The sequence below is a fragment of the Oryx dammah genome, unplaced genomic scaffold (genome assembly GCF_014754425.2).
Source record: "Oryx dammah isolate SB20612 unplaced genomic scaffold, SCBI_Odam_1.1 HiC_scaffold_15, whole genome shotgun sequence".
Taxonomy (NCBI): Eukaryota; Metazoa; Chordata; class Mammalia; order Artiodactyla; family Bovidae; genus Oryx; species Oryx dammah.
This window is the reverse complement of record NW_024070199.1, coordinates 32,049,755-32,193,933: the sequence shown is the minus strand read 5'-3', so window position 1 is coordinate 32,193,933 and position 144,179 is coordinate 32,049,755.

Sequence of the window (144,179 nt, the reverse complement as noted above, 5' to 3'; positions counted from 1 at the left end):
TAATAAGAAAGAAGACTTTCCTCACCAGATGTGAACAATGCTTGACAAAATCTGAATGATTAAGTCAGATTCTACTGCTTCAATAAATGACAGAAAGATCAGCAAAAGGGATGAAAATTAGATGACAAGGGTGACATGATGGATGTAGAAGGGGGGAAATGAGGTGGAGGAAGGCTGGAATTTCAAACAGGATGATGAGGAAGGGTCACAGGGAAGGTAAACCGAGCAAAGATTTGAAGGAGAGGGAGTTAGGGGTGACCCTACTGCATATCTCAGAGGGGAGCCTTTTGGGGGAGAATAGCAGCTGCAGAGAGAGTCAGGGGAGTCGCCAAAATGGGGCCCAAGAGGTAGTGGAGACCATATAGGTCTTTTAAGCCATTATTTTAGAATTTACTCTAAGTCAGATGGCAAGCCATTGAGGCACAGAGCAGAGGCATGGTGTGATCTATCAGTTTCGAGTGACTGCTTTGTTAAAAAGAGACTATAGAGAAACATCATGAGACAGAGAAGAGTAGTTTTCAGGGTCTACAGTTTTTAATCTTTTATTTGTTTTTTTTTTTAATGCCTTGGTTATCAAAAGCTTCTTATTTAAGATTACAGACAGGCTTATTATCTTTTTCTGCTCTCCCTACAACCAATATTAAAACAATTACTAATGCATTTTACTGATTGTAGGCTCTATACTATGTTTCTTTTTGTGAGCAAAAATATTGGTATACTGGACAAAGGAAAAAAGACACAAAAATGAAAATGGAACATTCAGTTGAAGGCTAGTGCAATAACCCACCCAAGAAATGGAGAACAAGAAACAGTGAAGATGATGAGGATGGTGCTGGAGAAGGAAGAGTTAACAAGATGTTCTGGAGTGGAAGTCAGGTGTGGAAGCAGCAGACAGGGGTCAGCGGGGGCTCTGAAGTACCTGGCCTGAGACAGGGTGACCTCAGCAGCGCTGGGATAACCCCACAGAGAGCAGCTCTGGAGTTCACACCCAGGAAGACATGTGGAGAAACCTGGTGTACGTACAGGAGAGTCCAGGGGAGAGGATCCAGGCTGCAGGTGTGAATCTGGGAGTCAGAACACAGGGATTTTTTTCAGAGCCACATGTCTGGATAACACCATGATGGGAGTGGGCAGAGAGGAGTCCTTGCGCTGAGACTGAGTGAAATCAACTCTGAAACTCAGGATCGTGAGGAGGACCCAGCAAAGAGATGGTGAAGGGATTGCATGTGAGGTAGGAGGTTGCAGGGAGGACTACGCAGGATGATGGCCCAGGCTGTCTGAGACCAAACATGGACCAACAAACCTGATGATGTAGAGTTGCTGGTGGTGCTGACAAGAGGCATCTGAGTGGAAAGATGGGATAGAAAGGCAGCAAGCAGGTTTGCTCCTAAGGAGAGTTCTTTGTAAAGAGGAACAGAGAAACTGGGAAGAAACTGCAGCCCCTGGCAGGTTGAGACATTTGGAAAACAGAACTAAATAGATCTTCACATTAGTGCATACTGCAAAGAATATTCCAGATGGCTTAGAGAATTCAATGTAAAACAAAATGTGAAAGTATTTATAAAACAATATAGCTCAGTATCTAACATTGAAGTGATAACTGATAATGTAAGAACGAAAACAAAGAAGATACAATACACAATTCGATTGTAAAAAAAAAAAAAAAGCCAGAAAATCAAAAAATAAAAAGTCAAACCTTTTGAAGAATACATGATGCAAATACATCATACAAAATTACTGCTCATGCTATACACCAGGGAGATACATAGACCTATGCTTTTGGAGAAAGTACATGAAAACACCAAGAGAAAACTCAGCAAAGATCACAGGAAAGAACACAACAGACTTATAGTACACATGGAAAGTGTGCAAAATCATCTGTAAATCAAGAAATTGCAATCATAGTAAAACAGATATTTTTCAATGTTCTCAGGTTATAATCAGAAGTTATTAAACTCTAAGTTCTTACGTTCACTGTTGGCAAGGTTCTACTGAGGGTATGATCTCAGGGTTAGAGATAAAATCCTACCAGAAAGCAGACTGGCTCTATCAGTGCCTTTAGGTCATTCATCGGTTTTAAACATTAAACATTTTTAAACTTCTAAATTAAAAGACACTTGCTCCTTGGAAGAAAAGCTATGACAAACCAACACAGCATATTAAAAAGCAGAGACATCACTTTGCCAACAAAGCTCCATCTAGTCAAAGCTATGGTTTTTCCAGTAGTCACGTACAGATGTGAGAGTTGAATCATAAAGAAAGCTAAGCACTGAAGAACTGATGCTTTTGAACTGTGGTGTTGGAGAAGACTCTTGAGAGTCCCTTGGACTGCAAGGAGATCCAACCAGTCCATCTCAAAGAAGATTAGTCCTGGGTGTTCATTGGAAGGAATGATGTTGTAGCTGAAACTCCAATACTTTGGCCACCTGATGTGGAGAGCTGACTCATTTGAAAAGATCCTGATTCTGGGAAAGATTGAGGGCAGGAGGAGAAGGGGACAACAGAGGATGAGGTGGTTGGATGGCATCACTGACTCAATGGACATGAGTTTGAGCAGGCTCTGGGAGTTGGTGATGGGAAGGGAAGCTTCGTGTGCTGCAGTCCATTGGGTCGCAAAGAGTCTGACACAACTGAGCAACTGGACTGAACTGAAACTCCTAAAAAATCTATCTTGACAAATCACTTAGACATACATGGACAAAAGGATATTTATCAAGCATTATTCATGTCTAAAATTAACAAAAAACTAAATGTGTAAATTAAGGAACTGTTTAGTTATGCTACATGCAAATGATGACTTACACTGATATTAAAGTTCGTGTTTTCTAGAATTAAGATGGTCCAAAATTCAACATATTGTGGTTTACGGGTTAAGAAAACAGAATCTGGAGTCAGATTGCCTAGTTTCAAATCCTGACCCTGCTTAATGACTGAGGATTCTTGAGGAAATCATTTTGGGAAAACACAAAACTGGAATAATAACTATCTCATAGAATTGGTAATGAACATTAACTGATATTCATAAAGCACTTAGAACAGTGTCAAGCACATGTGAATCATTTATTTTAAAATCAAACTTTGTCAAATGGTGAATATTCATGTTGTATTAACTGAAAAAGTACAATACAAAACTAATATTATGTGACGCTCAATCTAAGAATATATACACAGAAGGAATTAAAGAAAACATTTTAAAATATTGTTGGTTCAGTTTGAGCAGGAGCATTTATTTCTGCTCTTGAGAACTCAGCAGTCAGTCAGTCTTACTTTAATGCCTTTGTTGGCTTATATCCTCCAATTGGGGCTTCCCTGGTGGCTCAGAGGTTAAAGCGTCTGCCTGCAATGCAGGATACCTGCGTTCGATCCCTGGATTGGGAAGATGCCCAGGAGAAGGAAATGGCAACCTGCTCCAGTATTCTTGCCTGGAGAATCTCATGGATGGAGGAGCCGGGTAGGCTACAGTCCACGGGGTTGGAAAGAGTCGGACACGACTAAGCGACTTCACTTCACTTCACTTCATCCTGCAATTGGGTACAATCTCTCTAGACATGCATGCATTTTATTTACCTGCTTGTGATTTGTTGTGCTTCCTGAATCTAAGGGTTTGGTTTTAATTCTGGAAAACACATTTGCAAGGTGTTTTTTCTTTACTGCTTCTGGATAAATGAAGTCTCTCACTCATCTTTACCATTTTCCAGTGCTTGTTTCTACATTTGACATCCACAGTTTCCAAACTATTGGTCTCAGAGTGCTAGGTAAAACTCACAGGGATGCTGGATTTTAAATGTTTGATGGAAATAGCAATGTCTGTCAGATACCATGCAAAAATACTACTAGAAAGCTATATAGGCCTAACTACTGAATAAAAACAAATGGTAGTTCTTATGATCCAGAGGCACTGTGGGGAAAAAAGAAAGTACTAAGCTACTAAGAGTGCCATAAATTAAGGTAGGGTGGAAAACTTCTGCCTTCTTGGCATTTTCTTACGATATATCATCCAGGTCACTGATTCTTTCTGTAGCTGAAACTAATGTACTTTTCATCCATTTATTGAAATTTCACTTTCCATTATTATGTTTTACATTTTTAGAAATTTGTGATTATTTGAAAGATACCACTGGTAAATTTTTACGTTCTCTATTCTGACAGTCACTTTCATTTCTTATGTAGCATAAGTACGTACTTTATATTCTAAATGTGAAAAGGCTGCGCCATCTGCAGCTTCTGCCCTACCTTTTATTATGCACACTGACTTTTGTTCCTAGGTTTCGTTTCCTCATGTGTATGGTGAGCTGCACGTGTTAGGATTTGTGGAGATGCTAGTGATGACTCAGTCTAAAGTACATTCTCCCATTCCAGATTTGCACTTGCTCATTTGGAATCTTACCAACTTGGGCTTAATTTATAAAACTATATCTTATAAGTTACAAGAACCCACACAGGACTTGTGCCTCCCACTCAGACTCCTGTGGAGGCAGTTGTGTGGTTAAGGGCAGTCAGAGAAGCCTCTCCTCCTCCCATCCAAAGGGGCCTTCAGTCAGGCAAGGACCCCCACCCTCTTCAACTGCAAGGTGGGTTTTGTTGCATTTTCTCCTTTGAGGGTCTTTCCTGCAGAGTCCACAGCTCCAGCAGGAAACGCATAACCCCACCTCCCACTGTGTCCAAGTCCCGGGCTTTATCCACCATCCACACACAGTCTTTCAAATCCAAGTTTGGGAAACAAGGAACAGAAAAATATCCTAGAACAAAACTGGCTTCAGTGGACCCTAACTTTCTGCAATAGTATGTTTTCACTGCTTTGTGCTCCTTGAACTTCGTCTGCTTTCCTGCCAAATCCCTATGAATTTTAAAATATTTATTTAAGCATATGTTCCCAGTGTTTTAAAACATCTCTATACTGGGAGTGTTTTATGTCGAGTCTGCAATATTGCTTTAGAAAGGGGGAGGGGGACATTTGTATTTTCTACAATATGGATGAATGATCTTTGTAATTAGGTGGAAATGCACTCATTTTTCCTATATAGGCCCCCTACTTCCTCAACTACATATCTTTGCTCATTCTTCCCCTCTGTTTAAAATGTCTTTGACACATTTCTAAGTCTCACCGGTACTCAAAATCCAGGAAAAAATGCTGCCTCCTCTATGAAGACTTCTCTGATCTTCCTTAAAGCTCTGAACTTGGAGTTGTATCTGTATCTTTTCTTTGGAGATTTGTTCTTTCCTGGTGTTAAATCATCTAGACATAGTAGACATGGCTCATCTGTGATTACAGAAATTACAGCTTTGACCATATACAAAGTGTCAATGTTTCATCATTGATATTATACTTTAATTTTGCTGAGGACAAAATTTGAATCCGATGTTCTAAGGTCGGTGTTAGAAGTGACACCAGCAGCTCCTGGAAGCAGTTGTGCAGCCCTGAGCATCCACCTCCAAGTTCATCCACATTTATCTCCACGTACAAGCTAAAAAGCTAGTAGAACTTTCGTTCTCTCAAGGGGAAAAAAAGAGATGCTAATAGGAAAACTGGTGTCTATCATTGGTAGTGAACACAATGAGAAAGCAATGAGATCCAATCAAGTGATGGCTATGGCCAGGGAACAGACTTTTAAAAATAAACTTAAGAGCAAAGATTCAGATTCTGCTTTTTCTCAGACGTGAATGATTCTACCCCATGCTTTGGATGGAAACTAGGTAAAGCAATTCATGCAACTATTTCAGCAAGTGCTCTGGGTAGCATAAAATTTGCCCAGGTGAGAACGAGCATGGTGGATAGTTTATGCTAATGGCAAAATTTATTTTAATGGCTTTATAAATTACTTGAGCCCTTTATTTATAGAATCATTAAGAGTCCAAAGGGGTCACTTAAATTTTTCAGTTATATTTTATTGAGTTTTATGTAGGAAATTATATACTACAGTAGGATTTATGGATATGGAGATTCTTGAAGGTCTCAGGGTGTATCCTGTGTGAATGTCAATGCTTTTATGAATGTTTATTATGTCCTAGAGGGCCCTGAACTCCTCTCCCTCATTTCCCCCAAGAGAGCTTTCCCCAAGTAACCATGCATCAGTATTTGTCAAAAGAAGGAGAGAAGGGGAAAAATGCAAGAAAATAAGAAAGTTGTTCTGATCTTTGGGTTCTTTGCGTTTCTCCTGGGGTGAGCTTATTTAAGTAATGTCAGAGGGATTGAACGATGAATATAAAGTCCTTTTTCAGTTTCCATTTGTGGAATTATAACAAATAAATAACATCCTCATTCATTATTAATAGCCTTTCCAGAGATCAAAAAAGTAGATTCCAATTTCCGATGAATAAATGTACCAGCAATTATTTGCAGTTTAAATAAAAGAAAAGGCATTTCACGTGGACGATACAGACAGTGGATAATTAAAGTAAAGTAACTGATTTCCATAAATAATGAAGACGGGAAATTATCTCTGACTTCGCTTGCAAAGCTCAATTTCCACTCCATCCCCCATGAAGAGGATTATCCACTTTCCACTCTCATCCCTCTCCATGGGGGAAGGAGGGCGAGAGGCACATGGCAGCTTTGTTCAGGCAAGGTATAAGAGGGAGCTAATTTCAGCTGCTCACATTTGAAAACAAAGTACTGAGCCTGTACGACTCTTCTTAAAAATTCTAATTAAGAGCTATAAATAACATTTCCAAAATACACACGCACAGTTTCACCACACACTCATTGTGCCGCCACATACAAACAGACAAAAAGACAAACCACAGAATATCTGAGAATTGAGCGGTAATGACTTTTAGAACAAGGAATACATCGTTCATTTCTTAAAATTAAGAACAAAAGCTAACGTACCTATTGTTATAAGAACAACAGCAAAATAGTCCATTTCTTATACTGTTGCTTTCAAGAGAAGATGCAGTGAAGAAGTAAGGAAAAGCCAAGAGCAGGTAGTGACAGTAAATGAATGGTCAAAGATGAAGCATTTTGGTCTCTTTTTTTTTTTGGCCATGCCTTGCAACATTCTGTATCTTAGTTCCCTGACCAGGGATTGAACCCAGGGCCCCTGCATTGGAAGGTCAGTCTTAACCACTGGACTGTCAGGGAAGTCCCAAAGGATAATGAGTTTTGAAACTTCCATTGAGTTCAGTTCTTACTTGGCACAAAGGAAGGCAGAATATAAGGAGGGATGAGTGAGGAAATATGTGGCCATCTCCTGTCTTTTGTTTCCCTATCTCCAAGGCTTTTCTTTCTCCCACCCTGAAAGAAGGCTGGACATGCAGTATAGTTAAAGTCGAAATTCCCATATTGAGTCAGTTAATGGCTTCAGCCCATTCACTTTTCTCCTGAAAGTTACTTTTCTCAGGAGCTGAGAGTTCTGGTCTACAAAGCTCGCACATGTCAGTCATCCCAAAGTCCTCATCTCACACTAAGAGTCCCCACAGTCACTTGAGACCACCAGGACATAGTACAGTGGGCAGCAAGGAACAGCTTTGAAAATGAGAGACCATAAATTCAGAAAAACATGGGCCATGGTACAATCCCAGCATTTACTAGCTATGTGACCTTGAACAAGTTACTAAAATCATCAGGGTTTCTTCATGTGTAAAGTGAGGATAATTAGAGCATCTTACCCACAAGCAAGTGTAACACTTTCTGAGAAAACCCTTATGTGACTCCATGGCCCTAAACCCTGCCCCTGGTGTCAGCCAGCACTGTGCTGGAAGGCTTTCCTGATTTGGTTCTTTTACTCATACTCTTGGCTTCATTCCTTTTTATCTAATGATTGTGCACCTTTTCAGCCCACCTATCTAATTTAGATGATGTTACATTTCTCTGACAGTAAATCAACATTTATTTATTGTTAGGTGACAATGCTATCTAATGACTAGGGCCCAGATCCTAGTATGTCAAGCATAAAAGAAAATTTAAGAGACTTGGAGGGACTTCCCTAGTGGTCCAGTGGTTAAGACTTAGCCTTCCAATGCAGGGGTGCAGGTTCGATCCCTGGTCAGGAAGCTAAGATCTCACATGCCTTACAGCCAAAACAAACAGAAGCATTAGTATAACAAACTCAATAAAGACTTTAAAAACAGAGAGAGAGACATGGAGAAGAGTTCTGGAAGAGAAGAATGAATCGAAATATCAAAGTAATTGAAGTTTACTCAAGGCTGAAAAAACACATAGTTCAGCAGATTAGAAGGACCTACCCTGTGCCAAAGTACAAGTTCTAAAACACTCACAACTTTAACCATCATCGTGGAACGTCAGATCATCAAAAAGAAGAATCCTAGGGAGTTCCAACGGTAAGATGATGAATTACTCATAAACATGTGGGGATTAAATTTACCACACATGGCTCAAAAGCTAGAAAAAAGGCCAATGTTATTTTGAACCCAGATTCCATATCTGTCAAACTCACCTTCACGTTTGGGGACAAATAAAGACTTTGGATCTTCAAAGACTTGGGAATTTTGCCACCCACAAATACTTCTGGAAAAAAACGTATGACAGGATAATTCAATAAAATAAATATCAAAACCAAGAAAAAGGATACGAGAAAGAATAGTGATCAAACAGAACACTAAAAGTTACAGTTAAGTTTAAATAACTGCTGGTGCTTGATATTTTTAAAAATGCATAAAATAACCATCTGAAAGTAAAATCCCAGATGTTCTCAGCAGTGGAATCTGCCAGAAGGGATAGATAGTAGGAAGTAGGAGATATAGTTTCTCTCTTATGTAAGAGGAAGATATAGATACTATAGCTGTTGACAGAATTGTTAAAAAATATAAGTATAGCCACTGGAAGAACAGAAATAGATATATAAGTCTCAAATGATTAAGGAAGAAATTTAATAAAATGAAATATATATATAATTAGTTCAAGGGGCAAGATAGAAAGAAGCAAAAATAGCAAACTCAAAGTATATCACAGCCACAGTGTCCATTTTAAACTCTGGAAAAAAAAAAAAACCAGCTGTAGGTAGACTATAAAAGAGGCCCACTGAAATTAACCAAATTAATTTTTTAAAAGATGTAAAAATATATACTATGCAAATGGTAATAATAAAAATGATTAGAAAATGGTATAGTACAGCAAAATTAACATCAAAAAAGAGAGTAACATAGAAAGCATTAAATGTGATAAAGCAGATGCCTACAATTGCAAAATCATACAATCCAATAAGAAGATGCAATAGTCAAATGTCTCTGCATCTAACTACAAAGCTAAATATACATGAATATGTGTATATACGTGTATGTGCTTTAAAATCTGATGAAAACACAAGGAGAAACTGAAAAATGCACACACACACACACACAGAGGAGCTTTATCCACAGCCCCCTTTCTGTGGCTGACAGGTCAGCTAGGGAGACAGATATGGAGAGGAGAGAGATAGAGGCAGACAGGTGATGTTCTAGGAAAAGACAACCTGTTCAAGTCACTCACAAAGAACTGGAAAAAACAAGTAAAAAAATAAACAGAAATTTATTCACGACTTTCTCAAAAGTTTTCAATTTTGTTCGAAAATAGAGTTACCCTTAACAGAAATAAAACAAAAAGCCACACCATCACATATCCTCATGAGTTTATAAGAAAAATTTCAACTGTTTCAGAGAATAGAAAATTATGATGCCAGTCTAACTCTGACACCAAAGCAAAGCAAAAGCTACAAAGAAGAAATCAAAGGAGCAGTTTCATATTTGTAAGACTCAAATAAAATATGAACAAGTCCAGCTGTGAGTTAACAGAACACTATATCTTGGGGAAACCAAGCTTAACTCCAGAATATCAAAATGGCCAAACACCAAGAAGGTATTAAAAACAACCAAGTAGGGTAACAGGTTAAAAGAGAAACCCAGTATGATCATTTCAATAAAGGCTGAAAAGCATTTGATAAAATCTGACAGGCATGTCTGAGTAAACAAACTTTTTGGCAAGCTGGAAATAGATGGAAATGTCCTCAATGTGATACAGGCCTTCTACAGATGCCTACAGGAATTATACATAAGATGACTCACTAGAAGCACTCCTATTAGAGTTGGGAAGATGAAAAAAAAAACACAAAAACAGTCCTCAACATTACACTGCAGCCCTAGCCAATAAAAATGTCAAAGTAAATACAGAAGTGGTACAAAGAATGTAAAGGTATCTACGGAACCACCATTATTTTTTTCAGTATGATCCTCCTCTAGAAGAATCAGACTCTAAGATTAACTCTTAAAATGAGACAAATGATTAGAATAAGAGTGTTCCATAAGATGAGAGACATAAGGTGACAGACACATCATCATGTACAAAAATCAATGTCTTCTATGTTAGCATATCGTAAAAACTATACGCTGGGAAAGACTCAAGGCAAGAGGGGAAGCGGATGACAGAGGATGAGATGGTTGGCTGGCATCATTGACTCAGTGGACCTGAGTTTAAGCAAACTTTGGAAGATAGTGAAGGATGGGGAAGCCTGGCATGCTGCAGTCCATGGGAGTCTCAGAATCAGACATGACTCAGCGACCAAACAACAACAATGAACAACAAATATAGTAAACTGGAAAACACAATGAAAAAGTAAATACTGATTATACGCACATTGGGATTCCCTGGGGGCTCAAATGGTAAAGAGTCTGCCTGTAATGCGGGAGACCTGAGTTCGATCCCTGGTCGGGAAGATCCCCTGGAGAATAAAATGGCAACCCACACCAGTATTCTTGCCTGGAGAATTCCATGGATGGAGGAGCTTGGTGGGCTACAGTCCATAGGTTTGCAAAGAGTCAGACATGACTGAGAGACTTTACTTTCAGTTTCATACACACATGTTCACACCCACATCCACACACTATACAAAGCAGCTGGAAAAAAACATCCAGGAATAGCATGAAAACTTTTGCGGAAAAAAACAAACAAACAAAAAAACCTAGAAGTCAGTTGCTCCATCAGTTTACTATCTACCATACTGAAAAAAGAAAACAAAAACTTGTAAAAACAACTGGAGTATTCATATTAAAAATTACAATTTGAGAAACAGGAAACAGATCCACAAATATATAGACATTCACTTTATGAGAAGGTATAAAAGTATCATTTCAAGTAAGTACAGAAAAGATGTACCACTCATGTAAATGTTTCTAAGAAGAGAAAACGATATCTCACGCAAAATGCAAACCATCAATTTCAGAATTTCAAAACAGTTGAAGAGACAGTCAATCAACCAATAAGCCTTTATGATTTTCTCCCAAAATCTTGGTTAATAAATAGTCATTCAATGGCACCCCACTCCAGTACTCTTGCCTGGAAAATCCCATGGGCGGAGGAGCCTGGTAGGCTGCAGTCCATGGGGTCTCGAAGAGTCGGACACGACTGAGTGATTTCACTTTCACTTTTCACTTTCATGCATTGGAGAAGGAAATGGCAACCCACTCCAGTGTTCTTGCCTGGAGAATCCCAGGGACGGGGGAGCCTGGTGGGCTGCCATCTAAGGGGTCACACAGAGTTGGACACGACTGAAGTGACTTAGCCGCAACAGCACAAATCAAAGTAGAAAAGGCAGACATTGACAAAAGAAAAAGCTTAAACTTCTGTAACTTTATAAAACAGTATATGCAACATTACAGGCCACATGAACATTTCTGAAAAATATTTAATATATAATCAAAAAATATATTTAAAAAATATTTAGTATCATGTATATATGGATGTGTGTATATATAAAGTGCTCCAAGTTTAAGAAAAAGTTAAGAGAGCCTACCAGAACACAAATGACATTAAAAAGTATCCCCAAGTAGATTTTCAAGACCAATAAATATATAAATATGTATAAAGCCCTATCAAAATCTATAAAATGCTAATACTAAATATACCTAACATCTGTTGAGTGCTTGCTACTGACCACAGACTCTAAGGGCTTGACAAGTCCACATTGTGCAAGGCTTATACCAGGCTTGTGGTGGGTATTTTCACCACTGTGGAGAAAGGAACTGGGGGTAAGGAGACTTGAAGGAACTTTCCCACAGCACACAGTTAGCTGTGGGGAAATCTGAATTTAAACTATGTCAGTCTGGCTCCCAAACCAATTCACTACTCTGCCATGAGTTTTTTTTTCCATTGATGAATGAAAATGATGAATTGGTATAATTATTTTTAAAAGGTTAATATTCAGCATTGGTAAGAATGAGGGAAAACTTTCATTCTCAAATACTCCTGATGGTCATGTAGGTTGATAAAGTCTTTTTGAAGGGAAATATGGCAGACTCTTTCAAAGCATTTTAAAGCAGACCCAAGAATTCCACTTCTAGAAAGCCCCCTTTAAGGAACAGCTGATGTAGGCAAAAGATGTCTGAAAGTTAACTGTTGTGGCAGCATTATTTGTAAGAGTGGGAACTCAGGATCAATATACAGTGATGAAATTGAAACTCAATCCACAGAGACCACAGACAATAAGATGAGAACTTTGGGCACCACATTATTCACCCCTGTTGCATATATCCAATGCCCCATGAGCAGTTCGGGGACACGACAGGAACGTACAACATCCAGAATATAAATGCAACAGCCTCTAGAGGTCCATGTGAGTTAACTCACTAAAAGAACCCAGATCAATCTTTTATACAAACTTCACATCCTCCCCTGTTGGGAGAGTTGAGTTCCACCCGGGATGTTTTTCTTTGACATGTCATTCTTTGCTAAGATCTGTTGGCGATTCGGCCTGGACTTTTCAGACTCCCTCCCATTTTACCAACACAAAGCTGTATCCTTAACACGAGTCTCATCCTGCATTAATTCATAGACAGTGCAGAGGTGGCCAGGGCAGACTTTCAGTTCCTGTTCTGCCTTCCTTGTTAAAACATCCCCAGTATCACTCAGATGCGGGACATTCCATCCTAACAGGCCCCTTGTATACTAGTGACCAGCTCATAGTGCCCCTCACTGCAGAAGTTAACACCTGTTATTTCCTCAAGGCATCGATATTCCCAGCCAGGGCCACTCGGCCCTGAAGTGGGTCATGCTCTGTGCGCTGCACTTCTTTTGTCAGAAGTGGGGTTCAAGGCCACTGAGGTTCCGTCCCAGTGGACAAGCTGCCTGTGTGGGTAACCTCTGCAGGCACCTGGACTGAGAAAGGCAGCCAGGGGCATTGCTAATGTGCTGTCTCCATGCAACACACCTGAGACCAAGAATAGAAGGACTGCTGCACCTAGAAGCCAGCCTTCCTCCGTCCGCAGTGGGGACCTCTGGGAACAGCCAGAACACTAGCTTCTTCCAGATGCTTCCATGCCCTTAGAGGAGCCGCAGAGAAGAGCAGCACATGCAGGCTACAGCCCCCCACCCAACCCGGCCTCCTCCAAGCCATACAAGCAAGGGGAGCAGGGAAGAAAGAGGGTGGCGTTCAACATATTTCAAGATGTACTACTCACTTAGTGACAGAAAAAAGTCAGCTTTCCTGCTCTCTAGCTTAAAGCTCTCAGAGAATAATTTTCAAAATGTTAAACGTGCCATTATACAAGTGTTAAGTGAGGCCATGTAAAGATTTCTTTAACTCATTAATGAGAGAACTGAAAGAACCATAAATTTATTCAAAGAGAATTTCAGAGACTGAGTTATGCATACGAACAAATATGGAATAGGATTGTGCAGTTCAGTTCAGTCACTCAGTCAGGTCCAACTCTTTGCGACCCCATGAATCGCAGCACGCCAGGCCTCCCTGTCCATCACCATCTCCCGGAGTTCACTCAGACTCACATCCATCGAGTCGGTGATGCCATCCAGCCATCTCATCCTCTGTTGTCCCCTTCTCCTCCTGCCCCCAATCTCTCCCAGCATCAGAGTCTTTTCCAATGAGTCAACTCTTCGCATGAGGTGGCCAAAGTACTGGAGTTTCAGCTTTAGCATCAGTCCTTCCAAAGAACACCCAGGACTGATTTCCTTTAGAATGGACTGGTTGGATCTCCTTGCAGTCCAAGGGACTCTCAAGAGTCTTCTCCAATACCACAGTTCAAAAGCATCAATTCTTCAGTGCTCAGGTTTCTTCATAGTCCAACTTTCACATCCATACATGGCCACTGGAAAAACTATAGCCTTGACTAGATGGACCTTTGTTGGCAAAGTAATGTCTCTGCTTTTCAATATGCTATCTAGGTTGGTCACAACTTTCCTTTCAAGGAGTAAGTGTCTTTTAATTTCATGGCTGCAATCACCATCTGCAGTGATTTTGGAGCCCCAAAAAATAAAGTCTGACACTGTTTCCCCATCTATTTGCCATGAAGTGATGGGACCAGGTGCCATGATCTTCGTTTTCTGAATGTTGAGCTTTAAGCCAACTTTTTCACTCCACTTTCACTTTCATCAAGAGACTTTTTAGTTCCTCTTCACTTTCTGCCATAAGCATGGTGTCATCTGCATATCTGAGGTTATTGACATTTCTCCCAGCAATCTTGATTCCAGCTTGTGCTTCTTCGAGCCCAGCGTTTCTCATGAAATACTCTTCATATAAGTTAAATAGGCAGGGTGACAATATACAGCCTTGACATACTCCTTTTCCTATTTGGAACCAGTCTGTTGTTCCATATCCAGTTCTAACTGTTGCTTCCTGACCTGCATATAGGTTTTTCAAGAGGCAGGTCAGGTGGTCTGGTATGCCCATCTCTTTCAGAATTTTCCACAGTTTATTGTGATCTACACAGTCAAAGGCTTTGGCATAGTCAATAAAGCAGAAATAGATGTTTTTCTAGAACTCTCTTGCTTTTTCCATGATCCAGCGGATGTTGGCAATTTGATCTCTGGTTCCTCTGCCTTTTCTAAAACCAGCTTGAACATCTGGAAGTTCACAGTTCACGTATTGTTGAAACCTGGCTTGGAGAATTTTGAGCATTACTTTACTAGCTTGTGAGATGAGTGCAATTGTGCGGTAAAAGTTTGAGCATTCTTTGGCATTGCTTTTCTTTGGGATTGGAATGAACACTGACCTTTTCCAGTCTTGTGGCCACTGCTGAATTTTCCAAATTTGCTGACATATTGAGTGCAGCACTTTCACAGCATCATCTTTCAGGATTTGAAATAACTCAACTGGAACTCCATCACCTCCACTAGCTTTGTTCGTAGTGATGCTTTCTAAGGCCCACTTGACTTCACATTCCAGGATATCTGGCTCTAGATGAGTGATCACACCATCATGATTATCTTGGTCGTGAAGCTCTTTTTTGTACAGTTCTTCTGTGTATTCTTGCCATCTCTTCTTAATATCTTCTGCGTCTGTTACGTCCATATCATTTCTGTCCTTTATTGAGCCCATCTTTGCATGAAATGTTCCCTTGGTATCTCTAACTTTCTTGAAGAGATCTCTAGTCTTTCCCATTCTGTTGTTTTCCTCTATTTCTTTGCATTGATCACTGGAGGAAGGCTTTCTAATCTCTCCTTGCTATTCTTTGGAATTCTGCATTCAGATGCTTATATCTTTCCTTTTCTCCTTGGCTTTTCACTTGTCTTTTCACAGCTATTTGTAAGGCTGTTTTGCATTTTGTTTTTTTGCATTTCTTTTCCATGGGGACGGTCTTGATCCCTGTCTCCTGTACAATGTCACAAACCTCCATTCATAGTTCATCAGGCACTCTATCTATCAGATCTAGTCCCTTAAATCTATTTCTCACTTCCACTGTATAATCATAAGGGATTTGATTCAGGTCATACCTGAATGGTCTAGTGGTTTTCCCTACTTTCTTCAATTTAAGTCTGAATTTGGCAATAAGGAGTTCATTATCCGAGCCACAGTCAGTTCCCGGTCTTGTTTTTGTTGACTGTATAGAGCTTCTCCATCTTTGGCTGCAAAGTATATAATCAGTCTGATTTCAGTCTTGACCATCTGGTGATGTCCATGTGTAGAGTCTTCTCTTGTGTTATTGGAAGAGGGTTTACTATGACTAGTGCGTTCTCTTGGCAAAAACTTTATTAGCCTTTGCCCTGCTTCATTCCGCATTCCAAGGCCAAATTTGCCTGTTACCCCAGGTGTTTCTTGACTTCCTACTTTTGCATTCCAGTCCCCTATAATGAAAAGGACATCTTTTTTTGGTGTTAGTTCTAAAAGGTGTAGGTCTTCATAGAACCATTCAACTTCAGCTTCTTCAGTGTAGATACAAAACTGGTTAAAGTCCTACAGGGCAATAAAGCTGTAGCCTCAAGGGTTATCCCTTCTGGGGTGTGTGCGTGTGTGTGCGCATGTGTGTGCACATGTGTGCACACTCAGTTACAAAGTCGCGCCTGACTCTGTGTGATTCCATGGACTGCAACGCACCAGGCTCCACTGTCCATGGAATTCTCCAGGCAAGAATACTGGAGTGGGTAGTCATTCTCTTCTCCGGGGGATCTTCCCGATCCAGGGATCAAAACAGTATCTCTTGCATCTCCACTGGCAGGTGGATTTTTACCACTATGCCACCTGGGAAACCTCTTCCTGCTCTGGACAAGAATAATTTTCATTTATATCAGTTTCACAAAGGTTAATATTTACGCTTACGGAGTGATAAAGTAGCCTAATCAATAAGAAGTAGTGAGTCAAACAAAGAACCATGCCCCTAGAGAACTAGGGTAACTTGGGTCGGAATAGACAATGTTCATCATGACACAGCGAGAGGCAGAAGGGCAGCTGCTTGCTTTTTCATTCTCGGGGATTTTTTTCTTACCCAGCTGTGTGCCTGTTAGTATTTGGACAGTGAACAGAAATGACCATACCCATCCATACTATTACAAACTGCTGGGGCCTAAATCAGGGGTCCCCAGTCTATGGACTGTGGACTGGTACCTGCTGTCAGGTCAACGGCGCCATTCCATTACAAGTAAAATGCACAATAAATCGGCTTCCCAGGTGGCGCTAGCAGTAAAGAATCTGCCTGCCAATGCAGGACATACAAGAGATGCAGTTCCATCCCTGGGTCAGGAAGATCCCCTGGAGAAGGAAATGGCAACCCACTCCAGCATTCTTGCCTGGAAAATCCCAAGGACAAAGGAGCTTGGCGAGCTATAGTTCATGGGGTGGCAAAGAGTCAGACACGACTGAGTACACACATTAATAGTTAAATATTGCCATGGTGGTTATAGCTAATGACTAAGTTCCATCATCATTCATAGCCTGGAGAATGTAGTCAAACTCAGTTTAAGTTAGATTCAACATGGGAGAAGGAAAGAAACTTGCAGAATAATCATCTTCCAAAGTGTGATCTCCCTCCTGGTTAAACAGGCTGCCCTAGAGCTTGCCTTCTGCACATCCAGAGCAGACTTCAAACAAAGATTCATCCCAGAATGACAGCCTTGCTGTTCTATCTCTGAGGAGGAGAAGAGGGGAAAAGTGATGGGGTAACAGGTGTAACGCTGGAGCATAAAACTGCTCAGGGGAACAGAGAGACAGGGTTGGACAAGCAAAGGAGATGGGCCTCCCAAGGCTGCTAAAAAGTCAGCTATGACTTCATCTTAGTAATAGGTCTGTGATTTTATGACCTAAACGGGGCCCAAAATGTCTATTCAACCCACCTCACAGGATGGCATAAAGATAAAAGAAATAAAGAGAAAAGCCATAAAAGCATGTTCTGCTCGTTCAGCTAATAGGGTTCTTACCACTTAACTCTGCTTACTGGGTCAGTGGGAGGCCAGGAAACTCAGGAATCACTCTGAGCAACACAGAGGTGATGAGATTTAAACAGTTCTTCAACAGGAACAAGAATTCCCAGTCTCCTTTCAGCCCTTCTAAAAATCAGTTTTCTAGTTGAGACAGCAATGAACAGAGTTCACATACTTCTCAGTTTACATCTGTATTTTCTGTTGGATATTTGCAGATTTAATTCTTCTGCTTCCCTGGTGTCTTCCCTGTGGCTCAGATGGTAAAGAATCTGCCTGCAATGTGGGAGAGCTGGGTCGGGAAGATCCCCTGGAGGAGGACATGGCAATCCACTTCAGTATTCTTGCCTGGAGAATCCCCATGGACAGAGGAGCCTGGTGGGCTATAGAGTTGGACACAACTAATCAACTAAGCAAACAGCACACAATTCCTCTGTTATGTATTCTTTGGAGTATTTTATTGTTGTATAACTTGTTCAGTCACTTGGTTGTGTCTGACACTTTGTGACCCCATGGAGACAGCACACCAGGCTTCCGTGTCCTTTACTTTCTCCCAGAGTTCACTCAAATTCATGTCCATTGAGTCGATGGTGCTATCTAACCATCTCATCCTCTGTTGTCCCCTCCCTTTGCCTTCAGTCCTTCCCCAGCATCAGAGTCTTTTCCCAGTGAGTCGGCTCTTTGCATCAGGTGGCCAAAGTATTGGAGCTTCAGCATCAGTCCTTCCAATGAATATTGAGTGTCGATGTCCTTTAGGAATGACTGGTTTGATCTCCTTGCAGTTCAAAGGATTCTCAAGAGTCTTCTCCAGCACCACAATTTGAAAGCATCAGTTCTTTGGTGCTCAACCTTGCTATGTATTCTTAGAGTATTTAATTGTGGTATAGCTTATATACCATAAATTGATCCACTTTAAGTACAAAGTAATGATTTTTGGTAAATTTATACAGTTCTGCAATGATCACCACAATCCAGCTTTAGAAACTTACTAACACCCTAAAAGATCTCCTGTTCCCAAATGCTGCTCCTCCCAATTGGATTCCCCCAGCCACTTGCTGCTCCTTCATTCAGTAGGGCTCCCCCAGCCACAAGGAACCCTAATCTACTTTTTCTTTATAACCCACCTTTTCAGGACAATCTGTAAAAATGAATCATGCAACATTTTGTGATTTGCGACTGCTGTCTTTTACAGAATAATTTTTTCAGATGGATGGAATATCATTTTCTCTGTCCACTCACCAGCTGATGGACGTTTGCATGCTTCTATTTCTTTTTTCCTAGTGTGAATAACACTGCTACACACTTTTGCATACATGTCTTTTTATGGACGTATATTTTAATTTCTTTTGTGTAGATACCTAAAAGAAGAATTACTGGGTCATCAAAACTTAAGGCTGAAGTTTCAATTAAACTGTCAAACTCTTTTCAAAGTGGCTGTACCATTTTACATTCCCACCAGCAATTTCCCAGTCTCCACACCCTTGCCAACTTCTGTTATTGTCTTTTTCAACTGAGACAATATTTCATTGTAATTTTGATTTGCATTTTTCCAGTGAGTAATAATGTTAGTCATCTTTGCATGTGTTTCTTTGCCAATCAAATATTTTCTTCAGGGAAGTGTCTATCTAGATCATTTGTCTATTTTAAAACTGGTTGCTCATTTTATTGAGTTTTAAGAATTTTCTGTGTACTCTGTGTACCAGTGTTTTATCAGAACTGTGAGTTGTAACTATTGTCTCCCTGTGACTTGTCTTCACATTTTCATAACAGTACATTGCAGCAGCTTAGAAGTTTTAAATTTTGAAAAAGTCAAAATTATTTTTTTCTTTTATGAATGTTTTGTACCATATCTAATAACTCTTATTCAACCAAGATCAAGTATATTCTTCTATTGTTTATACTTTATAGTTTTACCTCTTGTCACTGTCTATAATCCATTTTTAATATCTGTGTATAGTGCAAAGATGGGCACAATAAAGGACAGAAATGGTATGGACCTAAAAGAAGTAGAAGATATTAAGAAGAGGTGGCAAGAATATACAGAAGAACTATACAAAAAAGATCTTCATGACCCAGATAATCATGATGGTGTGATCACTCACCTAGAGCCAGACATCTTGGAATGCAAAGTCAAGTGGGCCTTAGAAAGCATCATTAAAAACAAAGCTAATGGAGGTGATGGAATTCCAGCTGAGCTATTTCAAATCCTAGCAGATGATGCTGTGAAAGTGCTGCACTCAATATGCCAGCAAATTTGGAAAATTCAGCAGTGGCCACAGGACCAGAAAAGGTCAGTTTTCATTCCAATGCCAAAGAAAGGCAATGCCAAAGAATGCTTAAACTACCACACAATTGCACTCATCTCACACGCTAGCAAAGTAATGCTCAAAATTCTCCAAGCCAGCCTTTAGTAGTGCATGAACTGTGAACTTCCAGATGTTCAAACTGGATTTAGAAAAGACAGAGGAACCAGAGATCAAATTGCCAACATCCGATGGATCATCAAAAAAGCAAGGGTGTTCAAGAAAAACATCTAAGATCATGGCATCTGGTCCCATCACTTCATGGCAAGTAGATGGGGAAATAGTGGAAACAGTGACAGACTTTATTTGGGGGGGCTCCAAAATCACTGCAGATGGTGACTGCAGCCATGAAATTAAAAGACGCTTACTCCTTGGAAGGAAAGCTATGACAAACCTAGTCCAGTTCAGTTACTCAGTCATGTCCGACTCTTTGCGACCCCATGAACCACAGCATGCCAGGCCTCCCTATCCATCACCAAGTACCAGAGTCCACCCAAACCCATGTCCATTGAGTTGGTGATGTCATCCAACCATCTCATCCTCTGTCGTCCCCTTCTCCTGCCCCCAATCCCTCCCAGCATCAGAGTCTTTTCAAATGAGTCAGCTCTTCGCATGAGGTGGCCAAAGTACTGGAGTTTCAGCTTTAGCATCATTCCTTCCAAAGAAATCCCAGGGTTGATCTCCTTCAGAATGGACTGGTTGGATCTCCTTGCAGTCCAAGGGACTCTCAAGAGTCTTCTCCAACACCACAGTTCAAAAGCATTGATTCTTTGGCCTTCACAGTCCAACTCTCACATCCATACATGACTACTAGAAAAACCATAGACTCAATTAGACAGAACTTTTTTGGCAAAGTAATGTCTCTGCTTTTTAATAAGCTGTCTAGGTTTGTCATAACCTAGACTATAAAGAAGATATAAAGACATAACATAGACTATAGAGAAAGCTGAATGCTGAAGAAATGATGCTTTTGAACTGTGGTGTTGAAGAAGACTCTTCAGAGTCTCTTGGAGTGCAAGGAGATCCAAGCAGTCCATCCTAAAGGAAATCAGTCCTGAATATTCATTGGAAGGACTGATGCTGAAAGTGAAACTCCAATACTTTGGCCACCTGATGCAAAGAACTGACTTACTTGAAAAGACCCTAATGCTGGGAAAGATTGAAGGTGGGAGGAGAAGAGGATGACAGAGGATGAGATGGTTGGATGGTGTCACTGACTCAAGGGACATGAGTCTGAGTAAATTCCAGGAGTTGGTGATGGACTGGGAGGTCTGAAGTGCTGCAGTCCATGGGGTCGCAAAGAGTTGGACACGACTGAGCGACTGAACTGAACTGAATCATGTGAGGCAAATGTCAAAATTAACCATTTTGCACATGGATGTCCAATGGTCCCAACACCATTTGTTGAAAAGTTTATCCTTCACCAATTCAATTACCTCTACACCTTTACCAGAAATCATGGACTATCTACTACAAGGATGCTCTTCTGGACTCTATTCTGGTCTGTGAGCTGCATAACTAAGGCTGAATGAGTACTACCCTTTCTTGATTATTTTAGACATCTCAGTGCCTTTACTTCTATATCTTGGATATCATCATCAGAAGACACAGAAATATAAAAGAAATGTTTATAATCTGTACTTTGCATGCACAAGTCATAAAATTAAGATGATTACTATGAATATTACAGCTTATTTACACTACCAAAAATGTAACCTATTAACACATCAGATACAGTACTACGGATGATCACTTCTATAAAAAAACTGCCTAGGAACCAATGACTTTGTTGAATTTACTCACCCTGAATCCAGGATAATTTCCTATCTATATTCTTCACTCAGTATATCTGCAAAGACATTTTCTCTAACCAAAGTAACACTGTGAGATTCCAAGTTGATGTAAATTTGGGGTAAAGGGCTCTTCAACCTGCTATGCCTAGTCTAGGCAGTAACAATAATTTCACTCCCCTTTCCCATCAATTGTTGACAGACAGCAAATGACTCACTGCTGGCCAGTGATACTGAAGAAATATTGGGTTACCTGGGGAAAACATGTCCCTGTCTCATTTTTTAAAAAATAAAGAGACAACTTTTATACTTTCCTGTCTCTGGATGTTGCCATGTAAAGAAGAGATGCTAGGAGTTGAGGCAATCCTCTGTGACACAGCAGAAAGCCAGGTGAAGGGCAGGGAATGTCTTCCCATCATGGAGATGCTGCATTAACCAACTTGGCTATTGCCTTGCTCTGGGCCCCTTGTTATAAGATGCAATAGAACTTCTGTTGATTAAGGCATTGATTTAAGATTTACTATTACCTGCAGTCAAATCATCCTATTTCACAAAGTATCCTCAGAAGGTAACAACTGGAAGCTATAGTGACTCAGGAATTGTTGACCCTCCCTCCAACAAAAGAAAACACACCTGTACAAATCCATTTTCTTTCAAATTTTCTCACTCTGACACTGACTCAACTCAGCAAAAAGGTTATCACCAACCTTTCAAATTTAATTCTGGGGATATAATATGGAGACAGGGCAGAAGAGCTTTGGATCACCCTGTGGGAATGGCAACAATTTGCAGAGAAAAATGGGACTCTCCAGAAAGAAAAGAAGGGAAAGAAAATGGAAATTATAAAAAAGAGATTGATTCCTTCTCTGCAAACACAAGATTAGCCTGGGGAGGCAGCAATTCCTGTGTATCCTGTAGCTTCTGAGGATAAAAATAAAAAAGATCACTTCTATAGGCAGAGGTTGAGAGAGCATGGCAGAGAAGACAGGAGGTGCTTAGCCTGAAGTTAGAATGGTTGTCCCGACCACTCTGGGGATCCAGTGAAGTGCCAGTGATGCTGACAAAGATGTATGTAGATCAAAGGTCTGGTGTACCAACCTGGGTAACAAGAAAACACTGGATGCATAGTGTGTATTCTTAAAAGTATGATAAATATGTTCTCCATACTTAATGTATACGTACAATGTAAACTTTAAATATACCATATACGTGCATGCCTGAGTGCCCGCTAAGTTGCTTCAGTCACATCCGACTCTTTGCAACCTCATAGATAGTAGCCCGCCAGGCTCCTCTCTCCATGGAATTCTCCAGGGAAGAATACATGAGTGGGTTACCATTTCCTCCTCCAGGGGATCTTCCTGACCCAGGGATCGAACCTACATCTCTGTGTCTCCTGCACTGGCAGGTGGGTTCTTTACCATTAGTGCCACCTGGGAGGCCTTAAACCGTATACATGAGAATCCGATCTATGCAGTAAAAGTGTATGTCATATAATATTTTCTACCATTTTTGTACTAGGAGTGTTTATCTTGCATGTAAAGGGGAAAGAGAACCATAGAACTTGAAAATAATTCATAAAATTTACTCCTAAAAGAAATTCATTATACAAAATCTACTCTTCTTGGTAATGCTAGAATAGCTTCTAACAGGTTAACCTTTACACAGATAATAGCTATCAATTCTGGACACACATACACAAAATTAAATTAAGGGCTGAGTGGGGGAACAGCAATACACTACCTAGAGGCAATTGTAGGCACTAAATTGGTGGGGGGGGGGGGCGGGGGGGGAAGTTGAGGAGAATTCATTTAAAAGAAGAAAATGGAATGGTACCTGGTAAATTTCCAATACTTTATGAACTTTTGCCTGAAGGCAGCTCCAGTCAGCACCGAATGATGTTAGTAAAACTGAAAAGAGTACCTATGATCATTCTGCCTTGCAGAACCAGAAGAGCTTGAACTGACCACTGTAGCTACAAATTGAGGGGATAAATATTCATGGAAGAGACATGCACAGAAGTCAAGTGCTAAATTCTGCATAAAAAAAGATCTGTTTAAATCTCCAGGCAATACCAGAACTCACTGCAGAGAGGAGTGCAAGCTGAAGGGACTGAACAAAAATGCTGATTGCTGCCCACCACAGAGGGGACAGTTTGGAGTCTAAATCTTGCCAAGTTGACTACCTGCTAAAACAAACAGAAATATCAGTATATTTGGAGAGCACAACAGAATCTAGAGTTCCGCAATGGTCACAATATCTAGAATATGATAAGAATTACTAGACTAAAATAAAAAGAATGTGACCCATCACACAGAGAAAAAGTAATCAGTGAAAACCAACTCTGACAATCCAGAAGACAGATCTAGTGGACAAGAGTTTGGAAAGGACTTATTAGAACTGTGCCCAAAAAAAGAAAGGAAAACCTATCAACAAATATGAAGCTCAACAGAGAAATAACACACCATAAGATGCACAAATATAATCATTTACTATGTATCTTTGAAAACAATTCCACATCTATTTTCTTCTTAATAAAATAAATCATGTGAAGCTAGTCACTGTGCATCCTTGAGGAGCTTAACCAACTTCAACAGTGTGGTAGCAGACAGTCTGGTAAGTACTGCACACTGGGTCAAGAAAACCAAATCCTAACTACACACATCTCCTTGTGACATTAGATGAGACCATTAACCTCCATGGCCATATGAGGTTGGCCCTAAGTCATCTCCAAGCCTTTTGTGAAAGACCTGGGTGTGTTTGCTAACCATCTTAAAACTAGTTAACGCGAAAGTGAGGATCAACACACAGGTAGGTCTTCCACTTATCACCAACGCCTGAACCAAACAAAACCAGGAAATCTTAACCAAGCACACATCACCTTCAGTAACTGCTTTAAGGATGAACGCAGTACAGAACCAACCCCAGACCCCAGTGCACTGCGCAAAGGTCTGCCATGTGCTTCTTAAGAAGGGCTGAGAGGAGTCTTGAATGGGGTGTCAAGCTGAGAGGAAGCCTAGCTGTTTCCTCTCTGCCAATTTAGATGCTGCAGAATTGCACCTGGAAACCAAAACCACTCATAGTAAGCAAGTTGAGCAAGTCCTGGATCATCTTATGATGTTTTTAAAGTTTCTCCTATGAAGCCCATAAAAAATGAAGTGGGTAGTGACTGAACTGAAAATTTAATCAAAATGAGGTTCTGTTGTAAGTGCATTTTAAGAACCCATTTATCTAATGTAATGTAAGCCTTAAAAAAAAGAGATTTTAAAACTTTTGATCAGATAGGAAATGCTGAATTTTGACAGAGGGAAAAAGTATATGTAATTTATTACTGTGCTTTTCTCTTTTATAGAGATTATTCAATTTCCCCGCAAGCTTGTGTTTTTTTTTCCTTCTGTGATAAACAAGTGCCAAAAATGAAGACAAGCCAAATATATAGATTGCATATTTTGAAAAGTCACCGTTTCTCACTGCACTGGGCTGAGCTGACAGCCCACTATCCTGCAGGCATCTGTGGCTGGTGTGGGTGCCTCAGCTCCATACATAGCTAAGCCCCAGCTTCTCACTTTGGCCCAGGGTACTCCGCCCCAGCCCTGAGTCCTCACAATACGTTATGATGACGGTATCCTCACATGGCATAAGCTGTGCCACAGATAAGAGACCTATCCATCCACGAGTGAAACAGAAATAGATCGTACAGATGGAGATAAAAGAAAGCCAAAATACATATGAATGTTTGGGAACAGAGCTCACATGAGAATTCAAATGCACGGTTGTCTAAAGTGATGGTATTAATGAGATATTTGGATGTAGATGAAAGCAAATCCATTCACAGGAATCTGTGGGGAAGAAAAACAGAATTTATATCCACCAGGGTCTCAGAGAATCACATTATCTTAGGTTGGGAAGCAATGTTGGAGGCCACTGAATCCAGCTACCTATGTTCGCCAAGCCAGAATCCTGAGGGTTGACAATTCTCCTTAGGATTTCAAGAATCCACACCAGGAGAGTCACATTCAGGCTCTTTGATTTGAGTACCAGGGTAATCAAAGTTGCAATGCTTTGGAGATCAAGTTTCATTTTGTTTTTATCCTAATTGCTGCAGCGTTCTGAATCCTGGGCTCTAAAAATTCATCTTGAACATATTCGATGATGCCACATTAGAGAGATGAAATATTAAAAGTGTTGTGCTCATCAATTGAACCTATCAGCGGCAAGATTATCACAGGCCAGTGTTTCTATCCCTGGGCTGTTGTTTTGTGAGAGTTTAAAAGCAGGCATGGTTTCTGCTCTAAAGGGCGTCATAATCACAGGTCAGCAAAAAAAATAAGTATAGTCAGACCCAGGCATGCTGATAAGATTTCCTCCAGTCACAAGTGTTTAGAATATTGAAATATGGGGTCGATATTTACCAAGCATTGACTGTGCTGGAGAAGGTTAAACAGCTTTGGAACTATTTAGCCAGGTGAAGAGAAGCCTGGGGTAGAAGTCAAGTATTTTCTAATATACTAAAATCATCTTAAGTAGGATGCTGATTAATCATTTTTAATATAATTTCAGAGGACAGAAGAAAAATTGTAAAAGGATACAGTAAAACATTATATCCTGACTATTAAAGCAATGGGAAGAAATTATTTGAGGAAAATGATACTAACACTTCTTTGGGGAAGTTTCAGAATAAGTCAAACATTCATTTATCTTGATTGGACTGAGAAAAACACATCTTGATGGCAAAGATATCACCTGTCACTCACCAACATGTCCTTCTTCGATGTTATAAAAAGAGACAGCATGGCCCAGATTTGGATAAAAGGAATGAATGGCCCTAATGGTTTCAGTTTTTCTCTATCATTTATTAGAAAGAGAGAAAATATGAGATCTACCTTTTTTTTCCCCCAAAAGCATTATTTATTTTTTCCTCTGGACGTTTACATTACTAACAGGATGTTCTCCTTTGACTTAACAGAGAAAAGGTTTGGCACTAAAGTCAAAACTCATTAATCAAAACCCGAGCCCATCTTGCCCTCTTCACAGAGCTGGAAAGCATTCTTTTCTCACAAAAAATATTTTAAAAGTTAACTGCTGAATTTTGAAAGTTTGCAATAAAACATTCTCGTCAGTGCAGATCTTAAAATGAATATCTCACATTACCATCAGACCACCCTGAATATGGAGTCAATCTTCTCAGAACAGGGAAAAACACAGAAGGGTAGTGTGGCTTCTTTTATTCTTTATTTAAGCCCATTTTCCTTTTGCAAGTCTGTCGGGATCCTAGTTTCAACCTCAGTCTTATGATTCCCCTGCAGTCCATGTTGGTGTGTGTGTGTGTGTGCTCATTCATTCAGTTGTGTCCGGTTCTTTGCAACCCCATGGACTGTGGCCCACCAGGCTCCTCTGTCCGTGGAATTCTCCAGCAAGAATACTGGAGTGAGTTGCCATTTCCTTCTCCAGGGGATCTTCCTGACCCAGGGATTGAACCTGCGTCTCTGGCATCTCCTGCATTGGCAGGCAGAATCTTTACCACTGAGCCACTAGAGAACCTGGGCTGTATACCAGATACAACACGAGGGTTTCCTCCACACTCGTGAATGCTCTCAGTATCCACATACATACTGTCTGCAAAAGAGTCACTTAAAATGTAAGAACATGAATAGGCTGAAAGTGAAAGGATGGAAAAAGATACTTCATGCAAGCCAACCAAAAGAGGGTAGGGAGGCTATTCTAAAATTAGAAAAATTAGACTTTAAGTCAAAAATTATTACAAGAGACAAATCAGGATGCTATATAATCATAAAAAGTTTAATTCACCAGGAAGATAAAACAAATAAACTGTTAAGAAGGTAGATTCTGTGTGTGTGCTTATCAAAAAAACATATATAATATAAAACATATTAATTATAAACATATGAATGAGATAGAACTCTTCATGCAGCAATAACAGAAAACAAACTTCTCTCAAGTGCCCAAGGAACGTTCTCAGCAATAAACTATATGTTACTAAACTATACGTTAGGCTACAAAATGTCTTAATTTTTAAAAGACTGAAATCACACAAAGTGTCTTCCAATCATAATACATAATAAAACTAGAAATCAATGAAGGAAAACTAGAAAACTTGCAAGTATGTGGAAATCAAACAATATACTCTTAAACAACCAAAAAGGAAATTATAAGGAAATTTATAAAATATCTTGGAACAAATTAAACTGAAAACACAATATGCAAAACTTATTGGATGTAGCTAGCAAATGTGGTGTTAGGAGTGACATTTGTAGCTGTAAAAGCTAATGAGATAAAAAGGTCTCATACCAACAACCAAGCTTTAGTTCTTAAGTGGAAAAATAAACTAATCCAAAGGCTAGCAGAAGGAAGGAAATAATAAAAATTAAAGAGAAATGAAATTAAAATACAGTAACAAATATTAGCAAAATTGAGAGTTCATTTTTCTAAAAAAATAAAAGGACAAATCTTTATCTAGATTGACTAAAAGAAAAAGAATACTCAAATAACAAATAAACAATGGAAGAGGGAACATTCTTACCAATTTTACAATTATTTCTGGAAAACTAGTAACCAAAGACATAATAAAGTATTTATAATAAGGAAATGAAGAATTTAAAAGAGCTGACTGTAAAAGAGCCCTGCTCAGTCAGTCATGTTTGACTCTTTGCGACCCCAAGGATTGTAGCCTGCCAGGTTCCTCTGTCCATGTGATTTTTCAGGCAAGAATACTGAAATGAGTTGCCCTGCCCTCCTCCTGGGGATCTTCCTGACCCAGGAATCAAACCTGTGTCTGCTGTGTCTCCTGCACTAGCAGGGGGGATTCTTTACTACTATAAACCATTAAATGCCAACATATTGGATAACCTACATGAAATGGACAAATTCCTAGAAATACACAATCTATCAAGACTAAATTATGAAGAAATAAAAAAATCGAAATGGACCTACAGCTAGTAAGGAGATTAAATCAGTAATCAAAACTCCCAACAAATACCAGGACTAGATGACTTCATTGGTAATTTTTACAAACATTAAAAAAAAAAAAAAGAATTAATACCAACCCTCCTCAAACTCTTCAAATAAACTGAAAGGGAGTGCTTCCTAACTTAGTCTGTGAGGTCAGTGTTACCTGATAACAAAGTCAGATAAAGACACTACAAGAAGAGAAAACTACAGAGCAATATCTCATAAATACCTAAGTAAAAATCATCAAGAAAGTCCCAACACACAGAATTCAATAGCACATTAAGCATCCTGTTACACCATATAATAGCAAGATTTATCCCTGAACACAAAAATGGATCAATATGCATTTTTAAAAAACAAATGTAACACCCAACAATTAATAGAATGAGGGGGATGAATACATGATTGTTTATTAATACATAAAAAGTCTATAACCAATGTTAACACTTTTTCATGATAAAAGTACTCAACAAAAGGAAATTATTTCAACCTAAGAAAGGCCATTTCTGAGAAACCCAGAGCAAAAGCCATCTTCCAGCATGAGAAAGACTACAATTTTTTCCCCAAAAAATTCATTCCAGGAAGCTGTTGCCTTCTGTGTCTGTGATGCATTGAAACATCTGTGAACCATGAATTAAGCCCCCATTATTCCACCAGGTTTAGGGGCTCTGGGAAGAGGAAGAGGCTACTCCCCATGTCCCCCTAAGACCCAGCCTCCTGCCACTGCATTGCTAGGCCCACCACGGGCAAAGGCACACGGGACTCCTGCCCTCCAAGAACTCACAGTGGGCACCTGCACCCTCCCTGCTCAAGTGCAAAACGTGATCCAATCCATGATATGGACGGAAGTTGTCATCAGCTGCAGGCACCTTCGGGATGTTCACATCTGGTTTTGCAAACCACTCCAGGACACTGCCTACGTCCCCGGATCTGAGCAGTCACAGGAACCTCAAGGAAATTCTCCAGCAAGTTGTGAGACAACATGTATTTGTACATTTCCACTATTCACCGTTTGAGGTTATATACCGCACACCGACAATGGCCCAAACACTGAATTAATAGTGCCTTTCAAGAGGGGAAAAATATCATCAAAAAAACCCAAAAAATTTTAAAAAGACAAGAGATGGAGCAAAAACTTATTCAGTACTCCCTCTCTCAAGGCAGGTGTTCTAGGCAGCTTCTCTGATCAGAATTTGCACACACCTGTGGGTCAGGTGGCCGTTCCCATCTCAGCAACCGAGGAAGACCTAAGTGCTCTGTCCAGGGCCCCTCACCCAAGCTGCGGGGCTGGGGGACTGCTGGGGAGGCCACGTCTCTGCCCCTCCAGTCCTTTCCCAAGACACTCCCAATCCAGGGTGCCCCCGTCCATTCTGAAAACAGACGACAGCATTTGGATGGAATCAATCTGGTGTCTGAACCTTGGGAAGCAGTAGGGGAGGGGAGTCGGAAAGAGTGGAGGCGTGTTTGTATAATGTTATTTATATAATGATAGACATCCAGTCTCTTCCCTCTCAGCCACCTACTCCCTCTGCCATGTGGCCCGTGGCCTGCCAGCCCTCGACAGGGGTAGAAGACAACTTCACATGCAGATGCCTGCTGCCTGGCAAGTAAATGCCCTCAGTACACGCCCCTGAACTCTGCTCTCCAGCCTCCCCCGACCCCCGGCTCAGCCCATGCCAATCTGTTCTATGACAACCTCTCAGCTTTTCCTTAACAATCGCTCCAATGTTTTACCTCCAGAACCAACCCTTCAGGAGTTCTTCATCACTTTGGGGAATAATCCACACTTCTAAGTTTGACCTTCACTCCCCTCAGTCTGAACCCAAGGCCTTTTGAAACCTGTCTCCCTCCTAATCTGCACAAAGCCCCCCTGCACCCCAACCCTGGGCTCCATCGTCCGTCCTTGCTATGAGAGGATGAGAACTCAGACTCCAGGATCCCACCTCGCATATCTGTTCCTTCTGGCTTCCTAACTCTCTTCTTTCATAAGATCCTGCTCATTCTAAGGGTTCTTTTCTTTAATTTTATTGAAGTATAGTGGATGTACAATGTTGTGTTTGCTTCTGCCATACAGCAAATTGACTAAATGACACATATGTATCTAAAGGGTCTTTCAAGTCCAAGACTCCAGTGGAGCTTTTCCTGAATCATCTGTGTCCACAATAATCTCTCCCACCTCTGAACAATTCAAAGAGCTTCCTGTCTGGGATGCCTGGAGCGTAAGCTCTATCTATGTTTTCTTTTTGATGGCTTGCTTTTCATCTTCCTAGATGAGGCGACAGTAAGTCATCTGAAGCCACACTCAATCCCTCCATCCTGAGATTCCAAAGCCACCTGAGACAGCCTTCCCAGAGCTGCTGTTTCAGCACTCATGCTCAGTCAGACTGGTAAAATTCCCAGAAGCTGGAGACTTCTGCTTAAGTCCCAGGAGCCAAGTTCAGAGTCCCAACTTGAAAGATACAACATGATTTCTCACAAAAGAAACGCTCTGCACTGGTCTGACCATCGCTCCTGTGGGAGCGTGTCCTAAGTCTGAACTAATCAGTCTATGAGCAATAACTAGATGGAGGTGAAGTGACATATTTCACCCAGGGATAGTCTCTCAGAGAGACTGTCCCTCAGGGTGTGGGAGATCCCCCGAGCCTCCCCAAGAGCAGGTCTTTCTGTTCTGCACTTGGAGCTCTGGCAGACCCTTCTCACTGGTTGACTGTGGGAGGAGGAATGGAGAGAGCAGTTGGGCAGTCGTGGAATGAAAACAGGCATGGGAAGGCTGCCCTGCTTGCTGTGTGCAGGACGAACACAGAGCTCATCCTCAGAGATGCCTGAGAACACTTGTAGGAGGCTGTAGAAAACCCAGGCGATCTTTGTGTCCAACCCAATACACGTGTGCATGTGCTAAGTCGCTTCAGTTGTGTCCAACTCTTTGCAACCCTATGGGCTTCAGCCCACCAGGCTCCTCTGTCCATGGGATTTCCCAGGCACGAATACTGGAGTGAGTTGTCGTGCCCTCCTCCAGGGGATCTGGCCAACCTAGGGATTGAACTCACATCTCTCATGCCTCCTGCAATGGCAGGTGGCTTCTTTACCACTAGTAACACCTGGGAAGTCCAACCCAATATATACGCTACCGATTAATTTAGTGCCACTTCAAATCTAATTGGAAGAAGGTATTTTTGAGGCCATCACATCTTAGGGAGCTAGATCTCACCCTAGTGGCTCCCTTCAACTTGCCTGACTGGCATTTTTGTTGAGTGGAGCATAGCTGAGGGGAAGGAGAGCAGGGGCCCAGGCTGATTTCTGAGCCAGTCACAGCAGAGGAGGGATCAAGGCTTCAGCTGGCCAGGCTGGGTCACTGACCTATCTCTGGAGCCAGGTCCATAGCCGGTGCTTCCAACCATCCAGACTGAACTGGGTGAGGACTGGCTTGCGAAGCCCTCTGTGCACATGGTTACCAGCAGAAGAGGGGAGAGATGTTGTGAGAATTTATAGATGCCCACTGGCCTTAGCATAATGTTCTAGAAAGCAGTAATTTAATAATATGATCTTTGTAATTGAAATGGATTTAAATGATTGAAAATGGGCTGAGCTAGAAATGGTTAAGTGAATGCTGTCATTGACAAGCTAAGAAAAGAAAGAGGATTCCACTTTGGTACATAGAAGTCTCCCCCTTTCTTACACTCTGCTTTCCTTGTTCTACTTGATCTTATTTATTTTATCTATTTTTGTTTGATAAGTAAATCGGTTTGTGCTGTCACTATAAATAAATGGTTACATTTTTAATGTAACCATTAATTTAATATTCCTCAGGAGCTCTTAGTTCGCCAGTCCCTGCCTGAACGAGGGTACACAGATGTGTTTCAAGCCAAAGATATCAGTCTCCTAGAGAAGAGCAGTGTTCAGATAAGAAAACACAGACTCAGCTCAGGCTGGACATCTCAGGCTGTCATTCATTTGTCTAATTTTACCAGATCTCCACCTACTTCCTAAAGTGAGTGACTCAGATGCCATTCACAGGAATTCAGAAAGCTCTTATTAATCAGCAACTGTTCCAGGTAAGAAATAAGAAAGATAAGTAAACCACACTGTGGTAAGTTTAAGGACAGGTAACATCAATGATGCCATGGATGCCCAGAGTGGGCATCTCATGGCCAGAACGGGGCTGGGGCTAAGGTAGTCATTACTCCTAGAGTCAGAGCCCTAGGAAGAGGAGGGGATGGAGGGGCCACCAGAAATGGGTGAGAATGTGTGGCACATGGGGAGCCCCAGGAGCCCCACCTGCTTATTCACAGTGATGTGAGTGGGTGGGGAGACCAGTGATGTATGAGGTTGGCAGGGGGATGGTGGGGGGGCGGTACAGATGGCAATGGCCAAGCTCTGGAGTTGATTCTTCCCTGATGGCAGCCAGGAGACTTTGAAGGAGGACAGCAGGCGAGAGACAGTCAGCTCCATGTCACAGGCAAGTCCCTCTCAACTGGAGATGGCCCAGGGGTTTCGACTAGGCTGACCTGAACCAGGCAGGAAAGATGAGAGTGAGACTGGATAGGGGCAGTGGGTGAGGGGCAATCGAGAGATTCCAGAAATGCTTGAGAGACTCAATTAATAGTAACTGATGACAGAAGTGGGGGTGAAGGAGAGAGGATCTTTCTGTTAACTTTTTTTCTTAATTTCGCATCACCACTCTTGAGAATTCCAGAGCTGAGAGGCTTTTCTATCTGTGCAATGTAGCTACTCCACGAGTGGTCACAGACCCACACAATCACAGATTCTTTTCAGGACTTTCAAGGCCAAAAGCCAATGGGCTGTAAACACCCGGGACCCAGGTCACTGGCTGCCCTCTGAGACTCAGCCTGAACTTTCCTATTTCAGACTGACTCTGTGCATGAAAGGACAGATGGCTGGAGTGGTGAGAGGACCTGAGAAAGGAAGGTGGGGGACCTCGGGGGAGCTGGGCGCTGGCCTTTGAGCATGCACGGCAGGCATCTGCTTCAGAGACGATGTGGGAGAGAAAGGCTGCTTGGGAGTCGTGGGAGATCTGCAGCCCAGGCAAGGGAACACTTCTGTCCCCCAGGAACCACCGCCTACCCAGTTGCCCAGGCATCTACCGAGGCTGCCGAAGTTTCTGATGATGCCCACAACACGCCGCCATCACTCCTGACCCTGAAAGGAGTCCTGCTTTGGCCACCCTTCCCTACAGGAAAGTGTCTGCAGACCCAGTAGTTACTTAACACCATGGCTACAAAACTGGGTGTTTCAAGAGTGTTACCATTTTTTTTGGTGCGTGTGCTTTTCTATTTTTGCACTGAGTACCACATCCCGGAGAAGACAAGTGTGTCAAGCCAGTTAAGATGCAAACGCAGCACGTGCCTGCTCTGTGGATGCACAGACCACAGGAGAATCGATGGCCTGTTTCTCTGCCTCTTTTCACCATCCTCCTCTACCATTCTCCAACTTCTCTTTCCACCTATGTCCCCCCTCTGGCACTAAATGGTACCGGCAGGGAGACAAAGTCCCAGCTGCCAGTCCTTGCCCACTGGCTTTCAGAACAAGCAGTGCCGGGCAGAAAGGGCCGCCATCTGTCCTGCTGCAGCAGCCCAGGGAAGACACCATGTGAGGCATTGCAAGATAACTGAGGGCCCCTTCCCAAGGCAGCACTGCAAAAGAGAGCTCTTCACTTGCTAAGATCCCCAGCTCTCCCTCTTTCTCTTAAGTTCAGAAAATAACTAAGACATCAGCGGGGAACTGACTGCTGAAATCCAGTCTTAACCTTTGAAAACATAATTTATTCCAGCCCAGGGTATCACAGAAAGCCCAGCATGGATGGGGGATTAGGTGGCCAAGGCAGCCCCAGTGAGAGGAGCAGGATAACAGAGTGCCTCCCCCGAGAGCCTTCCTGCTGCAGGAAAAGGCATTCAGCCAAGACAGAGAAGCTTTAAAAAGCCCTTGCCAGGTGAGGGGCAGGATGAGAGAGGCGGAATGCAGCAGAGCCCTCCCCACAATGGGTGGCGGGTACAAGCTGAGCTCTCTCGGAGGCTCCCAGTAAGGGGAGAGAGGATGAAAGACAAGAAGGCTTCAAAGGCTTCTCAGGGCCACCAGCAAAACCACGGCCCAGACAGGGGGTCTCTCTGTGTCCACGCAGCTGCCACCACCCAGCCGACCTGGCAAAGTCAACAAGAGCCCAGGATACAAGGAGAAGGTGGCGTTTGGGCCAAAATCCCCTTGAGGTAATTTTCAACAGAGAATCTTGCTCCAAGGCATTATAGCTACTTCCTAGTGGGCCATGAATCACTGGATAGCTCAGCATCCAGCCCCCTGCCCAGAGCCAGCTTGAACTGCTCACCATGGACCCACTGGCCTGAATGTCGTGAGTGGCTTCAGAGAAAGGAACAGGTGCAGGAACACTGAGGTACATCACAGGTAGACTTGCCGCGTCCTGCTGGGTGATGAGACTTTCCTGATCCAGATGTACTTCGTGGGAGAAACTTAGCAGCTATGAAAACGAGAGCATGGATTTTAACAACTGGCAGTGGATCTGCCTTTTTTTCAGTAGGAAAGAAGTCGCAGGACATTGATCCATCCAGCCATTAACGGGATGTACTGGGCACTCACCACCTGCTGGATCCCCCAGGGGAGGGGGGGATTGTGGGGAGTAAACTGAGCCCAGGTGTTACCCTCAAGAAGTGTGACTGCACAGGATGGGCAGGTGTGCACAGCACTGGCAGGTGTGCACAGCGTGATTCATGGCAGCACAAGCATCCTGAAGGAGTCACCATACCTCGGCTGACTCTCTTAGGCCACCTTAAACATGAGTATTAAATCACCCAAAGAAGGGCTCACTTCAGAAACCATTTATTCATCTCCTTCTATTTGTTGGCATCAGATGGGGCACTAAGGGAAGTGAGATGGACAGGAAACAATGGACAGAAAGCTCTCGATTCTACCGAGCAGGCCCTCAGGAGGTGTTGGCTGCATCAGCCTCACTCTCCTTCTGCTCGGCTAACACAGTTGCTCATCAGCTGCCTCTGCCTCAACCCAGGTGCGCAGGTGTGCCAAACCCTGTCCTCTCTCCCAGCCCCCTCCCCGGCTCCCTCCCCTCTCCTGCCTCCACCACAGGGAGGGTGGCCGTGACTCTGCCCTGAGCTCCAGCTCATTGCTATGGTTTTTCCAGTAGTCATGAACAGATGTGAGAGTTGGACCATAAAGAAGGCTGTGCACCAAAGAATTGATGCTTTTGAACTGTGGTGTTGGAGAAGACTCTTGAGAGTCCCCTGGACTGCAAGGAGATCAAACCAGTCAATCCTAAAGGAAATCAGTCCTGAATATTCATTGGAAGGACTGATGTTGAAGCTGAAACTCCAGTACTTTGGCCATCTGATGTGAAGAGTTGACTTGTTGGAAAAGACCCTGATGCTGGGAAAGATTGAAGGCAGGAGGAGAAGGGGATGACAGGGGATGAGATGGTTGGATGGCATCACTGACTCGATGGACATGAGTTTGAGCAAGCTCCAGGAGATGGTGATAGACAGGGAAGCCTGGTATGCTGCAGTCCACGGGGTCACAGAGAGTCAGACATGACTTAGTGACTAAACAACAACAACAGAAAGGACACAAGAGACAGCCTCTTCTTCTACTCACCCCGCTCTCTGAGCTGCTGAGGATGTGCAGGAAGTAATGTCCCTGAGAACAGTGTCTTCACTTTCAAGATGTAAGGCTCTGCTTCCTGGCTGGCCCCCACAGGACTAGACACCCGACCCAGAGGTGTCAGGCCAGCCAGAGAAACACACATCACACCACTCTGAACTTCAGAATGGCTTTGACTTCCATTCATTTCCAAACATTTCACTAGAAGTTTGATGGGATGTTTTCCCCTGGTTTAGAGGTGGACAGGAACTTTTGACACTGTTGACAGCAGAACAGGCCTAAAGAAGTCTAAGTTGCAAGCTGGGATCTCCCTGGCATGCAGCAGGGCTCGGATATGTGGTCACCACGTGCCAAGTGTCTCTGAGTTTGGTGAGACACTTCCAGAGAGGAAAGATCCTCGACTTCCGTCAGTGTCCCCGGGGAGAACAATCTATCACCTGCTGAAAGAATAAATCAGCGGAAGTATCTGTAACGCCCTTCCACTCTCCCCAGGGACTGAAAGAAAAGAAAGCTTTACGAGGGGCAACCAAAGAAGAGGTTTATCTTCTGCTGTTATGAAGCCAATTAGATGTATTTTGAGGAAAGGGTGTATGTATATTAGATTTTAATTAAGTAGTGTTAATTATAATCTATGAGATGTGCTTACTGCTTATCAGATAATTATGAGAAAGCCAATTTGGCTGCTGGCTTGTGACTAATTAAGTGGAATTAGTAGTGATAATTATAGATTTAATGTTGGTTTGCCTTTATTGGAGAAGGGGCAAATCCGCTCAGGATGGGGTGGATCAGGGTAGAAGGGCAGAATCCACAATCCACCCCAAGAGCAGCCAGAGCAGTGAGAGTGAGCAGGAGGTGGAGGACACAGCCTCTGACCTGGCCTCCCTGCCTCTCCCCGAATTCACCATCGGGTCTGACTCTGCTTCTCCCCTGCTCGTGCCTCCAGCTCATCCCACCCCTTTTTCCTTCATACGTAAGTTGGGGTCTATGCTAGTGTGGAAGAAGTAGACTGCAGGAGAGGCCACAGTGGTCTGGCCCAGGGTCCTCCAGCCTGAATCTAGGAGAACAATGTGTCCATGTTCTCGGAGCGCACACCCTGGCGTGGGCCTGCGATGCCACGTGGAGGACTGCAGAGCACACAGCCACCCCAGCACCCAGCCCAGGCGCCCCACCTGCAATGCTTAAGGGGATCGCTGCAGGCTGTAAGTGGACTGATTTCTTCCAGGCCACCTTCCTCCCAGAAGTGATAGGAGACAAACGGCAGACCTATAATTGGGCACAGGATCAACCGCCTTCAAAGGCCATCGAGACTAACCCAAGCCGGAGACAAACTAAACAAACAATTTCTGCCCGGCGTTTCCATTTGATACACTGTTCTGACATTTCAATTACATGTTTCCTCATTTAACATTCGCTTCTGCCTCGGCCCTGATATTACACTCTGGGTTCCTCGAGAGCGGAAGCCGCATCCATTTTTCATTTCGCTCTGCTCCCTGCTATCTAGTAATCCCCACCCCACCCTGGGGCTGTAGCACCTGCAGGTTGAGCCAAGTGAAAAAAGCCCCTCCTGCTACCCTGATCCCAGGCCCTCACAGACTGCCACTGTTATCTTGGGCAAACCACTTCATCTGCCTAAGCCTCAGGGCTGTATTGTTGCTTTTTTTTTTTCAATCTGTAAAATAAAGATAAAAATGGTGCTCAGTTTAAAGTATGATTAAATAAGTAAGGATTAAATACTATAACTTATTTAGCACTCAGGGCAGCTCTTGGCCCACTCAGTCTCCCTGAGGTGGGGGGGTGGCTAGGACTACCTGGCTCTGAACTGGGTGGGGGTGGGTGAAACAGGTGCCCATGTCTGCCCCCACCCCAGACCCACTGGGCCCAGAAACTGGATCCCTGGCCCAGGTGTCACACTGTCCACAAGTACAGCCCAGGTGACTCCCAAGCACAGTGACCCTGCAGGACCACCAACGCAAACACAGTCCTCTCTGGGCACCGGTGCTGGTCTGCTCACTGCCCTAAACATGAGAACGTTCTGCGTGGGCACCCCCATATCAGCCCGAGCCTGGACCAGGGCAGGTTAAAGAAGCAGGTAAGCCACATGCGTTAACAACCTGGGAATGCCCACTGCCTCATGTTATCTTTTTCTGAGGATAGACTCTTTACCATCCTCTGGATTAAACTCCGCATCACCCGCACAGCTCCTGATGATCACGCCTCCTCTATACACTGTCCACACTGCCCGCTCCTCTGAAATCGCTGCTGTGCTGACCCTCCCCCCGCCCCTGCCCCAGCGTTGTCCATCCCGACTTTCCCAACGTGATTGCAAACGCTCACAGAAGAGACACATACTTGCCTTTGAGTTTGAGGGCGCCTCCCGTAGGGCACTACCAACAGCAGGTATGATACAGATGAGATGACTGAATGACTCTCATCTAAGTGAACACAGCCCGAGGGTACGAACAGGAAGTCTTTCCATCCTGTCTTACTGGGACTATCAAGAATGCCAGGGCTGGTGCGCATCCTCGGGGTGGGCAGGGGGCAAGCCCTACCAGGCCTGTGCAGACATGGCAACAGGAGGACTGAGGTTATTACTGAGCTAGCATAGCCCACTGGTGCTGAACAACTTCACAGAGATCAGGGGTGTTTGGCTGTGAAAGGACAGCACAAGTTTGGGGCCAGGATTTCAACAAGAAGCAAATTTAAGAACCACTCACCAGACAGCTTCTATATGCAGAAACGCACAAGACCTCCTCTGTCCCCGAAGGGGTCACACTAATCAAACATAACATTAGAGCATAAGGAGTCCTTAGAGGAATCGAATCATTTCATTTTGTAACAGAGACCAGCGAGGCCCAGAGAGGGGAAGTTACTGGCCCATGGTCACACAGCATTCTGGGCAGATCCAGCACTAGAGCCCCAGGCTGTTCTATGGATCCACACACTGCCCTCCCCCACCCCAGAATTACAGAAACCAACAGGCGCAGGGGCCACAAGATCAGTAGCAAGAAGGAAAGCGGTCAGGCCATCAAGGGCCATCTTTGTGGCAGACTGCCCTGAGTCCCTGAGGGTCTCAGGGTTTTAAATAAATCCATCGTTTATTTAAAAGTTCCGTCCAAGTGTGAACCATGAGCTAGGATGACAAGGGCTGTGGGAGAGGGACATTGGAACTAAGACTTGAGAGGAAGGTGAAATCTCAACAGCCTGAGATTAGGGAAAGGGATAAGGTGGGAGATGGTCAATGAAATCATATGCGGGACGGCGTTCATAGCCTTTCAGCAAATACAGCAAACGTAAGGTACTAGGTATCCTGGAGTGGGAGGTGGGAGGGGCAGCCAGCACAAAGAAGACACGAGGGCCTTGACTCCAAGGCTGGCAGGTAGACTGGCCGAGCTGGGACTCCTGGTAAAGGATGAGGGGGGAGGCTGAGGTTAGGACGTGAAGGGCCTGATGCACAAGCGAAGGAGTCTGTCGAAGAAGAACTCTGTAGGTACCCTGTGTGCAGATGTCTCTAAACTAGAGACTCTGCAGCTCAGAGGGACGTGAGCAGAGGAGAGCAGGTGACCTGGTCTCTGAGTTCCCCAGGGAGTGGGGCAGTGATGGCTGAGTAAGCGCAGTAACTGGGAACCGCAGGGCAGCACAAGGCTGACTGTCGGGTTCTAGAAACTGAAGGAATCTAAAGAAAGGGTAGGGAGAGGGCTAGGGTTAGGAGGGCGGGGAGAGGAGAGGGTCAGGGTTAGAAGGGGAGGGAGAGAGGAGAGGAGTAGCAGGCACTGGGGATGGTGTCAGGAGCAGGGATGGCACTTTGAACCCAAGGCCTGGGCTGAAAGGGCAGATAGCGACAAGCAAGGTGTTCCCGGTCAAAGCACCCAGCTCCCTTGTTAGGATCTCCAGGAATCCTAACTCTCCTGAGACCAGCCACAGGGAAACGAAACCCAGAGGACAGCATGGCACTGACCAAGTTACACAACAGAAACATCAGTGACGTCCACAGGAAGCCCCTAGGGTCCAGAGGCTGCTGTGATCTTGAGTGGCTCAGATCTGGGGGTAGGGGGAGGCAGCAGCCCCCTGGAATGGAGCACGGAGGGGAGAGATGGAGTGAGAGGGGAGGTGGATGGAGGTGTACCCGGTCCCCTATGACCTCTGTCCCAGGCTGCCCACAAGTAAAAGGTGCCTGTCTCATTACCACGGAAGACAGCTGCTAGTGCTTTAAGATACAGTAAAGATGGCAACAGAAATAACTAGGGAAAAGAAAACAGTATTATGAAAACCAGATTATGTGAAAAAAAAATAAAACCTGTTATCTGTTTAACTCTATATTTAACGATGGATGTGAGACAGTTTAAGACTGAAATGGGAATAAACTAAAAATGTAATGGAAGAAAATTTGGGGGAATATCTTTGTGACCTAGAGATGGAAAACTATTGCTTAAAAGAAAGCCTAAAATGGTCCACAAAGGTTTATGAATTTAACACCAAAATTAGGAATTTACTTCAGAGGACATGATGGGTAGAATTAACAGACAACAGAGCAGGAAAAAAATATTGAAGCATCTGAAACTGAAAGACACTCAATCATGTCCAACTCTTTGCAATCCTATCGATTATATAGTCCATGGAATTCTACAGGCCAAAATACTGGAGTGGGTAGTCTTTCCCTTTTCCAGGGGATCTTTCCAACTCAGGGATCGAACCCAGGTCTCCCTCATTGTAGGCAGATTCTTTATCAGCTGAGCCACAAGGGAAGCCCAAGAATACTGGAATGGGTAGCCTATCCCATCTCTAGCAGATCTTCCTGACCCAGGAATTGAACCAGGGTCTTCTGCATTGCAGGCAGATTCTTTACCAGCTGAGCTATCATGATGAGACTAATATTTAGGCTATAAAAGGAATGCATACAAGGAAGAGGCAATAACCCTAACAAAAATGTGGGCAAAGTGGGGAATTTAAAGGATATAGGTGATGAGTTTACAAGCATATGAAGAAATATTTACACTCATTGGCAATCAGAAAATTTTCTGAGTAAAACAAAAATGGGGCATTTATATTGGGTTGGTGAAATAGTTCATTCGTGTTTATCCATAAGACATTACAGAAAAGCCCAAACTAATATTAGGCCAACTCAGTACTTGTTCTGCTGTCAAAATGTAGAAAGTTGGATAAACCAAGTATTGAAGGCAGTGGTGGGAAGGATGCCCCATTTCACTGCCCATCATGGAGGGCAGTCAGATGTGGTGATGGACAGCCTGCAACCAGCCATTCTACTAAGAATACAAACCAACAGAATTCTTACATGCAGTCTCTAAGAAAACATGTTTAAAGACACTCATCTCAGCACTTACACTGGAGGTAATCTAGTGTCCATACAGGAGGAGTGGAAAAGAATAATTTGACAGATTTGCCCCACTAAGTGATGAGTAGAAATTAGATCATCACATAGAAATATTGAAGCAGTGAAGAAAAAAAAAGAGACAAACTGTATAGACTATTAACACATCATTTATGTTAAGCAAACTATATATACAATAAGAGCATAAAAGGATGCACATGAAATCCATTGAATGTTTCTTTATAGGTGGCGGAGGCAGAGGAGCAGTAGAAAATGGAGATAACAGTAAATAATTACTTAAGTAAAACATGAAAGGGGACTTGACACATGGTCCAGTGGTGGTAATGTCCCATGAATGAGAGACCAAATCATCTACACCCAAGATTCTAAATTAAAAGAGCGAGAGAGAGAAAACAACCAGCAATTTAAAAGTGAGCCGACAACTCAGAGAACCGAGATGAAGAGGAAGACTGGCAAACATACACCCAGAAGTGATGGCCAAATGCATGATTGATGAATGTGTTGCCAACGAATGAAGCTAAGGATAGACAGCAAGAGGGGCTGAGGACACAGAAGAGGTGGCAAGAACCACAGACAGAGAAAGTTAGGAATTTTCCCAAGCCATCTGAGAAGGCTACCACCTCCTTCATACAAAACCAGTTAGAGAAAACAGTAATTTTAGATTAACTGTACTAAATAATATGACGTAAAACAATAATAAAATAAAATCCAGCAGCATGTTTGAAACTGCACCAAATCTCAGTAGGGTACACGCCAGGTACTTCAGCTACAAAATATCTATCAACAATACGTCATTACGTTAAATATAGTGGAGAAACCAGGTAATAATACTGTTAGATGCCAATGAGCTTTTTATAAAATTAATAATAAACATAAAGAAAAAAAATGAAAACTTTAGACAAAATAGGAAAAGGGAAATATTTTAAAGCTCACAAAGTTTTATAGCAAAACCAGTAGCAAAGTTCATACCAAATTTTGAAACACAGAAGGCAATTCTATAAAATTATGAACAAGAAAACACTATCCATTTAGAGATTTTACATAAACACTGAGGGAAGATACGTTATCTAAAAACAATATAATTGTTTTCCTAGAAATGCAAACAGCACTTTTGGACTCACAGGGAGAGGGAGAGGGTGAGATGATTTGGGAGAATGGCATTGAAACATGTATAATATCACGTAAGAATCTAATCGCCAGTCTATGTCCGATGCAGGATACGGCATGCTTGGGGCTGGTACACGGGGATGACCCAGAGAGATGTTGTGGGGAGGGGGGTGGGAGGGGGTTTCATGTTTGGGAACACACGTACACCTGTGGTGGATTCATGTCAATGTATGGCAAAACCAATACAGAATTGTAAAGTAAAATAAAAAATAAATTTAAAAAAATTCAAAGAGTTGAGAAAGTGACTAGAAATAAAAGAAATATACTTAAAAAATCAATACCTTTCAGCAGTAAATAGTTATAAAGTACATTTATAAGGCAAACTCACTTGAAACACCAAAAATTATAGCATGGTTAGGGATTAATTTAATAATAAATATACATGAACTATATGAATAAGACTAAAAATTAAAACATAGGCCTTCTCAGGTGGAGCTAGTGGTAAAGAACCTGCTTCCCAATGCAGAAGAGACACTGGTTCCATCCCTGGGTCAGGAAGATCCCCTGGAGGAGGGCATGGCAACCCGCTCCAGTATTCTTGCCTGAAGAATTCCTGTGGACAGAGGAGCCTGGCAAGCTACACTCCATGGGGTCAGAAAGAGTTGCACACAACTGAAGTGACTGAGCATAAAAATTACAAGAGGCTGTTAAAAACAGCCCTGAGTGACAGGGCCATTGCCGTAGTGCTTATTGCTCTGATCAAAGTTCGCCCTCTCCAGCACTGATGATCTGGATCCCCCTTCTTCTCGTTACTGAACTCTGCTGGTCAGTGGTCAGCATCAACTTTCCTCTGTACTGGGTCAGTCCTCCCACTCTAAAAACACACTGTAAGATCCCTCATATTTTTAAAAGCTAACAAAGATTTAGAAAACAACGATATGGTTACCAGAGTAGAAAGGTGGGGATGGGGGATAAATTAGGAGTTTGGGATTAACAAACACGCACTGCTACATATAAAACAAATAAACAACAAGGACTTACTGTACAGCACAGGGAACTCTGCTCAATATTCTGTAATAGCCTAAATGGGAAAAGAATCTGGAAAAGAGGAGGTATGTGTACATACAACTTCAAGGTATACCTGAAACCAATACAGCATTAGCATTATAAATCTACTATAGTCCGATATAAGACAAAATAAAAATTTTCTAAAAACCGTAAAAAGCAAAACAAGACCTCTATAACTATACCAAACCTTGCCACAAAACATCTCCAAAGAGTTGTCTATAGTTAATATAGTCAATTCTCATCATTCATGGATTCCACATGTGCAAATTCGACTATTTGCTAAAACTTATCAGCAACCCCAAAATCAATGCTCACGTAACATTTGCTGAGCAGCACGAATTTGATTCGCCCTGACACACATGCCCTCATTTCAGCAAATCATACTCTAAACTACTGTCCTTTTCTTAAGTTTATTTAGTGCCACATTTTCCCATGTTGTGCTTCTTGTTGGTGATTTTACTGTTTAAAACAACCCCAAGTGTAGTACCAAAGTGCCCAGCAGTGTCCCTCACCAGGAAGAAAGCTGAGATGTGCTTATAGAGAATAGGTGTGTGAGGCAAGCTCTGTTCAGGTGTGAATTACAGTGTGTTGGGCCAGGAGCTTAATGGTAATGAAGCAACAGTGTGTATTAAACGCTGCTGCTGCTAAATCGCTTCAGTCGTGTCTGACTCTGTGCAACCCCACAGACAGCAACCTACCAGGCTCCCCGTCCCTGGGATTCTCCAGGCAAGAACACTGGAGTGGGTTGCCATTTCCTTCTCCAATGCATGACAGTGAAAAGTGAAAGTGAAGTCGCTCAGTCATGTCCGACTCTTCAAGACTCCATGGACTGCAGCCTACCAGGCTCCTCCATCCATGGGATTTTCCAGGCAAGAATACTGGAGTGGGTTGAAGTGTCTTTAAACAGAAGTGCACACGTGTCTATCATGAAAGGCTATACCAAGCAGCTCGCAGACATAAAACCCTTCCTCCCCTGGGAGCAATTGTTCATAATCACTAATATGGTGTTTGAAGTAATTCTGCAGAATGAAACCACTGCAATAACAAACACTGACTATAATTTCTTCAAACCCTATTCTTTCAACAACAGTCAAGCTTCCAAACTCACCATTCCATTTTAATTACTCTGGTTAAGGTCACCAATTACTAGTTCCTAAGGTCCAAAGCCTCTGTCCCCTGGCTTTAAATGTGGCCAGTGACAACATTCCTACAATAACCACCCCTTCTTGAAACACTTCTCTATCTGCCTAAGAACTTTCTGTTCCTGTCTCAACCCCTGATCCCTCACACTGACAGCGCTTGCATGTGTATCACAGGCAGAATTCTCCCCAGAACTGAGAAGGGACAACTCCAACCTCCTTCCTGACATCCAAAGTAAACACAGTCCACGAGGACTCGGGTGGACCCATGTGCTCCGCCCCTCTCCATCCATCTCATTCAGTCAGTTTCTCAAACCTGAGCTCTTTGCAGCCACTCCATTCTCAGTTCTCCATCCACACAACTAGTGTATCAGAAAGCTCCCCAGCCATACTTCCAGGACATATGCAAACCTGTCAGCATCCCTCAGTGCTGCTGTTACTATGGGATCCAGGCCCCTTCATCTTAAATCCTGATCACAGCGGCAGTTTCCTAAATAGTCTCCTTTCTTTTCCCTCCCAACACATACACAATCTATTCTGGTCACAGAAATGAGAATGGGCTGCTAAGTTGTGAATCAAATTAACCCCCTTTACACAAATCCCTCTAAAGGCTTTCCACTCTAGAATAATATCCCAACCTTTCACATTGGCCTGGAAGACCCTACACCAATAAATCTTCATCTCCGTCTCTGATCACTGGGAAAACACCTCCTGCTGCACTACATTCCCCACTGGCCTTTTCTAACCTCTGGAAGCTGACAAGGTGGTGGCCAGCTTAGGGCCTCTGGCTGGTTGGCCTGTCTGGAACATTCTTTCAGACTTTCCTTCCACTGTTCCCCTGTGATCAGGCCTCAGAGAGGATCCCCTGAGTCTACAGTCCAGGGCAGGCCCTTCCCCCGAGTCCTGTTCTGCTTTGTAAACCTCTGCAGTATCCACGCCATTGGCAGTGGGCTCTGCCTCCTTCTTCCATTCACCGCTCACCACCAGTTTTCACTACCTCATCCTCCAGAGTGTAAGTTTCTGCAAGAGCAGGAGCCCCGGCCACTGTGTCTATTACAGAGCTGATGACAGTTCTGGACACACAGATGACTCCAAATATTTACTGAATGGATGTGTGGTCTTATCGGGAAGTCTCAGTATTGTAGAGATGCTGAATGTGTGTGTATGCATTTAAAGTAATCGTGTTCAAACTCCCAGTGAGGTTGGTGCTTGACTAATCAATAAGAAATTAGTTTGGAGGAACATTTATTAAACTAACCAAGCCCTGGTAATTGTAAGTTGTGTGGTTCACTCACAGGGACAGACAAATAGATCAATGGTGTCAAAGTGACAGACGAGAAACAAACTCATACGTGAGGGAACTCAGAAGAGGGCAGAGCGGCACATCATATTAGTGTGGATTAAGTACCTCACATCCCATACATCAGTAGCTTGAAATCAGCCATGGATAAAGTTTTTATACCCTGGAATCAGCAAATACTACAAATCAGGAATTATTTTAAGACTTTCTCAGACCAGTTTTACATTTACAGCAAAATTGAAAGGATACAGAAATGCTCTCCTTACACCCACACGTGTATAGTCTCCCCCCTTATCAACACCCCCCCCATAGAGGTGCATTTGTTACAACTGAACCTACATGAACACATCATAATCACCCAAAGTCCATGGTTTACATCACGGTCCATCCCTGTTGTAGATTCTGCAGATTGGACTAATGTACAATGCCATGCATCCATTCTGTCATAAGGGGTATTTATACTGCCCTGAAGACCACCGTCTGCTCCCCGATTCATCCCCCTGCCCACCCTCTGGCAACCACTGATGCTTTCATTTTCTTTCCATAGCTTTGCCTTTTCCAGAATGTCATAGAGTTGGAACCACAAAGTATTTGGCTTCTTTCACTCAGTAATAGGCATCTATGTTTTTTCCATGTCTTTTCACAGCTCAACAGCTCATTTATTCTCAGTGTTGAATAACATTCCATTGTCTGAATGGACCAGTCTGTTTATTCATTCACCTACTGAGGGACATCTTGGTTCCCTCCAAGTTTTGGAGACTTTAAATAAGGGTTTGTTTTTTCTCCTGCAGAAAGCTGGTTGTTACCGGCACACCAGCGTGCCAGGGGCCCATGCCAGCAAAAGTTCCCAGCATGAGTGGAACTAAAATGAGCTGAGGCTACGATTCCCAGCAAGCAGGCACTGCTCCGTCTCCATTCAGCCCACCGTGTGAACGATGAGAAGACTCCAAAAGGACCTTTGCTGTGAGTCTGTTTATATCCCAATAAACCTGAATATTTTATACTCCTAAAATTTCATCTCTGCATCTCACATTCTATAATAGATTTAGAAAGCAACTGGGGAAATGCGGCTGGAGGAGAGGACAGTAGCAGATCATGAAGTGAAACAAGGCTCCAGAGGCAGACGTGGATGCCAGGAGATGAGACAAGGAAGGATGGGGGTGTGTTCCCCACACTAAAACCCAGGTCAGCCCTCATCACTTCCCTGCAGAAGAGACTCCAGTGGCCTCCCGTCTAGTTGTTTCCCATTTCAGCTGGAATAAAAGCAGCATCTGCACAGTCTTGCTTCTTTCTCATCACAGAGGCCACCTTCCTCTACTCCAGACATGAGCCCACGTGCAGCAGCCAGGCTGCTGCAAGATCTCTTCACGGCTTCTCACCTCGTCCCCTATAGATCTTTACTAAAATACTCTCTTGATTCCTCCTACATGCCCATCAGCTTCTCCCAGCTCTCACCCCCACGCAACACCACCGTTTGATGTGTCATCATATGGCACGCTCTATTTATTCTGCATTGTCTCTTCTCACTAGAATGTAAGCGCTACAAAGGCAAGAATGTGTCCAGGGTGTTGCTGACTCCTAATGCGTGGAACAGCATCTGACACGGAGGGAGTAGGTGTTCAGTAAATGTTCATGGAATAAATGCACGAGTGGAGGTCAATAGAGTGCTGAGCAGAGGATGCTGAGCGTACCGGGTGGGTGGTGATGGATGCTGTTCAGGACGGTGACACAGGGTGGAGGACAAAAGGAGAAGGTGTAGAGGGCGGCCTGGATGCTAGGCTGGGCCACTGGCCACCTGTGTGGAGTTCGCTGGATGCCGCATCCTAGTCTGGTGACCTCCTCAACCTCAGCATCTCTCAGCCTCCTCCCCCTCAACTTTGGAAGGCATCACTACACAGGAGGAGAGGAGAGAAAAGGACCTTGTCTGATGGAAATCACCGCCATGGGCTGGGAAAGGACCTGCTATCTGGTTACAGCTCAGTTCCTGCTCATGCTATCACGTGTGTGATTCCCTGCCCAGGAACTCCTGTTTTCTGTTCCCTTAAGGGCACATGGACAGGTACCCACACGCTAGCCGAGGAGTCCAGGAAACCACCCAGAGACAGAACTCGACCCAGCACCGTGTGTTTTGAAATGTTCCTTCCAGAGACGGGGCCACTGTCTGGTTACAGACAAATGGGTGATATCGTTAAAAAAGGGGGGGAGCCCTGGTGGCTTGTGATTCAATTAGCAGAACAGAGATGCCAGAAAGAAAACGGGGCTAAAAGAGTAACAGGGTTGGGGACTGAGATGAGGACAACACAGAGCAGCAGCAGGCCAGCTTCTCGCTCACTGTACCACCCACCCCGGGATCCCACGGGGAGCTTTACGCATTGATTAAAACCTGTAACAACAGCCTAGGGCAGGACAGGAGCTCGCGTAACCATACGGGAAACAACATGCTAGAATCACACGCAGCATGGAATTGTATATTTAATTCCGTTTCTCGGGGAGCCACGTCATGCCTGATACACTGGTTTCTACATCAGGTGGATCTCACGAGGCATGTCCTGCCCTCAGAGGAAACCCAGCCCTGCAGACTCAGGCAGTGGGTTCGACGGAGGAAGTGGGGGCCCCTAGCAGCTGCGGGGCTGGGGTCAGCCTGGGCCCCATCCCCAGCTACTGGGACTCTCCCTCCGGGAGAGGCTCCACAACACAAGTGTGTCCAAGCTGAAGGCTGCTTTGCACGGTGCCTGCTGCCTTTTTTCTTCCTTTTAGAACTTGGTCCCCAAGGAGACAAACTCTTTCCAAATCAGCTTTTTGCCCTTTTTCATTGTGGATAACAGGGTATAAAAGCAACAAGGGACCTCCCTTATATGTGGAATCAAAAAAGAAATGATACAAATGAACTTATTTGCAAAACAGAAAGAGACTCACAGACTTAGAGAACAAACTTCTGGTTGTCTTATGGTACACACTGCTATATTTAAAATGAATAACAAACAAGGTCCTTCTGTACGGCACACAGAACTCTGCTCAATACTCTATAATAACCTTACGGTTACCAGGGGAGAGGGATGGGGGAAGGAATAGTTAAGAAGTTTGGAATGGGCATGTATACACTGATATATTTAAAATGGATAACCAACAAGGACCTACTGTATAGCACAGGGAACTCTGCTCAATGTTATATGGCAGCCTGGATGGGAGAAGAGCTTTGGGGAGAGTGGATAAACGTGTATATACGGCTGAGTCCCTTCAACATTCACCTGAAACTATCACAACATTGTTTATTAATCAGCTAAACCTTAATAGAAAATAAAAAGGTAAAAAAAAAAAAAACGAGGAGGAACAACTAGAACACCTTGAAGATAAGGCTAAAATATTGGTATAGAGCTTCTCTGAAGACTTTTTTTATATGTCAAATTAAGGCATGGTCACTTGACTAGAGATAAAAACACAAATCCTGGGGTTGGAGAATTAAATCGGAGACCATGATGCCAAACCATCATTGGGGAAAATAAGAAGTAGCCCTGATGTCAACATCAGAGAGAGCTAAGACATAAGCAGGCAGTTAATATGGGAAGAACCTACAGTCAGTGCCCACTAAAAATTTAATATTAAGGGGAAATGTGTAAGGGCCTCGTGGTTGATGGCAACATGAGGGGACATGTCCTAAGGGTGAGACTCCAGGACTCAAGATCCTCTGCTCAACACAGACTCCTGGGAGTGGGGGCATCACCCCCTAAGGAGCCAGTGTAGCCGGGAGAGGACAGTGTGCTTGGACGCGGCCCAGGAAGCCATCAGACTCGCCCTGGGGTGGGCGGAGGGCTCGACTGAGACCTGCTGCCCTGGGCAGGACCACCCTGTCCCCAGGATGCCCAGGTGGGGGGTCCAGGGCAGAGGGAACCTGCTATCCTAGGACTCCCGGAAGCACCACCTGGGACCTGTCATCACAAGTGTGACCCTGAGCAGCTCACAGCTTTGTCACCAGAAGCCACATCCCACCTGGCAGGAGCTGCACCTGTATTTTCCTGGGAGGAAGGGGACCTGAGCCTCCCTGGGCCTCGGTGGGGTGGGAGGAGCACACCTGGAGGAACTTCCAGGACCCCGCAGCCCAAACACCCCCCCACCTCACTCCCATAGATCCCACTTGGATCTCCTGCTGCCTTTATAAGTGACACACAACTGTGGGAATGATTAGCAAGTGAGGATAAGGAAAACCAAGTGCAGGGCAGTGCTTCCTTGCTCAGCTGTGTCAGACTCTTAGCAAGCCTATGGACTGTAGCCCACCAGGCTCCTCTGACCGTGGGGATTCTCCAGGCAAGAATATTGGGGTGAGTAGCCATGCCCTCTTCCAAGGGATCTCCCCAACCCAGGGATCAAATCCAGGTTTTGCAGGCAGATTCTTTACCATCCGAGCCACCAGGGAAACCCTTACTAGAGTGGGTAGTCTATCCTTTCGCCAGGGGATCTTCATGACGCAGGAATCAAACCAGGGTCTCCTGCATTGCAGGAGGATTCTTTACCAGCTGAGCCATCAGGGAAACCCAAGTAAAACGAAACACTACAACAAAACCGTTCTGAGCACCCCATCCAGTCATCCAGGTGCACATCCCTCACCTGCACGCACATGTAGCAGGGTTTTCTACAAAAACGAGTTTAACTGCACATGGTATTTTAGAACCTACGAATGTATTTCAATATCAAAATGCCTCTAAAACATCTTAATGACTGTGATTTCATTGCACAAATGTAGTATCACATGTTTAAATAAGTTCCCACCGCTACACATCTTTGTCCCCATTCGGAGAGATAAGAAAGCTTTCCTCAGCAATCAATGCAAAGAAATAGAGGAAAAGAACAGAATGGGAAAGACTACAGATCTCTTCAAGAAAATTAGAGATACCAAGGGAACATTTCATGCAAAGATGGGCTCAATAAAGGACAGAAATGGTATGGACCTAACAGAAGCAGAAGATATTAGGAAGAGGTGGCAAGAATACACAGAAGAACTGTACAAAAAAAGAACTTCACGACCAAGATAATCATGAAGGTGTGATCACTCCCACTCACCAAGAGCAGGACATCCTGGAACGTGAAGTCAGGTGGGCCTTAGGAAGCATCACTACGAACAAAGCTAGTGGAGGTGACGGAATTCCAGTTGAGCTATTTCAAATTCTAAAACATGATGCTGTGAAAGTGCTGCACTCAATATGCCAGCAAATTTGGAAAACTCAGCAGTGGCCATAGGACTCGAAAAGGTCAGTTTTCATTCCAATCTCAAAGAAAAGCAATGCCAAAAAAATGCTCAAACTACCCCACAATTGTACTCATCTCACACGTTAGTAAAGTAATGCTCAAAATTCTCCAAGCCAGGCTTCAGCAATATGTGAACCATGAACTTCCAGATGTTCAAGCTGGATTTAGAAAAGGCAGAGGAACCAGAGATCAAATTGCCAACATCTGCTGGATCATGGAAAAAACAACAGAGTTCCAGGAAAACATCTATTTCTGCTTTATTGACTACAAAGGCCAAAGCCTTTGACTGTATGGATCACAATAAACTGTGGAAAATTATGAAAGAGATGGGAATACCAGACCACCTGACCTGCTTCTTGAGAAACCTGTATGCAGGTTAGGAAGCAACAGTTAGAACTGGTCATAGAACAACAGACTGGTTCCAAATAGGAAAAGGAGTATGTCAAGGCTGTATATTGTCACCCTGCTTATTTAACTTCTATGCAGAGTACAACACGAAAAATGCTGGGCTGGAGGAAGCACAAGCTGGAATCAAGATTGCCGAGAGAAATATCAATAACCTCAGATATGCAGATAACACCACCCTTATGGCAGAAAGTGAAGAGGAACTAAAAAGCCTCTTGATGAAAGTGAAAGAGCAGAGTGAAAAAGATGGCTTAAAGCTCAACATTCAAAAAACTAAGATCATGGCATCTGGTCCCATCACTTCATGGGAAATAGATGGGGAAACAGTGGAAACAGTGTCAGACTTTATTTTTCTAGGCTCCAAAATCACTGCAGATGGTGATTGCAGCCATGAAATTAAAAGATGCTTGCTCCTTGGAAAGAAAGTTATGACCAACCTAGACAGCATATTGAAAAGCAGAGATATTACTTTGCCAACAAAGGTCCGTCTAGTCAAGGCTATGGTTTTTCCAATGGTCATGTATGGATGTGAGAGCTGGACTATAAAGAAAGCTGAGTGCAGAACAACAGATGCTTTTGAACTGTGGTGTTGGAGAAGACTCTTGAGAGTCCCTTGGACTGCAAGGAGATCCAACCAGTCCACCTCAAAGAAGATTAGTCCTGGGTGTTCATTGGAAGGAATGATGTTGTAGCTGAAACTCCAATACTTTGGCCACCTGATGTGGAGAGCTGACTCATTTGAAAAGATCCTGATTCTGGGAAAGATTGAGGGCAGGAGGAGAAGGGGACAACAGAGGATGAGATGGTTGGAGGGCATCACTGACTCAATGGACATGGGTTTGGGTGGACTCTGGGAGTTGGTGATGGACAGGGAGGCCTGGTGTACTGTGGTTCATGGGGTTGCAAAGAATCAGATACGACTGCACGACTGAACTGAACTGAACTATCCTATAAGATCCTTATAATTATCCTACAAGTCAAGATGATTGGATGGCATCACTGACTCAATGGACATGAATCTGAGCAAGTCCCAGGAGATGGTGAAGGACAGGGAGGCTGGTGTGCTGCAGTCCATGGGATCGCAAAGAGTCGGACACGACTGAGTGACTCAGCAACAAATCCTATAAGAAAGTCATCGCTGTTGACTCTCTGTGGGAAAGGGTATACACCATATTTTTAAAGGTTTTGATTCCTTTACAATTTTGATTCCTTGTGGCCAAAACGCTTTTCCGAAAGATGCTATCTACCACCAGCAGGATAAAAGTATCATTTTGCCACTGTTCTTGTCACCAGGAGGTCCTTGGTCATGAGGGGTTGCAAGGCACGCGGCCATCTCAGTGGGTTAGCAGGAAGGGAAGGAGAGGAGGCCCCTTTAAAGCAGCCTGGGAGCCTTTCCCAAAGGAGAAGACACAGACGAGGGCCTCTCGCTGCCTCACAAGGAAGCGGCTATCTGCCTGGAACAGCCAGGACCTGGAGCTCAAATCCATTAATCCTCTTTATTAAACCCGGGTCACCTCCGAGTCCTGAGAAATTAACCAGCACCTCCCCATCGCAAGTGCATCCAGGGATGGCCGCGCGTGGCCTGTCATCTCCACAGATCAGGCTGTGAGGTCAGGGGGTCTCCAGGCTCCAGCCCCCGCCTTTGTCCATTTAAAAGAGAACTCTGGCTACACTTGCGCAGAGTGCAAGCCTGGGGCCAGGGCCGCACCTCTGCATGGGGGTGGAGAGGGGTGGGGGATAACTCGGCCTCTTCCTTCCAAAGGTCTGAGTGGCCCCGGAGCTCAGGAGGGCCCAATCCAGAGTTGGGGGGACTGAGGTCTCTTCCAAGCAACCCGATCATCCCCCAGGGTCAGCCACAGAAAGACAGAAAAGGACACAGACTGCCAGACCAACCAGCAAAACGCACACAGATCAAAAGCATGAGCCAGGACCAGAGCCACACCAAGAACACACAACTGGGCACAGGCCTCTTTGCAGCAGCCTGCCCTGTGGATCTGGGTCCTGGGACCTGAGACAATGTCACTCAGGCCTCCCCGCCCACCTACACACCTGACGAAGCCCTAACAGTCACTCTGGGACAAGGGGGAGCAGATCTCAGCTGCCAGGCACGCAGAGGACAAGACTCGAGCACCCTTAATATGAAGGGTCACGAAAGTGACCAGAGAGGGTCCCATGAAGAAATGGAGAGGTGAGGTGTTAGAAATTAACCCTCTAAGAAAAAGGCAGTAGTTTTAAAAGCAAGGAGCTGGCATCCCTGCGGTGGGGAGTGGGGAGTGGGTCTGGAGCCTGACTCCGGGGTGGGCGTGTGTCCAATTTCATGAGAGCCCCACATGCGGAGGGTACGAAATTCTCTTCTATGACATCTCCATCAGCATCCCAGACAACGGAGCAACACGATTTCTATATTTTTCCATATTTTCCGCCCATCAACATGTAACACAGCCCTGATCCAAACACGTGTGTGTCCACTGTAATGACCGTCCCCTCCCTCCCTTCTGAGTGCAGGGATGGAAGCAAGAACTCTCTGGCTCCAGAGGAAGTTCATTGTTTTGACCTTTCCTGGGCCCCACAGGAAGTGTGTTCTTAGATTCTTTAAGACTCACTCCCAAAGTTCATCCCTGACCTGGAGGCAGTCCCACTGATGGATTGGGGTGAGAAGAGATACCTCAGAGCCTTGAATACAGCTGCTCACCTGCTTCCTGGAGTAGAAGAGACATTTCCAATAACTGAAAAATCGTCCAGATCAGAAATAGATGACCAACAACACCAGCAGAAATGTTTAAATCTAAGGATCAATTCAACGAATAACATCAAAGGAGAAATAGCAGAAATCACTGCTCCTTTTCAAGTGAGCAGCAGAAACAGGCTCTGTGAGCATCAACCAGGGGCCACACCTGCCTCACCACCGAGTCCCAGGTGGCCAGACTGTGCCCTACTCTGGCATGAATTGGGTGGGTGACACTGAGCCCAGGAAAGTCCTGCCAGCTTCCCTCCCAGCCACGATGCTGCTAAAACACAGGTGTTTGCAGATTTAATCTCTCCAGGGTCATTTCACTGACAGGATGCTTCCTTTGGGTGCGTGCTGCCTGGGTCCTGGGTGCCCCACCCTGGGCTGGCGGAGCCTCTCTCCTCCCACCACCTCCTCCCACCCTGGGCTTCCATCAGTGGAGGGGACAAAACCAGGTGCCCGCCCGCTGGCCAGCTCAGAAGGCCCAGAGGCTGCTGGCCACCCGAAGGACAGAAATCACGCCGCTCAAGTCCTCCTCCTGCTTCCAGCCAATTTCTACTCCCTTTAATTCAATTCCGCTCCTCCTGACCCCAGCAGGCTGGAGTTCCAGAGTTACTTTCAACAGATAGCACCAATTACCGAGGTGTGAAACTAGAAACCTTCCCGTTTGGAGAACAAACCCAGAGACAGAGACGGGACTTAACTGAACTGAGAAGGAAGGTGGAGAGAAGAAAGGGGTGGGGTAGCATGAGGGCAGGTGACTGGCAGGCAAGGAGGAGGCTGCAGACACTGGCCACCCAGAGGGACCCCTGGAACCACGATGGGCCAGGGAGGTGTGTGGGCAGAGGCACCCGCACCTGGGACAGTCCTCTCGGGCCTGGGAGAGTGCCAGCCCGACCCCACTGGACGCTGCCCCACTGAGCAGACAGCCCTGACCCCCACCCTCCCCACTCGTCACAGGGGCCACGAGGTCTGTGGAAAGACCCTGGCGTGAGGTAGGGGAGCGGGGCCATAGGCAGAAGAAGGGCCCAGACACCCCCACCTAGCTGCACAGGCAGCCAGAGGTCATGGTAGTGTACACGCCTGGGGCCAGGGCTTCACACTCCCTACCTTCCTGGGGGGCTCCCCTCTCACCCTGTGCATGGGGCCTGGAAATCCAAACACACACCCCATCCTAGTAACACTGTCAAAATTAAGTCTGGGGCTGGTTTATGCTTCTGTGGTCGAAATTAATTGGTTCCATGACCTTTTTATACTGGCGTCCTGTCCCCTATAAAACTTAAATGGAGTAGGTACCCAGCAAAGACTTAAACTAATGTTTTAAAGAAGATTTCTGCCCTTCATAAAGCCGGTCTTGTTATCTAAGAAAAAGATGACATGCCTCTAGGAACAGTAATCAACAAGACTGCCCTTCCCCACCTGCCCCTGCAACCAGGGACAGGAGGACAGACTTGCTCTCTGTTCCAATCCCAGAAACCCCCAAGGAATGAAGAGGGTGCTTACTTCAGGTGGAGCAGAAGCAGAATCTCTGGTCCAGAGAGAGCAGGTGGGAAGCCCCGGAACACAGCCCAGCAGGCACTCGAACAGCTTGGACAAGCACTGGGGCCTTGAGAAGCCCCCGCCCTCCCTCACTGCATTGGCCCAGGGTCTCTACCTCCTCACGCCGCCCCCACCCCTCTCCATGGGCTGGACTAAGGGTCTTGTGCACAACTCAGGGAGGAGCCTCCACAGGCGTCTGTGAGTCCACAAACACTGCCTCAACACAGAGGAAACATAAAAAAAGAAACAAAGACACCTCTCCCCGCTGCCAGGAGCAATCATAGTATCACCCTGTTCAGGGAAGAAGTTACCCTAAGAATCTCAACCAGGCCTTCCGACTTTCTGTCCAGACCCTCAGACACTCCACTGGAACCAGCTCCCTCGGCCATTCTCCGTCGGGGCACTTGCTCCTGGATTTTGTGTCCACTGAAATGTGTGGCCAGGATTCCTAACTCCAGAGCTGTCCTGACACTTGGGCCCACCCCCAGTGAGAGGAGACTCACTTCTAGACTAGACTCAGGGTGACCGGCCATCCCCGGGTGCCAGGATGGACAGGCCTCAGGCAGCAGGGCTCCCAGTTCTAAAATCAGGTCAGTTCTGGGCAAACCAGGCTGAGTTGGAGGATCCAGCCTAGGCTTGGTTTCTGAAAATGCCCCACCCTTAGAAGCATGGATAGGGCAGGAGTGACAGTGTGTAAGGCCCCAGCTGGTCTGGGAGGAACTGCAGAGTGGCTCCATGTCCTAAACTCTCTTGAGTTCCTCATCCCATTTCTCATGGTGCAGAAAATGAGCTTCACAGAAATACATCTGCTGAGGAGTCAACTTTACATGGCAAAGTTAACTCTGAAAGTCAGATCTAAGGGCCCAAAACCTGTGTTCTTTCTTGGGTCAGGCACCCGGCAGGTCCTCCCAGCCCCAGGCAGGGACCTCAGGGCACCCACCACCCAAGGCCCACCTTCGAGGCATTTCAGAGACATTAGACGGGGCCTAATCCCAGCTGGCCAGCATCTCCTCCCTCCCCGCCCTCTGTGACTGAACACTCAGCTGTAAATCCTTCCCATCTGTAAACATGCGTGTCGTTCCCACCATTGCTTAGCGCTTCTGACACTAATTGCTCTACAGAGTGTGTGCAACTGGCAACACCTTATTAAAACTGAAATATATTATACTGTCCACTTATTGCTGCTTTATAGAGATAAAGTACCCTTACCACATGGAAAGCTGGCAAAGAATCTGACAAAGTGGCTTCTGAACAGAAGCCAGCAAGAGGCAACTCCTGGGACAGGGCCGGTCTGGGTTAGGCCAGAGTTTGCCTGACCTGCCCGAGAGGTTTTGCCAAGTGGAGACTCTCCCCTGTGCTGTTCTGGTTCCATCTCAGATGTTGGTGTCCACGGAGCCAGCCCTGGGGCTCTCGGAGCTGAGAAGGCAGCCCCGGCCCGTCTTCAGGAGCCGTGCCAAGGGCAGAGGCACACGACAGCCAGGACGGGCAGGTGCGGCTAGGCGGCAGGCATGCAGGGCAGGACCCGCAGGCCCAGCTCCAGAAAAACCTGGGACACGGCAGGCTGCCTGAGGGACACCCACCCACCAAGCCAGAGTCCCACAGTCAAAACAAAGCCACTGTCAGCAACCTCTGCAGACACCTGCTGACCCTTAACCATCAGATAATCCACCCACCGCAGCTTCAGCCCAGCCAGCCTCTGGGGTTGTTACATGGGACAAGACTCCAGTGACCCCCATGCTGAAAGAACAGGACTCAGCTCTCCAACCAAATACCCCTGAGTGAGTGTCGCACGCTTAATCATGTCCGACTCTTTGCAACCCCAAACCTGCCAGGCTCCTCTATCCATGGGATTCTCCAGACAAGAATACTGGAGCGGGTTGCCATTTCCTCCTCCAGGAGGATCTTCCTGACCCAGGGATCAAACCCATGTCGCCTGTGACTCCTGCACTGACGGGCAGAGTCTTTACCACTGAGCCACCTGGGAAGTCCAAATAACCCTGAACGCATCCCTAAGCAAACCTCCCATCTAAGATGGCCTGACCACCCCTCTGGTTCACGAGCTAAGAATGTTTTTTACATTTTCAAAAATTGTAAAAAGGAGGAGGAATATGAGATAGAGATCTCACGAGGCTCGCAAAGCCTAGAACAGTCATGTCATAGGAAACAGTAGCCAGCCCTGTCTTAAAGGAAAGGATGGGAAAGTGGAGAGAAAGGTGACCGCGGGTGGCTCAGAGAGAAACTGTGGGTGGAGGGAGGGCCGAGGGCTGACACAAAAATGCCACCAGGAAAAGACTGCCCACTTGTGTTAAGCCAGCTTTGCAGAGTGCTGAGATCTGTTAGACTGTGTTCACTGTGCTTTCCAGAAGGCCCCTATGAGGAGTCTCTCTTCTGTCTCACTGATGTTTTTCCACTGTCTCCATCCATGCCAGCACTGAGGCCTGGCCAAATGGGACCGGGCGGCCCAGGGGCTGGCAGATAACAAGGAGATGCGGTGATGGAGGGGAGCCTATTGTCACCGTCACATATTGTGTTTCCGAGACACCAAACTGCCTGATCACTCTGACATTTCCGAGACCAAATTAAAATGCGCCACCATGGAGACAAAATGTCATTAGCCTCATTATAAGTGATTGTGTTAAAATAAATACAAAAATAAAGTGAAAATTAGTCCAAACCATTAAAATACAGAAGCGAAAATGGCCAACAGGGACCTTATAGGAGACACACTAAGAAAGGTTGAGATGCCCCCAGGGAGGCAGGAGCAGGGGATGGAGCAGCAGCAGGCGGGCAGCAGGCTGTGTGTGGCTCAGCTTGGGCACCAAGGCTGCTGTCACTCGGCCACTGGCCATGTCGCCTGCCCTTAGAAAGGGTGAGTGGCCCCACTGACCCTGGAATTCCTTCTCCAGGAAGAAAGGAAAATGACCTCTTCTTTCACACATGTCTGTGAAGAGCTTTACCTCTAAGCAGAAGGAATAAAGAAATGGCCTATTGAGCTGGAGAGGCTGGACGATGTACCCGCCCTGCCCCCAAGAGAGAGGGCACAGGAAGCCCCTTTGGGCAGAGAGAGAACTGCCCTGACCAGGCACAGGGGTGTCCTCACAGGGCAGCCCTTGCTTTTCCCAAGAAGGAAGGCCACAGACAGAGCTTCTAGGAGCATCTAGGAACCAAACTCGGGTCTGCTCACCACATGCAGTAAAGCCAACCTACTTACCCAGGTTGTGGTGCAACAAAGTGTAGCATTTGTTACTGGCGCCGAGCAAGGTGTCCAGAGGAGCTGGTGCTCAAATGCCTGAGCTCCCTTTGGGTTTCAGGAAAGCATTTCAGAGGCCAGGTGAGGGCAGGGCTCTCAGGGCCTGTGATCAGCTCATGCACAGTTCTCTGGTTGGCTGATGGTGAGGTCACAGGGTTAACATTATCTGTTCTCAGGCACCAAGAGGCCTGGGGGCTAGAGGCTCATAGTCATCGAGCAGTTAATTGCTTCCATTTGGAGGTGGTTTTAGCACCTTGTAAAATGCCTCAGGTATTGTTATCTGGGTGATTCAAGAGGATACAGGGGAGGGGAGAGGTGGGGGTGTCCCAGGAAGGTCCAAGGGGTCTTGTTCATTACACCAGATGGCCCTGTGTGGGACATGGAGACAGGGTTCTGGTTACAACCCCATCTGACATCAGCTCAGCCCCTGCCCTGACCTCAGTCCGCCGTCTGCGTGGACACAGCCTCCCCACTGCTCCAGTCCTGCACTCTCTGCTGCTTCACCCCACCTGCCCTTTGACCCTCCCTCTTGCCTCTTTTACCCATACCCACTTCCTTTGGCACCTCAGACTTGACCCCAGAAACCCAGCCCAGGCATATATTATCTATCTCTGCATTTCTCATTCCCACCAGTGGACACTTGCTCTTAATGCCTCCTCTATGGACACTGACCACAAACAAGCAGTGGTGTGACTTGTGCCCCCAAAAGGAGAAAACCAGTCCTTCTCTCAGATCCTTTGAAAGAGAAGGTGGATTCTAACAACTGCCCAGCCCCCAGCCCACCCAAGAGAGCCACATGAGGCCCATCCCAGCCTGTCCTATTCCACAGGAGCCAGACTGAACATGCTCAATTCCTGCCTCAGTCTCTGAGTCCATAGGGACATGGATAACCAGTTCTGGCCTCTCCACTGCTAGGGCCACATCATCTGAGGGATAGCTACTGATTGGCACCGATTTCTCCCCATTTTCACCAAACAAATGAAGCCTCTAATAAATATGAACTACCCAAACTGGAAGCACAATGATAGAGTAAGTATACCTGGTTAGCATGAGGGTCGTTCCTGTTTTCTAAACTCATTCTACCAACAGCACCCTGGACCCACACAAAAATCCCGAGTTGGGACAAAGGCAGATATCATAGTTCCTTGCTCATGTCTGAAAAAACTGAGGCCCCAGCATAGAAAATGTCTCATCTGATTTCCCATCATCCAGAGAAAAGGGACTCTGAGCCATACACCTAAGTTCTCGGTTCAGTCCAAACTCAGTAGAATTACTTTGTCTGAGTCTTAAGGAGCAGAACAAAGAATTTCAAAAGTGCTGAGATGCCCACGGGGAGCTTGGCCCCTAAGCAGAGCCCCTAAATGCCCAGTGGGATGAACAGGGGCCCCAGGGCTTCACTGCTGCCGCTCGCTGAGCCCAAACCTTCCTGCAACACCTGTGGCATCCTTGCCTTTCTGCTCCTCTCTCTCGCTGTCACCAAGACCCCTCAGGAAGTGCGGGGGTGGATTAGCAGTATATTTTGTTTGTCTAAGAACACTGCACAGCGAGGCCCCCAGGAGATGGAGGAGGTAGGGCCAGGCGTCCTGGTCAAGTCAGAGGTAGTGCTGCTGCAAGAGGCACTGAGGGCGCTGCCCTAAGAACAGGAGCAGAAAAGCTTTTCCCTGGAGACCCAGGCAGGATGGTTACTGCTCAATCATCCTGTGTGAGTGCTCCATGCTGGCCGGGCTGAGATGGAACTCTGTGCAGAGCTGGGGAGAATGCCTCCCTTGGACTGCTGCAGCTCCCACCAAGCCCACTCCTCCACTCTCTTCCTTCCAAAGCCAGCAGGCATCTGACTTCTCTAAATGTTTTTCATTTTGGTCCCTGCACCACGATCTTTCTCCCATATCCATTATACTTAACCTCAGTGTTGTCTTAAAACTGCGTCCACTTTCCCTGTTGATCCACAGGGTGGGATTCAGGACAGAGCACACCTTCTAGGGGCAAGCCAGCCCTTCCTTGGCCCTGAGGGACACCTTGCTATAATTCGGACAGAGCAGCACGTGGACCAGCAGAACGTTTGGTGAAGAAAACCTCACAAAAGGCCTGACATTCAGCATAGAAGACACATCTCCAGAGGTGAAAATGCCAGCATTCTACTGCCATGAAGCAGGAGGAGGACAAAAACATGCCAAAATGGGTCAAAGGTCAGGCTTCAGCACCAGGGCCAGCTGTAATCAACCCTGATTTCTGAGCACACACGGGAATCACAAAACATCCAGCCAGCTGGGTCCTTAAGGGATGCCCTGTGCAGTCTTCTGTAGAGAAGAACTCTGAGGCTGAGGAAAGGCCAGTGACCCACCCAAGAGCACACAGCCCAGCACGGCCAGGAAGGTGAGTTCAGGACCTGGACTCCCTTTGCCGCTTCCAACACCAATGTACTCATTTGGGGAGCAGGGAAATTCCTGAGCACAAGTCTTTCACCCTCTGATTACAGAGAAGAATCTTCACAACGGTGAAGACATTTTTCAGCATAGTCATTGAGAGGGGAGCCAGGGGAGATTTTAAAACATCCTAGCATCAGACATTGCACCGTGATCAATTACATAAGAATCTCAGGGAGGAGGACCCAGGCAGGGGTCTGGGAGTTCTGAGCTCCCCCCACCACCACACCCCACCGTGGTCCTACTATGCAGACAGGATCAAGAACCACGTCCTGGAGTCCAGAGGGAAAGAGTGCTTGCTGGGTGCAGTGGTCAACAAGGCTGCGTGGACGAGACTGTTCCTGGGCTGGGGTTTGGGCTGAGATCAAGGCCGAAAGCCAGACCTGGGGTAATCAAGAGTCTTCATTTCCACGCTCCTGGCCCAGGAAGCACACCCTGAGTAGGAAAGACCATGAAAGCCGTTGGACACTGCTATCCTCTCTCTCTCTGAGCCTCTGAGTCCACTCACCAGAGCGATCTGGGGTGAGTGACTTCTGTCCCCAGTTTTTCACACAGAGAGGGTGAAGCAGGCTGAGGAAGGGCCCCGAGTCTGGGAGTCTGCAGCCCTGACCCTGGCGGAACACACTCCAGCCTGCAGATTCAACCTGCAGTCACCGGCTGGCAGCCTAGTCTGCTGTAAGTGCTGCTTTTCCTGACCCTGATTGCATGGAGGAGGGGAGGAAAGGAGGTGGTGGAGAGACCTGTCAGGCATCACCTCGCCCAGGCTTCACACCCAGATCTCATCTGCCTGTGTCAGCAGCCTTACCCTTGGGACCAGGCCCACATCCAACAGCAAGGAAAAACCTGGGGCTACAAACGTGGGGCCATGAACATGGGCGGGGGCCATGAGCCTGGAGGGGTGCCCACGAACATAGGGGCCATGAATATGGGGTGGAGGCTACCTGGGCATCCCCCTCTTGCTTGGCATCACCCCCAGCACCCAGTCAGAAGGATGGGAACAGATAGATGGGGCCATGCTTTTCAAGCCCCCTCCTGACTCGCCTATGGTCCCTGCTGCAACGGGGTAGCCTGCCTTTCAGTGTTTACCCTGAGGTCCCCTTGAAGTCCTCTAACGCATGCATGCTCAGACCTACTCAGCCAGCCTGCTCCCACGGATCCACATTGGCAGATTCACTCCAAGTGCCAGAGCAGCTGAGCAGGTACCACAGGGGGGTGACGGGGTGGTCAGCACTGGGGGAGCTCCTCCTCTAAAGCTGACCGACTTGCACAGGATGTTATGCTCAGTGGAGCTGCCCACTGGATCATTTACCCAAGAACAGCTCTGAACCTCTCTTCTGTGTGGGACCCCACTTCCCAGCCATCTCCTGAAGACTGCTGGGGTCCCCCTTGTGCCCACGTTTACCCCTTGAATCAGACACAGGAGCCAAAGCTCTGGCTTCAGAGAATCACTGAGGCCACAGAGGGAAGTTCTTGGGCAGAGAATTCTGATGAAGGTTTTGCTTGTAGCTCCACGGGGCTGGAAATGCAGGTGGACCTCCGTGAGGCCTCAGATGCTCCCAGCTGGTCATGGTGCAGGTCACGCATGGCCACGAGATGTGGGTCTGAGCAGCTGAGGACCACCGCCTGGACAACCCCTGTCAGCCTGTTGTTCCAGGTTGAGAAGAAAGTCTTTCAGATCTTCACCAGATTTTCTCTGGTGTGATCTATAGGGAACTTTCTCCAAGAGGGAGGAGCATGAGAAGTGTCTGAGCCAGGACTCATCAGACCACATTTCTACCCCTGAGCCCCCCACTCACCCACAGCCCCACTGCATGTGGCTGTGTGAACCCACAAGAGTCTCTGCGCTGGGCTCCAGTGTCTCAGGTCCCTTATGACGCTGACCATTTGTGGACACGGACATGGCCTCCCCAGGCTTGGGCTTTTCATCTCACCCTGTCATTAGACACTCCAGAGAATGTTATGAACCCAGCCTGCACTTTCCCAGCAATAACACCACCCGTGTTCCTTGAGTCAGATCCTGCAGTAACAGGTGACATGTGGCCAGGAGCTCCACCAAACAAGGCCTGCAGCTCACTCACCTGGTGGCTGTCACCCTGACCCTTTACCAGCCCATCGACACGTTGCCATGGACGATCACCCACATAATCATGTCCATCGCCTCATTCAGAGCTGAAGTCCCTGGAGCTCACTGTCTGGGTCTCTTCCTTTTTCCTTCTGTGTTCCTTCCCCTGGGATCTCCTGGGCTGAGGTTTCTGTCCAGCTCTTTACAAACTCAGCTCCAGGGTCCCCCTCCCCTCCCAGATCTGGGAAGCCTCTCTGGTTGGAGCTTCAAGAAAAGGTTTTTCACTCTTCTTCGTGCTTTCAGGGAGCAGTTAATGAGAAGGCTGGAGGAGAACACACGGTCCCTGCAGGCTTTCCGGCCACCCCTCCCCAAGAGACACTGAATCCTGAGCTTCCAGAGCCTGGTAGAGACCGAATGCTCACCAGACGCCCACAGCACCTGTGACCTTGTCGAACTAATCGTCCAATGTGGAGTTTCACCATGAAGCAGCTTTCACCTAAACCAAATCTGGCATTTATAATGGAGTTCATGAAAAGATCCTAATCAGTGAGCTAGATCGCAGAAATTAACAGTTTAGCTTCTAAAATTACTGTTGTCAACAACCCCGCAGCAGAGAAATCAGGCCACAGGATCAGCTGAGTATAGAAAAGAAATTCGACTCAGAACCCCAAAAGGTTAGTCCTTACATGGCAAAGCAATGCCTCCCAGGGCTGCGAAGGCCTCTGCAGTAGCCAGGGAGCCCAAGAGCACTTCTGCAAGGACTGGAGTAGCCTCAGGACCAGTCATGGCCATGAGAAAGGCATCCAGACAGCGGGCACTGGTCCCGTCCCCAGGCATCCATAAGGCCATAGAGCTGCAAAACTGTCAGCGTCCACAGGGTGAGGTCAAAGATGCTCACATGGGAACGAGAAGCCAGTGCAGGGTGGGGCTGGACAGGGTCTGGCCTGCTTTCTGCCCCAGCGATCTGACTACCCCTTAGGCTTGAAGTCCTGATACACTGGCCTCGCTAATACGGGCTCATGCTTCAGCTCACAGGTCACTCCAAAGTGACTGAAGTTGGAGGAGGGGGGTGGATTCCTCCAGCACTCTTGCTAGGTTTTTGCCTCCTCTGCTCCGGCTCACCTGTGTCCCTGTGTCTGCTCCCACCCCCAGCATCTGGAGCTCCTGAGATCCCTGTTACCAATGGACTGTGAGTAAACACAGAATGCTCTCAGTATCTGACCGGAGATCCCTCATTTTCATCAAAAACCAGTCCAAACACTCCAGCCGAAAGTGCTTTTTAACAGACACAAAGACACAGAGAACAAAAAGTATAGACAACGCGGTGGGAAGCGGGAAATGGATTGAGAGACCGGGATTCACATATATACACTACTGATAATGTGTATAAAATATATAACTAGTGAGAACCTACTGTATAGCCCAGGGAACTCTACCCAGGACTCTTTAGTGACCTAAATGGGAAGGAAATCCAAAACAAGAAAAGACGTATGTATACATATAACCGATTCACTTTGCAATAACCGATTCACTTTGCTGCACAGCAGAAACTAACACAACATTTTAAAGCAACTATATCCCCCCAAAATTTTCAAGAGTGCATTTTAATATTTAGGGCCATCCTCACTTCTTTATTGGACAAAATTCCTTCTATTTCAAACTGGCTCAGGATTTTTAATTGATCTCAAAACTCTACCACCACCACCGTGAGTAGGTTACACTACTGTTTGCAATCCATGATCTCAGACATTGCATTTTAGTTTAGGTTTAAATGTTCATGCATAAGAATCCCATCTGGGCTGTCACTCTAACTCCTGACTACCCTCAAGCTAATACAGTAAACTCCAAGACTGCCCTAAAGAAGAGAGTTGTTAGAACAGTTTGACTAGTGAAAATGGCACATCCAGGGATAGAGTCAGTCCAGCTAAACTAATCATGTGGTTGTGGCCTAAAACTTTTCGTATCTGCTTTACTCCAGACATATTCCCACCATCACGCCTAACAGTGTTATCATCAGTGCACTCCCCTTGTTAGCCATCCCTACAAAGCATTCATCAGAGAGTACCCAGCATAGATGAAGAAGTTGACGACCTGATTTACAGGTTTGGGATAAACCTAATTTTCAGTGGAACAAACTGAAAACTAGAAGCTTCTCACAGACTTGAAACCAGGAAGGATCAGAGGTGCAGGCCTCTGGAATAAAAAGAGAAGGCTGTCCTTCATTAGAGTGGTGAGAAAGACAACTGACCTAAGTTAGGGGGTTGCTAGGAGACCGTGCTGACCATTTAAAAGCACACAACAGTAATTCTCAACCAGGAATAATTGTGTGCCCCAGGGGACATGTGTCGGTGTCTGGAGACAATCACGGTTGTCACAACCGGAGAGGGGCTGCTGGCATCCGATGGGTAGAGACCAGGGATGCTGGTAAACATCCTGAAATGCACCGGGCAGACTCCACGACCAAGAAGTGTCCTGCTGAGTATCAAGACTCTGGTGACATCAGGGAAATCATGCTCCAGAAGCAAGCGCAGGACCACAACCATTCACCACGGAAGCATCACTGGAGGGCAGAGCCCACTTCATGAGCCCCCCAGTGAATGTGCTCCAGGTAACAAACCAGGAAGATGAGAAAGAAGGCCAGGTTTGCGCTGCATCTCCACACAGACTCGGGTCACATGCGGGGAGAAATAGGCAGCTTTTTCACTAATCCAAAAAGCCAGAAACCCAGGCAGAAATCTGCAGAACTTGCTCAGAGTCGGGGGACGGCTTCCAAGGCCCAGGGCTCCAGGGTTCTGCGTAGGAAAATCTGGAAGAGCAAGTCCCTCCTGGAGTTGATGACCATACACACAGCTTTCCCAGGACTGCCTGAGAATGTTGCAGGGCTGCAGAGCAGGGCGGGTGCTATGACAGGGAGCTGGGGAAGGGAAGGCAGGAATCTGGAGCAAAGAGCCAAAGGTGGGCCTGCTCTCAACCCTGCACCACACCAGCTTGGACCCTGCCAAAACCAGATGCCAGACAGGACAGAGTGTCAAGATGTGGACCAGGGAGCATCTGAAGAGAAGATGGGATGGAGCTGGAGAACAGGGTCCTCTGACTCAGGAGTGTGAGAGCGAGGCCACAGGAAGCCTGGGCAGACACAGGGGCACCGGGCCCTCCTGAGGAGAGGGTGGCCAGGCCCTGGGGAGCCTCAAGCCGATGCCGCCCATCACAGAGGCGGTGTCTCTAAAAAAGGCCGTGAGCCGGCACCTCCGGCAGGTTCAGTCTGAGCAACGTGGCCACACAGCCAACACGGCCATGGGCTTCGGAGAGCCGAGGTGGGAAGGGGACTTGTGACCTGAGAGCCCACCCTCGGGGCTGCACTGTCAGTGGGACAACATGCAGGGAACCATCCAGTGTCACCAAGCTTCCTACTGGACTCCTTCCTGTGTGTCTCCTTCTTCCTTCCTGTGTGTCTCCATCAGCGTGGCCTCTAAACCTTCCCCCAACCTGGGCGCGACCTTCCCGCAGGGGAAGCCAGGACCCGTTTCTGCAGCAGGTGGTCCCTGCTGGGGAAGAGCTGGGCAGAGAGGAACAGGGTGAGAACTAGGATGAGGAACCACGTGCAGCTGGAATGGAGGGTCCCCGTGCTTAGCGGTTTTTCCTCCCCCACGACTATTCTGCATTTACTTCCCCTCAATGGTCCTTTTTGATAAACAAGAGAACATCCGTAATCCTGGTCTGTATCCAGTGACATGTTACTCATTTTTACCACAAAGACGGAATTGTCGAAGGACATGACAGCTGCTCTGAGACAGGGCCTGCAGAGCAACTGTGCTTCACCAGGACACGGAGTGGGGTGAGGCCAAGGACACCTCCCATGCTGAGTCTTGAGAGGAGCAGCCAGAGAGGAGCCGTGGACGCCTTCTGCCAATGACAATGTGATGTTTCTGTCCTGACTCCAGGCCCAGGGAAGTGGCACGAGCGGAGTTCTGGACCTGAGTGGTACTGGCCCCAGGGATGCTCTGAGTGCTAAACCGAGTAAAGGAAAGGAATACCAGAATTCCTATTTTCATTTCTTTATCTTATCCTTTTTGTTATTGTATATATGTAGTGACACAGATCATCTCTGCATAAATAAGTACAGTGCGTGCACAGGCTCTAAAACAAAGTTGAGAGACCACTGGTCAGGTACTGGGCTTCCCTGGTAGCTCAGAGGGTAAAGAATCTGCCTGCAATGCAGGAGCCCTGAGTTCAGTCCCTGGGTCGGGAAGATCCCTGGGGAAGGGAATGGATACCCACTGCAGTAGGTGACATATTAATTGTACAACAGGTCTCAGTTTTTTAATAGCAAAAAGGGATGGTATGAAATAGGTCAGAGTGGGACTACTCTGGTTGCTCGGGGAAGATGGTGTCATGGAATGAGGCAGAGACTTCCCCCACTTACCTGCAACCAAGCCTGCAGGGCTCTGAGGCCCCCAGGAATTGGCGGGGGGTGGGGGGCAGGCGAGGAGGTGAGGGGCTCAGGTGTGGCAAAGGCAGGCAGGAGGCAGGCAGTCACTGTGTCTACCAGGATGCCCTGTGCTCAATCTGGGGTCTCTGGTGTTTTTCCATTGCTTGGCCCACCCTCAGGGGCCCGGGGCAGGGCTCTGCCCACAGAGGAGTCTGCTCCAGAGGGCCACAGGCGTCGGAAACCACCCACACACCACTCAGCCTTGGGCAGGGCCTCTGCTCTGAGGCTGGAGTGCCCCAGGGCTCAGACCTGGCCTCCCCGCCCACTTGGGTCTCTGCTGCATCCTCCGCCCCATATCCTGCCTGCAGCCCCGCCTCGCGCCCTCATGCTGTCTTCATCCTTCCCAGTCTCTGGCCTCCAGCCAACCCCAGCTCCACCTCCATCCTGACTCCCTCCTGCTCTCACCTCTGCTCTTGGCCGCCACGCTGCTCTGTCTCCTCCCACATTCAGTGCAAAAGAGGCAGCTTTGGAAATTCTAAGAGCATAACAAAGATATTTCTCATATATCCAGTTCTTTGGGCAGGTGTTAGTCGCTCAGTCGTGTCCAACTCTTTGTGACCCCACGAACTGTAGCCCGCCAGGCTCCTCTGTGCATGGGATTCTCCAGGCAAGAATACTGGACTGGATTGTCATTTCTTTCTCCAGGGGATCTTCCCAACCAAGGATCAAACCTGGGTCTCCAGCATTGCGGGCGGATTCTTTACCGTCTGAGACACCATATATTCCGAACACAAGCCTCCGTGAGAGGTCTGCTGATGGACACCGAGAGCCGGTGTCCCAGATGAGTTAAACTGAAGGACAGGTTTGTTTTGCTGACAAACCTACCATAGGCATTATCCCAGATGTCACCATCGAAAAGCAGCAGAACAAAAAAGAGTCAAGAATTGAAAATAAAGCGGGATAGAGGATATGGGATGGGTTCACAGGAGAAAAGGCCCCTCACGCAGCTCCTGAGGTCTCTGCTTCCACATTCTCCCACAAGCCATGGCAGAAGGGTCAGTGGCCACCATAAAAATAAACAATTTTTATAGAAGTAAGTTAATGTAAAATATTACAAAAGTACAGGTTTATAATATACTGACTCACAATTTGCAAAGGTTACACTTTGTTCATAGTTATTATAGAATATTGGCTATATTCCCCATGTTGTACAGTATGTCCTTGTACCTTATTTTATACCAAAAATAAATAAACGAAAGAAGCAAGCAAGCAGTTGTCCGGGTCATAATATAGGTGTGGGCCGATCTTCGTGGGCACCATGGGGGCAGGTGTAGGGCGGTGCCCTTTCACTCCCAAGTGGAAGTGTTAGTCACTCAGTCATGTCTGACTCTTTGTGACCTCTGGATCTGAAGTGATGTCTCCTCTTGGATTTCCCACATGTAATCACAACTCAGCTTGCCCCAAATAATCATCCTAGTGACCAAGTGTTGAGCTCTTACAAGCGCCCGGCTCTGTGCTCATGGCTTTATTTGAGTGTATGTGTGTTAGTCACTCAGTCATGTCCAACTCTTTGTGATCCCATGGACAGAAGCCCACCAGGCTCCTCCGTCCATGGAATTCTCCACGCAAGAACACTGGAGTGGATAGCCATTCCCTTCTCCAGAGGATCTTCCTGATTCAGGAATCAAACCTGGGCCTCCCATATTGCAGGCAGATTCTTTACCATCTGAGCCACCAGGGAAGCCCCTTCCCCCTGAAACAGGAGGAGGGGGGCACTCATCAGGAAAGGATGCAGAATCCCAAGTGATTTTCACCATCCCTTCCCATCTGGGCCTCACCCAAAGAGGCGTCCACCCCGGTGCCAAGTAAGACTGGGCACGGCCGTCTCTGTGGGAGGAAGCCTCCCTTGGACTGTAGGCTGATGGGCTATTTCCACCTCCACGCTCTCTATTCCAACATTCTTCTGCCTTCGAGGAGCTGGGGATCCCCTGGCACTGGGCTCTTCAGAAAAACCAGGTTGGCTTATTCAGAGAAGCAAAGGCTGCTAGAGGCCTGTCTTCCTAGAAGGGAAATGCCTATTGGAACCTGGCCCTAGCACAGCCACCTAGATCTCTGTCTGCTGTGAATATGCATCCTGGCTTCCCATTCCACGTTGTCCACAGCTCTCCTGACCCAATCTCTCCACCGACTATGCCCAGGCCTGCGTGGTCCATGGTGAGGGCAGAGCAGGGAGCGGAGAAAGGGGTGCAAGCCTTCACTTCGATCATACATCATACAGAGTGGTTATGATGTACACGGAGGTTCTATATACACTGCCAGTCCCCATTTCACCAGGAATTGGTAATATAACATTCACAGCATTTTCGGTGGATTTTCATCTCTTGGGTTTGATGGTCCAGTGCTGATAAAGGCAGGTGCCTTTCCCAGTGTGCAGACCAAACAGGACAGGTAGACATGTGTGGGGTATTTGATATGTACCACCCCGAGCATCTCTCTCCACACATCAGAATCAACTGGTTTCTAGAAGTCTCCCAGTTCGTGTACAGACATCATTCAGAGTATGAGGATGCCCCTGAGAAGGACAGGCTTCTCTCTTGCTCCTGACCTGTCAACTTAATCTTTGGGTACCGGGCACTTGGAAGTCCCTTGCTCCACACGCTCCTTGCACACTAAGATAAGAGAGCTTCGGGGAACAGAGTAGGAGCCGAGGCTGCAGGTCCACTTTCCAACAGGGGACCTCACGGGGAGGCTCAGCATGGCTCAGTGCTGTGTTAAAATGCCACCAGCTGCGCTGTGAGCACAGGATGTTGAAATTCCGCGTGGACATGCTTGGCTGGTCCCTGCTGACTGTGTGACGTTAGATGAGACACTGCACTTTCTGTGCCTCAACACTCTCGGCTGTGGGAAAGGAAAGGCCATGGCACTCTCCAGCAGCCCTCTCAGTTCCCAGGGCTCTGCTTTCCTATGTAAAATTAACAGGACTCACCCAGGTGGTGGGCGTGACAGGGAGGTCATGCTTGCTTTTATGACGTCACAGTAACACTGGTGAGAAGACTGCATCCTAATTCCCAATAATCAATCTTGAGTCCAATCCAAGCATCTCTAAAATGCCTGGTTTCTTAGGAGCAAAGAGACCCGGGCAGGATCCAGCAGATGATACTGCTGGAGCCCTTTGTGATATCCTTAATGTACTGGGAGGTGAATGATGCAATTTTAAGCTCCTACATTAGCTGCTAAGAGGACACCAGAGAAGGGACTGAGATGATGAGACCTCCAGGAGTGCTGGTTCCAGGGGAAAACTACACATGAGCTGAAGGAGATGGTCTGTAAGCAGAACGTGCAGGACAGACCCTCTTCCCTGCCGGGTGCTGCCAGGGCTCACCATGGGTTTACCTTAGACGTGGGTTCTTCAGATGAGTCTGGGGCAGCTCTGACTCTCCCAGAAAGGCTCCATGTCACCCGTGTCTCTCTAGTCCGACACCCCCGGCCATTTCCCACCTGATCTACTGCAGAGGCCTCCCAGCTGGACCCCTCTTCTGAGTCTGCTCTCTTCTAACCCCCTCGACATCTTTACAGTAGCGAGATGGAAATGTAGGTCACGATGCTCACCTCCAGCAGATGCGCTGCATCAGTGGTGTCCCATCACTTCTAGAATGAAGACCAGGACAACTAACACGAGCTTCCAGGGCTGCTGGCCTCCTCCGGTACCACACGCCCTTCCTCCATGCCCCAGACAAACGGGATGATGCCCTCTGGTCCCCTCTGCTCCTGGTCCCTGCATGTCCTGCTCTGTCTGCCTCTTCCCATACCTTCCCCTGGGTTGGGATAATTTCTGTGTTTCATCCTTCAGATCTCAGCTCAACTGTCACTTTCGCGGACAAGTGATCTTGCCTCCCTGGCAAGTCAAGCCCTTCCTGCAGCCCCCACCTCTCCTCCAACAGGACTCACATCAGCCCGACTCCCCTCTACGGGGGCACGGACTTGAGACACACAGTCTCTCCCATGAGGCCATGAACATCTTGAGAGCAGGGACCATGAGGACGTTGTTCAGGCTTCATGTGTCCAGCACAGTGCCTGTCACACAGTAATCACTCAATAAGCAACATGTCAGACAAGCAAATGTGACTGGGACTTGTGGTGTCATCATCAGACAGGAGTAAGGCAAGACCCCTACTGCTCAGAAGCCCACAGCCATGAAAGAGTAAGACTGAAGTAGGCCCGGCTGTAAGAAGTGACTTGGGACAAACACAAGAAGCCCTGTCTCCATTTCCTCAGACTGGCTGAGCCCTCTGACCTGATCCCGTGAACACGAATCTGTTGAGGTGTCACCTGCTCAGGCATGACTCACCCTGTGGTATCATTGTTTGCCCTAAACCCAGCATCCTACTCACTGAGGACACAGCTCCTCCTTGTAGCATGCGTCTGCTAGCACTGCGAGCATGAGTCTGGATTTCTAATAATCGGGGCCACCTCATGAGTTTCCATGCTAAGTCGATCTGACTCTTTGTGACCCTATGGACTATAGCCTGTCAGGCTCCTCTGTCCATGGGATTCTCCAGGCAAGAATACTGGAGTGGGTTGCCATGCCCTCCTCCGGGGGATCTTCCCAACCCAGGGATTGAACTGGAGTCTCTTAAGTCTCCTGCATTGGCAGGAGGGTTCTTTACCACTAGCGACACCTTCCTGGATTTGCTTAAACCTGAGTGATTTTGGTTCCCATGAGGCTGGCAGCCGACATCAGGGCCCAAGTCTATGTTTACTGAGAGATCCTCACTCTCGAGTGTCTCTGTGGCAACAGGTGACATGACATGCAGAAGCACTGTCCGCAGCTCTGAGCCGCGGCGTGTGTGTCTGGCTGGAAGCTCGGGCTGGCGTTTATTGACAAGCGTGAAGACCAGAATGAGTAATCACTACAGCACTTCCACCTCCCATTAGCAAAGCCTCTCTCTCAACACAGAGAAGCTGATGGACAAACCTGTTTGTCCTGTTTGGCCTCCTGGACTGGGCAGTAAGGAGGAAAACATAACCTACTCTAGAGCACCTAGAAAACTCTCCTAGGAGAGAGCAGCTAGAACCGAGCCCCAAAGGATGGAAAGGACATTTATCCAGAAACATCATGAAGGGAGGGGCAGGTGACCTCACAGGGGAATCTCCTGTGGAAGGAGAGAGCACGATGTCTGGGGACTGACCCCGGAGCGATATGGAGCACGGGGCAGGCGGTGGCCTGGGGACCAGGTTGAAATTGCTTTGGACTCCAGTCCTAAAGCAACCAGAAGTCTGCAAAGGGTTTTAAGCAAAGAAAAGACAAGCTCAGGATTGGACAGTATCTTCCCTGCCTATCTCATGATCGCTCTGAGAAATGAGCAAAACTCAAGATGAATCTCCCAGGTAGACCACAAGGCAGGAATCTGGTATTATCCTCGGTACAGCCACTAAGCACAGGTCCAAGAGCCTCTGTAAACTCCCTACAAAGAAATGCGCAAGAATGACCACTCAGGCTGCTTCAGAGGATCTGCACCCTGAGATGTGGAAGGTGCTGACCCTCCCGAGGTGGGTGTCACTCACCATTTCCTGGGAGTGTGTGAGCAGCCGCTCCAACCAATGGCCTGTGTCCCACCGCATCGATCCATCTGGGCCTTTCAGGGGTGTCTCAGCTCAGCGTCTCTGCTCATTAAAGGAAAGTGCCTGCACCATAATGATAATGCCTCGCACTTACCCAGCGCATCGCCCAGGGGTGTCTCAAAGCATTCGGCAAACATTTAATTAAGTTAGCCCAGTGACTGCAGGGGAGCCCCCAGCCTCTGGACACCGAGGGATCTGGGGGGAGGGAGGCGCTAGGGAACCAGGGTCAGGCTCCAGGCCCAGGGCAGGTGGGGGGATGCACGAGGTCCCTACATGGCTGGGGAAGTGCTCCCATGCATGGCCATGGTGGAGTGCGGTACAGGCCAGGTGGAAGCCAGCCCCCACAGGCACCCACAGGGGAGCACCCGGGCTTGTGGCTACAGCAGGGAGCCTTGGAGGAGCAGAGATGCAAGTCCTGAGGGACAGGCTGCTTTCCTTGTGGGGCTGTGGATGTGATGGGGAGGGAAACTGAGTTCTGACTTGGAGGCATGTGTGTGGTGGGGAGGGTGGCCAGGAATGGGTTTAGTGAAAAAGGATGTGTATTCTCACACCTACAGGAAGGAAATAGCAAGCACGTTTGTCTTCAAGTTTATCCCTGATACAGGGTCTCTTCCTGCCCATTCCCAGGATTACCCTCAGTGCTATGCGGGTCCCTACAAGCACCACCACCTTAGGGAACTGACTTGAGTTGTGTAGAAATCTAGCAATCAGAGCCATATCCTTCCTCCCACTCCTGTTACTGCCTCCCCGCTTCAGGGAAAGGCAGAGGCAGCCAAGGCCTCGCAGGTTGAGAAGCAAAGACTCAGTTTCCCACCAAGAACATGAAGGCAGACGAGGGTGGCCTGAAGCCTGGCACCTTCAGCGGGGTCAGGCAAGTGGGCAGAGAGCGGGGCCACCGCTGGTAAGGCTAGCCTGGCTCCCTCCTCTGAGCGCCTGTCCGGCCCCCGTGTCTAGAAGGTGCCACCCAGCATCGCGAGTGGTACGAACGCCCACCCCTGCTGATGGGGCTCGCAGGCAGCCCCCAGCCATCTGTGGGCCGACGCCCGAGATCTCCCGAAAGAACAGCCTGGCTGGGCATCCAGGCCTTGTCTCTGCCCAGGCAGCTGCGGGCGATGGCAACAACCCAGGGCTCGGGTCCAGGGAGCCCAGCACTGGAGGTCATGGCCTAGAGGCTGCAGGAGATGGCCCAAAGCACCGACTGGCCGAGCCTGACACAAGGCCCAAGAGCAGAGCACCTGAGAAGACTGCAGAGAAGCATCAGGAACCAAGGGGCCACATCAGCCGCCCTCGTCCTCCAAGCAGAGAAGCCAAGGCCCAGGAAGCTCAAGGTCCGTGGGCCACGGCAACAAGGCCCAAGGGCAAGAACACTGGAATAATTCCCTGTTTCATGAACCCTGTTCTTAATTAAGGCAAGAGGGCATCTTACTCTGCAGACTGTGTAATCAGAACCCGGAGAGGGTCTTGTTGGATCAACGAAGCTGGGACTAGACGGCTGGTTATCATCCCATGACAATGACTTGTACATCATCATATGCTCCACCCCGCCTTCCAACTCCTCCACCACAAGGAAGGCCTGCTCCTCTCCTTGGCAGCAGCCCCCTCTTTCTGCCCTATTACTAGGAGACCAGGCTGAGTTTTCTATGTTCACCTTGTGATCGGCTAGCCTACATTTTTGGCTACTCCATGCAGCTGCAAACAAGAAGCGAACACTGCTCAAACCCGTGCTACAGATGACTGGTAGACTGAGGCCCAGGAGAAGGTGACAAGCAGGAGGTCGTGATCTCAGCAAGGGGACAGAAGCCCTCCTGATCACAGAGCCGGTCATGGCACCAGGGAGCTGGGCCTCTGACTGCGGTGACCCTGTGCTTCCAAAACTGAGCCTTGGCTGTAACGACAGCACCCCCACGCCCGCCCCCTCTGCCCTGCCGAGTCTCACACAGAGGGAAGAAGGCAGACCCAGAGAGGTTTGGATTCGAATGCTGCAGGCCGTGGTCAGATTCTCAAGTACAGATAAAGTGAGCGTAGAGGGACCAGGGATGGGGTGCTTGTTAGAAATGCCCATCTGCGGTGGGGGTAGGGGTTCTCATGTTAATCTGCACCACCCCTACTCTTCACCCAGGCTTGCTTCCCAGTCAGTCCTCTCCCACCAAGGCCCCGGAACCCGAGATCAGGAAGGCTCCCTGCCCAGGCCCGTCTCTCCTCCTGCCTGGGGCCACAGGAGCCCCCACTCTTGGCACACAGGGTCTCAGGAACATCTCAAACCCAGAGTGACAACTAAATTGTCCACCAAGTCCCCTCCCTATCTTGTGTGTGGGCTCACTATAGTTTCCATGTGTTACTGCCTTTCCCGTCCCAGAGAGTCTGCCTAGAAAAGCAGTGTTTGGCCATGGTTCCTTCCCCGCTCCTGCCTCCCCCCTCCACCCCCCCACCCCCCCCCACCCCCGCTGCCAAGGCATCAGGTGACAACAACATTAGCCTTAAAATTATTCTGGGATGGAGACACACGTTTCACCAGGAAACAGAACGCTGCAGAATGAAATGGCATCTCGGCCCAACCAGGTCAGGGCTGCATTATTGCATTAGCCTCTGCCTTTAGACGCTGGGAAAGTACACGGCTAACGAGCTGGTGTTAACCCCGAGGGGAGGAAAAGCATCATTAGAAACAAAGGGGTAGAGTCTAAAAACACAGTAAAGGAACTACAAGAAGTGAGGCGGCAGTCACCCCTGAACTTCTGGGCACAGCCAGGCCCAGCTTCCCTGCAGGAACCCTCCTGAAGCTGCTTTCCTTTCTCTGGGAGACTCCAGGGCCAACTTTCCTCCTCTTCCTCCTCTTCCTCCTCTTCCTCCTCCTGGGTGAGGAGGCCAGCTTCCAGCACAATCACCAGGAAGAGCAGCCCTCCCAGCAGAAATGTCTCCCTCTACGTGGCTCACTGAGCTTATCTTGGAGAGGACAAGGGGCTGGGGGAGGCCGTCCCCTAGAGCAAAGCCTGCCTCAGGTGGGGGTGCGTCTGTCCCCAGTGGAGAGCTGCCCGTTGGGTACCGGGTGCCCTGCACCTCTAGGGGGAGGCATCACAGGCTCTTCTCCCTTCAGAATGCACTGCAATGCAGCTCCAGCACCCTCCAGGGGCTCGCTCCCTCCCCACTTTGGAAGTGCAGTGTTCAGAGAGGAGCCCAAAGCCACCGAGGGTGGTCCCAGCGCTGCTGTCCTGCCAGCTGTGCTCTGGCCCAGCGAGTGGAGGGGGGAGCTGGGTGCTGGGGCCCCTGAGCTATCACCCAGGCAGGGACTGGCACCCCATGGGAAAGTTTGTCTCCTCACCTGGACCCACAGTGCCCTCCTGGCTCCCTCCACCCAGCTGCAGAAGGTACTAAGAGCCCCTTGGCCTTCCCTCCTGAGCCTGTGGAAACCCCCTCCCAGGCCAGAACCGGGAAGAAGAGGAGCAGCAGCCCCCATTCTGAACTTCTCAGCCTGGAACGTGGTTGTGCAGAGCCCGTCTTGGCTGGGAAACGTGCAATTTTAAAACAGCATCACATAGCATTGTACAATGGAATTCCTCTTTTTTTCCCCACACCATCCTCTTCTTCCCACTTCCCAATAAACTTTTCATTTTTCTGATTTCACTTTGGTAGCTTAGAAATACTTAGGCCTTTATGTTCTTTAAAAAAAAAAAAAAAAGCCAAGAAATTCTGAATATAAAAATGTGAAATCGTGTGTTTTACCCATACTAGGGATACCTAAGTCTTGAGTCTTAGTATTTACGTCTATGTGTATATGTACATGATTTAAGGTTTAAGTGAATGTGTAACCAAATGCATGAATCTCAATTTGGAAAAAAAAAAAAAAGAAAGAAAATTCTTCTTGGGCTGGGGCTGAGGGTGGAAACCCCACAGACTCTCAGATGCTGTCTAAACCCTTGGAAGCATAGCCCAGTCCCTTCAGCAGTGTTTGAAGGCTGCCTGCAGGCATTCAGCTGTCTGCTTGCGAACGACACGCGTGCAATTATCAAATCTATTACAACGTGTTGGGTTTTGCAACACTTCCACTAAGCTTGTTCTGGCAGGATTGCAGCATCTCACCTGTGTCGCTGCAGAATTTGTTCCCCCCAAACAAGTTACTGCTGTGCTAGGTGGCACCACGTTTAAATCACCGGGGAGGGAAGGAAGGTGCTGAGGAGAACCAGGTAAACCCAGATTCCCACCCTTCCCCTGGTGAGAACATTCCAAATTCTGTCAGGAGAAAGTCACCTTTCAGATGAGAGAAGGAGGAGGTGGGAAATGGGATTCTGAATTTCAAAGGCACAATCTGCCCATTTGGTGGAAGGATAAAGAAAGGATGGCGTTGTGAGAGCCTTGTAAGAGGAGAAATACTGGAGCAAAGGAGGAGGGATGGGAGAGGAAGGGGCTAGAGTTGAGTGGGGAGAGGGTTGGGGGGAGGGAGGGAGGAAGGGGAGAGGGAGAGAGAAAGGAGGAGAGATGGAAAAATAGAGATGCCTGGAGATAGGAGGGGTGCCGAAACGATGGGCAGAGGAACCAGGACACCCCCCTATCTCCTGCTGGTCCCAACAGGAGTGGCAAGGACTGGTTGCTGGGAGTTGAAGCCCCTCTCCTCCGACCCCTGGGACACAACTGGTTAAAGCTAGCCGGCACTGGGCACCAAGAGACAGCAGTGCCTCACAGCGGGTGCAGCTCTCGAACCCAGCTCACCAGTCCGCCACCGGTGGCGCCGCCGGGGGGAGGGCGAACCCCAAAGCTATGCTGCAAGCACCCGTGTGTGCGCGTGAGGGAGAGCTGAGCGGTGCGTGCTCAGGCGCGAGCCCACCTCGACCCGCACACGCAGCTCATACTCCCTGGTCGCCCCCTCCCCAGATCACCCCTGCCCCTTCCCCTTCGGCTCCTCTCGGAGCCGCCCCGTGGAGCCCGAGCCCCTGTCGGGTACCTGGGATGAAGAGCAGGGCGGTCGTCACGGAGAAGACGATCCAGCAGGCGGGCTGGTGCATCTTGAGGCTGCGGGGTTCCCGCGGCTGGGCCGGCTGCTGCCGCTGCCGCTGCCGCCTTCCTCTGCACTGAATTCTGAGCAGGTTTAAATCCAATGTTTGCGAAGGGAGGGAGAGAGCAGGAGAGAGGGGGAGCAGGCAAGCAGCGTCTCGGGTTTTTTCTTGCACAGACACACAACTGGTAAGCACCATCAGCACCAATCTGTGCGGGGCGCGGAGCAGACCTCCTCCAAGGCTCGCATTGGCTCCACTCTCCTGAGCGACACGCGGGCACTTTGCAGCGGGGAGGCTGGGCTCCGGGGAGCCTCGGTCTGCCCCCGACTCACCCTCGCCCCGAGCACGAGGCGGACGCTGCTCTGTGGGTGAGGTGCCAGCGCGCAGGGCTTCCTTCCTTCCGTGGGCAAAGGCGCGCCTTCGTGGGCAGAGGGAGGGGCTGGCTCAGGGCGCAAGAAAGGCACTGAGACCAAAGCTCAGGCCAGTTCTTCACTGTCTTCCCTCCTCCTGGTCTCCAGGTGGGGAGGGGACAGGAGCCGAGGCTGCCCACGGGGGTCACTGGGACATTTAGATCTGTGCCCGCCCCGCCGCCCCCACTCTGTTATTAGGAGCTCTTAGAAGATTTCAGTTTTCCCAGCAGGAAGATGGGTGCATCAGGGTTTTCTCCACCAACGATGCAAGGAGAATTGGCCCGGTTCCCCACAGTTAGAGCATCCTCAGACCCCAGAGGTGAAGCTGTAGACATGGAGCAGTTCGTGTGATGAGGCCGCCAGGGGCAGGGGTGTGCTCAAGATGACGGACAGGAGGCAGGCTGCTGCTAAGTCACAGGAATCTCCAGGTGAGAGAACTCAGAAGGAGCCTGAAGTTTTCTACCTTCTATCCTGGCTACTGTCCACAGCCCGTGCGGCCCTTCCCTTGAAACAGCCGTTCGCTCACGTGGACCATTCCTCTGGGTGTGCAGTTCCTTCCTGCTCCACAGCTGCTCTCAGGAAGGCCTACAGACCCCCTCCCGGCCTCCAGGCCTGCCATGGGCGGTGCTCTCTGCTCCCTGAGGAGGTGCCCGTCTGATGGACCTGCTCAATGTCCAGGATCTGTGAAATGAACAACATGGGGTATTACAGAAGGTGCTGGGCACACACAGTAAACTATAAATATTTCTGCCCCCAAGTGTTCTCTCGAGAACCCACCAGGGCCTGGATTCCTTCCCAGCTCAGTGTGTGTGCTCAGGCTCATGGTCTGTGTGTGACCGACCCTGTGAGTCTGCCCTCCACCTTCACTGAGATTGCAAACATTTTCCCAAGTGCCTGCCATGAATACATATTCACATGTATCATCTTAGTTCATCCTCATCATAGTCCCACGACTTGTCCATTACTACCACTGAATTTTAGTAGGCTGAAACTGAAGCTCAGAGAGGTTCAGCAACTTGCTAAAGGCCACACAGCTAAGAGAGTTAGGATTCAAACACAGAGGTGTCCTAAAGGGAAATCCTCACAGTTGCCATTGAGCAGCTATGCCTACTGCCAATTGCCAATGAGTTTTTCTGGTCTAACAGAACAGGGGCTGTTTCTAAAAAAAAAAAAAAAAAAAAAAGAACTTGTGCTTTTAAAGTAGTAAAACAATCAATGCTTTACTTGGTCATCACCTCCAGGGCTGTAGCTGGGGGTGCATCTGAGGCTCCTGCAGCCAAGAATGCATGTGACACACATCTGAGTCCCAGGTGTGCGTGTGTCCTGCAGGCTCCAAGGGCGCAGCCTCTGGTCCCTCTCGAGAGCTGATGGGCAGCAGGAGTCAACCTGCCTCAGCCTCTACTGGCCCAACACAGTGGTGGGCACTCCGTGTACATATTCTCTGATTCCCACCTGCACAGATGCAGACACAGACCAGCTCAGAGAAAACCCAGTCTCTTCAATGCCATGAAGTGGCAGAGAACCTAGGACCTTCTTACTCCAAATTCATCTTCTTTCTCTATTTCCCTTCAGTTATATTTGTGTTTTAAAACCTCCCATTTATTCAGCCAAGCTATTTCCTATAATACACACATACACATGCCCTGCACCTTTAATTAAATTCATGTTTAAGAAACATCAATGTATAACAAGAAATATTTTAGTTTTTCAAATGTGTATGCCTAATAAAACCTTTTCTTGAGCAAACACATAAATATGTATTTTTACTGATCAATTCTTCTAGTCTATTAAATGATTAAAATATATGTCTCTTTTATTTAAAGAAAAAGTAGGAGAAGAAACATATAAATACATATTTAATCAATAGATGGCACCAACTCTGAAAAGAGATATTACGGTCTACTGGGTCTGTTTAAACACCTTAAAAAATACAAATACAAATAAAAAATGCTTCAATGCATATTTACTAGGGGGACTGTTCTTTCCTCTGGAGTAAATAATATGCAATTTTATATCTTCTATGAATCCTTTTTTTCTCCATCTAGAGCAAACAAAATCATCAAAACTGTATTTAAATAGCCATAAGGTAGGAGAACAACCCAACCAAAACCAGGCAATGGTGCTGTGATACGGACTGTCACCTTCCACTCCTGTGTCTGCACTCATCTTTCCTCTGAGCAGGGACAGCAACATGCCGGACCGCTTCAGAGGGAGCTGGGTCAGGGTGAGTCCTTCCCCAGAGGTAGCCCTGGGCACCCCCAGCCTCACCCCTGCCTGCCAGCATTGTGACCTTGGGTAAGGAATTCAAGAACTTCATCTGAGCTACAGTTTAAAAATGTTTATATGAAAGACCACATCAATGATTAGACTGCCTTTTGGCACTTCATTCATGGCATAAGCATTCATCTCATCATGTACTTACTATGAGTCAGGTAAATACATACTGTGTGTGACATTCAGGAAAAGTAGCACAGAGCAGGCTAGAAGCCCATCCTTGCCCACCTAAAACTCATCACATCACAGCTTACACCTGTGAAAAGTGATGGAGAAAAAATATATGTTGATGGGAAAGGACCAAACAAAGATGGCCGTGCATCTGAAGGTAGGCAGGTGGAGATGGTGGGGAGACCACTGGAGAGGCTGGTCTTGGGTGGGACTGGCCAGGAGCAGAGACCCCCACCCCAGACTGTTCCGGGAAGAAAGTGCAGTCTGAGCAGGTGCACCAGGGCAGGGAACTCAACCTGTGAGACTCCTAAGGTTCTCTGCACCGTTCCCATTCACAGACTTTGTGCTGAAATCAGCCTGGGGATGATGGATCCGCATACATGGAGCCCAGTGAAGGGGAAGGAGGGATGGACTTGTAGATATTGTATCGCTGTGTCTTCTTCCTGTAAGAAATTAAAAGGGGCAGATGATAAAATACTACAGATTAAAATCTGACTCTGTCATTGTAGCTCTAAATATTCCAGAATTAACCAGAGCCTCCCAGACTTGGATCTCCTGAGAGCAAGTTAAAGACTCTGGAAGGCACACAAACTCCTTCAAACCACAAAGGTGCCATTCGGCTCAAAGGAACAAGGATTTATGAAGTGACACATTCACCACTGGAAGAACGACCCTGATTCTGAAGCCCAGGGACTCCCTTGAGAGCATCTCACCTCTGGTCTCAGCCCTCCATCTACTCAAATGCATCCTCAGACTTCTTACATGTCCACAGAAGATCTCGCCATGTCCATGAGAGTTTTAACAATGACCACCCAGGACCTGTCAGCTCCCTGCTTGCTGACTGATGTGTGCGAATGGCTCCCAGGAGACAGAGCTCCTCACGGGTCTCAGACACCTCAGTGAGGGTGCCCCCCCACCCCAGGAAGCTGGCAGAGGTGACACTGCACCAGAGCTGATCCCAAAGCGAACCCCTCCATCCTCTAATACACTCACATGAAGCCTTTATAAAGAGTTACTGCCTGGCTGCCTGCAACACATGTTATTTTTTTCAGTGAAAAATCTTGACTCAAAATAAGACACTACGATAAACAATAAGCATGCATGGCCCAGGGAGCTGTATTCAGTATCTTGTGATAAATTATAATGGAAAAGAATTTTAGAAAGAAAATAGATATATATGTATGAATAACTGAATCACTTTGCTGTACACCTGAAACTAAAATAATATTGTACATCAACTATGTGTGTGTGTGCGCTCAGTCACTCAGTTGTGTCCGACTCTTTGCGACTCCATGGACTGTAGACCACCAGGCTCCTCTGTCCATGGGATTTCCTAGGCACGAATACCAGAGTAGGTTGCTCTTTCCTCCTCCAGGGGCTCTTCCTGACCCAGGGATCAAACCTGCAGTTCTTGTGTCTCCTGCATTAACAGGTAGATTCTTTACCACTGAGTCACCAGGGAAACCCCCACATTACACTTGATCTTAACCAAAAGGCTCAGAATCAATTATGTTGTTGTTGTTCAGTCGCTAAGTTGTGTTTGACTCTGCAACCCCATAGACTACAGCACGCCAGACTTCCCTGTCCTTCACCATCTCCCAGAGTTTGCTCAAACTCACATCCATCGAGTCAGTGATGTCATCCAACCATCTCATCCTCTGTTGCCCCCTTCTCCTCCTGCCCTCAATCTTTCCCAGCATCAGGGTCTTTTCCAATGAGTCTGCTGTTTGCTTCATGTGGCCAAAGTATTGGCACTTCAGCATCAGTCCTTCCAATGACTATTCAGGGTTGATTTCCTTTAGGATTAACTGGTTTGATCTCCTTGCTGTTCAAGAGACTCTCATGGCATCATATGTATTCTTCCCAGTTACTACTACAAAAAGCACAGGATTGAAAACAGCAGTCCAAATGCAATTCCTCAGAAGTAACCATGTTCTTCTCTTTTAGCTGCTTTGTCTGGCATTTGTTTCCTTGTCTCTTTTTTAAAAATGTGCTTATTCTGATATTCTTGCTTTAACAGTTTTAACAATTACTCATCGACTTCCTACTACAGAAGATGAGGATTCAGCCCTGATCACCACCAATCTCTACCCTGCTCCTCCTTCTGCCAACTCAATATAAATGTCAAGATTTTCAACTGCATCAATGTATCAATGTTCAGTATTGACATTGTTATGATTATTTAACCATTGCCTAGAGCAACTTTTTGCTTTTCCCAGAAATATTTGCCTTTTTGTCTCATTTGCTTAGTTTTCTATTGACCTATCATTAAATCAGGCTTCCCAAGTGGTTCAGCGGTAAGGAATCCACCTGCCAAGCAGGAGATGTGGGTTACATCCCTGGCTCAGGAAGAGCCCCTGGAGAAGGAAACAGCAAGGCATTCTAGTATTCTTGTCTGGAGAATCCCATGGATAGAGAAGTCTGGAGGGCTACAGTCCACGGGGTCACAGGAGAGTCAGACACAACAGAGCAACTGAGCATGATCACTCAATCTCCCCCAAATTCCCTGCAGAACTCTAAAATCTGTCTAGTAATCTACAGGCACCAGGTTTTGAAAGCATTCCTCATGGAGCCTCCATGCCCTTGTTCTCGGCTGCTCTCTGGAGCTTCCCTTTCCTGGGAGCATAAAGGACCCCGAGTTTCTCCCCTGTTTTCCAGACCTAGGTTTCTTCTCCTTGCTGTTCCTCCTTGTTTTAATACAACCTATCTTTTAATAATCTGCAAGGAAAGTGTACATACATAGGTGGTCATTCAGGGGGGATCTTCCTTACTTGAAAATGGTTTTATTCTAATCTCACTCAACTTATACATAGTTAATTCGACTGCAAATAGAAGTCTAGGATTAAAATCAATATACTCTCCAAAAGTTGAAGCCATTCCTCCATCTTCTTCTAAGCCTAAGCATTATTGCTGAGAAATCTGATGAATGTCAATTGGTATCTTTTTGTATGTGAAATGGCTCTATTTTCCCTCAGTAAACACTGAGGGTGTTCTCTTTACCCATGGCTGCCCGAAATTTCACAAAAATGTTTCCTAACGTGGCTCTCTTTTCTACCATTGTGTCAGGCGCTCTGTGTACCCTTTCAATATAGAAAACCCATGTTCTCCAATTCTGAGATTTTTTTTTTTGTATTGTCTTTGAAAATTTTCTCTCATCTATATTATTCATTCTCTGTAGAATTCCTGTTAAATGGATGTTAATCTCCTGGCTTAGTTCCCTAATTTTCTTATATTTTCTCCTCTCATTTATCAAGATGTCCTTGATTTTAATTTCCAATTCTCCTACTGATATTCTTAGAAAATTCTAGAACAGATGACTAGTTTCACTGTGTCTTCCTGTGGTCTGATGTTTATAGACCTGCCCTTGCTCCCTGTGTACAGCATCTTCTCCTGGCTGTCTGAGGATGTCAGTCAAAGCTTCCAAGGCCCCCCTTTATGGCAGCTTACTCTGCATCTCCTGAGAGTCCTTTCCTTCTGCTCATTTGTTTTTGTCTTTGTCTTTCCTGTAGGAGAGCCTCCTCAACCGTCTGCTGATCTCTGGCCTTCCTTTCATATTTAAGAGGCAAGCAATAGAAGCCTGCCTGGAATCTCTGTGTTTATCAGTGGACTTTATCTTCTGTGGACCCTTTAAAGAGGATGAGGCCAGGAACTGGCCTCAGGACCATTTCCCCAAATGTCGATCACGTGGATGTTCCTGTCTCCAGCCGGAGGCATCCCCTGTTCTCCTGTCCTGGCTTCCCAGTCTTCAGGAAGGATGAAGGGTTCTCCACTCAGGGTGGGGACTGGAGCTCTCTTCAGCTCCTCCAAAAAAATAAATTTCCCACCCATGAAAAAGTTGGGGGGAGCAGAGAATTTTGGAGTAGGAGTATCTAACACAGACTGAGACAATGTTTTGTCTTCAGAAGCCCCACCCCAATTTCTGCCTTCCACAGAATCTGTGACTGTCATTCCCAGGTCCCCCGGTTCTTGGCACAAACCCACCTGGTTCCAGCTACCACGTCTCCCTGCCGACCCTGGAGTCTCAGCCTTCTTTACTCACTAAATCACTTGCCACTCACTTTATCTTTTTCCAAAGAAAAGTCCCATCTTCCACCCACTTTTGCTTCCTCTTCCAATCTTTTTGTCCTTGGGGTTTATACTGTGTTTACCCTTTGCTATTGTCTCTGTAGGGGATTTGGAAAACACCAGAGGCGAAAAAGGAGGCTGTCCTCCATGATAGATGGACAGAACTTAGCATCAAGTCGCAGGAAAGGTCACACAGAGAACACATCAATGCCTGTCTCCAGCATCAGTGAGTCCCAGGAGACCTAAGTCAAGGGAGACCCCAGGACCGGAAGTCACATCTCCTAACACAGAGGCTCTGCCACCAGCCAATCCCACAATGGACGCCCTGCTCAATTGTTACTACTGTTGTTGTTTCAGCCACATGAACATCACCCTGGTCCATACACTGGCTAGGTTTTCTCAAGACTGCATCTTACCCGGCATCATCACATCCTCACAAAGCCTTCTACTTAGACATGCCTGACCAGCTGTCAGCCACTTATTAAAGAAAATAGAATCCAGTTTTCACCTAAGTAGCTTTTTTTTTTTTTTCTTTCAGAAGAGCTTTGGAGCAAGAGAGGAGATGTTCCCTCCAGCAGGGGAGAAAAGTCACCACCCCTTTCTGAGGTGGCCTGCAGGAAGACAGGAGGATGGAACAGGTGTGTGTTCACAGGCCACGCCACACACCGCCCTTCTTGTCCCAGGTTTTCACCCTTCCCCGCCTCCTTCCCCTCCCCCATCCGCTTCCTGTCCCCCTTGCCCCTCCCCCGGCCCCCACTCCCCACTGCTTGGAGGGCTGCTCCCTGTGCTCCTCTCCTGATGAAAAGGCTACTCTTTTCTCCTTGACATCGTGTAGGGCTGTGAATACAAGTCTATTGATTCACATTTGGAGGAAGAAAAGGAGGGGTGGGGGGAGAAGAGAGGAACACAGAGTCACACATCGCCTGGCTTCATGGCTACCAGGGGGCCATGTTCAGGCGACAGCAGAGAATTCCAACTGCGCCTCCTTCCACCCCAGCCGTGCAGTGGCCTGGGCGTCACACCAGCTGCTGCTCTGGCCCCGCCCAGCCCGGGGCCCACGCCGCCAGCCCTGGACGGTCCAGCAGAGATACTGCACGCATCTCAGTCATCACCCCCATTCACCGACAGGCTCAGGCGGGGCTGACACTGACCCTTTGTGTGAGGCTCAAGATCCAAGGAGCTGTTCTCACAGGACAGGTGCTCAGAAGAGGCCGGAGGCCTGGTGAGTGAGGGCTGGCCAGGGACCGAGTAACAGTGCTGCTGCTCTGAACAATTTTAAAACCCAAATCTCTAAAGAGCACGCAGCTGGGAACCAGAAACCAGCTGACACACTAGGTTCTGACGTTTCTGACCATGAGACCATTAATTCCACATTCATCTCTTCCCTGAGACAACAGGCAACCTAGGGAAGGCCTGATCGCTAAGGATCCTACCTGGCACCTGGCCCGTCCACAGCTGCACACAGACATGGGCAGGTCTGTTGTGGGCTGGGGGCTCATCCTCTGTGGGGCATCATTTCAACATAGTATGTGTCTTTCTACATGAAAAATTAAGTCGGCGTCTCACTGAGGGCCATGCTAGCTTATTTACAAGTAACGTTTACTGAGCATTTATTAGGCATCCCTGCACACCCCACTCCAGTACTCTTGCCTGGAAAATCCCATGGACGGAAGAGCCTGGTAGGCTGCAGTCCATGGGGTCGCAAAGAGTTGGACACGAAGAGTTGGAGCGACTTCACTTTCACTTTTCACTTTCATGCATTGGAGAAGGAAATGGCAACCCACTCCAGTGTTCTTGCCTGGAGAATCCCAGGGACGGTGGAGCCTGGTGGGCTGCCATCTATGGGGTCGCACAGCATCAGACACGGCTGAAGTGACTTAGCAGCAGCAGCAGCAGCAGCACACAACGGAAAGCTGGGCCCAAACAGAACATTGAGTCCCTGCAGAAGGGACCACGGCCCTGCCGTCCTGCTCTGCATCCCTAGAGAAGGGAGGGGGCAGATTAGGAACACGTGGGAAAACCCCGGAAGAGGATACCCAGTCGTACAAAAGCCCATGTTACTATTGCTTCACCTGATCTTAAATTCTCCAGGCCCAGCCAAATGTGTGTGCTTCCCTGAGAATGCACCTACTATTAGCCTGAGATGTTGGGGCCATTTAAATGAAATCAGCAGGCTCGGTGTTCTAAATAATCCCGGTTTTGGTTCAGTCCACACGCACGCCTTTTGAAATGGAAACACTGGACCGAGCAGTAATGACAGGGAAAAACAAACTCGAGCTCCATCTACTTGGCCAGGAAACTGTGGATCACTCGAGACTGAAATGAATCTGATTTCCCTCCTCAGCGGAAGGCTGATTCTCTTTGCAACGAAACTGCAGCACTTAGGAGAAGATGCCCTCCTGCAGAATTAGATTCTTCAAGCTTCGCTAGGTACCTGTGTTTGACACACTCCATTCTGTTTTCAGCATTTCCTTAAAGGATGTGAGAGCCTCCAAGGCCTCGGGAGTTAAGCCAAACCACAGCCTCATGTCAGGATGCTCGCCTGGAGATGCACCTGCTCCCTAGGCCGCACCGTGTCCCCATCAGGGCAGGTCCTGAATGCAGCTTTCTTGTTCTTTTTCCTGAGGGGCATGCTGAGTACTCCCTGGAGTGAACGATTCCCCCTCCAATCTTCACCCTGCCTGGGACATGGAGCTGCTAAGCTAGAGGCCAGGGTCCAAGAAGAGGGTGGCTTGGACATCTTGGGAGCACCTGAAACAGAGTCTCGCTGACTAGCACCTTTGTTCATCATCTTTCAAGTGAGCACATTCGGAGATGCTGATAACTGTGCCAGCTGCCTTCAGTGAGGAGCGCTGTAGTTAAAGATGAAGAATGGGAGCATGGCAGGGTTAGAATTTGGGGAGGGGTTCCCTGGGGAGGTGACATTTCACCTGAGCCCCGAAGGGTGAGAAGCTAGTCGGGTTAGGACAGGGAGTCCAGGCATAGGACACAGCATGTGTGGGAAGTGACTGTGCCCACGTGGTGAACTGGAAGACGGCCCAGATGGCTGGAGGACACGGAGGGAGTGGACTAGTGAAGGGAAAAGGGGCACTGGGGAGGAGAGGCACCAGCTCCACGGAGACCCACGGCCTCTGCAGAGAAGCCCTGGCTTCGTCCGAGAGTGCTGGGGGGTCGAGGGAGATTTCCAGGTCGAGGGAAGGGACACGCTGGACCCTCTGCACACTGCACACAGAGGGGCTTTGAGGCGCCCAGAATAGATGTGGCCAGTTAGACATGGAGGTCCAAGGGAGGCTGCAGTTAAAAGCAGAGCTTCTGACTAAGGATGTCTGAGTGCAGGTGGCGATCTGTAGAGTTTGCTTCCTCAGGCTCACGGAAGGGAAACTTCTGCCTCTCCGGGAAAAGGACTGGAGAATCGCTACCTCTCTGTTTTGTTTTGTTTTGTTTTTTGTTTTTCTTACCACCACATGATTAAGACTGACTAATCATGGAGAAGACGAAGGTCTGACACGTCTGTGTCCTTGTTTCTTTTCTGGGCAGGTTTAATACCTCACTGGCTTCTGCTTGTATGCACTCATTTTTCCTCCCCTTCTCTCTCTCTTTTTCTCTTTTCCGCCTTAAAAGGACTACCTGCAGTTTGTGTGTTTTCCTTTCTGTCCTTTCCTCCTGTACATGCCAATCCCCTGGCAGGTCCTGCCTCTGCAGGGAGAGGCCTGAAGCTACAGTTGACATATTATTGTGCCTGTGACTGAGCGAACCAAACCAACTGGGAGAAAGAAGGTATTAAGTGAGGAGCTCATTTGGACTTGACTCAAGACTGCAGCCTGTGACTCAGCTTCACCCGAAATGAAATGGGAGAGTCTGATGCCTGCCTGACTCTACTTCTCGGCATGTTCAGGCCTTCATGGGAATTGTGCCTTTAAATCCCAACAGTAAACAAAGCAATCATTTACGCCAATGAAACCATCTCAGGAAAAACAGAAAAGAGGACCTAGAACGGAGTCTGAGAAAGCCTTTTTAAAGATCTGACTGAACAAGGACTAGCCGAGGATAAGGGGAGATGCATGGAACTAGAAAGAGTTATCAAGAGAAGGACACTGAAGACAGGTATGATGGGCAATGCAGAAGGCCACCAGGAAGCAAGGGACATGGGTATTAACATTTTTCTGTTAGACTGTTTCCAAGACAGCTATTAATTGCCTCGGTGAAAACCCTTTTGTAAGAAGAGGGTCAGAAACCAAACTACTGTGGGTCCAGGCATGAGCAGCCATGGAAGGCCAGAAGAAAGAGAAAGTACATAGAAGAGACTTTTCAAGAAATGTCACTCTGGAAGGCAGAGCAAGAGACAGTGGAAATAGATCTCCAGACCTATCGGGTCTCCATCCCAGGAAACCCCAAGCCTGCACTTCATAGCTGAATGGGAAAAGCTCAACTCCTGTATGTAACTCCCCACCCCCGGCCCAACCCACCCACACTCTCTGTTTAATCATTGATTCATATTAACAGTGCTCATAGACTTTTTTTTTTTGTTCAAGACTGGGTTTTAACACATCACTTTTAAAAACAAACATCCCAGTTCAACTGATTGGTTTGACCACACGTGCTGCATATGCCAAGTCACTTTAATCATGTTTGACTCTTTGCGACCCCATGGACTGTAGTCCACCAGGCTCCTCTGTCCATGGGATTCTCCAAACAAAATACTGGAGTGGGTCACCACGCCCTCTTCCAGGGGATCTTCCCAACCCAGGGATCGAACCTGTATCTCTTACATCTCTTGCACTGGAAAGCAGGTGAGCTACCAGGGAAGCCCCTTGATCATGAGGCCCACCCCCACCCCCAAATACGAGTCCAGCCATGAGGTTCTCCTGGCAAGGATCAAGAGTCACCCGCCTATGAGGGATGCGACTGCACCTGGCCTGTTTCCTGTTATGACACGTATCACAGGTACAGTGATCGTTTCTGTCCCTGTCTGTAGCTGCCCCCCAGCTGGTAAACTTCTCCAGGGCAGGGATCTAATCACTTTCACTTGGTGTCACGTAGTAGGAACTCAGTAAGTGGTTGTAAAATAACTGAGAAGTACGGCATCCTGTCCCCCCACCCGTGGTGATATCTGTTGACAAAATTGGATGTCTGTGTTGGACACGAACCAAAAGAGACTAAAGAGGCGTGATGACTAAATGCAATATGGTGTCCTGGATGGGATCCTGGAACAAAAGAGGAGATCAGTGGGAAAGCTGGTAAATGCCCTCTGAGAACCTAGCCTGAGGCACCAGACCCTCACTACAGGCACCCAGGGTTCTGGTTTCTGTTAATACGAAAAAGCCTCTCCTTGGAAGCAGTTGAGCACAAGGGTTTGGAAAGGTCAAATGATATTAGACAATCTTGCCTCCTTGGGAAACAAGTCAGCCTTCCTTACAAAAATTCTCCGCTTCAGGGAGAGGTGTCAACCTCCTTTCTAAGACCCCCCACCCCAACCCAGTTCCTTCACACCAGAGTGTTAAAACACGCAGGATGCTTAAGAAACCTCATGGTAAGTAAGCTACTCCACCTTTAGCATCTTGTTCTCCCGCCTGAAGGTTGCCTGGAGAGCCTATTTCACAACCATGTGACACTGATAGATGATAGATGAAATATCTTCGGCCCTGCCCGCTTCTGGCTTCTCTGATGGCTCAGTGGGTAAAGCATCTGCTGCCTATGCAGGAGATGATGGTTCAATCCCCGGGTCAGGAAGATCCCCTGGAGGAGGAAATGGCAACCCACTCCAGTGTTCTTGCCTGGAGAATCCCATGGACAGAGGAGCCTGGCCTGTTTGCAAAGAGTCGGACACAACTGAGCAACTTAGTAGCAGCAGCTGCCCCTTTGTCTTTGGGGAATGAGGATCTTCCACCCTCCTACATAAGCCAAGGATGTCCGGAAATGGTGTGCATTTAGAAAAGAATCCTGACCACTCTAGCAAGGAGCACACAGGCCACCAGAGAGAAAGGCAAATTAGGAAATCTCAAGCGGTACACTAAGAAGTCTCAGTATGGCTTGTGACATTTGAGGCTATTACGTGTATGATTATGTTCAAATGCAAGTCTGTGTGGCTTGGGAAACACGCAGTCAAAAACAATAACAACAAGATCAACGACAGAGCATTTAGTACTCACCCAGCTCTCACTCTTCACCAGCATTACGCAAAACACGGGAGTATACCATTTTACCCTCACAACAACACTCTGGGTCAGTCCTTTTCTTTTCCTTCTTTTTCAGACTCAGACGCAGAGGACCCAAGAGTTCAGTAACTTGCCCAAGGCTATTATTACTCAACTGACGAGGGAGGTAGCCAGGACTTGAACACAGATATTCTGTCTCTAGAGCCGGAGATCTGAGCTATTTCATTACATCACACTTGAACTTACAAACATAGGTATGTGATCCAAGGTCCAGACCCAAGTGAGGGAAGCTGGGCAGAGGTGCTGTGGGACACTCTCGCCATGCGGCTCACTGAGCTCCCAAGGCTTGAGGTCCTCTCGGCACCACCCATGGACCACGTCTCCCAGGACCCCTTATCCTCAGGAATTCCGCTGGGAAGAACCCTTCTGCCCAGCAGATACTTGAGCTATTCCGACAGAGTCTGAACCACTCCCTCTCAATGAAGAGTTATCAGTCCAGGCGATGCCACCCCAAATTGTTTTTTTTTTTTTGAAAGATCACAGAAAACTAATTACATTAATATTTGTCAGGAAACTTGCTAATGACAAGGGTACAAAGATGATAAGCCTCTGATAGCAAACTGATGCACTAATTAACATTAACAGCTTAATTGGCAATAAGGGCATAGAGCATCACCCGTCTTATTAAGGCGTCCCCGTTTTCATGGGGTCCTTCAACACTGGCCTGAAAGCAGGAACTTGCATGCGTGTCAGCACACCTGGCAGGTCAGGTGGCGTAAGGCGGGGGCAGGAGAGGGGGCGCGCTCTCAACCCTCAGTGTCAGAAACGTCTCGAGTGAAGGCGTTTGGCAGTCTCTCCTGATCCTCCTGACACGAGGTTCCTCTGGTGGCTGAGTGGGAGCTGGGTACCAGAGCAGATCCGAACTTGAAAAGGGATCCGTGCACCAGTGCTTCGCCTCCCTCTGCTTCATACAGGTTATCGGGGTGGGTCTGAGATGCTAGCTCTGAGTTGCAGATCTTAGGCAGGCCAGAGAGTCTTCGTTTCTGGCAAGCTTCCAGGTGACACAGACACTGCCGCTCCTGGGACCACAATTTGAAAAAACAGGACTCTGGATTCCTACCACATCATCACCCAGGAGCCACCTGGACCTACCTTGGGTTCCCCCACGGACGGGAAGCTCACTACCTTCTAAGGCAGTTTTCTCGGTCCTGGGCCCCTTGATTATCCCAGGTTCTTCCTAGCATGGAGCTGAAATCCATCACCCCACCCATCACATGTTATTCTACCCACTAAGGCCACAGAAGACACTGAGGCCTTCTCTCAGGTAATGCCTATGACCACACTAGGTCCAAGGTCAACTTCCTGACCGAAAGATTCCCCAGGATCTATAATGGGCAGGACCTATAGGAAATAATTCCCTTCAGAAGGGTAAATGCAGAATTTAGCAGAGTACCCACTGATTATTTTTATGCTGTGGTCACTTGGTTGTTTCCTGGATAAACATCAATGTGTCTTGGACTGTAGCCTCAGCCCCACAGCTCCCCACACAGGGGGAATCAGACTCCTCCTTCCCAAGCCCCATGTCCTGCCTCTCTGCCTGGCCTGGCCTTCCTCCCCCCTTCCCCCAGCACACACAGGGAATGAGGGCCTTCTGTGTTCCCTGCACATCAGCACAGCACAGCAGGACAGACGTGTGTCTCCAGCCTAGAGGGCCCATCAGGGAAAAAACTCAAGAAGAGGCTGGTGTGTCCCGATGTCCAGGGGGAAGATGACTCCACGCTGACCCTGACCTCTGTGTGAGTTCACTCTCTCAAGACAGAGGGACAAGGACATGCCTCTGCCTTTCCACTCTGCTTGTGCTGTCAGCTGGGAAGCGGCGCTGGGAGTTAGCCCACCCTGAGTACAGACGGGAGCAGGAGGATGACCAGACGGCCGGAGCAGAGCCAAGCCACCACCGGGCCCCCTTCCTGCCTCCCCAGCAGGTCAAAAGCGCTGGCCGCAGGCATCCGTGACTCCTTGCTGTTCATGAAATTACGGGTCTGGTACCTGACTGCTAAGTTGTATGGTTTCTTCAGTGAGATGGGAAGAGCAGTCTAGATAGGGGGAAAAAAAAAAAAAAGCAGTCGAATGCTTCCACTTGAAGAGTGTGGACCGCACATAAATGCTTATGTGAACCCTGATCTGAGCCAGGAGGAGGTGTACATGAGGGTGTCTGGCAACCTGGGTTTCCTTCTAGATAAGCCCGTCCCCTCGAGAGAGAACTAAACTTCCACTCCCACCCCAGCTCCCCATGGGACTTCGGAGGGTCAAGGGGGTCTCAGGTTGTGTTGACTTCAGGTGAAGGTGGGAATGAGTGATGGACTGGAAACGAGGCAGGTCCACCTTCTCCAGCTGCACAGCCCAGCACAGGGAGGTCGGTGCAGCTGCGGTCCAGGGCGCAAGATGTGTGTCCAAAGGCTCTAAATCCTAACAATAGCCTCTTGGAGGTTAAATCAGAATGGATGGCTGTGCGGGGTCCAGGCCAGCACGACACGCGAGTCTGCTGTCGGGCGGGCTGCCTGGTGGACTGTCTGTGTCCAAGCTCAAGAGCAGACGTCACGCTTTCTACTCTTTGGCGAAAGGAAACCCGAACAGCACAAAACTAGTAGACCGACAGGACCAAACTTGAGGTTCCTGAGGATGTGTCTTTATGACTCTGCTTTCCCTGAAAAGAAAAACCCGGGGAGGACAAAGGAGGGGACCACGCCACCCCTATCTCCCGGCACACACACTGTCGTCACCACTCCGCACCAACTGGGAATGTGTTCAGGCCCGAGTTATGATTTAAATGAAGCACACCGCACCAATATTGTGTGGTGCCATCTGTTATTTTATATTTCACGAAATTTGGCCAGTTTTGAAATATTATAATTATATCTCCCCCATTACGTATGCAACGCAGACATTTTCTGACACATAAATACAGTACGTGGGAAATGTGACTGTATTTATAGCCATCAGCCGGTGGGGAGCGGAAGGGCAGCTGGCACTATTCACATTCTGGGGGCACAGCCGGCCAAGGGGCAGAGCCCGGGTGGGAGCTGCCTTAGCCCCCTAATACCCGGTCCCTGAGGAGGCTCCACTGTTCCCAACGCTCCCGCCCTACTCGAATTCCAAGGAAAGTCCCACCAGCTTTTGTCAGATCATCCAAGATCAAGCGTGTCTCCTTCCCTGGGGCTGTAGCTGCCAGACGCAGACACACCAAGTGATGTTGAGGGTCAGGGACTGGGCCCAGAAGGGGCACAGTTCTGAAGGTTACCCTCCACCCCAGGGGTTCCTACAGCAGCCACGGAGGGAGGGGAGCAGAGCAGGAAGAAGCTAGGGTCCTGGAGTCAGAGGACCATGAGGTTTGGCGGACCTGCTGGGAGAGGGGACCCCCTCCTGGGACAGCCAGCACCCTTGAGCCTCAGCCCTCTGTTCGCTTCTGCAAAGGCGAAGCTGGCACCCCATGGCTGGTTTGGTCTGGGTGCAGGGGGACCAGGAAGACTGTCAGCCTCCGTCAAAGCCTCCTGTGGGTGTGTTCTGGATCTGTTTCATCTTCAGAGAAAAATAGTGTTGTTTAGTTGAGCTGTTTTTCTTCAAATACTGCAAAGTGCCTTGCAACGACAAAGAGAAGCAAGCAAATGACAAGCATTTGAGCTTCCCTTTCTGTCTCTCCAAAACAAAGGCATTATCTGTGATGAGAGCTATTTGATAACTCCAGGCATTTCTGCCCTGGTCCTCACATGCCATCCGCAGGAGCCCAGACAGACCTTCCTCTGTGACACTAAGTGCTGCCGCTCCGCACGACCCAGCCCAACCAGAATGGCACTGATACTGCAGCACTTTTTAAAATTTCATTACTAACATTTAAAAATCAGGGATTTCACATAAAACCCAGCTCCTCTTGAAAAATCATAAGAGCTGGCATCACTGAAAGCGTATTTCTGCCCGGCGACAATCTGCCTGCTCTGAGGAGCAGCTGCCCGCCTTGGAAGAGACACAGTCCTCATTTTGCCCCAGCCCCTCCCCTCCCCGAAGTCAGACTCATCCAGTGCCCCTGCCTGGCCCTGCAAGGACTTGTGTCTGAGACTCCTGAACTGGGCAACTGACACTCAGGGAGAAATATGGACAAGAAGACTGAGGTTACATTTTTTTTCCCCTTGATACAGGGCTGGCGGAGCATTAAAATATATCTGTAAACACTCTAACAGGAAATTAAAGTGAAATTTATAAGCCTCCCTGATTTTTTTTTCCTTCAAAAACCTTCTAAAAGTGAAAAGATAAATCTCCACCGCAGTGCTTATTTCTCTATATTTTAGTCATCTGTTTATTTATCATTCTCCACCAACAGACTGTGAGCGATTTCAGGGCGGGAGCCGAGTTAATTCTCCTTCGCCCACTGGAGTCTACAACAAGGGCACGTCGTGGGTCATAATCTATGGAGGGAAGGGAAATGGTGGCCAAAGCCAACGGAATCTCATGGAACTCTCCTTCTCAGGAAAGGATCCCAGCCTATGAGGCTCCTGATTCTTTAAGGTCCCAAATGCAATGCAATACATTTCCTGGCTGCCCAGAAAGGAGCCAGACCCCCTCCCCCGTGTGCTTGGGCATCCCTAATGGGGTTGAGGGAAGCAGGCAGGATACCCACCTGGAGGGCCAGCCTGTCCTGGTGACGGCCATGCAGCTCAGCTGGACCATCAATACCAGCTAACACTGCCCCTGGGCTCTCGCTGTGGCTCCAGGACAGGAAACATGATGTGAAACAGCTCTGGCCCAGGAGGATAGAACACTGAGCAACGGAGTGGAACACGGAATTCTACTACCTCAGGGGCAAAGGAACCTCAGGGGAGAGACAATAAAATGGAAGATATTCATGAAGACCTTGTCCTCCCAGTGAGAGCTGGACCATAAAGAAGGATTAGTGCCAAAGAACTGATGCCTTGGAATTAAGATGTTGGAGAAGACTCTTGAGAGTCCCTTGGATAGCAAGGAGATCAAACTAGTCAATTCCAAAGGAAATCAACCCCGAATATTCACTGGAAAGAATGATGCTGAAGCTGAAGCTTCAATACTTTGACCACCCAATGCGAAGAGCCAACTCATTGGAAAATACCCTGATGCTGGGAAAGATTGAGGGCAAAAGGAAAAGAGGGCAGCAGAGGATGAGATGGTTCGATGGCACCACTGAATCAATGGACATGAATCTGAGCAAACTCTAGGAAACAGTGAATGACAGGGAAGCATGGTGTGCTGCAGTCCATGGGGTCACAAAGAGCCCCTGACACGACTGAACAGCAACTGTTCTCCCGTGGAGCTCAGGTAAGAGTCCAACAAGCAACAAAGGTGCAAACTGAGAAGCAAATGTACTTTCTCGAATTTTGGAGTAGACCCACCTCAGACATAGTCATAGAGAAAACCTTTCAAAGTTAAAAAACTTAAATCTATTTAAAAGTGTTACAAAGCATACTACTATATTTCTAGGGTGTCACAAAGTCTATACAAGGAAAAAAGTAGACTGTCTTGGGACTTCCCTGGCGGTCTAGTGGCCAGGACTCCAAGTTGCCAGTGCAGGGGGCTGAAATTCAATCTCTGGTCAGGGGACTAGATCCCATATGCCACAACTAAAGAGTCTCAGTGCTGCAACAAAGATCAAAGATCCTGTGTAACACAACGAACACCCGCACAGCCAAATAAATAAATAAGATACATATATTTTAAAGTAGACTGTCTTTTCCTAGGAGTTTTCAATAAATTGCCCAGATCTGGGGGCATTTTTTGGCCTCTCTCTGCACCTGGGCTCGCCTGGTGCCACCATCAGGGAGGAGACTATGCCCCACCTCCCACCTGCCACCCTGGCTGTGGCTCCAGAGCCCAGCCTGCTGCCTGCAACCCCCCAGAGCTCAGCTGCGTATATGGACGAGGAGACGGTCCTCACTTCCTGTGTTGACGTGAAAGGGAAGTGACAGACTCCAGGTGGACACCCGTGAGGATGTGCCCCTTCCTACATCCTTCAACATGCAGGAGGCCACCAGTTCCATCCGTGGCACTGAGGCAGGAACCCTGGCAGCTTTCCTCAAATGTTTGTCTGAGACTTAAAACAATGTCTACTATCTGCCAGCAACACAGGCTTAACTAGTGTCTGCACACTGCCTGACAATGCAGGAGATGCAAGAGATCAGGGTTGGATTCCTGGTTGGGAAGATCCCCTGGAGGAGGGCATGGCAACCCACTCCAGGATTCTTTCCTGGAGAATCCCATGGACAGAGGAGCCTGGAGGGCTACAGTCCATGGGGTTGCAAAGAGTCAGACACGACCGAATCAACTTAGTGCACACGTACTATGTTCACTGTAAATTCTTCTTTAGGGACTTGTTCTTGGAATAGGCCAGGCCACACTGAACATCCGATGTGCATTTGCTTCCTAACCTCCAGAGCCGCCAGCTGTGTGATCATAGAAATTCACTCTATGTCTTTGAGCATCCACTCCTTCATCAGTAATACTGGGATGATAACAGCTACCTCATTGGTTTCTAATGATGATGAACTGAAATAGAGGTTATGAAATTATTATTAGTTTTAGCACTTGTCCTCCCCTAAGCATCATTATTATTAGCTGAATCACAGCCTGAAAGCAACACCCTTTAGTTTGGGGTCAATGCAAGGTACTGATTCTTCACTCAGCAACAAACTCCTGCTCCTGCTCTGCTACATCCCACTCTACATCTCTGCTTTCCTTCCACTGCAATACCTGGTGTGTCCACATAACACAGGAGGTCAGCAGCAGGGGGCTGGAGTTCTGGTATGGACGGCCCCCTGAGAGACTGGCTGTGGTCAATGGCAATACCTCTCGGGTCTGCTGTGCCTGGAATAGGCCTTGTCTTCCTGCCAATGGGATCAGTCAACATGAAAACTATGACTTATTTGAGTGCTATTGTTGTTCAATCACTCACTCATGTCCAACTCTTTGTGACCCCATGGACTGTAGCATACCAGGCTTCCCTGCCCCATCACTATCTCCCAGAGTTTGCTCAAACTTGCGTCCATTGAGTCAGTGATGCCATCCAACCATCTATCCTCGGTTGCCCCCTTCTCCTCCTGCCCTCAATCTTTCCCAGCATTAGGGTTTTTCCAGTGAGTTGGCTCTTCACATCAGGTGGCCAAAGTATTGGAGCTTCAGCTTCATCATCAGTCCTTCCAATGACTATTCAGGGGCGATTTCCTTTAGGATTGACTAGCTTGATCTCCTTGCAGACAAGGAATTCCCAAGAGTTTTCTCAGCACCACAATTCAAAAGAATCAATTCTTCAGCACTCAGCCTTCTTCATGGTGGCTTTATATAAACAACACTTGTCTGAAAATAAGAGTGGAGCTGGTTCTCTGCACCAGCAGGTTGCATCCACAATGTGGACGGCTTGAACTGGCTTCTTCCTGTTACTGGCATTTCTTTTTTCAAAATTATATTTTAGAATTCTGATGTTCAATTAATTCATACTGGTGTTTACCACTATTGGTAGATGTTAAGAGAGTTTTATTATTTATTTAGAAGTACTTGGGAAAATAAAAAATATCATAAAACTGAAATGTAATTTTCTCACTAGTAGTAACAGGAATAAAATGATGATAACATGTTTCTTTTGCATAAAATCTGTAACAGGCTTATGATGGGAGAACTCATGTTGCTGATGCTGAATAGAGAGGGAGATCCCACAGCCTGCTTTGCAAAGGCACGTCACAAAGTGGTCCATCTCCCAGAGAGCGGCAGGAGACTAGGGAGGAGAAAGGGCTTAATGGAGTCAAAGATGTCATTCCCTGCTACAGAAAGTGCCAAACTCCCATTTTTCTGGGATAAATAATGTCGATGAAAGTGAAAGTTGCTCAGTCATGTCTGACTGTTTTGGACCCCATGGGCTGTAGCCCAGGAGGCTCCTCTGTCCCTAGAATACTCCAGACAAGATACTGGGGTGGATAGCCATTCCCTTCTCCAGGGGATTTTCCCAACCCAGGGATCAAACCCAGGTCTCCCACATTTCGGGTGGATTCTTTACCATCTGAGCCACAGGGAAGGGAAGCCCTAAATAACATCAATGGAAGTGTCGAAATTAGTTTTTGACAGATAGATCGGTGGACCTTGAGACCTGTGAGCCAAGGACACAGCTAATGGACTCCCCTTTGCTTCACAAAAGAGAAAGTGGGAGGTACAAAAACTTGGCTCCAAAGTGGCTCTACTTTCTCTGTGAAGCGTCCAGAATGTAATAAGCTTCCGTGAAGGAGTAAACAAAATCAAACTGGAAGAATAACGTGGGAGTCCCCTCCTTAGGTTCTTCTCTTTCCAAGTTTTCTTTGTAGCAGTTTCCCATCCATGTTAAATTTCCTAAAAGTTTGTTTATATCAACTTACTTCTTTGCTAAGAAATCTTCAGTGGAGCTTCAAGTCTGAAGTCTTACTTTGGTGGCAGTGATTTAGTCCCTCAGTCATGTCCAACTCTTTAAGACTGCATGGACTGGAGCCCACCAGGCTCCTCTGTCCATGGAATTCTCCAGGCAAGAATACTGGAGTGGGTTGCCATTTCCTTCTCCAGGGGATCTTCCCGACCCAGGAACTGAACCCAGGTGTCCTACATTGGGAGGTAGGACATCTGGGTTTACTGCTGAGCCCCCTGGAAAAACCACAAAGTCTTCCTTTAAGGGCACTCAGAACAGACCCCCAACCGGTGCCCATCCTGGACCCCACCATGTTCCTCCAGGCGCCCCCCAACACCCAGCAGACCATCCCTCCCATGTGCAGTGGGATCCTGGGACCTAGCCCCTCCCCCGCTCTCCTTCCACACTGAGCTCCAGCCCCTTCTTCTCCTCTGCACTTCTTTGAAGACTCACCTGCCTTCAGTGTCTTCTAGCTCCTCCGAAAACCTTATCTGGAAAACCTTATCTGTGCTTCTCATTTACTGCCTTATTATGCCACTGTTTTTCAAGAAGACCACAAGAATCTTAAGGACAAGGTCTATTTGGCACATTTTCATTCCCCACAACTAGTATGGTTCCCTGTTCCTGGAAAAAAAAAAAAAAAGCCAGGAATGTTTGTCGAGAAGAATATCAGCTGGACATAAACGTCTCACCGAGGCTCTATACGGTCTTGTTCTTATAGAGCTCAGATAATTCCCTGCCTTTTTAAAAGTCTCTTCTCAGTGACTATGGCCAAGAAGCTTCCATCCTTCTCTACTTCCCTGGAGAGAGGATGCAGGCTGGAGATGGATTGGAACAAAGGACGCAGTCACTCTCACGTTGATGGTGTTCCCAGGAGACAGGACTCTTCCAAATCCAGCTTTCTCGTTCAATGCACTTGGCTGGAGCCACGCACCTAGAGCTGGAAGCCCATCTGAGAAGCAACCAATTCAAGCAGAGGTCCAGCTCTCTGAGACGGGAACTTGGCAAACCCAAGTTGCCACGGTAACTGGGCTCCCAGCTTCAACATCCCCTACTTATGTTTTCTAGTCTGGGGTTTATGTTTTGGAGGGGGATTTTTTCCCCTTCCTTTTAACCTCCAAGTGTGTGAGGAAACGTCTGCCAAGGGAATTAAGAGAACACACTGCCTGGAAGCAACTGGAAACCATGGGGATTTAAAGGTCTCTGAGAAAGAAAAAATAACCCACAGGATATGGACTCTTAGCAACAAACTCTTAGTGCCGAGGGTCAGAGCTGGCTCCATGGGCCTCCTGTGTAGCCTCCCTCTTTATCCAACCAAGTTATCATATGTGGTAACCGCCATATTCTGCTTTTTTTTAAGCATCAAGAATCTTACATTTTTGGGGTCTGGTAGTTTTTTTTTTAATATAGAGACGGAGCTTAAAACATGTTCAGAAGGGCCATTTGCCATGTAGCTTGTTCTCAATTCATCTAGCTGGTATTCACGCCAGCCTGGAAGCATCATCAATCATTCAGTATATCAACTGCACCAAGCCATGGGTATAATTTCTGGACACAGAAAAAAGATGGTGTTCATGGAGACCTGGGGACCAAGGCAGATGTGTGCGAAGGCTGAAAAGCTGGTTCCAACCCTACGGTTTTCAAGGGTAACTGCTCCAATTCCGAAAGCTAGGGTAGGTTCTCCCAAAAAGGGAAGAGCAACAGAGCTGGTGGCTCTCATGAAACCCTCCTTGGCAATTTTCTGTCCTGAGTTTCTGTGCCAGCAGAGTAGTCTGGGCAGATTTAAAATCGTAATGAAAATGGAGCCCTCACTTTCTAGTCACAGAATGAACGTCCCTTATCTCTGCTGTTAGCTGCTTAGGCGCCTTAAGGGTTGAGAGTAGCAGATACAGGCAGAAGGAGACAAGAGTTATTAAATTTTGAATCTGACACAGAGAGAAATTAGAGATAAATCAATGAGAAATAGAACATCTTATATCTCAGCTAAGAGATCAAGTTGATGAGATCATCACCAAACCTCGAGCTACATAAAAAGCAAAGTGTATGCACACACACACACACACATATTACATATAGTATCTACTGTATTTGTATGCATAGTCTTACTCGGCACACGCTCTCATGTATGCAAGTGGTCTTTCAATTGTGAGATGCAATTGCCAGTAAGCTATGCAGATAAAGACTTCAAAACATGCTTCCTTCTGGTGCACAGATGCACGTGTGTGGCACACATCACTTCCAGAGGACATGATAATAATCTATCCGCTTTAGGAGCTACGCTGAGCCCATAGAGATAATTAGCTCAGAAGTGCAATGATAAACATGTCAAGACAGGAGAAGCTTTCTTTCCTAAAACTAGAGATGACAACGTGATGGGAAATGGGGTTCTGTGGAAGGTGAACAGGGTGCCTGTGATCAATCTTCCATATAAACTGTCATAATTTGAGCTGATCTGTGTGGGTCAGCAGATGCCAAGTGATAGGGGGAATTAGCATCGTGACTTTGGGAAGGGAATCCCAGCGTTGAGAAGTAAGCCCCTCAAGGGTCTTTGGGTCAATTTCCTTATTCCCTGCTAAGACCCCTCTGTGTGCTATGTTGTGCAGTGCTAAGTCACTTCAGTCGTGTCCAACTCTTTGTGACCCCATGGACTATAGCCCGCAAGGCTCCTCTGTCCATGGGATTCTCCAGGCATGAATACTAGAGTGGGTTGCCTTGCCCTACTCCAGGGGATCTTCCCAACCCAGGGATAAAACCCACATGTCTTAAGTCTCCTGCACTGGCAGATGAGTTCTTTACCAATAGTGTCACTTGGGAAGCCCCAAGACCCCTCTATCTAACCCTAACTCACCATCATCCGTCATCACCATCTTCATCCACATGTGTTGTCCTTTATGTAAAGAAACTTAAGATTTTTTTCAGATTTTTCTATGCAGATGCATTTCAACATAGAGCTATGATGAAGTCAGGATATTTTTCCTTAAACTCACCGACACTTTAAAAAATAATCAATTTCTTGTTGGTTTATTTTCAATGAAGAAAAGAAGCAATTTCTACTGACACTGTATGGAAAAGTATTTCAAAGTATTTGGAAATTTGGGGCTAGTTGAAATAGCAGCTGAGTAGAGTACAATTTGGGGTTTTTCTGGTAACTCAGCTGGTAAAGAACCCACCTGCAAAGCAGGAGACCCTGGTTCAATTCCTGACCAGGAAGATCTCCTGGAGAATCCCATAGACAGAGGAGCCTGGTGGGCTACAGTCCATGGGGTTGCAGTGTCAGACATGGCTGAGCAGCTAAGCATCACACAGCACGGGTTAAAACTTACTAGATGCCTACAAATATCTTTTCTTGATGATAAATTCTCCATTGATTTTTAAACAAATTGTCAGTTTTATTTTAGCTTTTTGTAGTGGCAAAAAAAAAACTAAACTTCTATTGTAAGATACATCAACACTTAGAGCTATTAAAGTGAGAGTTAACTTGCACCTTAGAGCCCAGGGAATATGGTTTTGTTTTTGTTTATTTCATTGTTTGCCATCCTACTATTCTCATGAAACTGTGCAGTAACCATATGGGACATGAAAACCAGGGTTTATTTCCCGGGTTCACTTAACATTGGGATCAATTTCACATAGACTCATAACTTTCACAACACAGATGTTCTCAGGAAAACTCCAGCTGAGGATAAAATTAATGACTGGGTATCAGGAGCTATCACATAGATGATATTTCAGGGACCATAATTATGTCAAATCAGTGCTCCTCACCCATGTACCTTGATCAATTCAAAATGGGATGTAAGGCCACCACTCTGAACAAGACATATTCATTGTCTTGTAATAGATTGGTAATACTTAGTGAAAAGAAGGGAAGTGAAAAGCAAAGGAGAAAAGGAAAGATATACCCATTTGAATGCAGAGTTCCAAAGAACAGCAAGGAGAGATAAGAAAGTCTTCCTCAGTGATCAATGCAAAGAAATAGAGGAAAACAATGGAATGGGAAAGACTAGAGATCTAGTCAAGACAATTAGAGATACCAAGGGAACATTTCATGCAAAGATGCGCACAATAAAGGACAGAAATGGTATGGACCTAAAAGAAGCAGGAGATACTAAGAATAGGTGGCAGGAATACACAGAAGAACTGTACAAAAAAGATCTTCATGACCCAGATAATCACGATGGTGTGATCACTCACCTAGAGCCAGACATCCTGGAATGTGAAGTCAAGTGGGCCTTAGAAAGCATCACTACGAACAAAGCTAGTGGAGGTGATGGAATTCCAGTTAAGCTATATCAAATCCTGAAAGATGACGCTGTGAAAGTGCTGCACTCAATATGCCAGCAAATTTGGAAAACTCAGCAGTGGCCACAGGACTGGAAAAGGTCAGTTTTCATTCCAATCCCAAAGAAAGGCAATGCCAAAGAATGCTCAAACTACCACACAGCTGCACTCATCTCACACACTAGTAAAGTAATGCTCAAAATTCTCCAAGCCAGGCTTCAGCAATACGTGAACCGTGATCTTCCAGATGTTCAAGCTGGATTTAGAAAAGGCAGAGGAACCAGAGATCAAATTACCAACATCCACTGGATCATCGAAAAAGCGAGAGAGTTCCAGAAAAACATCTATTTCTGTTTTATTGACTATGCCAAAGCCTTTGACTGTGTGGATCACAATAAACTGTGGAAAATTCTGAAAGAGATGGGAATACCAGACCACCTGACCTGCCTCTTGAGAAACCTGTATGCAGGTCAGGAAACAACAGTTAGAACTGGGCATGGAACAACAGACTGATTCCAAATAGGAAAAGGAGTATGTCAAGGCTGTATATTGTCACCCTGCTTATTTAACTTATATGCAGAGTAAATCATGCAAAATGCTAGGCTGGATGAAGCACAAGCTGGAATCAAGATTGCTGGGAGAAATATCAATAACCAGATGACACCACCCTTATGGCAGAAAGTGAGGAAGAACTAAAGAACCTCCTGATGAAAGTGAAAGAGGAGAGTGAAAAAGTTGGCTTAAACCTCAACATTCAGACAATGAAGATCATGGCATCTGGTCCCATCACTTCATGGCAAATAGATGGGGAAACAGGGGACACAGCAGCTGACTTTATTGTTTTGGGCTTCAAAATCACTGCAGATGGTGACTACAGCCATGAAATTAAAAGATGCTTACTCCTTGGAAGGAATGTTATGACCAACCTAGATAGCATATTGAAAAGCAGAAACATTACTTTGCCAACAAAGGTCCGTCTAGTCAAGGCTATGGTTTTTCCAGTGGTCATGTATGTATGTGAGAGTTGGACTATAAAGAAGGCTGAGTGCTAAAGAATTGATGCTTTTGAACTGTGGTGTTGGAGAAGACTCTTGAGAATCCCTTGGACTGCAAGGAGATCCAACCAGTCCATCCTAATGGAGATTAGTCCTCGGTGTTCAGTGGAGGGACTGATGCTAAAGCTGAAACTCCAATACTTTGGCTGCCTGATGAGAAGAGCTGACTCATTTGAAAAGACCCTGATGCTGGGAAAAATTGAGGGCAGGAGGAGAAGGGGACAACCAAGGATGAGATGGCTGGATGGCATCACTGACTCGATGGACATGGGCTTGGGTGGACTCCACGAGTTGGTGATGGACAGGGAGGCCTGGTGTGCTGTGGTTCATGGGGTCACAAAGAGTTGGACATGACTGAGAGACTGAACTGAACTGACCGTAAGCAACCATCCAAGTTGAGTGAAATTTACTAGGAAATTGTTTCCAGGCACTAGACAACAGGCAGCCCCTGGTGGTCCCAATCTCTGAGTAAGAAAAACTCACAGGTGAGCCTCGTGAGTACCTTAGATCCACCTATGGATCATTTCCTGGCACCAGCATCCAGGTGCTTACAACACAGTAGCCCTACTGGGTGAGAGTTCCCAAGCTCAGACTCTAGGGCGGTTGAAGAGACTGAGCTCCCTAAGGAAAAGAATCAGTGAGGAGGAAGTGACACACCTGAGGGGGCAAGGTTGCCAGTATGTGGAGCATCCGAAAATTCGCAGCCAAAGTCTGGGTTGCAGGTACCCAGGTGGACAGGGCTGACTCAAGAGTGAATCCCCCAGGGTGAGGACAGAAGAGATATTATTAATAAGTTAAGGCAGCTCTGGGGAATACTGGAAATACCACTCCAGTTGAGTGGAGAAGCTTCATTTGCATCTTGCTACTCTTCCAAGAGTCCAGCTGAAACATCAGAGGGGCCACACCTCAAGGACCAAGCCCAGAATTAGACTCCTAGACCCACCTCAACAGGGTACACACTTGAGCACTGACCACATCCTCAGGGGAGAATGTGGAGGCTGAGGACTGTCACAGCATCATCCAATAAACCACAAACTCAGCTCCATGCAAGTTCATCAGTCAGTAACTGAACTACTTTCCAGAATAAAACTTACCACTTTTCAGAGAAAAATTACAGAATCCAGCTTCTATAATGTACCATCAACAATGTCCACTGAACTATAAAAATTCTTAGATATGCTCGGAAAGCAGAAAATATGACCCATAGTAAAGTGGGAGCAGGGAGTATGAAACAGAAATATCCTCAAATGATCCAGATGCTGGCTGTGGCAAAGATTTAAAACAACTTCTATAAATACATTCAAGGAACCTTAAAAATTCAAGAAATGGTCTAATGAGAAAACAGATGGAGATTCTCAGCAAAGAAATGAAAAATTGTAAATAATAACCAAATAAAAAGAAACCAAGAGAAATTCTATAAAGAAAAAGGGCAACAGCTAGAATTTTTTTAAAAAAATTACTGGATGGGCTTAAAGGCATACTGGAGGTTATAGCATAATAAGGAAATCTGCAAATATATGAATGAAATGTATCATAATATTAAGACGAGGGAGGAAAATGAGTAAAGAAAGATAAACAGAGCCTCAGGGATCCAAGGGACAAGTCCAATCTCACACACATATAATAGACACAGAGAGAAGAAGGAAATGAGGATGAAGTGGAAGATATATCTGAAAAAATATAATAGCTGAATATTGACCAGATATGAAGAAAAATACCAACTTTTAAATCCAGGAAGTGCAACCAGCCCAAGTTGGATAAATACAAGGAAAAACATAGCTAGGCACAACATAGGAAAACTGCTAAAAAACAAAGAGAAAGGGACACTCTTGAAATAGTCCCTGTGGTGTGGTTGTGGTGGTGGTGAAGATTACATATAAGGAAGCAGCCATGTGGATTATCAGATTTATTTGTGAAACAAGTGAAGCTAGAAGACAATGGAGCATCTTCAAAGTGCTGAAAGAATCATCCTTTCACCTAGAACTCTATGCCCAGTGAAAACATCCCTCAAAAATAAGAATGAAATGCAGAGATATCTAAATAGCCTAAAGCAAAAAGAATTTTACACCTGTAGGTTCAAGGAGCGCTGAAGAATAATGGCAGACGGATGTCCAGTTCTGTAGGGAGGCCAGGAGAGGAACAGAAACAGTCAACAAGGGAAGATAAAACACTGTGGGTTTTTCCTTTTTGTTATTTCCTTAAAAAAATCCAACTATGGGTAGCCCTTTCTTTTCACGGTGACAGATAGAGAATCATAAAAATTAGCATCTGGAAGCTGTGCAAAGTGATCTTCAAAATCAACAGGAAATTAAAATAATTCCATGACCTTTACAAGTCTTTGTCTAAAAACTAATTCTCCTACTGTCGATTCCATAAATGTATAGGTAAGAAAAAAACAGTAAAATTATTATCCCTTTTATAGAAAAGCAGAAGTATTTTCTTTAAAATTTGTTAAAAAAATACAAATCATCAAGGTTAGTTTGAGGAGCGGTTTCCTTTTTCTCTTCACGTAACTTATGATACAGAGTGAGCATCTTTTCTATGTCTCGGGGAAAAAATACAATATCTTTTTAAAGACTGAATCCTGATTCAGTCTTTGTGCTTTCAATGTCATGAAGTCTCTCCAAGGTTTTTGTTGTTGTTGTTTAATGTTTTCACAACGTATAGTTTTTAAATCTTCACCAAGGTTTTTTAATGTGATTTTTTTTTTTTTTTGGTGGCTTTACTTCTTCTACGCTTTTTCATCACAACTGCCTTCACTGAGTCCTTCGGCTGGACATCCAGAGTCTCTCAAGTGGTGGCAGGACCAACATCTGCATGATCAACTACTTCATTTCTATTTCTTTGTTGCACCTCTATCTTTGTTGACAATGTCTGCATTTGATTGTCGATTTTGTACAATGCTGTGTGGGATTTTCACCAGGAGATGGAGAGGTGACACGTCCACAGTGCATAAACTGTTGCTGCAAGAGTAGCAGCTGCGTGTGCATAAACTAAGGGGTGCTCGGTGCCACCATCTCAGACACACTGTCCAAGCAGCGACGTGGCTGGTTATTTATGTTGTGATTCAGGAACATGAAAGCCAGACATATAGTCTGCATTTTATACAATTAATTATTCACAGCTCCCTGATGCTGGGAAAAATTGAAGGCAGGAGGAGAAGGGGGCGACAGAAGATGAGATGGTTGGATGGCATCACTGACTTGATGGACATGAGTTTGAGCAAGCTCCGGGAGATGGTGAAGGACAGGGAAGCCTGGCATGCTGCAGTCCATGGAGTAGCAAAGAGCTGGACACTACTGAGTGACTGAGCAACAACATTCACAGTTAGTACACTGACAATTGACATATAAATTATATTGTTGGAAGACTGGTATTACTTAAGTAAATGTGACAACTGAAATGTGTGTACATCAAAACTATGCAAAGTGAGAATTACCTGTGTTGTAAGCAAACACCACTTGGAAAGACAGGATTTATAATCCTAGACATGGCTAAAATCTACCAGCCTTACTCAGATTTCCCTGTCTCACTTGTTTTCATTTCTGTGTGTTCATTTCTATCCAACTTCACTGCATGTATAGGTCAGTGTACCACCATCACATTCAAGCTAAGGAATATATCCATCACTCCCCCTCTCGTCCTTCTATAACCACAGCCAGTTCCTCCCCTCATTCTTCAATCTCCAGCAGCCACTAACCTATACCCAGTTTCTAAAACGTCATCATTAGAAAGTGTTATGCATGTGTAATTGTACAGATGTACCTGTCTGAGTTCAGCACTTTCCATTGAGGATCCTTCTCTGCACACTCACATACACAGTGGGAGGTATCCACATGCCTTTCTTGTCACATTGGAGGGGCGGTGCCATGCCAGAATCAACATGAAAGATTTGTAAGTGACATACGCCCCACAGGGCACCCCTTCCGCAAAGGAAGTGAGCTTGCTCATGAATGATCTACAGTTTATATTCCAGAACTGCCTAGTAATTACGTGGGTGACACGAACATTCTCCAGCAGAAAACCACAGACTTCAGCCATAGAGAAACTAGGTTTTCCTCTTAAAAGTGTTGCATGGGGACTTCCCTGGTGGTCCAGTGGCTAAGACTCTGTAACCCCAATACAGGGGGTTCAGGTTAGACCCAGGCCCATATTCTGCAACTAAAGAGCCTTCATTCTGCAACTAAGACCTGGTGCAGCCAAATAAAGTAAATACTAAATAAATAAATAAGAGTGTTCCATAGACAGGAGCTCATCCATTAGTAATAACCATAAGGCGTGCCAGTCACCATGTTTACACAGAGATTCAAACATATTTTCTCATTCAGGCATTCTCATTTGAGTCAAACCATGTGTTTCAAAGCCTCCTTCCCATCCGAAGACCTTATGCACATGGGTCTGTTTCTGGATTCCTCATTCTTTTATTTGATCTCTAAGCTGCATGGCCATTTGTAGTCATTTAACCTTCCTGAGCCTTGGAGATCTAATACATAAAACAGCAATAATTACATATAATCCATTAAATTGTTGTAACTATTAAACGTGAAGAGACTGGCACATAAAAGATACTCAATACGTGATGGTTACTATGGGGCACATGTTATCTGAACTCAAACTGGGCCACGTCAGCTGACAAGGGAGTGTGTTTTTTTCCCTACTTTGGTTGCCTGGGTGGGGGCGGGAGGGGTGGGGAAGAGTGGGGGAAGGGATAATTAGTGTGGGTTGAGCATGTACACACTGCTATATTTAAAATTGATAATCAACAAGGACCTACTGTACAACACAGGGAACTCGGCTCAATGTTATGTGGAAGCCTGGAAGGGAGGAGAGTTTGGGAGAGAATGCATCCATGTATATGTACGGCTGAGTCCCTTTGCTGTCCACTTGAAACTGTCACAACATTGTTAATAGGCTATACTCCAATACAAAATAACAGGTTTATTAAAAAGCAAAATAAAATCACTTTTAATCATTTAATAAATCATTTCTAAGAGCATGTGTGCTAAGTCACTTCAGTCATATCTGACTCTTTGAGACCCTATGGACCATAGCTCACCAGGCCCCTCTGTCCATGCGATTCTCCAGGCAAGGATATGAAATAGGTTGCCGTTTTCTTCTCCAGGGGATCTTCCCAACACAGGGATCGAATTTGAGTCTCTTTCGTCTACCTGCATAGACAGGCAGATTCTTTTACCACGAGCACTATAATTTTCAAAAAATTAGATAAGTCACAAAACATATTGCTGTAATATACAGCATATTAACCTGCATCTATGTACATGGTAACGTATCTATGTCACAATAAGGTTGCACCCTAAATCTCATGTCTTCACTGAAGCGAGGCCCCATGTCTAACAGCCACATGATACCTCCACCCAACGGTCAGCCTCTGGTAGACTCCTACCCATCCCACCACACTCATGTGTCACCTCTTCCAGAAAGTCTTCCCATCTCTCTTCCTTGGTCATCCTGTTTGTGACTCTATTGCTGAATCCCCACCTCCTTTTACAAGCACCTGTGTGGTGTTCTTTCACATCAGACACTGAGGTCCTCAGTGGATGGGGACAGTGCTTTGGTCTTCAGTTCAGTTCAGTTCAGTCGCTCAGTCGTGTCCGACTCTTTGCAACCCCATGAATCGCAGCACGCCAGGCCTCCCTGTCCATCACCAACTCCTGGCGTTCACTCAGACTCACATCCATCGAGTCAGTGATGCCATCCAGCCATCTCATCCTCTGTCGTCCCCTTCTCCTCCTGCCCCCAATCCCTCCCAGCATTAGAGTCTTTTCCAATGAGTCAACTCTTCGCATGAGGTGTCCAAAGTACTGGAGTTTCAGCTTTAGCATCATTCCTTCCAAAGAAATCCCAGGGCTGATCTCCTTTAGGATGGACTTGTTGGATCTCCTTGCAGTCCAAGGGACTCTCAAGAGTCTTCTCCAACACCACAGTTCAAAAGCATCAATTCTTCGGTGCTCAGCCTTTGGTCTTACCCCCTCCTAAACCCTCTCCAAGCACATGTAAGTCCATGCCTTGCACACAGTAGGTACTTAATGTAGATGCTTAATCATCTAAGCCACCTATCTCTATGCCTCATCTTGTTTATAAACATGCCTGTAAGAAATGGGGATTCCAGCTATGTCATTCACATGTAAACATTCCAGTCCTAGCTAGACATCAGAGTGCAGTCGACTCCCTAGCTTGGGCTCCTCCTGGGACCTGTGACTTTAGGACAGTGAAGCAGGAGGCACCCGGAGCCCATCAGCAATAATAGGCTGTGGTAACCATCACTTGTAGGGGCCCTAATCCCACATGATCTGGAACTGATCAAATCCTGGATGCAGTGGGTAGAGCATGAGAGCCCCTGCTGCCAGCATGCTTTCCTGTGCTCTCTCCCCAGCCAACATGAGTGGGTTTGCACTACTACTCAGGGAACCAACGCAAATCCAGGTTTCACCAAGGAAACAGAACTGACCTCTCCAGGTCCATCAGTGTGGCTGACCTCACTGGAGTCAGGACTGGGCCCTGAGTCAGGAGTACCAGAATCAACTCAAGTGAATTGCCCATCTGTGTCAAGTTACAAGGAATGACTGAAAAAAACACAGTTGGGACTAGAAGGGTGAGAAGTCACTGAGAGTTCTGAATCCAGATTTCAAGCCAAAGTCAGATCCCTGAGATAGTCAAGTCCAAATCAGGTCAACAAACTAGCATCTGACTCTCAAAATCAACCGAGAGCTCTGTGGGCATAGGGGCCTGTCTCACTCATCCTTTACGACCTTCCTCCTCTCTCAGCAGTTTCCTTAGACAGGAGGTAAGAGGAGGGAAAGCATATAAACAAAACAAAACCTGGGGAGCCAACCTTCAAAATGTCTTCCTTAAGAGGTAAGTTGGGGACCCAGGCTCCTCCTAGCCTGTGGCCCCCATTACCCAGATGAAGAGCCCCAAAGCCAGCATACTCGTCCACATCAAGCCAGATGGGGAAGAAGAACACAGGGCGGAGTATGAAAATCCTTTCACTTTTTCAATGAAGTTGGTCTGCATGTGGTGTGACTTACTTCCATTCATTTGTTTTCTACTGGCCATATTCTATTCTTGGATATCGCATGGCCTCGATTGCAAGGAGACCAGGAAACAGTCCTGCCCAGGAAGAGACCCTGAGTCTGCCCATCAGCTGGCAAGACTCTGCCCTGATCTCCTTCTGTGTTCCTTTCTCTCAGAGAGATAAGGCCAGGAGAAGAGAACCTCCAACAGGAGATTCTTAAATCAGAATTTTAAGTCACCACTTCCAGTTTAGTCTTCCCCTAAAAAAGGCACAGTTGTTGGAAGACCCCTCCAAAGCTTTGACAAGTACCAGATGATAAAGCTGCTGCTGCTGCGGCTGCTAAGTCGCTTCAGTCGTGTCCGACTCTGTGTGAACCCATAGACGGCAGCCCACCAGGCTCCACCATCCCTGGGATTCTCCAGGCAAGAACACTGAAGTGGGTTGCCATTCCCTTCTCCAATGCATGAAAGTGAAAAGTGAAAATGAAGTCGCTTAGTCGTGTCTGACCCTCAGCGACCCCATGGACTGCAGCCTTCCAGGCTCCTCCATCCATGGGATTTTCCAGGCAAGAGTACTGGAGTAGGGTGCCATTGCCTTCTCCGAGATGATAAAGCTAGGTAGCCAAAATTAGGAGACCCCTTGACCTGTCTTTAACATGCAAGCAACAAACAATCCCCATGTTTCTGTTTATTTGTTCACTTATTAAACACAAAATACGTATTCAGCATCTACTCTGTGAGAGCACCATGTGGGCTAGACAGGACAGACAGGACAGCCCCAGTTCCAGGAAGGAGAGAGTATGTATCGAGTGGATTGGGTTTTATTCAAGGTCTAGAGCCCACTCACAGCAGCCAAAGCAGGTCCTGACTCACCTGAGGCTCAGGGGCAAAATGCCAACCTGAGCACAGGCAGGCACCTGGCTCTGAGCCTCTCACTTCACCCCTCTGGATCCCCACTATTCCACCAGCTCACATCCCCCTCAAGCAGGTTGTGTGCCTCTCTGCTTAGTGGCATCTTGAGTGTTGTCATGGCAGAACTAAAAAGTACCAGGAGAAAATGGGGAATTGCTTGCTGAAGGCTTTGACATTTTAGGACAGCAATTTAGAACCTGCTAGGCAGTGAAAGGCTGAGGGGACACTGGCCGTGGGAGCAGCAACCACGTGCTAAAGGACCTTGAGTTGTTTTCTGATTCAACACAGGAAACAGAGGAGAGTGAGATGCAGAAACAGTCCAGAATCAGTTTTAAGGAGGAGTGCTGTTCATGAGACCAGAGAAGACTGAGGTGGGAGAAAGTAGAGGAGACGGTCACACGTGGCATCTGGAGTGAGGCGACAGGGACGATGGGTGGAGGTGCCTGTTGAACTTGAATGTGATATCGGAATCAGCCAAGAACTGGATGAGGTGGAGAGGGGCCAGAACTGGGTCAAGAAGGGAAAAACTAAAGAAAGTTGTGGCAAAAACACAACACAAGCAGAAGACCATAAATGAGGCTACAAGACAAGGGGCTTTGTGGGAAAAGTTACTGTGGCGTCCTACCCAACAGACAAAAGATGGATGCCCAAGCTATAGAAATTCTCTCACTGAAACACAAGGAAAAAAACATGAATTACTTAAGGATATATAAATAGGAAACCTGGTAGAAGAGAAAATACAGACTGCTCCAAAGCACACGCTAGAGAGCTGGGCCTCGCCAGGACTGCGGACTTGGGGTCGTGTGGGCAAGTCTGGACATGTCTCAGCTCCTTCCTGGCAGGAACAACAGGCCAGGCACTGACCCCTACTTCATCATCTGCTGAAGGGGAATGAGAACAACAGACATGTTCTGAAAGGGCCGTGGTGAGGGTGGAATACGTTAATATATGTAAACCGCTCAGAACAGTGTCTTGCCCAGAATAAGTGCCATGTAATTGTTAGCTATTATTAATAATAGAGAAATACAAATTAAAATAACAATGAGACATAATTTTTCACCCACAGGTTGTCAAAAATTTTAAAGGATGACAATTATCAAGTGTTGACAAGGATTTGGGGGAAATGATACTCATAAACTCTGAGTGGGAATGTAGATTGGTACATTTCACTTTGGAGGGGAAAAAAATTAAAAAATGGCATGTTTTACAAAGTGGAAAAGATGCCTGCTTTCAGTTCAGTTCAGTTCAGTTGCTCAGTCGTATCCGACTCTTTGAGACCCCATGAATCACAGCACGCCAGGCCTCCCTGTCCATCACCATCTCCCAGAGATCACTCACACTCACGTCCATCGAGTCTGTGATGCCATCCAGCAATCTCATCCTCTGTCGTCCCCTCTTCTCCTGCCCCCAATCCCTTCCAGCATCAGAGTCTTTTCCAATGAGTCAACTCTTCACATGAGGTGGCCAAAGTACTGGAGCTTCAGCTTTAGCATCATTCCTTCCAAAGAAATCCCAGGGCTGATCTCCTTCAGAATGGACTGGTTGGATCTCCTTGCAGTCCAAGGGACTCTCAAGAGTCTTCTCCAGTACCACAGTTCAAAAGCATCAATTCTTTGGCGCTCAGCCCCCATCACAGTCCAACTCTCACATCCATACATGACCACTGGAAAAACCATAGCCTTGACTAGACGGACCTTAGTCGGCAACCCAGCAATTCCACCTCTGAGTACATGCCTTAGAGAAACTCCCGCAAATGTGCACAAGGAAACACAGGCACAGATGTTGACTGTAGCATGTTTTCTTGTTGTTATTAGCAAAACACTGGACGGAATGTAAATATCTCTAAACAGGAGAAAGCGTCAGAAAAATAATTCCATACATGCTGGTGATGGACAGGGAGGCCTGGCGTGCTGCAATTCATGGGGTTGCAAAGAGTTGGACACGACTCAGTGACTGAACTGAACTGAACTGAATGACAGAATACCATCGAGCAACTGAAAGGCATAGACACAGGTCTCTCTAAATAACCAAGTGGCCAGTGACAAACACAGATTGCAGCTTGAGGTCTGCACGTCCCTGATGGACATGGGCTCTGACAGCTGTGAACACAACCACAGTGACCCCTCAGAGCCACTGGAGACCCAGACCCAGGACCCGGTGTTTCTCAGACCTGGGAACAGGGGTGTCGGCTGAGGGGAACTTCACTGTCTCTATACTGTTTTATTTCTTCAAGAAGAAAAGAGGGCATTAGATGCCATGGAGACAATGCTAAGCTGTTGACCTGAAGGGTGAGGATATGCAAGTGAGTGATACCATTTTTTGTACATTTCTGTATTTTCAAATTTTGAAAAACAATTTTAAATGTTCTTTGAACAGATGTTCTAAGTTCATCTAAACCACTTCATGGGGAAAAAAAAAGAAGAAGAAAAGCAGTAAGGGGAGGGGAGAGAAGTGGGCTTTAGAAATAGCCTGCTCGGCAGGAGGGGTCCATGGGGACAGGAACCCCCCCACCCTCCACCAAGAAAGACCTGAGAAACTCACAGAAGGTGGGGAGGGTCCCTGGAGGCCATGCCTCTCGGAAGGGCCAGTGTGGGAGAGAGGGGTCTGCAGCCTTGCAAACACCCAGGGAGGTCATTCTCAATGGGGCTCAGAAAGAGCCGGGGACCGAGAACAGCCTGCTTGCTTATGAACCACCTTGCAGAGGGGAGCCCATCAGAGGAACCAGGGTGGAGTAACTCCTGGGTGGTGGAGAGCGTGGGCAAGGGAGCAAGTTAGAAAGTTTGGCTACAACACAAGGGGGAGGCAGGTGAGAGTTACAGGAGGAGAGAGCCTGCGTGGGAGTGAACACTGGTTCAAGACCCTGAGCCCCTGATGTTGACAGAACAAAGGGAAGGAGAGTGTGGCTGTGGGCACAGCCCTGGTGATGATGGAGACTGGGAAGCAGAAGCGAGGAGTGAAGGACCTCGGGGCTGGGCAGAGCTGCCACCCAGACCTCCTCAAGGGCCATGAGAACCCCAGGACACCCACCTGGCAGGGGCAGCCCTCCTGCAGGAATTACTCGGGTGCCTGTGCGGGCTCAGGACTGCCTGGAGAGCCCTCGTGTGTCAGGCAGGCTTTCTACCACCACCCCCGAAGCAGGCGAGCTGGCAGCACTCCCCGGGGTGGGGGCCGCCCAGCAGATGCACACTCGCTCATTAAGTGACTTGCATATGGAGTGGAGACACCTCTCCCCCTCGCCCACCCCAGCGCCCACCCGTCACGTGCACCAGGAGCTGCCAGCCTCCCAGCTCCCTGCACAGAGCACACAGCCCATAGCCAGGCATTCACAGCCCTGGCTCAGAGCAGGGTGGAGCAGAGGGAGGTCTAGGCACTCTGCTGTCACACCCCCTCTGGAAATGGCAGGGTCTCTCCCAGAGGTGACGGCGATAGTCATGGCCAAGGGCTCCCATTATTTCCCAGTCACTGTCCAGTGGTTGCTGTGCCCAGCTGGGACCCTGCGGGGAGCCCCAGCCAGCAGAAGGGCAAGGATGGGGTGGGAGGCCTCCGGAGTGCCTGCCCCTACCCTGGGGCTCAGTGGTCCATCAAGAGGCCTCCATCCCCCTGGGAACCGCAGAGCCCCTCCAGCTTCCCCTTCATGACAGGCAGGGCTGGGACCTAGGAGGAGGCCTAGCCCTGAGGAGCCTGGGGTGGCTCCTAAGCACACGCAACTGGCATGAAACAGATCACAAATAGAACAGTAAACATAAAAGAAAAATGGAAGGGGTATTAATATTAAAAGAGCTTTTTTTCCAGATTGGGTCATCTGCACAGTTTTGGAGAAGGGTATCACAGATGGATTTTTCTCGTTTTTGGTGTCTCTGCTCTGCATTCAGCCTGCACATTTTCTGGGTGTGCATGCAATGTATGTGACACAGGTGTGCATGCACAAGGGCTTCTCAGGTGTGAACGGAAACACACGCATACAGACATAAAGTTGGCTCACTCCTCTCTCTGCTCACTATTTCTTCCTCCTCATCTGTTAAGTTAAAACTCTGCTTTCCCAAAGTACCTTCCTAATGCCGTGCTCAGGAACCTTTCTCAGACAAAGCCCACTACAGTACAGATGCCTGACTGATGTCAAGGCCTGAATTCTGATTCCCACCCCGCGAACGAGTGGGACACAGAATGTGGCGACTGTTAACAGATGAGTGTGCATCGGGCACATTCCTGGATGTCTCCTCGCAGTCCCCTTCCTTTTGAGTTTAGGACTAAAAATAGTTCCCTCCAGAACATTACTGAGCAAATTCAGTGGGTAACATACATCTTAGTCCTGTCTGGTCTGGGTCTTCCAAAAAAAAAAAACAGATGCCAAGAAAGCCTAGATGCGAGAGAGATCTTCTGGGGTCACTCACGGGAAGGAGCCATGGGAGGCTGGGGGGCTGTGAGGCCCTAACACAGCCAGGGCCTCAGATGGATCTTGAGACAAGGCCCAGACTGTGGTGAGACACTGGGAGCTTCTGCAAAGCCAGGTCAGGTGCCCGTCAAAGAGCCTCATGTGTAAGATGGAAAAGCAAGGATTCACTGGCTTGGGGCGCTTCCTTGAACATGGGACCTAAACATCTGGCAAGGACCTGGGTTGGGCCTCACTGCTGGGGTGGTTCCCAGAAACCTGGAAAAGAGGTTCCCACCCCCAGTGATTGGAAGAGGAACAAACAAGGAGGAGGGTTATGCTGGAATACATGAGGTTCAAGATCTACAAGAGGCCCTGGGGACAGCTGTCCCCTGAGAATGCCCTGGGGAGGGGCCATGGAGCATCACCAAGATGTTCACCTCTGCAGGTCAAGGTCAGTCATAGGAGAGATGCTCCCAGAACCAGGCTGGTCAGTGTCCATGAGGATGGAGGGCCCCAGAGTATGCTAAAGCTTAACCGCCGGAAAGCCAGGAGCTGGAATTCCTATACGCTTGGATGGCTGGGAGCACCAGCCAAGGGGGCCTGACTCACAGGGAGTGTGGAGATGGCTAACAGATCACAGTGTGCACCAGGCAAAAGAGACACAGCAGATGCTGATAACAGCGGACAGAAAGACAAGACGGGGCGGGCCGGAGGCTGACGGGGCAGCACCAGACCAACACCCTGCTCAGTCCCCACCTGGACTCGGTCTTCAGACCAAGAACACACTGAGGGGACAGCTGGCTGGGTCGCTGGGAGGGGGGCCCTGGAATACTACAGCAGTGCACAGGGATGGCCTCCAGCTCTCTACCAAAGGGGCCCAGAGCCACTTAAGCTGGTGACCACACTGGGGAAAGGGACACATATGGACACACGGAGGACTAGTGGACACTGGTATTCACAGACACCTGTTAGAGCAGCGATTTATGGGCCCCTCATGGGGCCGAGCAGGAATGGGAGTGTGACACTGGCCCTGGGGTCCAGGGAGCCACCTGACGGCCACTTCTCCAGGGAGAACCCTTCTCCCTTCCTCCTAAGCCCTTCTCCCTGAACGTACAATCAGAATGTCTGATATACTTGCAGCTAGTTCCCCAAGACCCCACACTGATGAGAGTCAATGTGCAAAATGTTGCCATGAAGGACAGTGGGGCAGGGGCTGAAACAGCCTGGGAGAACTGTCCAATCTCAATGCAGGTGCCCCAAGAGGGACTAGGGGGAACCAAGGAAAGAAGGCAGCTCCCACTCGCACTGCAGTTCCAGAGAGATCTGACAAGGCAGACGGGGTGGGCAACTTGAATCTTGCCGCTTCACGCCGACTGGCCTCCTTGATTCCCCTCCCTGTTCACTGGTAGCCAGAGCAGCCTGGAAAGCACAGCCTGGGCACAGAGGGGGCTCTGGGGCCCAGCAGGCAGATCACAGGTGAGTGACTCTCCCTTTCCAAGCAGGAGGCCCTCGGGGGTGCCCACAATGTCACAGAACCCTCTGTTTCCTTCTCCCTGGTCTCCCCACAGCCCCCACTTGCATTTGGTTAGTTTAGGCCGATTGTCACATTCCTTGGCACACATGTGGAATCAGCAATTCTGCCAATGTTTGTTGAGCACTCACTAAGTGCCAAGGATGTGCTAAGCACTAAAAGGGGGGGAAAAAGAGGCTGTCTCTGATTAGAGAGTTCTCAAGTTGGCAGAAGGAAGCAGATATGTGAACACACAGGGACAAGGAGCCAGCAGATGCCTGCGACTGAGTCTTTGTAGCCTGGCATGGACTTGATGGGAGCAGCGTCTGTCACAGGGACAGCGGACCATAGAGGCTGAAGTGGAGTCGAGAGGCTGAGAGGTCCCGCAGGCAAGCAGATCAGGGGAGGTTGGGGGCTGGAAACTGGGGTACTGCATCTGAGGCATGAACAACACGGGGAACCTTGAAACTGTAAATAATTGAATATGCCTGAAGTTTAAAATGCCAGGAGGGGAGCAGCAAGAGGCAAGACTCGAGGTCAGATCATGGAGGCAGATTATACATGCCTCACGAAGAGAGAGGCTGTGAGGCGCTGCTGGCACTTTTCAGCACCACAACCAGATTCACGTTCTTAAGACAAAACACCCTGATGTGCTGACAAAGGACAATGGATGACCAGGAGGAAGTCAGGTTCAAAGAGGCCATCTTGATGAATCTGGGGAGAAGGATGAAGGCCTGCTATCCAGGCAGAGATGGAGGAGCTGAGATGCTCAGAAAATGGCTGCGAGTTGGACCTGAATGTGTTCTCACTGTCATCTGGGCACACAGTCACGCACGGTAGGGGTGGATAAAGTGTCAAGATCAGTGTGGAACTGACTGGGTTCTAAAGGCCTTTGGTTAATCAACTTGGAGACAACCAGCCAGTAGTCAGTTGGCCAAGAGAGTCTGAAAAATAGGAACATGTTCCAGCCTAGGTATGAAAATGAGCATGCTTTTAACAAATATCTGAGAGTTTTCTATGTGCCTTGAAGAGAGAGGGGTTGGACAGGACCGTCTGGCAGGGATCTGAAGTGTGTTGAAGAGGAAGTCGGCGAACCCTGCTGATGACACAGCTAACGCTGAGTGCTAGGGTGGTTCCTATTTTGAACAGAGACGTCAGATATTGGCTTCCAACAATTTTGGGGAAACTCCACTGCTTGTCTTGTTTCTTGTTACCCCGGCAGAGACGATTCCAAACACTGTAGCCAGACAGAAAAGTGCTACGGCTGCATTCCAGCAGCAGGAAGAGCGTGTCATAGACAGGTGCCCATTTACCTGCTCAGGTAGACTGCTTCAAGGGGACAGACACTGCAAGTAAAGCTCCGCGCCCTGTCCACCCTGTATCACCCACTCCACAGCAGTGTTTCCCTTCCCAGTCTCCTGAAGACAGTGAGGATGCTAGTGATGACAACTGGCAGGACAACAGAACAGGTGTGGTTTATCAGCACTCCATCAGACATCAACTGTGCACCCACTATTCATCATCTGGGGGAATCCTCCATCCCCCAAAATGCCCAGCTGAGGGGTGCCATTAAAATCTTCATTTTAGAATCAGGAAGAAACCAAGGTGAGTACTATGTGGACCACGTGGATAAGTGGTGGAGTCCGATCTTTCTGGCTCAAGCTCTTCAGTACCATGGTGGGTGGAGGGGGGAGGGTGCCTCTAGGGGATCTTAGTGTCCCAGGCACCCCACCCACTTGCCCAGGCCCTGGAGCCCTGGCTCCACCACTGGCCACTTCAGTGGCAGGTTCCAAGGTCCTAGAGCTACCAGGAAAGATGAGGGAGAGACACTGAGTCCACTGCTCCTCCACCAGGGCTGCCAGGGAGGGAGCCACCCTGGGAGCCAGAACTGCCTGCTGGCAGCCAGGAGGCTGCCAGCCCACCTGCTCAAGGGCACTATTGTTCTAACAGGTTCCAGGGCATCCAAGCACCTGCAGTGATACCTGCAACATGGGCCCTCATTTCTAGAAGAACAGCTGTTCTCTACCTTATCAGGAAGGCTTGGAGCGGGCTTCCTGGGAGGGGCCCACTCAGGATTCCTCTTATTTTCTCCCCAAGTTCCTGGTCCCCCATTTTCCCAACCACTCTTCAGAGACTGGCTGCCTTGTCCCTGGTTGCTGTCCTATAGCTAAGTCAGGAAACTCATGGACTGCTGGACAGGAGACCTCCCTGTGTAAGGGGTCAGTCCTGGAGGTAATGAGATCTGGCATCTGGTAGAGAACAAGTTCCCTGAGTCCCCGAGGTTCAAGTCCCCCACGGTTCATGCACCTCCTCCTCCCCTGAGAGTGGGAAGAGGGGGCACATGGTCAGAGTCTTAGTCCATCTCAGGGGACATTCCAGTGGGGAGCAGAGTGAGTGACTCCCCAGATCAAGCACAGAACCATGAAGTATTATGAGCCCCAAGAAAGGGTACAGAGGCTATGGCAACCCCCAACCGGGTCACTGAATGTGATAATGAAATGACTCACCTAAGATCACTCACATCACTATTAAAGTTCATCAAAGTTTCACTTTCTCTGCCCAGACTGGCTCCTATGTATCCCTCAGCCTAAGTTTGAGGACCACCTCCTCTGGCTCCCTGACAACTCAGGCCTCTGGCTAAGCTGGGGTCCCCCTCCTCATCCTATCCCACCATACCCTAGCCAGTCTCCCCCATGAAGCCTACCTCCCTCTGGACAGGAACCAGGTATTATTTCTCTGTGTTTTCTCTGCATCTTGCACAGGACCTGACACCAGGTGAAAGTCTGATAAAAATGGCATCATTCAAACCTTCACACTGGGATTTTCCAATATGCTAAGTGTCCTGTCCACCATTGACGTGGACATTCCTAGTAGCAAGAAGTTAAAGCTTGGCCAGGGTGGCTGTGTACCTTCACTAAGAATGAGTGAAAGGGCTCTCAGAGGCTGACCTAGGGGGCAGGGAACACCCCACGTCTAGCTCTTCGATTAGAATGTGATGGAAATGGGCTTTCTCGCTCCTCAGCATGCAGAGCCCAGATTCATCCGGGGAAGAGAGATTGCCCCTGTGATGGGGCAAAGAGGATGGAGGGGCTGCCCCTTCCCAGTCCTCACTCTGCTGTGCACGACAGAGTGAGGGTGGCTTTCTGCCAAAGCAAAGGAAGTTGGGGAGCTCAGGGAGGCTGAGCAGGAAAAGGACAGGAGGAGGGAGGAAAATACCACCTACGTGGGGTCAATGATGTGCCAGCTCCCATCCCAGCGTGTTCAGTGTCATCTGATTAAATGTCGATGGTGTGTGAGGGTAGATAGCATCTTCATTATACAATAAAGAAGCCAGGGTGAGCAGCTTGCCTGTGGACACACAGCTCATGTGCAGCTGGGCAGCCATGAGCACTCAGGCCAATCTGCTCCCCAAGCCCCGGCTTCTCCCCATGAGCTAAGTGCTTCTCCAGGGGCTGAAGGCCCACTGTTCCTGCTTCTACCAGCCTGATGCCCCACGCTGTCTCCAGGGGCCCCTCTGCCCCACCAGATTCACTCCTGGTCTCCTCACTACCCTGATGAGCCTCAAAGCTGTCCACCTGACCATTTGGCATCTTTATTAGGACCTGGGGAAACAACTACATCACCTGACGATTCCAGAAAGGAGGTTCCACCCAGTGAGCGTGCACAGAGGAGGAAGGTGTGCGCACACTGCAAAGCACCCTGTCCCAGGGACATCCACCTGCCACCCTCATTCCACTGGTTTCCTGCAGAAACCATGCAGGGCCCTGGCAGTGCTCAGGCAAGTGCTTATCACTTCTTAGGAAAGGCACACACTGGGTCGTCTTCCTCCAGGCCGTCTCCTGGTACCAAGTATGAGCCCCTGTGCAACTCGGCCATTCCACAGCCCCAGTGTGAGAGGCATCCACCAGGAGACACAGTGATGTGCACACGGTGTGACACAGTGGGAAAAACCCCTGGACCTCAGACCTGGAAGGAAAAGGCAGCATCTTGACTAGTCCCGCATCCTCAGGCATCACATGCGGCAAGTTGCACATAAGATTTGCAAGAACTGTTCGTCCCACTCTGGCCAGGTGGAAAGCATGGTGAGAAGCCTTCTCCCAAGGCAGCCCTGGAGATCTCTGCAGAGCTGCAAGGAACTGGCCCCGATGCTGGGGTGTCAGGGAGTACAGTATCTTGAATGAAATGTCCAGCCAGAAACATCCCCTCCTCAGCCATACCCACGTCTTTTCCAAAGTGGATTTATTGTTCTCCAGAGACCCAGAGCTCCATTGCTCTTGAATACATATGCGTGCTTCACATTTTCACTTTGATACAGTTTCATAGAGGAAGTAGATTTTGCTTAAAGGATATGGCTTGCCCATTTGAAAAAAGAAAAAAAATCTTAGGTTATCGTTTCAAAGAAGATGAATGATCATTTGGATTCAACATTCAGGCAGGAGAACCTGCACTGAGTTGTTCAACACAGACCTTGGGGCTCCCAACAACCTCTGTCCTAAGGCTGCTCGTGGTCCAGTGGCTGAGACAGACAGACCTCAGGAATTCAGGCTGATGCAGGAGGTGCTGTGGCACACATCTGCACAGAGCAGGGAGCCAACACAGTTTAGGGGGCCTGGGGTGCCCAGGGGAATAGCCTCAAAGCCAGGACACTAGAATGAAGTTTTCCTTTTACCTTTTGCTGTTATTTTTTACTTATAAACAATTGTAATGGCTTTTTTTTGAGATGTATTTGAGATATAAAATAAACAGAACATACTTAAAATGTACAACTTCAAGCATTTTGTCACAGGTGTCACAGGCTCACAGAACCATTCCCACAGTCAGAATAATGAACATACTCACTAACTTGAAGTCTCCCCACCATCTCTTAATCACCATCTCTTCCTCACCCTCCATATACCCTCTCCAGAAAAGCCATTGATCTGGTTTCTGTTACCATATAGCACTTGGAATTTCCTGGAATTTTATACAAATGGAGTTCCATGATATGAATTCTTTATGTCTGCCTCCATCCATTAGCACGGTTATTTTGAGATTTCCACATTGTTCCTGTGTACAAACCATCCATCCCAGCTTATCTTGAGCAGCATCCAAACATCTGACTCAACTCAGAGTGTGTATCTTCATTCACCTGAAGAGGGACACCTGTCACTGCTATTTTTGGCCACAAACAAAGCTGAGAGAACACTCACATGAGTCTCTGCAAGAATATGTGCTTTCATTCCTCTTGGGAGCAGACTGGCTGGTTCACATGGTAATAACATGAATTTTTTTAGTTATTTTAAGAAAGTGTCAAGCTATTTTTCAAGTGGTTACCATGTTATGTTTCCAGGAGTCATGGAGGAGCATTCCAGTGGCTCCACGTCCTTGTCAACAGTTGATGTGTTCGGGCTTGTTAACCTGAGATGTGTGGAGGAGTCTCGTGGTTTAATTTGCATGACCTGCTGACTAACAGCACTGAATATCTTTTCATGTGTTGTTTGCCATCTGTGGTGAGTTGTCCTTTCAAATCTTAGGTCTATTTTCTATTGTTTATCTTACTTTCTAATTCTGACAGCCCTATACATAATCTGGGTACAAGTTCTTTATCAAATATACAAATTACAAATATTTCCTCCCAGCTTAAGTCTTCTCTTCTCACTTAGAGATAAGTTTTGAAAGATAGTGAAGTTGCTCAGTGTGTGACTCTGCGATCCCACAGACTTGTAGCCTACCAGGCTCCTTCATCAGTGGACTTTTCCAGGCAAGAGTACTGGAGTGGGTTACCATTTCCTTTTCCAGGGAATCTTCCTGACCCAGGGATCAAACCCAGGTCTCCCACATTGCAGGCAGATGCTTTACCCTCTGAGCCATCAGGGAAGCCTGCCTTTAAAGGATAAGTAGAAGTAAATTAAGTTATGGAATTATGTTAAAAGCCAACCCAAGAAGAAATAACACAAAGGAAATGGATGAAGATGTGAAATAGCCTGGTGAGTCTTAAAAAATCTGGAACAGTTTGGGATGGCTGGTGGGAGACTCCCTAGGAGGCTGTGTCTTGCATAACATAACTGCTATGATTCAGGTTCTGTCCCAGGCCTTTATATACATCAACTTTGCTTAATCCTCTCAATAACCCAGAGAGGAAATGGCTGGTGATCAGAGGTTGATTTTATAAAACAAGAAAGTGGGATCTGGAGAAATTGCCCACCAATCCAGCTCTACTGAGTAGCCAGACTGAGAGTCTTCATTCAAGTCCAGGCAGACATGTGGCCCTCTCTACATCTGCCGGGAACCAGGCAGAGCAGGTAAAGCAGGTGAAGCAAACTGAGGCTTAAAGGTCTGCACAGTGACAAACTCTGAGTCTGCAACCTCCTGAACACATGCCCACAGAGGCACTGTTAGGGGATGACAGCCATCTGTTCCCCACACTCACCTGGAGGACCTCAGAGAAAACTAGCACAGATAGAGCTGTCAGGATGTCAGGGTCATAAATAAGTAATAACAAAGTCCTCTGCATGAAGGGTAGTGAGGCACTGGGACAAATGTCTCATAGAATATCTAATATTTAGTGAATTTTCTCCAAGTACTAAGGGCTTCACATGGAACACTTCATGTATTCTTATGATAACCACACAGGGTAGGTACTATTATTTGCCCAATTAGCAGACAAGTCTCTAAGGCCTGGTGGATTCCAGGTGCCCAGGGCACAGCAAGAGTGGCCAGGCTGGGACTGAAGTGAATAGGTGTCTGACTCCAGCCATTAACATGACTGCCTCTCAGCCAGACCCCAGGCTTCTCCTGTGGAGGATGCAGAAGAGCAGGGCAGCACGTGCCCACGGGGTTGGAGGCAGGCAGCTTAGAAAGTGACCCCACGTGGGACAAAAGGCCTGACTCTGCTGCCATGGCAGGTGGCCACAAAATAAATCCATGATCCTGAGAACGCCAGCCACTGCCACCAACGATGGCCCTGGAGCAGATGTCTGGAGGAGGACAGATGGTGGCTCTCAGAGGAGGAGGAGAACAGCCCCATGTGGCGCTCCTCCTGGAATCAAGAAGACCTCCTCACATCTCATTAGATTCAGAGGCTGTCCTACCAGGGACAGTCCAGCTGAGCCCCTCCACTCTCCTGCCTGCCGGCCTCACGGCTCCCCTTCCACTTGCCTGGACGCTGCCAGACCAGCGCCTCTGGCCCAGCACCTCCACTCACGCCAGCATCTCAGGTTCTGTCTGCTCTGGCCCCCTGGCTCCCCACCGTCAGGAACTGGCTCCGCAGGCTCCAGTGGCCAGGAAGCGCTGTTGATGCAGCCTCTGCCGACTTTCCCACTCACCCTCCCTCCCTTCCTCCCAACGGCTGTTTTGCCTTCATTTTTCTAATGATGGGGTTTAAGCTATTTGTCCAGATGTGGGTCAGGCACTGGGGCTGGTCTGACACGTGCCTCTTCTCCAGGGACGTGTAGTGTAGTTACAGAGACAGACATTATACACATAATTATACAAAGAATTCATTCTCGTCGCAATGAGGGCCCCAAAGGCACAGAGGGGACACACGGAGAGGAAGACATGTAATGAGATCAGGAGGGAGAGGAGGGGCTTTGTTGAGAAAGTGACACTTGATTGAATCTGAGGGACAAGGAGAGGCACAGGGAGAGGTGGGGCAGAAGGAGCAGCATCCATGTGAGTCCAGAGCTGGGAAGGAGATTGGTAGGCTGGTCTGGACATCCAGGGAAGACTGAGCTGCAGGGGTACGTGGGGTCTTCTTAACCAGGAGGGGACTGTGGGTTTTATCCAGAAGAACGTGGGAGGGACATGTTTTGGAAAGGATTTCAAGGTCAGTTTTGCATGGCTAAATGTTCTCTTTGATCACAGTTTGAAATATAGATTTGTAGGAGGTGGCAGGTGAGATGGGACCTGAAGCTGGGTGTGATACAGGAGGACCAGTTCAGGAGGTTGTTATGGTAACTTGGTGGCGGGGGAGTGATGATGAGGATGTTTCTGATGGAGGAGGAGGATGTGGCCTAGACTTGAGTGACCCAGGGGAGGTGGAGAGAAATACAGGTTCACATGGCAGATCACAGTACTTGGAGATTGGTTAGGATCCAGGGGGCAGGCAAGAAGCGGTGTCAGAGACGAGCCCCAGGTTCCTGGCAAGAGCCATTCCTCCTCATCTCCCAAATATGCTGTCTCCATCTCTCTCCTGGCTCATCAAAGAAAGTGTCTGCAGCCAAGTGGATAGAGTACTGCAGCATTAATGCTATTTCTGTCCAGTAAAACATAGAGATACAAATCTCTCAACTCGTTATATAAAAAGTGGTAAAGGTCAGCAGAGAGATTCATTCCAATTCAATTCTGGCTACTCTTGGCACCTGCACTTTGCTCTAAAGGGGATGCTGAGCAGGAAGACCTTCCCTTTGACCAGCTTGCTGGACTAGGTCTCCCTGGGGAGATAAGAGTCCTTGTGGCAGGGTTGAGGGGGTGGTGGCACTTCTGGGAGAAAAAAAAAATGCAGAATTTATTTTGGATTTTAGGCAGAATAAGTTTGTGCTGACTTCTGTTTGAATATTCCATTTTTAATATAACTGCAATGTAATGTACATCCCATATAGTTACCCCATAAACACCATAGCTTTCAGTCTGTTCCCAGAGTGGTGCAACCATCAGGACAATCAGTGAGAAGGTGTCTGCACCATCCCAGGAAGAAAACCTGCACCCATTAGAGGGCACTTCTGTGGACCCCACCCCTGCCCCTTCCCAGCCCTGGGCAATCATATATGCAGCTACACACATCCATAGACTTTCAGACCCTGAAGACTTTATATAAATGGAATCAAACCTTATACAGTCTTTTGTGTCTGGCTTCTTTCACTCAATATAATGTTTTTGAAGCTCATGTATCTAAAAGAATGTATCCATACTTCACTCATGTTATGACCAAATAATATTCCATTGCATGGATGTATGGCATTTTTTCCACCCATTCATCAGTTATGGACATTTGGACTGCGTCCACTTCTTGGTTGTAATGAATAACATTGCCATGAATATTCTTGTCTAAGCTTTTCTGGGGGGACATATGTTTTTATTTCTCTTGAGAATATACCTAGAAACCTAGAAGTGGAATTATTTCTGGGTGGTTAAATGTTTCTCTCTCTTTTTTTAAATGTTTCTTAAAGGCAAAGATACTACCTGCTTTTAATATATGTGCTTTGAATAAATTTTCTAGACATATCTTCAGTAAGAAGATAAAAAAGCATTGCTAGAGAGTCTGCAATTGAGTTTTTAAAACTGAATATACTGGTAAATATGCGTGTGTGTGTGTGTGTGTGTGTGTGTGTGTGTGTGTTGCAGCCATAAGGAATTCTTAGGGAGGGAACATGTAAATAAATGCTAATTAGCAGAGTTTAAATGAAGAGCCGACGTGTAAATATAGATGGTTATGAAGGCGGTCTTGGGACTGGAGTTCTCCGTGAGCTCAGGTTGTCATTTCTCACTCCGTGCCCTCAGAACATTAATGCAACGTCAGCACTGCCTGCTCCTGCACGTCCCAGTGGGCTGCAACAGTAACCCAGCTCTCCAGGTAACCCAGTCCCTGAGGTGCCAAGTCCACCTCTATCCTGACCATCACTGCAGCCAATGATGGGCCAACAAGCAAACAGTGATCTTCTGTGGCCACGGGACACTGGATAGAGGCCGTCTGAGCCCTGCAGGAAGGAGGGGTAGGAGGACATGACTAGAGAGCAATGCGGAACCAGGAACCTCTGCATGAAGAGAGGAGCTCTCACCCTCTGGAGAGCAGGGTTGGGCCTTCAGTCCCCAGAACCCTCCACGTGAGAGTTAGAAGACCGCCTGCAGAGACACAAGAGGACCGCCCTCCCACACGAGCCCCCAGGGTGGGAAGGCCAGAGACCTCAGTACAAGAGTCCCAGGCCGCAACCCCCGACAGCCCTCGAGAGTGGAGGTCTATCCATGACATGCTGACCAGAAGCCTGGCGTGCAGCACCCAATAGGGGCAGGGAGTGAGGACCAGCTCTTCAGAGACCACAGCCCCCACTTCCAGTTCACAACGGGCACTTCCAGCCCCAAGCTCCAGACTTGCAACGTGTCCAGGCAGGAGACACTAAGTCCACAGGTTTACATCATTCATCCCCAAACACAGCTCACACTTCCAAACGGTGCCATTTTCATCCTGCATGCACAGAAGGGTCCAGGGCAAGCTGGGTGATCTCTCCTAGGTTTCTGCTGTCCTCTTGCTAACAGGCTCAGCTGAAACTAAAATGAGACAGCAGGCTCAGAACTGGAGGCTCTTAAGCTCCCCTTGACGGGACTGAACTTGGAGACCCTAACACACACAGGTTAGGAACAGTAGATGATGGCATTATTTCAATCTCAGGACAGGGGCAGGGATGCAGATGCCAAGCACATCAGAAGCAGGCAACTTCAAGCAGGATCCCAGGGGGTGCCCTGGAGTCAGTCACCACTTAGAGCTCAGGCTTCTGATCTCCCCAAGCACAGGCACCAGCTGGCTGCGTGTTTCAGGTCACACTGGATCGCCAGGTCAGGCCTCCTGGCCAGTCAGGAACCTGGAGGAGGGTAAGCACCAGGAATAAGAAGAACAAAGGTGCTTTCAGTTCCCCGGCTCCTACCTGAGCTCCCAGGATTTCAGTGCGTCTCACAGGAGGTCACAGGGACCTCTGGATCTTCAGTCCCTGGAGCGGGAGCTGCAGGACACAACAAGGTGCATAGGGAGAGTCTCAGCAGACTTGCTAGGCAGTGAGCCCACCCAGGATGGACATCAGCGTCTCTGGCTGGCCAGCACAAGCTGACCCATCAGAGCCTTGAGTGCTGGGGGAATGGGCCGGAGGAGGCCTCTGACCCACCCCCCCACCCCACCCGGGGGTGTTACTCCTGCTTTTGGCCACCACGTGTCACCTTCCACTGAAGCACTGTCTCTTGGTAAAGCCATTAGCTTCTTTCTCAAGTTTGAATCACCATAGGCTGTTTGGCAGCAAGTGGATGGGAGGAGGAGGAAAAATCTGTCACCAGCTCAAGTACATTTTGCTCTGTTGATCAGCATTTTAAAAAATTATCTTTCCCATTTCATACAGAAGTTGGCAGAGGTGTTCAACTGTTTATAGAGAGAATGTAGCCACCAGACCATCTGGGGCTGACATTTCCAGCATGGCAGTCAGGGGCGTGCATGGCAGGAGCTCCCCAGGTGATCAGGAGCCCTGGCTGGGGCTTACAGAGCAGGGCAGCTTCTCTCCAGGCGATCCAAGAACTGAGCCCCTGCCCTCCAGCCTTCCTCCATGCCCCCTCCCAGAGACACCTGCTCTCGGAGATACTGTCTTATAATATTAGTGATGGACGTTGACTCTGAGAATACCACAACTCTCTCCACGTTTGTAGATCCACATTTGTTAAATAAAACTTAGGACCACGAGAGACTCAGAAGAAAGCACATGTGCACATCTGCATGTGAAGTGAGAGTGACTATGTAGTTAACAATGCTGAGGGGTCAGAGGTTCTGAATGACCAGGTCAGCCCGGGCAGTTAAGGGAATTACTCAGAGCAGCTCAGGCCCACTGGTATGTCCTTCCAGACCTCCCAAGCACCCACAGAGCCCAAGTGTACCCAACAGTTATCACTGCCACTGCCACTGGGGTCCCAGGGCTGTAGACCTTGTGCTCGTTATCCACAGAGCAGATGTGCAGATGCCAGCTGGCCCATGTCAAGTCACAGATATCTGGCCACCCCCCAGTCACCTCCCAGGCAGACTTCTGCACCTCTAGCCACTCGAGTTCACACCACACACTCCACGCAGGCCCAGCATTCTTTAACAGCCATATTTTCCAAAAACACAAAGACTCTGTGTTTATGTTTCTCACTAGCATTCATCTTTCCCTCCTGAAAGTAACACAAGTAGACCAGTGGGTCCCTGGGGAAGCCCCTGTATGTGAGCTCATACCCCCCACCTGCAGCCACTCTCCCCCTCGGCCCTTTTTCATAAACCACTGGTCACAGGATACAAGGAAAGACCAGAGTGACTCCAAGTAAGTTAGGTCAGATTCATCATGTATATCTGTTTTCACGTATGAGATGGTGTCGGCCCGGGGGCAGATGGGGGGTTTACAGTGTATCTTGTGGGGCGCATCGCATCTCACTTCTCACCACGTCACTGCAGCACGAGCCACAGACCAGGCTGGGCTTGTCAGAAGACTGACTTTCCTGAGCTCTCGGTATTCACCACTGACTTTTCAGGACTTGAACCCACACTTGCTAAGGGCCATTTTTAGCACTGACACAAATTAGGACAAAACACCAGCTGGGAACAGGTGCCCCTTCTGGGTGGATGTGGCTTCCTGTGGCTGTGGGGGCCTGAGGCAGTTTGCTGAGCGGAGGGCAGGCTGGCTGTCGGCCCCTCCTCGCCCCTGGACCAGGGCCCCGTGTGGAGCACCAGCGCACCTGGGACCTCCTCCCCTCAACCGCAGGGCAAAGCTTCTGATCCCGCCAGCCAGCACATGAGCCTGCAGTGTGAAGCCAAGCCTCACTCACATATTCATGCAGGTTACTAATTTCCACGAAGGAAGTCTCAACTCACAAACTTCTCCAGGCGTAAACACATCGGCTCCGCTTTACATCTGGCTCACTTCTGGAGTGTTTTATGGTCATTATTGATTTCATAGTGCCTTTCAAGTGCAAAATAAACAGCAGGTTGAAGATAGTGCTGCGAAGGGGCAAGGGGATACCACGAGATGAAGTTTAGGTTTACATCAATGAGTGGGGATTGCTTGTTTATAAACATCAGTTGGATTTACATACCAAAGCATCCGCAGAGATTTTGCACATGCTTGTAAAACCAATGTGACCAGAGCACCTCTTAAACAAACCTGCATATAAATGTAAACTGTATCAGAGGGCAGCGCGCCTGGGCAGACGTCCACCCCCTCAGCCTACCCTTCCTCATCATCCCCTCTTGGGGCAGGGGCAGCAAGGAGCAGACTTTGGGGTGGACTGAGTGTGGAGGTGGCTGCCCAGCCAGACGATGCCTCAGCTCCACACAGCAGGGACCCCTGACCCAAGGGAGAGACGACTGAAGGCACATATTCCCAAGTACTGGGAATTCAGCAGAGAGCATGTCCTGGCTTTGAGATGCCAACAGCTCCCATGTTAAAGCCTGTGCATGTGGAGCAGAGAAAGAGGATACCATAAAGTAGTGACAGCTAGCTTTCAACACGTACCCATGAGGTGCTCTGCCCCAGAAACTTCATCCACAGCAGCTCACTCCATCTCCACAACAGAAGCACTATGAGATCTGTGTCACTACAGCCCCATTTCACAGGTGAGAAAACCGAGGAACAGCACCAGCTAGCAGTGGAGCCAGCATTTGAACCACGCAGGTGCACCAGCGTATGCCACACCGGCCAGGGAACCACTGGCCCCTGGGAGAGGAGGCCCCTGCTCGTGTGTGCCTCGGTGGGCTCATGTGACAGCACCCCGAAGGGAGCTGGAAACATCTGTGAGGACCAAATCCTCCCCTCGCTGTGCCCTGAAGAAAGGAGAAAAATCTCCATTTCATCTGCCACAAGGAAGAGAATCTGTGATGCTGGACATCGAAGATGGCCCTTCTCCAGGCAGCACAGTTGGAATAAAACCAGGGCGGCCACGTCAGACAGAACAGACACAATTGCAAGTTCCAGCGGCCTCCGTGATGAAGGGAAATCAGCGCCCCGACCACGGCTGGCCTGCTGCTCCCCAACCAGGACCACAGTGGTGGGAGGAGAGGGGAGAGCACAGCTGGGGGCCACGCGGTCCCCTCCCGCGGCCACGCTGCTCTCTCTCCATGGGATGTCTGAGTATTCCAGCCTCCATGATATATGAAGGGACACCCCAGGCTCTGTAAACACGGATTCTCAGGGCAGCACTCCTGCAACTAAGACAATAGTATAGGTCAGCTCCACCTCCTGAAACAATACATCAACAAGCACAGAAATGCAACCCATCGCTGGGCACTGGAAAATAAAGTCTCAGCAGCAGGCCTTTCCTGGCAAAGGCAGAGTCTGGAGACAGCCAGCATGATCCAGAGGCCTTGCCTCCAGCGCTTGGCACAGCGGCAATCGTTGGCCTGCTGGTGCTGGCTGCACACCCCCTCCCTCCACACGCCACCACCCCCCTCAGCTTGTCAGGTGCTCTTCAGCAGAGGCAACATTCCCGCAGGAGCCGGACACATTCAGGTTAAAGGCTCCAAGCCCTTCCAGGGTCCAGATGCAGTGGATCACCCTGATATGAGGGGCGGGGTCCCCCATGGCCTCGAGTCTCTCTCACTGTCACGCACACCTGTGGCCCAGGTGGGGCCAGGGGACAGGAAGTCCGTCCCCCACTCCCTCTTGGTCACTATGCGGGCTGTGTGGAGAAGCATCTCAGCCTGAAGGGGCTTATAATGAGAAGGTGAGGATAGGGGGCAAGGACGGGCAGCGCCAGGATCACGGGCCTGTCTGGTGAGAACTCCCTTTCCCATCAGGGAGAGGGGAACATTGGAAATCAATGCTTTCCCCAAGGGCCCCTCCCATCCGACTTCCCACGTCCACTTAGAGCATGAGGAAAGCCAGCTGGCTGTTAACATATGCTCAAATCTCAACAGCCCTCGAGTGGCAAAGGGCATAATTCCCACTTCTGTCAAAATGCCAGGCGAGTGGGGGCAGGACCTGGGCATCTGATCCCCATGCAGCCACTATCCTCGGAGGAGCCACTGGGGGCAGGGGAGCACAAGCAAGGGAGAGACAGCGCTGTCCTGAGTGGGCAGGTCGCCATGGCACTAACCAAACAGACCTGTCCAGACCTGCCCTCAGCCCGAGTCCTGCATCATAAGAGTTAACACGGCATCTGAAGGACCTGCAGGACTCCCGAAACCCCCAGGGATGGAGGGCACTTGATAGCTCACGCCCACAGTTTCTCAAAGGGCATCCTGATGCCCATTCCAGCTGAGCAGGAGCCGCAGCCGCCCAGAGGGACCACTTTCTAGCATTTACAGCCCTGGGAACAGAGTGAACAAGAAGCAGCCTGACTTTCACTCCAGGGGGCTGGTGACTCAGGCACACGATGGCAGGCATGTGTTCAGCACGGGCTCGCGTTACCGTTCAGCTGCTCCTAAGCCAACATGTGGGACAGTTTATGACATGTCAACATATTTTAATACTGCCGTAAAGAAACCCATGAAGCACTGACACCTCCAGCAAAGCCCTGACGGCTCACATCTAAAGCTCCTATATTTCCTCCAGATGTCACGTCGAACATGGAACAACCAGCCTCTCAGAAGGCCACGCCCTGCACTGCCCTTCTCCAGCAAGAGGTCATGTCCTGCTGGACAGTGGACATGCAGAGTGACGAGTGGACCAAGCCAAGAGAAGAAAACAAACTAACGAGAAATCACTCTCCACCTGTGACTCTAGACATGCGTGTACTTGTTGAGTCAGGAGTGTGGGGTGGTATAGAAAGAAGAAACAAGCTGAAGAGACAGCTCCTGGGCACAGAGCCATGACTCCCAGGGTGCTGGGTCCTGGTGACAGTCCAAAAGTGTACCTCACTCACCCTTTCCTTGTTTCTGTAGAAGGGATGGCAGGCTTTGATCGACTGCACGTGAGAGTCATGTCCACAAGTCTACATTCTCAACTCAGCGCTGTAAATGTAGGAATTCATATTAACTGCCTGCTCCACTGAACTTCTTCCCGTCAAAGCTCTATCTCCGCATGGAAAAAAGTTTCCAGTTCACCTCTCCTTTGTGTCGCCCAGCTTTTACCCTGAGCAGATGGAGAGGTGTCTCTGAGCCCTGTTTCCCACCAAGTGTCTTAAACAGCCCATGGCTCTGCAGCAGCATCTCTCAGTCCCTGTCTCTCAGAAGGCTTTATGGGAATAAATAACCCCATTAACAGAGACAGATAGCAACAGGGGGAAAAATACATGAAGAAGTATGAGGCTAAGATACGAAAGGAGACAGGAGCCAATGAGGGATAAACATACAATCAGGCTCCTCTGTCCATGGGATTCTCTAGGCAAGGATACTGGAGTGGGTTGACATTTCCTTCTCCAGGGGATCTTAGATCTTCCCAACCCAGGGATCGAACCTACATCTCCTGCACTGTAGGCAGATTCTTTACCATCTAAGCCACCAGGGAAGCCCAGATAATCCTGTTCACAGAGACAAATAACAACAGGCAGAAAGACAGATGAAGAAGGCTAAGACACGAAGGGAGATGGGAACCAATGAGGGAGAAACACAATAAGGTGATGGCAGGCGGTATAAATGACCAAAGAGGCTATGACCTCAACACTGAGTCAGAGGATTCCAGTGCCTGCAAGGAAGCCCAGAAGGGTGAAGGGGCCAGAGGTGAGGCCACTAGGGAGTCCCTCAGTACTGGAACCAAGGTGGTAACATGATGGGAACAGGGGCTCTGGGGTCAGACAAGCCCAGGGCTGCACATAAGCCCTGCACTGGCCGGCAGAATGCGTAAGTCCCTCTCCAAGCTTCTGGAACCCCCGTGATGGAGCCAGGATGCTGGTGAGAGAACTGATTCTGTGCAGGTGAGGCCAGTCCCCAGGTGTATGCTCTCCACTGAGTATGAGTCACGAGAAGCAGAGATTTCAGGAAACAGCCATGCAGGAAGACAGAAGATACGGGAGCCAACATCTCTTGTCCCCCCCTTGCTGCTGACTTCCTCCCTGTGAGCGGACTGTCACTTGATTTCACCACATCATGATGGAGCCTGGTTTCCTGACTCTCTGGCTCACTGCCTCATCCTCTTCCTCTCCTGTTACTCAGTACACTCAACACATCTGTGGTGGCCCGCCTCCAGTGTGACCCCACCAGTACCACTTCCTTGTGTGGTCCTCTCCACTGCAAAAGGGAATGGGGCTGGCTCGTGTACACAGGAGGCTCTGCAGCCATGTGGGTGTGACTTCCAGGCTGTGAGGTTCTGCTTTCTCAGATCTCTCAGTCTGGGGGGATCCAGCTGGTCCTCTCCTGGTTGAACCTCAGGAGTCCCAAGATGTCACTTCAAGTACATCCCATCCGTTAAGCAAGTCACTAAGGCCAGGACAAGCTCTAGGGAGCAGGGATGCAGACTCTGCCTCAAGGCGGGCTCCACACACAGGAAAGGAAGGAGGTGACCATGAGCATCTTGGCTGCAAACCGTCACAGTCCAGGCTCGGGGGCCCAACAGTGTCTGACCCTCCTTCATGCAAAATACACTCGCCCCCTCCCAAGGCCAGTAACTTCAGACCCCATTCCAGGAACAGCTCAAAACCCAAGATCTTATCCTTTAAGTTAGGTTCCAGGGCAACGAGCCTCCTTTGGAACAACCTCTTGAGTACATCTTTTCATCTGACACCTGTAAAGTAAACAGACTATCAGCCGACTTCCCTGCCCAGACACATACCAGGGAGACAGACACGGGATAACCACAACACGCCTATAGCTTTGCAGTGGAGAAGGAAGTGGAGCATGGAAGTCACTGCTTCACAGGCTTCTGAAATTCTGCAGGGCAAAGGTGGCAAGTTCCTTGGCTGGACCCCAGTTCTGCTCCCAGAAAATGGCTCTCATTCTTTCCTCTTGGCTTGTGGTTCCTCTCCTGAATTTTACTTTCTTTCCATGAGAAATGGCCCTTGTTTTAAACTGAACAGTCTCCTGGTTTTCCTCCTACTCATAGGAGATTAACAGTCCAAACTCTTTTTCTCTACTGTGTCTGCTTCTGTTAGTCCCAGCTGACATATTTCCTTTAAAAAAATGTGTAGTCTTCCTGTATATCAAACTATAACCCATTCATTGATGGAAAAGCCACCACCCCTTTTCTCTCTGAGGTGTCCCTCTTCTCTTTCCTCCATTGGGCTCTGAGTCCAGATACTATGGAACAGGGCTCTTGAGGTCCTTAGATGCCTTTGGTCTGGTTTAACGTGTCTACAAGGCAGTCCCTTCAGATTCTTTTCTGGCAAATCTAAGAGACACACATTTAATATTCTTAGAAGCCTTTCTAGTAGGCATCTCCTTAACTCTTCATGAAGTCTCAACAAAAGGTCTTATAGCTTTGAGACTTTTACTCTGAAATCATAATTTATTCATAATGCCCTAGATTTTATCTCCTCCCTGAGGGCATTTCTAGTTTGAGAAGCTTTTGCTGGGAGAGTCTAAGGATGAGAAATAATTGTGTTTTTGAACCCAGTAAGCCAGGGTTCATTTACATTTCTTATAAATTCTGCTTGAAGTTAAATGGTTCTTTCTTTAGCTCCTCCACTCATATTTTATAACAGGCAGCTAGAAGAAGCCAGTTGGCACCTTCTGCCTGCAATCTCCCTGGCCAGACCCAGGAGTTCACTGGGTACCCTTTCTCTCTTCCACATTATCACAGGTGTTGGTGCCATCAAAATGTCTACCATATACTTAACATGTATATAAAACAAGTGCTCCTTTTTCTCTAACCTCCAGCAACTTTTCCTTCTCTGTCTCTCGAGCTCTCACCAGCAGTCTCTTTGAAGTCACTCCAGGTTTTCCTAAGAGAATTTTTGTGGATATTCCAACTTCCACTCAATCACTGGTCTGAAAGCAAATGCCGCATTCTTTCAGCTTAGGTTACAGCAGCCTGTCCCTTCTAGGTACCAAATTCTGTTCCAGTTATCAATTTACGCTTTATAAACTCACTGACTTCAAGATTTACTATAAAGCTGCAGTCAAGAAGACAGTGTGGTTAAAAGCTACAAAACTCCTAGAACGTAACGAAGAGGAGAAAACCTGGATGACTCTGGGTATGGCGATGAATTTTTAGAAACAAAAAATTGTTTATTTGCAAACAAATGATTGCAAAGTCATGATTCATGAAAGAAACAGTTGATAAACTGGACATCAGTAAAATGGGACATCTCTGCTCAGCAAAGTGCACTGTTAAGAGAATGAGAGGAAAGATCGCAGACAGGGAGAAAACATTTGCAAAAGACATCTCTGATGTCAGAAATGTGCAGAGAACTCTTAAACACCAACAGGAAAACAGCAAACACCCTGTTTAAAAAAGAGGGCCAAAGACCTTAAGAGACACCTCACCAAAGAAGATGCACAGATGACAAATAAGCATAGGAAAAGATGTCCCACGTGGTATAGTATCAGAGAAATGCAGTAAAAAGCTACGAGAAACCTCTACACACTTCTTATCAATAGAATGGCCAAAATCCAGAACACTGACAACACCAAATGCTGACAGGGATGTGGAGCAGCAGGAACTCTCGAATGTTGCTGGTGGGGATGCAAAGTGGTAGGAACACTTGGAAGACAGTTTGCAGGTTTCTTACGAGACCAAAAAACGCTCTGACCATATGATCCAGCAAGCAGACTTCTCGGTATTTACCCACAGGAGCTGAAAATTACAGCCACACGAAAACTTGGCAACGGATATTTATAGGAGCTTTATTCAAAACTGCCAAAACTAGGAAGCAGCAAAAGATGTCCTTCAGTGGGTGAATAAGGAAATAAACTGGGGTCCATCCAGACAATGGACTCTTATTCAGCATGAAAAAGAAATGAGCTATCAAGCCACAGAAAGGCAAGGATGAACCTTAAATGCATATTCCTAAGTGCAAGAAGCCAGTCTGAAGAGGTTACATACTGTGTGATTCCCACTGTATAGCATTCTAGAAAAGTTAAAACAAAGAAAATGATTAGTAGATTGGTGAGTGCCAGGAGTTTAGGGAGGGAAAGGGGGTGAATAGGTGGGTCACAGAGAATTTTTAGGGCTGTAAGAAAAATTCCATAAAGGAGAATGATAGAATAGCAACCCATGTTATCACACATTTATCCAAACATTTATCCGTTACATATTTGACCAAACTTACAGAATGTACAGCACCAAGACTATAATGCAAACCAGACTTCCAGCGATTATGAGGTGCCATGACAAACGTACCATCTGGTGGGGATGCTGATAATGGGGGAGGCTGTGCATGCAGACGGTACATAGGAATTGCTGCACCTTCCCCTAACAAATAAAATTTATAAAATATTATCCCAGAATGCAGTGACTTAAAACCATGTATTGTTGTCTCTCGTGGCTTGAGGGGTGTGGATTCATCTGTGTAGATGCTGTCGGTGAACCTGTCATGTGGCTTCAGTGGACTAGCAGTGGGTGGGATCAGCCCAAACTCTCCTCACCCTGTCCTTGGCATGGAGGACCTGATCCCCAGAGGTCTGCTGGGCATCTCGCCCTCGGCAGCTTCTCTGCTTATCTCTACTGGGCTTCATCAGACCATGGCGGTCTCAGGGTAACTGGACCTTCCGTGGTGGCTGGCTTCTCACAGAAGGGGCAGAGGTCTGCGTGAACCACCACACCTGAGTCCACCATCTCTTAATCCACAGCACTCTTAGTGTCCCAGTGTCTTCTTCACAACATCCATACCAACACAAACAACACAAAACAAAGTTCTTTTGTTAACTAGCCACAGCAAACAATTGATAAGTTATTTCCTAATAATTTAGCTTTAAAAAACTTATTAAAAGAAAAATATTTTTATTTCATTCTTACTAATGGCACGACTGAGCAACTGAACTGAACTGAATGGCACACATGCACCCCTGGGGCACCAGACAACTTCTCAAACCTTGAACCAGATCAGAATCAGACTGAATGCAATCACATATTACCACACACATTGATGCCACAACGATTTGGATGCAATACTTTTTTTTACATGACATAAACACCAAAACCCAAGCCTTGCACAGATATGAAATCACCAAAACAGACGTAATATGCTATGGAACTGGTGAGCTATCTTGATCCAAGAGTTTTTGCAGCATCTGTTAGATATACAAGTATTTTCTTCAGAAACTTCAAATGGACTGAGATGCCTCCACTGCAGCACCCCAGGGTGCCTCATCTGAGTTTGGGAACCACCATGCTGCACCCATGGGCTTCCCTTGTGGCTCAGCTGGTAAAGAATCCAGCTGCAAGGCAGGAGACCTGGGTTTGATCCCTGGGTTAGGAAGATCCCCCAGAGATGGGAAAGACTACCCACTCCAATATTCTGGCCACTTTCACATGATGCACCAACCAAATCCTGAAACTAGATGGGGAATTTGAGGAAATAGTTTTCACTGAGTCCCATCTTCAACTTCTGCTCCTTATCTACCAGATAGATGGCCAGACAAACAAGAACTATAGGTTTGGCTTGACTCAGACCAGCATACGTAAGGCAAGTAAAGGTCATTGGGATAAAGTGCGGGTCCACAGGAGAAATTCTAAAACACGTTAAAGAAGTCACTCTCTACTTATGTATCACTTATGATAGCGCTAAGTGCTTGCATCTTTGAATTTCTTTTTTCCTTTTTTTCAGTGTTTGAAGTTGACATCTCTTTTTTTAATTTTTATTATAGATGATTTACAATGTTGTGTTAATTTCAGGCACACAGAAAAGTGAATCAGTTATACATGTACATATATCCACAGTTTTTTAGATTCAGTTCCCATATAGGTCATTACAGGGTACTGAGCAGAGTTCCCTGTGCTATACAATAGGTCCTTTTCAGTTATTTTATCCATACTAGTGTGTGTATGACAATCCCTACCTCCCAATGTATCCCTCCCCCCGCCTTACCCCCTGGTAACCATACAGTTGTTTTCTATACCTGTGACTCTAGGTAAAATAAATCAGACAAAGACAAATATCATAATATCACTTATGTGGAATCTTAAAAAGTGATACAAATGGACTTATTTACATCTTTAATTTCTACACCCAGTTTCCTCATAGGATGTCTAAATCAGAAGATATTCAACACATATTTACTAAGGGAGGAAGGAAGAGAGGAAAGAGAGGGAGGGAAGACACAACCATCATTTTAGAAAATAAAGGGGAACTTTCCCAGGGGAGAGCGTTAATTCACAACACTGCGCTTAGAAATCTCTCTTCTCAGAAAAGCATTTAAGTTCATCTGTTACAATGTCGACTTCCTACCAAAACACTAGGAAACAAGTCAGCCCAAGGTCTTTGCCACTTTATAACAAGGATCGCTTCTTCTCCAATTTCCATCACCAAGTTTATCATTCCTTCTGAGACGTCACCAGAATGCCATTCAGTGCCCACGCCCCTCTGAGAGCCTCTTGGCAGCAACCTTTGCTTTCTCTAACCTGTGCCTGGAACCTTGCCTGGCCTCCCCATCACCCAGTCTCTCCCCATCCCAAGGCCACGTCCTCACCTTCAGGTGCTTGCTACAGCAGCACCCCACTAGTAGGGACCAAAACCTGTCTTAATTTCCTACCATAACAAAATACCACAGACCAGGTGCCTTAAACAACAGAAATTACTTTTTTTCTGGACTTCTGGAGGCTCTAAGTCTAAGATCAAGGTGCTGGCAGGTTGTGTAGCTCCTGAGGCGTCTCAGCCTGGCTCACAGGTGGACTCCTTTCCTCTGGGCCTGCACCCTTCTGGGGTCTCTTCCTCTTATTATAGAGATGCCAGCACTGTGGGAATCGGATTCCCCCCGTGACCTCATTTCACCTGGTTACCTCTTTGAAGGTCCTAACTCCAAATGCAGTCACATCAAGGGCTGAGGCTCCGACACGTGTATTTATGGGGAAATGACTCAGTTCACTGCTGGGAACTCTGCAACAGCCAAGTGACAAACCCAGCTATGACAAACCTAGAAGGTATATTAAGAAGCAGAGACATCACTTTGCTGACAAAGGTCTGTACAGTCAAAGCTATGCCACATGTACACCCGTTGCTGATTCATGTCTATGTATGGCAAAAACCACCACATTGTTGTAAGGTAATTAGCCTCCAATTAAAATGAATGAATTAATTTTTTTTAAAGCTATGGTGTTTCTAGTAGTCGTGCATGGATGTGAGAGTTGGACCATAAAGAACACTGAGTGCTGAAGAATTGATGTTTTCAAACTGTGGTGCTGGAGAAGACTCTTGAGTCATTGGAAAGATTGATGCTGAAGCTGAAGCTCCAATACTTTGGTCACCTGATGCAAAGCTGACTCATTGGAAAAGACCCTGATGCTGGCAAAGATTGAAGGCAGGAGGAGAAGGGGGCAACAGAGGATGAGATGGGTAAATGACATCACTCAATCAACGGACATGAATCTGAGCTAACTCCGGGAGACAATGGAGGACAGAGGAACCTGGCCTGCTGCAGTTCATGGGGTCGCAAAGAGTCAGACATGAGTTAGTGACTGAACAAAAAGAAATGCCTTATGCACCATGGAAAGATTTTTAAAAGACACCAAGTCCTATACACAGAGGTTCTGACTCAACCCTGCTGGGAGAATGCCAAGTGGGATATTCTGCAATAGTCTCCATCTGATTCCAGTGTGCAGCAAGCCTGGGAACCACTGGTCTGACTGATTGATTGGCATGATGAATGAATTTAGTTCATGTACAGTACTTCTCCACTTTTCAAATTTTACACACTAATCATGCTTTATAATCAGAAAAAAATGTTAAGGAGAAAAAATATATACTGCCTTAAAAATGGATGAAAGTGCTTAAAGAGCCTGATAGAGAGGTCTTAGTTTCCTCCCTTCTCTTAGACTTTTTATTTAAACTGTGGTCTGAAGACCAGTGCCATCTGCATTACCTGAAACCTACTAAAACTGTGGAATCAACTCCCAAGCACTCCCAAGATCTATAAAACCTACAGAACCTACCTGTTAGGTGGTCTACAGGTAATCTGCATGGCACACCTATTAAAGTTTGAGAAGCACTTGTTGTAGTTTCCTCACACCATGAATGAGGACTAGAACTACAAAATTTTCAAAACCATTGAGGACAAATTTTGTTCAATTTGTGATTTTAGAAAAGCTTACGAAGCAGTCCTGTTCTTTGTTATTGGGTTTGAGCTAGTCTAGAGATAAGGTCATGTCAGGGACAATTGCAAACAATTAATCCATGAGGTAACAGTACAAGGAATTACACCCTGGCTCAACCCACACAAGTAGTGACCTATTACTCATCACTGCAACTATTAAAGATAATGGCTCAGTGATCCACTGCCGTAGGTCTACACAGCATTCGGTTTAAAACATCCAAACAGCCCTTAATAAAAAAGATGGTGGCTGGGTTGTATTAATACTAAAAAAAGAAAAGAAAAGAAAACAGAGAAAGGTCTAGAGAAGAAAGTGGAAGAAAATGGAAGTAATGGGGGAGGAAGAGAACCATATTTCACTTTCCTGAACGTGAAACTGAATCCTAATCTCCCAGACTTTCAGGTCCTAATCCTCAATGTTCACCGAGCATTTCCATGACCCCAGTGGTTATTCTGAATAAATAAGGGTGTGACTGGATCAAGGATGAAGAGCACGAATAAGAAGAAACTCTCATAGAGGGGGATACGTGCATGCACGTTCAGTCACTCAGTTTTGTCCGACCGTCTATGGCCCCACAGACAGTAGCCCTCCAGGCGCCTCTGTCCATGGGATTTCCCAGGCAAGAATACTGGAGTGGGTTGCCATTTCCTCCTCCAGGGGATCATCCTGACCCAGGGATCGAACTCGAGTCTTCTGCATTGGCAGGCAGACTCTTTACCGCGGAGCCATCTGGGAAGCTCAAAGAGGGATATGCTACCTGACAAATGTT